This window comes from Pituophis catenifer, unplaced genomic scaffold (genome assembly GCF_029215685.1).
Source record: "Pituophis catenifer annectens isolate HBS135680 unplaced genomic scaffold, rPitCat1.0.hap2 SCAF_2, whole genome shotgun sequence".
In the NCBI taxonomy this organism is placed as follows: Eukaryota; Metazoa; Chordata; class Lepidosauria; order Squamata; family Colubridae; genus Pituophis; species Pituophis catenifer.
The window spans coordinates 79,055,347-79,177,242 of NW_027256882.1; the positions used below are offsets into that span (position 1 = coordinate 79,055,347).

At 39.5% G+C, this 121,896-nt stretch overlaps 1 protein-coding gene across 2 annotated transcripts; it reads left to right on the forward strand.

Annotated features, from left to right (window-relative positions):
- Nucleotides 1-45,532: 45,532 nt before the first annotated feature.
- VGLL4 (vestigial like family member 4) lies at nt 45,533-120,906 on the forward strand. Of its 2 annotated transcripts, XM_070937005.1 has the most exons (5): nt 45,533-45,729; nt 77,978-78,167; nt 114,828-115,050; nt 118,325-118,448; nt 120,278-120,906. In XM_070937005.1, exons 1-5 carry the CDS (start codon nt 45,645-45,647, stop codon nt 120,550-120,552), a joined length of 897 nt encoding a protein of 298 aa, XP_070793106.1. In that variant the 5' UTR covers nt 45,533-45,644; the 3' UTR covers nt 120,553-120,906. The 2 variants fall into 2 exon arrangements, with proteins under 2 accessions (XP_070793106.1, XP_070793107.1); XM_070937006.1 differs by lacking the exons at nt 45,533-45,729; nt 77,978-78,167 and adding an exon at nt 94,089-94,168.
- The last annotated feature ends 990 nt before the right edge of the window (nt 120,907-121,896 follow it).

Here is a 121,896-nt window from a genome sequence, read left to right on the forward strand (position 1 = left end):
TGCTGTTGTCAAGAAAAAATAAGCTTCCTGCCCTGTTCCTAACTTTGAATGGTTGACCAGTGGATACAAATGATACACAACAAATAAAAACCCATTCATATTTTTTCATTACTCATAGCATTCTTCACATAGCAAATGGGGTACACTGTAAGATAAATACCTATCTGTGGCCTCGTTATTTTTTTTGTCCAGAAAGAATGGAATCATTTTATAAAATCTGTGATCCTCATTACATGTGGATGAACTAAAAATCATCCCAATTTAGCATTAAAGGAACTGAGAAATTAAGAATTGTAAAGATTTCTTTGTGTCCCAGGTGACCAGTGCAATTTCAGTACCAAATGTAAGACAGAAATGACATTGGATAGCATGGTGGGTTCTGCAACAGATTAATACTGTAGTTATTCCAATGATATGAATTGAAGGACTGCATCATTAAGCTCTAGCATTATTTTATTGGGAAGATTGTAGGAAAGGGTTTTTTAAAAAGAACTTTAGAAGATGCAGAACTTCCCCTGTGAATGAAAGCTAGAGTCAGTTGATTATCAGTTACTTGCTTTTTTAAAAGACCTTTTGAATTCTTGTATATGTATTCATTGTAGATAGTTATTTCAATTTGAATATTTGTTCCAAAACTTTCAAGCCAACTTTTTATTAAAATGTGTGCTAATATGCAGATTCAGAGGCTAGCATCATTTCCTTCTCCCTGCTTTGACTAATTTGACCTAGTATACCTTGGCACTTGACTGCTTCTTGTCCTGGTAGTTGTCTTTCTCTCAGTAGTTGACATGCAAGGAAGAACTTGCTGATGTCAGCTGCCTTGTGACTATTTCTTCTGGCTGAAATAATGGGTCACATGAATAAGTCACATGGTTTTCTTGTGACTTACCCCATTTTTGAACCTTGAAATTAGCCTTATTTTTGGGGAGGTCTTATTATTTTGGGCTGCATGGAGCAAGATGGGGTTCCTCTTGCTGTCCTACCTGATTTCCAGCTCTGTCTCCCTAACCCTAACCAGAGGACATGGTGGGGACCAGCTTTGCATGTGTTTAAATATTTTCGGGGAGGGCTTATTTTAGCACATGTGCTCAAAAGCCTGATTGGGCTTATTATCAGGGGATGTCTTATTTTTGAGGAAACAGGGTATTTGTTTGAATGTTTAATGTTACAGGAATTGTGCACGAAATAAAAAATATTAATTTTATTTCAAACCTTGCACAAGCAATTGTATCTTCAATTGACTTCAATTTGATAAAAACAACAAATTGTGTTAGTTCTAGGATTCAGAGAAAGTCTAAAGGGCAAGGGATGGGAGGGGATATCAAAAATGTGTGTGAAACCCCACCTCCTTTTTAGATATAATGGTGCTGGGGAAATCGTGAAGTGTCTTTTACAGAATGAATAGATTCCAACACAACGTACTCTGTCTGTTTGCCCCCAAATATTGCCAGTTCTTTCCTCTCCCTGCCTCGTATCAGGAAGAGATGCCTTTACCCTCATGTAGAAGAAACAATCCTGGGAACACGCGGGCATGGACAACATGAAACCAGCTGTTCCATGTCCAGAGCAAATTTTGTATGGAATGGTTTGCACATTCCTACAGCTTACATATTCAATTGGAAATGCAAGGCAACCTAGTTGCTGTGCCAAAGGGAATTCGCAATCATTTATAAATAGATTTTTATTTTAGAAGTGTGAACAGATACATATATAAAATCGCATTTGTATATTTTTATATCCAAGCATACTTGGAGTTCACATACCTATTTTCACAAAGGCAGCCAATGCAGTCATAAAGACAGAAAGGTTTCCTTAAACTGCCACTTTGGAATAGATTATTGTCACGAAAAATATGGCTTAAAATGTTAAAAGTAACTTGATTAGATCTGTGAACCTGGAGACTGACTTCTACATCTTGTAAAGACTTAGTTATAAGCAGAGCAGAGGGAAATGTAATATTCAGAAGGGAGAGAAAGAGACAGAAGATAAGCACAGTGCAAGAGCTAATTAAGCATTTGATGTGCAACAGATGTTCTGTACAGAACTAATATCCTAAAAGCAATGGTATTACAGGTGTTTCATTATGTAGCTTGAATGCAGATTTAATTGCCTATGTAAAACAGGGGCTATATAACTTCCAAATTTATAATGTGGATAGTGTATTCTAATTTTTAATGCCTTTGAAATCCTGTAACCACTACACAATAAAAAATTTTAAGTGTCAGAGCTTAAGAAAGATTTTATTCTCTAACGAGGATGATTTTAAAAACCTTCCTGTTTTCCTACCTTCCTTCCTTCCTTCCGGGTGTTATAGCACTTCAATCTGTTCAGGTTTTGGTACAGTGCCAAGAAGTAATCATGAGCTAAAGTTGTCCATGTTTTGAGCTTCTCCTATTTTTCTTAATGGAAATCACTCTGTTTAATCACTCTGTTCGATTATCGCATAAAAAATTATTCAGAGAAAATGTATTTCTTTATAAAGAAATATACAAACACACAAGATTATTGAAATAAAGATATTTTTCAATGATGTATGTGATTGGTTGCATTGAATTTTTTCAAACTATGGAAATTAACAGTGTTTAATACTTTGTGCTTTTTTACAATACTTATTGCTAAATAAATTCTAATTCAATATCATGCACTTGTTAAAAATCTGTGTTGATCATGTTGGTGTATAGTAGTGCTTTTGTTTTATTGTTCTGTTAAATTTCCTCTCCTAAATTTAATATAGTACACAATATAGTACTGTGAATCTTCCACAGTAAATTTTGATGTATTATGCACTGTTTCACATCTGTTTGCATGGATACTAGATACATCAGTAGATAAACCAATTGATAGACTTATTTATTTTTGCATGATTCTTTATCCATATGAGTTATTTATAGCTACCCCTGTAGCACAGATCACATTTGGAATATAATAAACATACACAATACTTTGTACAGAATTGCTCAGCTGCTTTGGTGAGGAAAATGAAACAGCAAATTCAAGATTGATTTATTGTTGTCCACCTGTTCATTTCCCATCTATTTTTTCCTCTCTTGAAGCAATATGCAGAGCATCATTGCAGGGCTTGTTGCCTAAGGATGGTAGATATCTTTAAGTTCTCAAGTATCTCCAGCCTATATTTAGATCATTAGAATCTGAAAGTCAGCTGCTTTTCAAGGCCTGTTGCATATACCTATAAGAATCAATCAAACTTTCTGGCCAAGAATTCTAGGAGGGGTACACAATTAAAACAAGAAACTCAACTTTATGCAGCACATAACACACACTTCCCATAACTGCCTAAATTCCTGAACTTAGAGCAGAAAGCTCATTAAAATTTCAGTAGTGTACTGTGGCAATGGAGAAAAAAAAATCTCTTCTTCATTTTCCTTTAAATGTTGATCTACAGGTAGTTCTCAACTTACAACAGTTCATTTAGTTACCGTTCAAAGTTACAACGGCATTGGAAAAAGTGACTTATGACCATTTTTCACACGACCATTGTAGCATCTTCATAGTCACATAATTTGCATTTGCATGCTTGGCAACTGACTCATATTTATGACGGTTGCAGTGTTCCAGAATCATGTGATCCCCTTTTTCAAACTTCTGACAAGGAAAGTCAAAGGGGAAACCAGATTCACTTAACAACCGTTTTACTTATTTAACAACTGCAGTGATTCACTTAACAAATCTGGCAAAACAAGTCAAAATGGGGCAAAACTCACTTAACAAATTTCTCATTTAACAACATAAATTTTGGACTCAATTGGGGTCTTTAGCTTTAATTTTGTTTTGTTGTTTGTTACATAGGGCACCACTTTGAGAAAAGAAAAGCTGTGTTGTAAATAAATAGGATACTAGGAACTATATTTTAACATTAGAAAAAAGGTAAGAGCAAAATATAAATGTGATTTTATAAATCTCTGGTTTGGTCACATCACATTAAAATTGTTATTCCAAAAGTTAAGTAAAACCAGTCCTTTCTTTGATTGCCACCAAACAGTATTTCATATACTGTTGGACTGGCTAATCTCAAACTGTGTGTTAAAAGGAGAGGCCCAGAAAAAAAATGTAATCATAGGCTGTGAGTTTTTCTAACATGCTCAAGAAATACAAGTAGTCCTTGATTTGCAACCACAATTGAGCTCACAATTTCTGTTGCTAAGTGAAACATTTGTTAAGTGAATTTTGTCCCATTTTATGACTTTTCTTGCCACAATTGTTAAGTGAATCATTGCAGTTGTTTAGTAACATGGTTGTTAAGTGAATTCTTTTACCACAGATAAGAAACTTCTGGAGTATTCGAATTATACAGCTAAAAAGCTTGGCAAACTAAAAAAAAATCTTTGCAGGTTATCCTTTAAGAAGTGGTGACAGGTCTTTATTAAAAATGTCACTCATTTTAACTTGATTTAAGTAAAGATTTAGAATAGAGCCTTGGTCGGGCAGCAGACTAAAGTGCTGTTAAATAGCACCAGCTGCCTGCAATTACTGCAAGTTCGAATCTCACCAGGCTCAAGGTTGACTCAGCCTTCCATCCTTTCGAGGTAGATAAAATGAGGACCCGGATTGTGGGGGCAATAAACTGACTTTGTATAAAAAAGAACACCGCTTAGGGGGCCCGAAAGCCCTACTAAGCAGGTATATACAAAAGTAGGCTATTGCTTAATGCATTGTAAGTCGCCCTGAGTCTCCGGAGAAGGGCGGCATATAAATTGAACAAACAAACAAACAAACAAACAAACAAACAGCTAGCCTGCAGAATAGATTTCCCTTTAGATATCAAGTGAGACTGCTTATTCAGGTACATTGTACATCACATGGTAAGGATAATCAATTGAAGATTATTTCCACCAATATGCTAGAACTTCTTGGAGGCTTCTGCTGATCCAGATTGTTCTATGCTTATACCATTACTTCAGTGCATTTACTCACTTCTTAAATTCATTTCCCACAATACTTACTGTTTTACTTTAGCTATTCCTTAATGATTGCTAATACTTCTTTTCACAGACTTAGCATACTAGCATTAGTATTACTAGCATTGATAATCCGTTATTGCATAAAAGGTTATTAGTTTCAGTTTATTGAGTATTTCCATGTGTTCATCGTGTAGTTTTGCTTGAGTGCACAATAAAGAGGCATGAGCCATTATATGTGGCTTTTACAGTTTTGACTGTATTTTGAAATATCTTATATCTGGAATGGAGATGGTGGAAGATAAGCCACTTCTTAGACAGACCCTTATGTAAGTTTGCTTAGAGTCTAGACATTTGTTATATACTCATCATAATGTTCAGAGCAAAGTTCATGCTGGGACATAACAGACAAAAGCCATGTGTGTGTATGTGTGTGCGCTCACAAATGCCTTAAAGACAGTGCTGACTTCTGGTGACTGTTTGGACAAGTCCCTGCAGTCTTCTTGGCAAGATTTGTGAAGTAGTTTGAGACAGAGGCCAAGTTCACTAAGCTGGCATTGTGCCTAAGGCAGGACTAGAACTCACAGTCCCAGTTTCTAGCTTGATACCTTAACCACCACATCAAGCTGGCTCTCACAAAAGTAATCCTTAATAAATAAATATAAGAGTCAGTACTGTACTGTAAATAAAAACTACTTGCTTATGAAGCCCAGTAAGCAATTGGTTAATTTGACTTCCAGTTAATAACTGAAGTGATGTGGACAGATTACAATGTTAATTAAAAACTTTAAAAAATTTCTAAAAACAGAAGAGTTAATAAAATGTGATGAAAATAAAACATGGAAAATTTACTATTCCTGAATAGAAGTTACAAGAAATGCTGATATTTTAAGGGATTTATTTATTTATTTTTAATCAGCATGAAGGCCTTAAAGAAGGAATATTAACATCAGAAAGATGTTCCTGGTAGAATGCTAGATGCTAAGCTTTTTCTATTCCTATGAGGTACTTCCTATAAATATTTATTTTCTGTTATAAAGTCAGTTCAACTAATCACTGTTGAATTTCCACCTGCAACATTCTATACAGTACATAACACCTAGAGTGCTTCAACCTCTGGCATAATTATGGCCTCCCACAATAAAATGTAAAATAAAAAGAGGTTTCATAAATAAAAAAAGAAAGGGTGAGCTTCCTGAACAGTTAAAGGAAGTATGGTAGAAAAGAAAAATGTAGGAATGGAATCTGCAAAGTTTCAGCTAGTAGAGAAGTTGGAAGGTCTAGAATTCTCATTCTGGTAGTTCAAAATGAAAATATTCCTGAAATCTCAAGTAATTTTATTTGTGCTGCACAAGGAGAGATTCTTGGGACCATGGCAGGAACAAAGAGCTTGGAAAGAGCTGGAAACAACACTAATAATCATTGCTCCGGATAGAATTCTATATACATACACAAACACACATACACACATACTAAAAACTTCAACTCTCAAGAAGTATGTTATCTTCATTTTATTCCACATGTTTAAACTTATGAACCTTTAGGAATAAACAAAGGAACAAGATATGTAGATCACTTACTTTCAATGAATCTTTCGTTTGCTTCTTTTTGTTTACATTCCTTCCAACAGCTATCATTTACAGTACATGTGTTGTAATGTGCACTGTACATTGTATTAGATGTGCCTAATATGCAGCTAATCTCCATAATTTTAATAAAATACTTTCAACTGTTTATGATGTTTTAGTTTTTTTATCTAATCTAAAACATGTACATAGTTAATGTATTCAGATTTTTATATATGAACAAAAATGTACTTCAGGCTCTGCAAGAAAAAGGTTAATTAACCTTAAGATATTTCACTTTTCTCAGATGTATAACCTGCAATTTCAACTTGGCCATTAGATGTTTTTTCCCACATTTGTGAACGACTCATCTGTCTCTAAGAGGGTCACTGAGCAGTGATCAAAATACAGGTAGTCCCTGATTTACAACCATTTGTCAAATAATCAAAGTTACAACGGCACTGAAAAAAGTGACATGACCAATTCTCACATTATGACTGTTGAAGTATCGCCACAGTCACATGATCAAACTTCAGGTACAACAATCATGGCAGAAAGTTCTTAAAATGGGACATGACTCAATTAGCAATTGCCTTGCTTAACAGCAGAAAAATTGGGCTCAACTACAGTCATAAACCAAGGACTACCTGTAGACCTAAATTTAAAAACCTCTGAAGACATATTACCATGTAGGCCGCTTACTTTTTGATTAGTTCCATTCAAAGATTCCTTTTATATGTGCAGTCACATCTACAAATGATGCATCATTTTTGTATTAGCGAAATATTAGCTACATCAGTAAAATAAATTTGTTATATTGATCCTATGGAGAAACTGGGCCAGTCACTCTCTCTCAGCCCTAGGAAGGAGAAAAGGATAAACTGTTTCTGAAAAACCTTACCAAGAAAACTGCAGGGAGGCACTCTTCCCCTCCCAAAGCTGTGGATAGAGTTAACTTGCAACATGTACAGTATATCGTTATGATAAACATGCAACTATTTCTAATAAAATATATAGTATCTTCATTGATACCATCTTATTGAGATTTTATAATGAAAGTTATTTAATGAGGGGACAAGTAACTCCTTAATGCTTTGACCATTCTGAGGAAGATTTTTGGGTTTCTCTGTTCCGCAGATGGCTGACTTCACATATTGTTTCCACAGCAATGTTTTGTTGACAGTCTTCATCAGTAGTAAACAGGCAGACTGAAGCTTGGTAAAATTCGTATGTTTTGCCTGAGTCATTTCTCAAAGGCTTTGTTGCTAAACACCATCCCAGTTCCCAAATAAAGCACAACAAGCAATTTTACCTTAAAGAAAAAGATTGTTTTTCAAAAGTTTTAATAGAGAGGACGGGGATTATTGAAAAGCACGCACCCCCAATGGAAGTGAGTTTGCTGCAAGATTTTAGGAAGCCCTTGGTCGTCAGTTTTACTCCACAGATGAGCAATACAAGGCAGTCGGTTAAAGAGACTAAAGCTAATCGCCCAAGGAGGGGTGTGAAGATGATTTCAGGCGATTTGAGCATGACTGAAACTAATGACTCCTCGTATTTGGCCCTCATTGTGCAGGAATCGCTTGGGAAGGGCGCACAAAGGTTGCCGCTTGTGGCCGCCTCTCATGCCCTCCTTTAGGAGCCCGCCTGCCACTTCGGCGGGTTTCTTCCAGGGAAGCGGCTGCAATCTGGTCGCTTTAGTCCTAGTCAAGAGTACGTTGCATAGAAACCGCCGCTGCGACAGACTTAACCGCCAAGCTCCCGCTTTGTGTAGCCGAGAACAGCGAATAGGTGGAGGCGGGGGGGGGGGGAGAGGAGAGAATGCCAGGGCGCCGTGCAGCTCTCGGCCCTGAAGGAGGCGGCCGAGGGTAAACAACAAGGGACGCTTCCCGCTCCGCCTCTACATTCGGGCTCCCATTGAAACACATTTTATTCATTTTCTCTCTCAACCGCCCCTCCCTCCCTCTCTTTCCTAGCCCCCCTCCTCCCTTCCCTCCCCTCCCCACGGGTTCGATATTACCTGCTGAGGATGTGATGTCATGGCCTTATTATCCTAATGTAGGCTGATCTCACGAGCTCCTCAGCCAATGGGGCAGCCGGGCTCTCCCCACCTGCTAGGAAGAGAATTCCATCATTCTTGGAATTCTTCCCTCGGCTAAAGCGCACCGCAGCGCGCGCCGAGCGGTCCCCCGAAGGCGGCTGGCGAATCTGCAAGGCTTCGCATTGTTTTGGGGGAAACCAGCCGCGCAACCCTCTTGCCCAATCAGCGAGCAAGGCGCTTCCTTGGGCTGGAGGCCCCCCCCACCCCCACCCCGCGCGACGAGCTCGAGCGACCGGAGAAACGAGGAACGCTTGGAAGCGAGCGCGGCAGGGCGCGCGCCGACTTTCTTTCTCCCTCTCTCTTTCTCTCCCCTGCCCTTCTCCAACCCTCCCCCCCCCTCCTGGCCCGGCTCGGCCCGGCTTTGCAGGGGGGAGCGCGACTGAGGAGCGCGGAGTTCTTGCAAACTGGTGAGAGCGAGGAGACTACAACGGGGGAGCTAGAGTTTGCACGGCCCCTGGTCGTACCCGCGACGGCGGCGGAAGTGCGGTGCGGCAGCTTGGTTTATGGAGGGGTGTATGAATTAATAGTGCGGCACAGGGAAGATGCTCGTAGGCGCTTGGCGGACCCTGGTGGAAGCTTGGGGCGGGGGGGGGGCGGTCAGAGATCGCCCTTGTGTTCTGGAGGGAGGGGAGGGGGAATGGTTCCTCTCAGACCTGCCGTCTGTTCCAAGCCGTGCTTGGAGCGGTGTGTTGACTTCTCTAGTAGATAAAGCGTTCTAAACGAATCAAAAAGGATCATTCATTCCTGGCTGCAAGTGGAGAAAATTGCGGGTTAGACTTTACGCGTCTGTACTCTGGAAAAGTGAAATCCTAGAGAACACGGGGGGGGAGGGGGAGGGGGGGAAAGGGAGAAGACGTGCAATGAACATGCAGTTAGTTCTTCGCATTACCCCTCCCCCCCTTTTCCTTCTCTTGTTTGTTTTGCTGGTGCTAATTTATCTTGACTTTCGAATATGCTCATTTGGTAGATCGTCGTCGGGTTAATATTTATCCTGCACGAAAAGCGCTCCGCTCGAGTCTTAGCTTTGAAATGGATCGCTTTTAACCGGCCTTTGCGAGGGGACCCTCTTTGCGCTTATTTTTTCCTAAAAAGAGAGTTTTCTCGGGGCGCTGCCCATTCTTTATCTGGGCTTTCTCTTGCGAGATGCCTAACCGCCCACGATTGCATTCCCCCCACCCCCACCCCCCTTTAGCACCCTTTACGTGCTGAATGCACTCAGAATGTAAGCAAATGTTACATTACACTGGACGCGATCTGGAAAGAAACAAAGCGGCTTAAAGTTATGTGCGTGCATTCCTGTGCTGCTTTTGTCACGGATATCCACTTCTTGGATTTGAACTTGAGGCTGCCTAGCAAGAGCTAGCGAGGATGGCAGTTGATAACTGGTATGCAGACTTCTTTGATGGACAAGTTTGGTTAGATTTGCTTAAATTTTGTGGGAGGTGTTTGTTTTGTCCACCTTGACGCTAACAGTTGCAGGCTCTTGCTATTATCTCTGCCATGTCCTGCCAGTGCTTACAGAATGACACATCTCTTGTAGCCTTGTTCGGACTTGTCAGTGTCAGCGTGACTTCTGCTCTTTCTTGAGCCCTTTTGATTTTTTAGACAGCTGCCTTCTGCAGGGTGCTTTACACCAAAAGAGAGTCATTCAAGAGGCTTTGGGAATTTCCCATTTCCCAGGGTTTTGCTGCCTCCATGCAAAGTAGCATCTTCTAGCTTTGGAAATCTTCTTGTATTCATTGAGATTTCATATGATTTGATCTGTTTAGCCCAGTCTGGCTGCAGGTAGAGGATCCCCCTTTCTGCAACAGCTGGGATGTAATGATTTAAATTTTGCATGTGTTCAGCTTGAGAGGTGGCATCAGTGTTTGAAAAATAAGTTCAGAGGCAATGAGGGCTAGAATGAAGACACACTAGTGTTTTTATTGCACAGCCAAGAGGAAAAGATGTTTCTTTTGCTGCGTGTTTATTTCTATTTTCCTGTGCACAGTGATTTTGGTACAGTCTCCATGGGGTGATTGGATAAATAATGAAATACTATCCCTTAAGGAAAGAAAGTTGAATTAATCACTTTCTATTTATCCGTCTCCATATTTATTTTCTATCTAGAATCTTTTTTGTCTGAAATCATAATTTTGTAAACTTTTGGTCAGTTTGGGCTAAAACTGAAAAGTTGTATGGTCCATTTTGTTGATTTAAAGTAGAATTTTTCGCAACCTTCCTTTACTAATACTGTATGTTAGCCTATATCCAATTTATAATCTGGTATAATCAAAGTTCAGCGGTTTGAATCCCTAGTGCCGCGTAATGGGGTGAGCTCCCGTTACTTGTCCCAGCTTCTGACAACCTAGCAGTTCAAAAGCACGTAAAAAATGCAAGTAGAAAAATTAGGGACCACCTTTGGTTGGAAGGTAACAGCGTTCCGTGCGCCTTTGGCATTTAGTCATGCCGGCCACATGACCACGGAGATGTCTTTGGACAGCGCTGGCTCTTCAGCTTTGAAACGGAGATGAGCACTGCCCCTAGAGTCGGGAACGACTAGCACACATGTGCGAGGGGATCCTTTACCTATAATCAAAGTGTAGGTAAATTAATAAAGTGTAGGTAAATTTGGTTTCTGAACTCTCAGAGCAAACCCCTATCCTGGATAAAGACCCTGGTAGGGTTGGTGGTTTATGCCTTCTCTCCTAGATTCACATTTATAGTTGAAATTAACATATTTCTTGCCTATATAAATTCCATTTGTAGTTATTTTGTATGTATGGGGCAAACTGTATTTAGGACTGCAGTGGGACACACGACAGTAGTTCCTGCCTCCCATTCTAGAGTTCCATATCAGATTGCGTCCCATAAACTCATGGCAAACAAAATGTTTAATATTTGCATAGTTTATATGCAAATATTCTTTAAGGTATATAATGTAGTGATGCTTTCTGCACTTAGATTTATTGAACAACTTTAATTTTTTCTCCCCTTTGTTGAAACTATGGAAATGTTTGGGATGTGACATATAGGTGTAAATAATTTGTTTTAATGCCTTTTAGTAGTATTTATTCTTTTTGTTTATATTCTGGTTTTTCTCTAAAGGTCTCAAGGTGGCAGAATCAGAACCCCAGTTTCCAAATATCTCAAGATTTCAACACATCCTTGCCGTAGATCTGCTAGAGAATGAGAACGGGTTACTGGATAATGTTAGGATGAGAATTTGGATGTGGTCAGTTATAATAAGATCCTGCAGCCAATATACCTTACATCTGCAATAGGAAAAAAATTGATGCAGTGTAATTTACATAAAATTGAGTTTGAAAATTGAATGAGAGGTATTGGTGCATGCCTTTGAAAACCAAACATACTGTGACACTTTTTGTGTGAAATTTTTAAGCTGATGTGTCAAGAGGAAGCAGAAGGGCCTTTTTGAAGGCTGTCTTCCAGCCCTCCTTAGCTTAGTACTCGAAATTCCTAAACTGCATGGTTAAGGATGGCTGCTGGAGAAGACAGTATTAACTTGCAATATTCTCATTTTAAACTGCATATAATGAACATGTGGAACATGATCTCAGTTACATGAAAATTCTTGATTTCCACCTTGACCTGGATCAATACATCTGCAAGTCTAGGATAGAGATGTTATTTTTGAACCTAGGTTAATTGTATTTTTGGAGCCTGTCTTTAAAGTCCAAGTGATCATGATCCAAATTAAAGAAGTAACTTAAGTTATGAATAAATCAGTCAGTCCATCTTCTGTTGACCATATTGTAAGAATTGAGATGCAAAACAGTAGAACTAATAAAACTATTAATGTGAAGTAATATCTCATTACATTGTATATATAAATTGGCCTACGTAAAACATTGCTAGGTTATGTTAAATTTATTTAATCTTAGTTATAATTTTGACTTTTGTGAAAACATTTAGAGAAGAGTCCCAAAGGTTTTTTCAAGAGGCAACTGGACTTTCTGGTTTTTCTTTGAAAACATTTTGCTTCTTATCCAAGAAGCTTCTTCAGCTCTGATTTAGAGAGGAGGATTTTTGAAATTTGGGTAGTCCTGGGAAAATACTTAAAATTATTAGGAATCAGCATCAAATTTATAGGGATCTGAGTCTTTTTTGAGAACATTGTTGTAATGTTCTAATTAACTAATGGTTAAACTTGAATATTGTGTGTAATAATGAATATTTGATTTATAGGGCATCTAGTACCTCTAGAATTCAGTTGTAACCCAAGCAACAAATTAGTGATTGTTTTGGTTTGGTTGTTTAGTGTAATTAAATCATTTATTAAATAGGGGATGACAGTCTGAGCAGGACCTTCTTTCTAGCAATTTTAGGGAGGAAACAAAATTGTTGCAAATTAGATGCAATTACTGCTACAATTCAGTAATCAAAAATAGTTCTTCTGAGAACGAAACTAACATGATATAGCAAAACGATGTTTTAAATTGGATAACTGAAACCTGTGGGTTTATTTTACAAGCTTTACTGGGGAAGAGGGTCTTTACAAGCTTTATTCTTGGGATTATTATTATTTTTTCTTTTATTGTTTGGATTGATTTTATTCACAAAATGATACATAGGAGATTCTGATTGCTCCACTCCCACCTGTAGTTTTTCTCGAGAGAAAATATTTGTTTATTTATGTAAAAATCTCACATGATTGATTATGTGCCATGAAGTCATTTTTGACTCCTAGTGAACATGTAGATAAATGTGTCTTTGCCTTATGTAGCCATCTGGTACTTCATAACTCTGGGTGGCTTGCAGACAAGGCAATAAATATTGGATCTCAACATCTCTTGTATCTGGAGGCCTGTCTGAAAAAGCACCTGCTCCTATTGAATCACTAATGACTTAATGAAATAGAGATTTGTCTTCTTCTATTGTCTGGGAAAATAATACAATATTTATTTCTTATTCAGGATCCAGTCAGGAATGGAGACTCCATTGGATGTGTTGTCAAGAGCAGCATCACTTGTGCACGCGGATGATGAAAAACGTAAGTTAGGAGTTCTGAGCCGAGATACACTAAACCTTCTAGAAACTGTGTTGAGTTATATTATGAATGTATATAGATTTTTTTAAAATATGTATTTTTAAATGTTTGTACCTTGGAATGCATTGTTGATAGATTGTACCTAAATAAGTCAGTCAATCAATATGGTCTTAAAAGCTGAAGCAAAATTTCCGAGTGAAATGGAAATTAAAATCTTGGTTGGTGTTTGACTGTTTAGTTTGATATTTTTTTTTCCTAAGATAATGTAGGACATTTTCTCCATAGAGTGTAAGTGAATGTAGTTTCATATCATTTCTTTAAATTAATGGCAAGCTCCTAATCTGATAATTTGTATATTCAATATATACCCTGAAGCATGTTCTCTATACATAAAGATATTTGAGTTCTGGAAATAGGGAAGGGCTATATGACTCCTCATTTCAACCAGACCAGTTTACTAGCTATCATTTAATTCCTATCCTGAAGTCTTTGCTCTTTAGATTCCAACAATAGCCATTGCGTCTAGAATAAAAACCTAAAAGAGGAGTACAAGGTGTTTTTTTTTGCCTGTTTTAGTGAAAAACCATACTTAATTTTTTTATACATAAGAAAGTCATGCAGAACTATTGCAAAAAGGAATAGGAAAAGGATATTAATGTATAGGACAGTAACATCTGGCTAGTAGATTATGAATAATTGATTAGAGGCCTGCTGGGAAAGACAGCATATAAATTAGTCTACAGAGTAACTGCTTTGTTTTCTAAGAAGTCATACAGATGTAATAAAAAAAAGGGTAATAGTGAATTGGTATTGAGGATATATGGGGAGTATATATTTATTATTTTATTTAATATATGTATATATAATTTTTAATAATTTATTAAATATATTTTATATATATTAAATGTATATATTTTCATGTATTATATTTAATTATTTATTAAATATAATTTAAGGAAATATATGCGTATATATTATAAATAATATAGAATATACTGTACATCAGGGGTGTTTAAATAGAATATGCTGTACATCAAAGTTGATTTCATTGAGGGCCGCCTCAGGGTTGTGTTTGACCTCGGACGGCCAGTGTGGGCATAGCCAGTTCAACAACACTCGTGTTGGGGGCACCTAGTGCTAAGGCAGGACTTCCCTCAGACCCTCCCTAACTCTCATTATAATCTCCTTCTTTCTTTCCTTCCTTCCTTCCTTCCTTCCTTCCTTCCTTCCTTCCCTTTCCTTTCCTTTCCTTTCCTTTCCTTTCCTTTCCTTTCCTTTCCTTTCCTTTCCTTTCCTTTCCTTTTTTTTCGTTCCTGTTCTGACCTAAGCTTCTTTAGAAATTAAACAGCACAAACTTAGTCCCAGCAAACCTCTTTAATTCATATGGCTGTAAATTACTTTTATTTACAGTCCGCAAGGCTTGATAAACAGTCTTTCAGAGAAAGTTTATCAACGCCCACCTATCTCACGTGGAACACTGCCAAAGAGCTAATTTCCAGACACAAGGCAAGGTCAAACTTGGCACGGAGTCACAAACAGAATTTTCAAATCTTGAATCGGTCAGATGAACTAATTGCTTCCTGCAAAAGCTCACGTTCCATTCGCTTCTCTTTTATGTTTTATGGGAAGGGCCAATCATCACCAAGCCTTACTCCCAAATCGACCCTGTTTCCTTAATTGTTCCTGTCTCCTGGCAGCTCTGCGCATGCGCACACTGGGAACAGGCTCATGCTGTTTTTCTGCCTCGCTGATGTCAGACTCCGGAGATTCAGGAGGCAGCAAAGAACTACCAGATGGCCTTGGCCCCCTCTCTGCCTCTGACTCAGAGCCATCGTCCAAGCCTTCTCCAGACGCCAGGACTGGCCCACATTCCTCCCAAACCTCCTCATTGTCCAGATCTGTTGTCAGCTCTGCTGGCCACTGGTGGGCCACAACGCTTCCCTGCTCATTATCCTTGCTTCTGCCTTCCCCTCTTTCCTTATTTTTCCTTCCTTGCTCTCTTCCCATCTTCCCTTCTTTTTCTTCGTCTTTCGTCTTTCCCTTTCTCTTTTCCTATCCCTTCTTGTATGCTCAAGTGCAAAAGGGGAAATATTTTTCCTTTTGTTTTGTTTTTAGTTTGTTTTGCTAGCTCTCTGCCAGTGAAAATGGAGCTCGGGGGAGCCGCACATAGCCCTCCTAACCGTGGCTGATCCTTTGGTGTTTCCAGGGCGGCCCTGCGGGCCAGATCTAAGCACCCCGTGGGCCAGATTCGACCCACGTGCCTTGAATTTGACACCCTGCTGTACATAGTTGAAAATATATAGGGGCATAGCAGCCAAGCAGTTAAGATGCTGGGTTTGTTGACCGGAAGATTGGCAGTTCAAGATCTAAGTATCAAGTGACGTAGTGAGCTTCTGTTATTTGCCCAAGCTTCTGCAAACCTATCAATTCAAAAGCATGTAAATGCAAGTAAATAAATAGGTACCACTTTGGTGGGAAGTGTTCTGTGAGCCTTCAGTGTATAGTCATGTCGACCACATGACTATAGAAGTGGCTTCAGACAACACTGGCTCTTCGGCTATGAATTGGAGATGAGCACCGCCCCCCTAGCGTTGGAGCACTGGCATGAGAAACCTTTCCTTTTTTATTGTTGAGAAACAAAAGCAATAAAGGAGGAAAGATATATCTTAACAACAGTAGGGACATGAATAAGTAAAATTACATATTTACATCTGTGTTTACCCATTTTCAAAACACCAGTGTTTGAAAAACTAATTCATGTACGGTATTAATTGTGAATTCACTTCTTTGTGTTATATACAACACTATTAAACAGTTAAAAATTAATGTAAATCTGTACTGCACTAAAGCACATCAACTTCTAGGAACATTCTTCAAGTTTGAATTGCAAACATTATGACTGAAGTTATTTAGGCATAAAGGATAAAATTCTTTTTCTATTTCACATGGAGTAGCTGTAAAAAATTGCACTTACAGCATTTTACACCATGCCAGTAAATATATTTTATTGTCAACAGTTCCAGTAACATAATACAAAATTGTCTGAAAAGCAGGCATTCTTCTTTATAAAACATTGTGTGGAAATACTAGCTTATTAATTTAGTTGAACAGAACCCCCTTGGGCGTGGGGGGAAAACAGTATCTGTTGCAATATTTTCAGGATCAGACTCAATAAAGATAATAGAAGTTAAAGATTTAAATATATTTCTCTTTAATCATAATAGGCATTCTATATTCGCTGAATATTCAAGATAGAAGCAAGGAAAATGGGGAGGATGGCTCCTTTTATATACAAGGGGTGGAGCCAGGAATGGGAGTGGTAAATTATGAATACATTAAAGTCCAAAGAATAAGTTAACCCCTGATGTTCCATATATATATACATTATTTACACATTAGAGAATAAGGCATTTACATCTGACAAATCCCCCTCTAAATGCCGGTTCGTTATACAACACCAGTTACATTCAGATTCAGGACAATATAATACATATAATTTAGAAGTTAAATATTTGTGTTGTTTAGAAGGTAAGGGTTTTGTTAATATGTCAGCTAATTGTTCAGAAGTATCACAATGTATTGCTTTGATGAATCCGTCTTGAGATAGTTGTCTCACGTGCTTAAATTTTATATCAATATGCCTGGACCTTTGTCCAATTGCATCGGATCTAGATATTTCAATGGCCGCTTTATTGTCTTCATGCATAATAAATGGTAAAGTAGGTTTCTTCCAAACATCTGTGATCAAATCATTGAACCATACAAGGTTATTTGCAGCTTTAGACAAGCAAACATATTCCGCTTCTGTGGTAGAAGTGGCTACCAGTTCTTGTTTACCAGTATACCAGTAAACTGGACAATCGTTCAATAGAAAAATATAACCAGAGGTACTCTTTCTGCATGATGTATCACCAGCCCAATCTGCATCAGCATAACAAGTAATTTTTGGTTCTTTGTCATTATTGGGTTCCAATATTAAACAAAAATCTAATGTACTTTTCAGATATCTTAAAATTCTTTTGACAGCTTCCCAATGATACAAGGTTGGTTTGCTAACATATCTTGACAATAAATTGAGAGGTAATGCAATATCTGGCCTAGTCCAATTAGATATATAAAGGAGTGAACCTATAACTGATCTGTAAAATGTGTTGTCTTTAAACTCAGGGGAAGATTCATCATTGTTTCTAAGAAAATCAGTTTGCATAGGTGTGTCACATGTTTTGGCATTATTTAAGTTACATTTGTTTAGGAGTTCAATGATTTTATCTTTCTGAGTAAGTTTGAATCCCCTTTTAGTTTTGTTAATTTGTACACCAAGGTATTTATTCACTCTACCTAGTGATTTCAATGAGAAGTGTTCGTTTAACTTATTTACAAAGATTTCCCTGCTTTCTTTATGCTTTCCAATATATAAAATATCATCCACATAAATTAATACAAATTCAATATGATCATTACTCTTTTTTACAAAGAAACAGTTATCAGCAGTGGTGGCGTTGAAATCCATGGTCTTAAGTACTTTTACCAAACAATCGTACCATCTTTTGCCAGATTGCTTCAATCCGTACAGACTTTTATTTAATAACCAAATTTCGTTCTTATTAGTGTATTGACTGTGTGGTGCTCTTACATATATTTCCTTATCTAATTTTGCATGTAAGTATGCAGTCTGTATGTCATATTGAAACACGTCTAGATTGAGTGCAGATGCTACTACAAGAGCTGTTTTGACACTCTCTGTTCTCACTGTGGGTGAATATGTGTCAGTATAGTCTTCTGGATATTTTTGTGCATAACCTTGTGCAACTAGTCTGGCCTTGTATAAGGTATTACCTCCTTCTAAATTCTTAATTTTATAAATCCACCTGGTACCTATAATTGTTTTATCCTTAGGTGCGATCGCAGGTGTGAATACATTTAATCCTTGTAAACTTTCCATTTCTTTTTCCATAGCTAGTTCCCATTTTTCTCTTTCTTCACGGGGAAGTTTCAATACTTCCTCATATGTATTAGGTGTTATTTGTTCTCCATCCATATGCATAATATAATCTTTGTATTTATTTGGTATTTGGTTTCTATTATTTCTAATATTTCTTTCAGGTTTGCTATGGTTGTCATGCAAATATCTGGCTTCCTTTTTTGTTAATGTGTCTGTCTTTATTTTATGCTGACTATTTGTCCAAGTTTTGGTTTTGTTCTTACTTTTGTTAATATTTTGATTTTCTGTTGTTCCTTCCTCGCAAGATATATTATCTTTGCTTTTATTAGGAAAAATTTCATTAAGGTGCAACTTAGACCAATTGGCCTGCTCATGAAACACAGCTGTTCTGGATACTATAAATTTGTTATTATTATCAATAAATCTGTACCCTTTGGTTCCAGTTTCGTATCCCATGAATCTTAATCTCCTGGATACGTTTTCTCCCTTTCTCCTCAATTGTTTAGGTATGTGCACGTCTGCAGTAACTCCAAATATGTGCATGTGTGCTAATTTAGGTTTTCTATTGTACATCACCTCATATGGTGTCTTATTCACAATACTGGACCATGTTCTATTTTGAGTGTAATTTGAATAATGTAAGGCTTCTGACCAAAATTGTTTGCCTAAACCAGCATCCTCTAATGTGCATCTAATCATGGTTTGTAGTGTGGAGTTCTTTCTCTCTGCAATCCCATTTTGAAATGCAGAAAATGGATTGGACGTGAAATGTAGCATCCCTCTATCCTTTAACCATTGGGAGAATTCTTTAGACATGAATTCACATCCCCTATCTGTCATAATTTGTTTTATTCTGATATTATGTTGTGTTTCTATGCGTTTGTAGAATTCCTTAAATTTCTGAAAGGTTTCATCCTTGTGCTTTAATGTGTAAACAAAACCATAGCGACTGTAATCATCCACTATTGTTAGGAAGTAACGTTTTCTATAGGTAATTGATGGAGTTAATGGACCAACTAAGTCCATATGTACCAAATCAAAAATATTGTTAGTTGATCTGTTAGATTTTTTTGGTCTGGGACTGGTTTTTAGTTTGGTGGATTTACATACTGAGCATTCTAAATAATTTTCACAATTTTTTATTTTTACACCTTCTGCGTGTTCAGTCATTTTTTGCACTACAGGAAAGCTTGCATGTCCTAACTTCCTATGTAAGATGTGAGCACACTCATCATGAATTGGTTTACCTATTTTTGGTTTCTTCTCATTGTGTGTATTTTTGTTATCATGAGTTATTTTACATTCATCATTGTCACTGTTACTGACATTTTCATCATCTGCTTCAATACAATCTTCCATATTTGAATCAATGTTATGTAACCATCTTTCTTTGGTTATCAGATAGGGTAGACCCCCTTTTATCATCACAGTGCCTACATTTGTTTTGTTCTTTTCTATTGTTGCTTTCCCCTTTGAGAAAACTATATTGATGTCAGATTCTCTGCTTAGTTTTATAGCACTTAGTATGTTGTGAGGTATTTCTGGGATTAATAATACCCCCTCTATTTTCCCTAAACCAGGCAAGGTCACATTTCCTCTGCCTAATACTTGAACCTTTTCTTGATTAGCTACCTTTATCACAAACTTATCTTCTGTAAATGAAGATAATATACTTTTGTTGTTAGTGGTGTGATTTGTTGCACCAGAATCAATAAGCCAATTATTGTTCTCATCTTGTTGTGTTTTGGTGCTGTCTTGTTTATTTAGCCCATTTAGTGACCCAGATTTTCTCTCTTTTGAATTTTCTCTACCCCCTCTACTTTCTCTGTAATTTGGTGGACTTCTATATTTGTGTCTATCTGTGGAAGATTGTCTGTAATTGTATTTGCTCCTATATTCTGGCCTATGTCTCTCCCTTGGGACTTTGGGACAGTCTCTTCTACTGTGTTCCCTGGATCCACAATTGTGGCACCTAAAGGCCTCATTATATTTATCTTGAAAGACTACTTTCCTAAAAGATTTGTGTTCTGTTTGGTTACTGGAACGATTTTTCCTTGAATTGTCTTCTGCTATCAATTTGTTAGATAGACTTTCTATTGATAAATATCCCAAATTAATGGTATCTAAGTGTGACATAAAGCTATCCCATGATGGATCAAGTGAATTGATAATAACACTTTTCATAGTTTGATCTGAAATCACTTCCCCCCTCAATTGCAGCTCAGCTCTTATTTTGTTTAGATTTATCAAATGTTCACTTATAGAAACCCCTGGTTTCACTCTAGAAGAAAAGAAATCCTTAGACATTCTTGTGGTTGTGGCTACGCTATCGCTGTGAAATAGATTAAACATGCATTGAATTATTTCTGATACAGTTAGGTTTGGTTTGATGCTATGATACATTGCAGGAGACACGCTAGAAATTATTATGAAAAATGCTCTATGATGTAAACAATCTATTTTTAAAGTCCAAGGTCTTCTTGGAGGACTAGTTATAAAGAATAGTAAATTTTCTTTCATAAAAATAACCTGAAGCTGTTGGTACCACTCTTGTAAATTAATGCCATCAACTCTAAGTTTTGGGAAGTCACTGGGTAAGTTCCCCACATTATTTTGTCCATTACTTACAACCTGAGGCAGTCCGTGGTCTCTCAAGTGCAGGAAATTACAGAACGGCATTGGGATGCTTGTAACGAGTCTGCGCGGTTCTCTAGCCAGTTCAAGTCTTTCGGGGCCGTCTACGTAGTTTTGCACATGCGCGTTGCTCATTTCTTCTTTGGCGCCGTTGTGGAAGGTTCTCTCCATTTCAGCTCTCTCGATCCGCTCCTCTTCAGATGAGTCGGTCTCTGGCTCGGTTTTTGGGGCTTTGGTGATGGCGGCGGTTCTTCTCTTTCTCTTGTGTGCGCTGGCACTCGATTCTGTCTGCGGTGTAGGACGGAATCGGCATGGCTCTCTGGGCTCGGGTGTCGTCGTTTTCGAAGTCAGGATGGGAGCGTGCAGGTCTTGAGTTGTCGGTTTGATTTCTTGCTTCTTCGTTGATGTCTTGGAAATTTTCAATCTTGGCCCGAAAGCAGCAAAAAGTGTTTTCATTGCTGACTTTACTTGAGACTTTGTTAAATCGTCTTCGCTTTCTGATTTTGGTTCATCTGAAGAGTTTGAGACTTCTTTTTCACTTTCTTCGTCTGATAGCGTTTTTCGCGCCAGAAATTTTGAACTGAGCGTTTTGATTGGCTCTGCTTCACTCTCTTTTGAAGTTCGTTGAAACCAAGATGGCTGCCATTCAAAATTTCGCGCGGGGTCACATCTTTTCTTTTTTACAACTATTTTCTCAGTAGTCATTTCACTCACAGTTTTTTGATCTTTGGGTTTTTCTTTAATGATGTTTTTCTCTCTCGCTGCTCCGCTGTTCCTCAGCATCTCCTGGAGGTCCGCGATGAGGCTTTCATCATTCTTTTGGCTTTTTAGTATTTTTAATATCTCTGACCTGAGTTCGTTATTTTCTATCTCGATTTCTTCCTGGTCGTTATTTTCACTCATCAGTTCTTCTTCTTCAGTGGTGTATTCTTCGGATTCTCTCGAAATCGCATTAGTGGATTCGTTGATCATCTCTTGATCAGTTTCTATTTCTTTGCTGTAGGCCCTGGTGTTGGGCCTATCTTTCTTGGACATGTTTAATTACTTATTGAGTCAATTAACCATCCTCTGCTACCAGCTTGTTGCAATATTTTCAGGATCAGACTCAATAAAGATAATAGAAGTTAAAGATTTAAATATATTTCTCTTTAATCATAATAGGCATTCTATATTCGCTGAATATTCAAGATAGAAGCAAGGAAAATGGGGAGGATGGCTCCTTTTATATACAAGGGGTGGAGCCAGGAATGGGAGTGGTAAATTATGAATACATTAAAGTCCAAAGAATAAGTTAACCCCTGATGTTCCATATATATATACATTATTTACACATTAGAGAATAAGGCATTTACATCTGACAGTATCTTTATTGTCAGTTGAACCACTTGCCAAGTTCTTTCAAAACAGAATTGAAAATGGTAAGCCATGTTGATTCCTTTATGAGGAATCATACCCAGTGATTATGCTAATGAGCATCAAGTTTAAAAAGCAGCAACAATAAAAAAAAACAAGGCATTAAAATACACAGTTGGTCCATTTTCCAGTCTATTTAACCGCATGACAATGTGACTGTGTTTCTCACAGCCAAATAAAGCCATACTTTCAACATGCCAACTGCTTCTAGTTTGTGGAAAAAGACTTTAACAGTTGAGAAAGAATTCAGGTACGTCAAGTATTTTGGTGAAAATTTTAGGGAACATTTAATTTTCCAGATAAAAAGGTGAACTTCATGGTAGAGGAACTAACACTGCAATCTAATGAAATATTTTTATAATAAAACAAGTAACGGATAAAAAAAATTGGTCACAATAATATTACCAAACAGAAGAAAGGGCTCTAGCATTTCATTGACAGGCTCAGAGTTGCAGACCTCAGTTTATCACAGTGTCAACGTAAAGAATTTGCAAACTGGGTGTAGGGAAGCATTGTACTAATGGGGGAAGGGATGTGCCTTTTATATCAGTTTCTCATAAAACCTTTAATCAGAACTGGGGCCAACAAACTTTTTTTACTCCATGAAGCTAATTTGGGTTATTTCTTCAATACAGTCAGAATATTTGAATCTTAATGATTACCAAATTAGCCTGGGAGTAATATCTTAGAATTGAACTGCTTTACCAGGGATTAGATGCATTCTCCATCTGTACTATGCTTGCCCACTCCCAATCAGCAAATTCTTTACACTGACAGACTGAGATTGTCCCTAGATAGTGACTGTAGATCATTTTTATAAAATGATCTTGGGAAATAAGTCAAACCTCCTAAGATGTCACATGAGGTCTCATGACTTTGGGGCTTTGTATGTTGAAAATGTGTACAGATAGTCCTCGATTTACAACCACAATTGATGCCCAACATTTCATTACTAAGCAAGTGAGTTTTGTCCCACATTATGATCTTTCTTACCACTTGGTTAAGTAAATCACTGCAGTTGTTAAGTTAGTAACACAGTTGTTAAGCGAATCTGATCTCCTCATTGACTCTGTTTGCCAGAAGGTCTCAAAAGGGGATCACATGACCCTGGGACACTACAACCGTCATAAATTCATGCCAGTTGCCAAGCATGCAAATTTTGATCACAAGACCAGAGGGATGCTACAATGGTCATAAGTATGAAAATGTTCATAAATCAATTTTTCCAGAACTGTTGTAACTTCAAACAATCACTGAACAAATGGTTGTAAGTCAGGGACTACCTGACTTGTTTATATTTTTAGAGCCCACAATATACAAAACTATTTACCCATCAAAAAGTTACTAGTGCCTATTCTATTAATCCAGTAATACTTGAACAAAAACCCAGATACCTCTTTGAAATTGAAAACAGGGAGTTTAGAAGTAACAAAGTATATCAAAAAAGGATTTTGGAATAAAGAATATTATTTGGATTTTTTTATTTTGTATTTTTATGCTCTGCTCATTTGTAATTGTTGAGAATGATGTTGAGTCAACTTCATTAGAATAGCTTGTAATGGTAAGTTTTTTTATTGCACAATATGAAAGTTGTAAAACCAGTTATGGTGGAATTATGAATAAACTTTGTTGTGTTTGACATCTAGTAAAACTGCTGCTATATATACATCCACACATAGGATTTCTTGATTTAATATAAAGTAGTAACTCTACTGTAGCGTTCTCATTAGATTTTATGATTTCATAGTTTCATGATTCTTGAAAAAAACATGTCTATAAAAATAATTATGCCAGCTCACAGAGACCATGTGTCAATTTGATTGCTCTAGTTTATCATTGATTGACAAGTGAAAGAAAAAAAATATTGAACTTCAACAGATGTCTTCATATCTGTTGAAATAACTGCTGATGTGCATTCATTTAATTTAACCATCAGCATGTTATTTATATATCCCAAACAGCAAGTCACTATATTGACATTAACAAATATGGCTAGCCAATCCTTTTATTTGCTCTTTCCCCTCATTGTTATGATTTAATCATTAAGTAAATTTGGTTGGTAGGCATGGTTTGATAACAGGGAGTGTTTTCCTTATGATTTAAATTAGATTTGGTTAAGGCTGGGCCATCACATCTGATGTAATCATGAAAGGTTCATTCTTGTAACAGGAGAACAAAGAAAGAACAATATAAACTGTCATTATAAAGTTCAAGACTTAACCAAGACGTATCTTGGTTAACATTTCTTTAAAACATTGCAAAAACTGTTGGAATTCTTCTCTTTTCTTTAAAAATGGGCTAAACCAGGTTATCTTCCACTAATGGGTAAATACCTATAAATATGCTTTGGATTGTCACTTTCCAATTTCACTTTCCGTATTTTTCGGAGTATAAAATGCACCTATCCTTTTTGGTGAGGAAAAGAAGAAAAAGAAATCTCCCTCTGCCTCTGCCTCTGAGCAATTTTGCCTCCTTACAGCAAACAGCCTGCTTTACTTTCATTTTTATTTTCAGCATAGCTTGATTAGCATAAGGAAAAAAAAATCTGCTCCAGCTATTTACCTCTTTGCAGCAAGCAGCAGAGCCCTGCCGATCCAATCAACTTCTGCTAATTAGGCTGTGCTGAAGCTGAAAGGAGCTGTGTTTCCTTGCTGTTTGTTTGCAAGGAGGTAACTGCTGCGAGGCAAAGGCCAAAGGGTGGGGGGCAGTGGGTGGGCTGGGCTACATTCGGTATATAAGACGCACCTAAATTTTCACCCCCTTTTAGGGGGGGGAAAGGTGCACCTTATACTCCGAAAAATACGGTATTATGAACGGTACAGGTCATTTATTATAATTTATATAATAACAAGCTTCAGGACAGTGAGAAAAAATGACTATCAGATTCTTAAGTAAGTTAAGGGCAACTAATCACTTCATAATACTACTGAGATTTCAAGTTACTGGCTGCATTTGGTTATAACCTGTGTTCAGTCTTGTTTATTACAACAGCTTTGTAAGTTAGGTCCAAAGTTATCTTTTTGTTTCAGTTCTCTGTTGGGTTGAGAAGGAATCAATTGACCAAGGAAATTAACTTTCTGCATATTTGCCCTAGATTCAAAGCACGTTTCTTGAAAATCATCTTCCTTGCTACATTGTCAGAAAGTACAAATTAACAAATCAGAGCTTTGTTATCCAATGCATTGTGATAATTATCTTGGCTATTCACAGCCACAACGCAAAAAGAATTAGTGGGTGTGTATACTGCACATTTGGAATACTGCATCTAGACCTGGTCACCACATTAGAGCCTCCTCCCATTTTGTTCCCCCACAATAATAACACTATGAAGTGAGTTGGGCTGAGAGAATGTGATCAGCATGATGCGCTCTCTTAAAATGATGCTATCTGGTTTAATAGCCAGCAAGATGCTACAGGAACTCACTAGGAACACTTCAACTTGGTTAAACCTACATCAAATTTAGTAGTAATGACAACTCTTTAATTTGTGTATTTATTTATATTTCTTATTTCTAAACCACCCATATTCATCAGAGAGGGGCTCTGGGCAGTGCATAATGTAATCAATGTATAAACATATAAAATAAACATTAAAATAATAAAATCAATTTAAGATTTTTTTTAAAAAATGATAACCTTATAAAATTTCAAAAAAATTAAAAATCTCCAATTTAGCATTCGTTAATACAGGCAGCCTGTATTAACGGGGGGGGGGGAGGGGGGTTGTCCAGCAGGATTGAAATGGCAAGACCAATGTCAAGAGACGAGGCCCCGAAGGGCACCAAGCCTGACTGGCTCCATGTTTGTGTGGTCTTCTATCCCCCCCCCCCCCCCGCCCCCATGCACAGAAGCCACAGAGTGTATATCTGTTTCTGGCTTCATTTTTGAAGCTTTAACTCTAATAGCCTTGGTATTCTTTTCACTGAAGTGTTAATACTAATAGTCTTCAAAACTCTTTGATACAGAATTTCTTCTGGCATACCCTGCTGTCATACATTCAGCATTTTTCCAAGTCCTCCTTCAGGGTGGATCTTTCAAGCCATAAATCCCTCATCTTGACTGTGTGCCCTAAATTCCCCCCCCCCCCAAATAAATGTAATTCCTTAACCTATAAACTCTTTTATGGCTTGATGCCCCTTCGGGGCCTCATCTCTTGACATTGGTCTTGTGATTTCAATCCTGCTGGAAGAAGCATCTTGTTGTCCTATTTCCAAGAGCTGGTGGGTGTGGGTGTGTGGATGAAGCCTGGAAGTATTGGCCTTTGGTGAAGGGCCAGCCCTTCGAAACAGTCTCCTGCTTGAGATTTGCCACCAATATGATATTTTCTATTTGCTGCAAGAAGCTAAAGATAGAGCTATTCTGGAGGCTTGGGGGGCTTCCTGACATGCATTGTGTTTGGCTTTTATTTGTTTTATTTTTTTTTATTTCATTTCATTGCTACCAAGATTCCTCAGGGTTAAAATATATATTTGATTAATAAAATAAATAAACATCTACCTGTTGAAGGACCTTTTGTTCCAACCTCTTCAGATTGATTGCAGTGTCTGGGTGTTAAGTTAGTGCCACCAAATACCAATGAAAAGACATCAGAGATCTGTGTTTGTCTTATCAAAAGTTGCTTTTTTTTAAAATGGATAAAGAGGAATGGTAATAAGATTGATGATAATGTAAAAGATAGGCTCAGATAAATGATTTCAATGTCCGGATTCTCAGTAAATTTCCATCGTTGAGACTGGTTTGGTTATTTATTTATTTATTTATTTATTTATTTATTTATTTATTTATTAAATTTATTAAATTTTAATCGCCAGTGTCTTTTGCCAAATGAAATAATGTTGTAGGCCAGAACACCATGATGGAAGCAGCCACTTTGTTGCACGCTGACCCCGTGTATTTGAAGTAGAGTGGAATGAAGAGAAGTGTTCAAGATTAAGAGCAGATGTACCCATCATAAACTGACATAAGTCAGCAATAGAAAAAGGAGGAAGAATGATGTAGTTGAATGTTTATCTTTCATGCTGGTTTTTTTTTTTTTTAACCAGGGGATTAAGTTTAGCAATTATTCACAGTTGCTCATATAAATCAAAAGTTGAGGTTCACAGATTTCATCTTGATCCTAACCATATTTGTTACAGGGATCCGTTTTATGAAAAGCTAGCCTGAATGATGTAGACCCAAAACTGAACTGAAAACCCAAATAAAGCAACTTGACAGCAGACAAATTAAACCTTCCCTTTATGGGGTGTCACCACAAGATAATTAAAAACTTTCAGGTTGTCCAACAGCATATTTTAAAATGAATATCACTGAAATATATTCCAGATTCTGCTACAGAACAAACAAGCTTGTCAGTAACAAATTGCATGAGGAAGGAAGAAAAAAAAGGATTTAAAGTTCCCATAAAGGCTGGATCTTAAATAGTTTTGAATATATAAATAAATCTGGGCTTGTAGTCTATTATGCATAAGTTATAGTTGGCTTCTACTTTGAGAGTAACCTTTTCAGTTAAGATACGTAATATCAGTATGTGCCATTATAAAGCAAAGCATAGATTAACAAGATAGGAGAATTTTTAACAATGAGAATTCTCTATATAGAATTAGTTTGAATATAATGCATTTTCCTGCATGCAGGAAAAAATACTCCTGACCACCTATACATTCTTATTTAATTTGAGCATAAGTACAAATGTTGTGTTTAAAAAACAACAACAGTTTTATTGTTTTAATATATTTCAATTTCAACTTCACAGCTGTTTAAAAAGAGATTCTTTATCAAGTCCTTATCGGTCAGGAAGAAAGGTTCCTTCTAGCCCCATTAAAAAAACATAAATTGTGGCTTAGTGTACTTCACTGAATAGAAACCTTGGAACAAACACTATTGTATTGCCATCTCCTGTTATTATAATGTTGTATTAAAGTGCTTGTATTTTACAATCTCTCTTGATTGGTGAGCAGCTGCCTTCCTCTGAACAATGCTACTTTGAGCACATACCTTTTGTTTATATAATCAGTTTTCTGACAGCAGCAATAAAGCCAACGTTGGATGAGCCTTCATAAGTCTCTATTTGCTTTCAGATAAGCCTGCATCCTGCTCAGGTTGCAAGGACAATGGAATTTCCCTGTACTTTGCATGCCATGTTCCTTTAGTTTTGAATGAGTTCATAAAAGTCTGACCTAATGCTGTTGAGACTCAGAAAGGATAAGAAGAATGAGGGAAGAACTCCTTTACAAAACCTGTTTTGCTGTAATCTTGCAAACATGTTGTTACTTCAAAGCCAGACTAGCTATTTCACAGTAATGTGAAGTTTAGTAATCTGACAGGACAGGACTACAAATATTTATAGAGGGACAATGAATACATTTTCCTCATTCACACTTTTCGGGTTTTGACTGTAGCAGTTTATTTATTATTTATTTATTGGTTCGATTTATATGCCGCCCTTTTCCGGAGACTCAGGGCGGCTTACAATGCGTTAAGCAATAGCCTTCATACTTTTGTATATACCTGCTTAGTAGGGCTTTCGCCCCCCCCAAGCGGTGTTCTTTTTTATACAAAGTCAGCTTATTGCCCCCACAATCCGGGTCCTTATTTTACCTACCTCTAAAGGATGGAAGGCTGAGTCAACCTTGAGCCTGGTGAGATTTGAACTTGCAGTAATTGCAGGCAGCTGGTGTTACTTAACAGTGCTTTAGTCTGCTGCGCCACCAATTACTCCCAAAATTTTCTGTTAGCTATTCTTCTCTACATATAGAAAAAACAGAGTACCGGTAGTTGGTGTAAAAGGTTCTTAAGAGTGTGATGTTCTTCACATTTCCTCTAGATCTTAGATAGTTTTCATATTAGATGTTAGTGAAACAATCTTGTGAACTTAGAGCTTCCTCTAAGTTAATTCTGTCTAACATAGCTTCAGTTCATTATTAAAATGTAATGTGGAGAGTGTTTATGGTAATCTGTTTTGAAATGGAAAAAGCTGTATAAAATTTTGATGCTTCGTTATTCCCAGCAGGAACTAGGTAGTAAAACAATATTTTAAAATATATAATTCCTGCATATTAAATTCTTCTCACTACTGGGAATGAAAACCAAGTACAACTTTCTTCCAGTAGATTACTGCAGTTGCTTTGACTGGGTCTTTTGTCCATTTATTTTTGTCACCTGTTGCTGCTTGTCACATTCTAAGCTGTTAAGATCTTTAGCACAGGAATGGATTTTTTTTTTTATTTAATTGCACACACAATACCCAAGAAAGAAGGCACAGATCAGCAAATCCTATCTAGTGCGTGTGCTTTTGATAATACTGCCTATGCATACATATTTTGCTTGAATGTCTGGATATTAATGTCTATGTTATCTTTGATCCAGATTTTCAGATACAGTCAGTCTGGGTTTTCAATAGATACTCGGAATAATGATGTGCTCAAAAGAAGAAATCAAGCCTAATAAAAGTTGCATGCTTTTATTAAAGCTCCCCCCCCCCAACTAGTAGGTTTATGAAAAATTGAGACTAGTATCTTTTCAAGATGATTGTACTGCAAAGCTGACTACAGACAGAGAATGCTGAAGGGCCAATAATACCTGGAGGAAAACATATTGGCTTTCTGCATGAGTTTGCAATCCTATTGGTTTGGTGAGACTAGGAATGTTCTTAATATGTCTGCCACTGAGTGGAAATGTCATGAATAAAAAATAGTGTCTTATTTTTCATAACTGTTTTTAATCAGCTACACAGGTAGTGTTAACAACTGCCTGGTTTAGCAAATACGATGTTGATGGAAAAACAATTTTATGATCAGGCCTTGCATTCATGACCTTCCCAGGTCTGTAAAGCAAAGGAAACGAAGAAAGATTATGCGTACAAATGCAGTTTCACTTACCGACTGCTTCACGTAATGACTAAGTTGCCAATGTTAATTGTGGTCACTAGACAAGGCCTATTTGTAATTAGATCTTGACTATAGCAGAATGATGTGTAAATGATTTATAGATTTAATTCAGTCTGTAGCTGACTTGATGATTTGAGTTTGCCGAATGGCAACAAGCAAGATTGTGATTCCTCTAAGGCAGACATGGGGAACTATGCCTTCTTTATGATTTGTGGACTCCAAATTCCAGAATTCCTAAACCAGCATAGTTTTCATATTAGATGTTAGTGAAACTGTCTTGTGAACTTAGAGCTTCCTCTAAGAGCATGGCTGGCTCAGGAATTCTGGGAGTTGAAGTTCACAAGTCATAAAAGGGCCATAGTTCCTCACCCCTGCTCTAAGGCAAAAGTTCTTTCTTACTGAAGAAACCAAAATGGAAACATTTACTTCAATTTTATAAGTCAGAAATTGGTTTACATAACAGATGTATCATTAAAAGTATTACCAACGATATATTACAGGTATGCTACCAAATGTGTATTACATGAAGTATAAAGTTACTAACTTTAGTGTCACTGTGCTATTTCTCCCCTCTCCGGTTTCTCTAGAGCTTTATTCAATAGTTCTTGTTCAGTCTGTTCTGTTTTAGTTGTAGATTAGTAATTTATTTATTTATAACATCTACAAACTGCTTCTGTCTGGAAAGACTCTAAGCGTTATATAAAAGAGTAACAGTAACAAGATACCAATGTGGTAACAAATGCTAACTATATTTACATATTATAAACAATAAACATAGCCATCGGAGTTAGGGTGGACAACAGTTAATCTAGGCTTCTGGAATAGCCAGGTTTTTTACAGGGCTGTGGAAAGGACCCATTCATGCTTTTTTTTCAGCGTTCACTTTTTTGACCCAATTGACCCAGCTGGCTGATTCTCTGATCTCTCAGACTGGGAAGAGAAACATAATCTTTTAGGGAAAGATTTACCTCTTGTAAATACCTAGGTCCTGAACCCTGTAGTTCCTTGAATAACACTTGTAAACATCCTATTAGCCATGAAGCTTCCATAGCACTAAGGCAGTAGTGAAATCCATTTTTTTTTACTACCGTTTCTGTGGTCATTGCTTGGTGGATGTGGTGTGGCTTGGTGGGCGTGGCAGGGGAAGGATACTGCAAAATCTCCATTCCCACCCCACTCCTGGGGTCAGCCAGAGGTGGTATTTGCCTGTTCTCCGAACTACTTAAAATTTCCGCTACCAGTTCTCCGAACTGCTCAAAATTTCCGCTACCGGTTCTCTAGAACCTGTCAGAACCTGCTGGATTTCACCCCGGCACTTATATGGCAATAATGACACTTCCCATAAGCACAGGAGCTTCTGATTTTACACTAATTGAAATTTATAGACTGTCTTAAAGGACAACCCCATGTAAAGTAAATCACAATTATCTAGTAATATTGTCCCTCACCATAATAAATTAACTATTGTATGATTACACAGCAAACTTGGCTAATCCCAAAGCACTCTGTTTTGTGAACCTAAGCTATGTGTGGCTACTTATAACTGTTCTGCTCCCAATTGAAAAGCATACACAAAGGAGTTGCTGTTAGCAGGAGTGGAGAAGGAAAAGAGATTGAGTTAATAAAGCATGCAGAGTTTTGCTAAAGTATTTCTTATAGTCTCTGATGGCTGGTTAGATGGTAATTCTAATTTACTGATTTTTCTTTTGCCTGCTTTTGATGATCTGATCATTTGGTTTATATAGAGTTTGGTAACTTACGTACAAAAGTAGAATGCACATATTTATTCTGTCCCCTTTCCGTGCCAGGAAAATATGTAGTATATTTTTATAAATTTAGCTGAAGGATATAATAGTTTGGATTAAATAATTAGTCTGATTATGGCATGCATTTTTAAAAAATTGAACATGATTTGCTGAATAAAGTTTAACCAGTAAAACTAGAAATATTGTTGATTTGTATAACTGTTGTATTGGTCCTGACTATATAGTAAATCATCTAAATGAAAATAGATTCACACCTATATTTATTTAAGAATAAAAACCAAAACAAGGAATGGGGATTTGCTAATGACCTATTAATTGTCTTTATGTGTCATTCATGTTTGCTTAACAGTGGAGCAAAGTTCAGCAAATATATTCATCCATCAATATCCTCACACCATTGTGAAGACTGTTACAGTATCTCACAAAAATGTATGGATTTACCATTGTTGTAGTTTCCCCTGTAACCTCAACCTCTTCATGACTTGATTGGTGCGATTTTGCCATTTTGTTGGTAACTGATTCATTGAGTCCTTATAAATTTGTACTTGTATCATCTAGGAAAATATCTAAATACTTACAGTATTTTTCGGAGTATAAGACGCACCTTTTTCCCCCCAAAAGGAGGTGAAAATTTAGGTGCGTCTTATACACCGAATGTAGCCCTGCTCACCCACTGCCCCCCACCCTTTGGCCTTTGCCTCGCAGCAGTTACCTCCTTGCAAACAAACAGCAAGGAAACACAGCTCCTTTCAGCACAGCCTAATTACCACAAGTTGATTGGATTGGCCTCCCGACTCTCAGCTGATTTGCTCTCAGCTGTTTTGCACAGGGCTCTGCTGCTTGCTGCAAAGAGGTAAATTGCTGGAGCAGATTTTTTTTCCCCTTGTGCTAATCAAGCTATGCTGAAAACAAAAATGAAAGTAAAGCAGGCTGTTTGCTGTTTGCTGCAACGAGGCAAAATTGCTCAGAGGCAGATTTCTTTTTCTTCTTTTCCTCACCAAAAAAGGTAGGTGCGTCTTATACTCCAGTGCATCTTATATTCCAAAAAAATACGGTAGTTTTCTTCCACCTTCAATTTTTCCAGTCCTCAAGATCTTCTCCAGGATTTTTCCCTTTGTAATCCAGAATATTTTACCTTCACTATTGGTGCAGTCTGATTTTAATAGAAGAGAAGATTAAACAATTAAGAACATTGATTAATCAATTGCATGCCATCAAGTCATTGACTCTTAGTGATCACATAAATTTTCTCTATGATGATCTCTCTTTAACCTGGTCCTTCAGCTCTTCCAATGGTGCCCTGATTTGAGCCTGATTATTAATCTGTTTTGTTTTGTATAGAGGAAATAGACACACATACACCCCAGGTCTGGGACCAAAGCCAGGAGAGAGGGCACCATCTGTATCACTGGGGGGATGCGCTGAGAGAATGGAAGCAGTGACAGAGAAGACAAGATTCCTTGGTCTCACTAGATGGCAATATTTAGAGAAGGGAACTGGAACAGATAGCAGGTAGGCAGAAATAATGGGTTAAAGTGATGTTTTGAAACCCATATTCAATAAAGCCTATTTGCAGTTGTCAACCAGCATAAATGGCTTACAGGGCCAATTCCAGAAGAGCCAGATCTGTTCTTGTTGCCTGTGTGATCCTATATCTATACACTTCATCAATAGAGAGACCCTTTACAATACTGTCGCTCAGTGAAATTGAAACTGGTGAATGAAGGATCAGTGTCAAGTTCTGTTGCAGTGTCTAGCATGTTGCCAATTTTACCTGCCCATTTGTTTTTAGACAAGGCCTTTCCATCCGATTTTCTGATTAGTGTCATAGGGGTAGCTCATTCGTGTGGAGTGCAAACACCAATCAATTCCACTTCCGGTCAAGCTTGACCTCTCCAGTGCATGGCACCACCTTAGCAGCCAGTATTAACATTTGTAGAATCTCTTACAATTGCCTTCAAACTTTTGTCAATGCCTTTCTATTTGATTATCTGCAATCACTTGAGCAGGTTTTCCTGTTTTTGAGCCTTTCTCTGGAGTCAAATTATGAAGATACCTTCCACCCTGCTCACTGCACACAGAATAATGTTCTTCTTTAATGGTACTGGGGAATTGTTGGTTGGAATTGTTTGCTTTCAGCATAACTTTAGTTGCATCTATATGGATGCATTCTATTTCGCCCTTCTTACAGAGCTCATCAAATTCTTGATCTAGGAACTTCATACCCTGTTTTCCCGAAAATAAGATAGGGTCTTATTTTCTTTTGGACCCCGAAATAAGGGCTTGGCCTTATTATTGGGGGGTCCGGCAGAGAGAGGCTCCCTCCGTGTGCCATCAATCCCCGCCCCTCCTGCGAGGGGGACGTGAGTGGCTCGAAGGTGCCAAGCCGCGCAAGTGCCTGTTCCCTCTTCTGTTTGCACACCTCCCAGGCCTCACCACGTCGATGTGGGTGAAGCTGGTGAGCACCCGGCTGGAAGCCGCAGGAAATGGAGAAGATGCCAGTCGGGCCAGCCACCTGCTGCCAAGTCTTCCGGGAGCCGGGGCAGAGAGTCTTCTGGCAGCAGGGGCAGAGAGGCAGCAAAGGGTGAAGGGAGCTGCAGTCTTGCATGGGGAGACCATGCCGCCACCATCTGAGCACTGAGGATGGCTTCCTCTGTGGCTTCCAGAACCCAGCTGGAAGCCGAGAAGAAGCCGATCGGGCCGGCCACCTACTGTCGAGTCTTCCGGGAGCCAGGGCAGTCGCATAGAGTTGGAATGATAGAGCCGGAAGCACACTTCCAGAGCCAGGGTTTGGAAGCTGCAGGGGAAGCAGCTTATGTTGCCTCCTTTTCCACTAGTTGACAGCTAATGTGAAGACGTTGCTTGTTCATCTTTGGAATTCAACATTTAGTTGGACCAGGTGTTTATTTGCAGTCATTTTGTTTTCTGCTTATCATTTTGTCTTCTGTTCCTTTTTGCCCTTTGAAATATTTTTCTTCGTCTTTAATTATGGCACAAATTTCAGCTTAGCTATTCACATATCAAATCTAGTCCTTTAAAGGTAATATCACCCTAATCATATAGAACGTTGCTACAATATTTTTGGTTCAGTCATTGTATTTATTTTCTACAGTTTAAGTTGTAAATTTGATAGCTCTTGTGATCTGTTTGGGTGACTCAATAGAACTTCTGCATTTTGGCTTGTAGAGTTTATAGTTAAATCTATACTGGTATTGTCATCCAGTGATGACCCTCTTTAGAGCTCTCTTTTATCTTGTTGGAAGAAATGGTTTGCTTTTCTTGCAGAATTTTATTAGCCTGCTTCCTGTTTTATTTCATACTAACTGTACCCGGCCACGCGTTGCTGTGGCCCAGTCTGGTGCTTCCGCTGGGCTAAAAGAGCGAGGCTGAAGTTCCAAACTCTCCATGAACATTTGGTGGGCGTGGCCAACTCGACGTCAATCAGTCAATCAGTCATATGACAGCCCCTGAGCCACGCCTACGCAGCTGGTGATTAGGGCAGAGAACCGGTTGCTAAAAAACAATGGGAACCACAAAATCTTCCCTCTCTGTCTCCCCCTTTCTCTTTGTATCTCTCTATGTCTCTCTCTCCTCCCCTCTGTATCTCTCTATGTGCCTCTCTCTCTGTATCTCTGTCTTTCTCTCTTCTCCCCTCTCTCTGTATCTCTCTGTCTCTCTCTCTCTCCCCTGTATCTCTCTATGTCTCTCTCTCTCCCCCCTCTGTATCTCTCTGTCTCTCTCTCCCCCCTCTGTATCTCTCTATGTCTCTCTCTCCCCCTCTCTGTATTTCTCTATGTCTCTCTCTCCCCCTCTGTATTTCTCTGTGTGTCTCTCTCTCCCCCCTCTCTGTATCTCTCTATATCTCTCTCTCCCCCTCTGTATCTCTATGTCTCTCTCTCTCCCCCCTCTCTCTGTATCTCTCTGTCTCTCTCTCTCTCTCTCCCACCCTCTCTCTCTGTATCTCTGTATGTGTCTCTCCCCCCCCCCGTCTCTCTGTATTTCTCTATGTATCTCTCTCCCTCTCTCTCTGTTTATCTCTATCTCTGGCCCGGCCTCTTCTGCATCCCCCGCCATCGCCCTTACCTTTTCAGGCCAGGCCTTTGCAGCTCTCCGCACCACAGCATGTTATGTTAACAATATACTTGTTTCTACTCTCCTACCTATCTTAAGCTAGAGCCCATTACTTTAATTTACAACTATTTATATTTTATAGAATTATGAATTTCGATATCTAAGTTTCTATTGCTATGTTTGTAGCACTATATTTTTCTTATCTGGTTTTGAGCTATTTAAATCTATCCAATAGAATTCAATCAATCTTTAATACAGGTAGTCCTTAATTTACAACCACAACTGAAACCAAAATCTATGTTGCTAAGTGAGAAATTTCTTAAGTGAGTTTTGCCCCATTTACCACTTTTTTTTGTTGCCACATTTGTTAAGTGAATCACAGCAGTTGTTAAATTAGTAACCCTGTTGTTAAGTGAATCTGGTTTCTCCATTGACTTTGCTTGTCAGAAGGTTGCAAAAAGTGATCACATGACCCAGGAACAGTGCAACCGTCATAAATGTAAGTCAGTTGTCAAGCAGCTGAATGTAAATCACATAACCATGGGGATGCTGCAATGGTCATAAGCATGAAAAATGGTAATAAGTCACTTTTTTCAGTACTGTTGTAACTTCGAATGGTCAGTAAGTGAATTGTTGCAAGTCGAGGACTACCTGAGTCTTCTGTATCTGGACTGCTGATATTTTTTTGTTGATATATTTTGGAATTATATCTAGTGAAAAAATTGTGATTTGATTTTCAAAATTCATGTGGTAAAATATTCATTTTTTTTTCATGGCATTGCCAAGATTTGTTACTAAGTGATTTATCTATCCTGGAAATTATTGATGGAGTGACATTTCATAACCAGTCTGCTTTTTCCCAAAATTCCCTTCATCTGTGCTTCCTATAAGTATTCATGTATATATGTGCAAATTCCCATTTTTAGACATTTCATTCAGTAAAAACACAACTGCAGCTTGTTTCCTCAGAGTAAGTTTCCTCAGAGTAGCATGTAGTATGTTTCCTCGGAGAACAGAACAACAATTTTTATAGCATTTTTAAACATGTAAATGTATGTGCTGCCTAAGTCGTCTGTATCTGGACTGCTGATATTTTTTGTTGATATGTTTTGGAATTATACCTAGTGAAAAATTTGTGATTTAATTTTCAAAAGTCATGTGGTAAAATGTTGGTGTGTTGGTTTTACGTCCAGCAGGTGGCGCTGTTTTTCAATGTTTTTCAATGTCTTTCAATGTTTTCCAATGTTTTTCATGTTTTTACCTGTCACAGGTGTGACATGTATATAATATAGGTATATAAAAACACGCCCGTAGTCGAATGGAACGTTGTGTCAAAATTTGAAAGCAATCGGTGAAGGACTTTCGGAGATGTGCGGTTATGTACAAACGGACATTTACATTTTTATTTATATAGATATTAAAGACCATTTCCTATCATTCCAGATGCTATTTTAGTTCCAGCTTAAGCTCTTTAGCCTCCTATAATATAATCTCTTCTTTTTTTGGTGTTGTGTTAAAAGGTTGTTGCAAGTAAACAAAGAATTGTTCAATTTAGCTTCTTTTACATCTCTGGTCAAAGCTGAGACTTGGACTATTATAACATTGAGTTTGCCTTAGATTTGAATTGGGACTGTCAGTCAGTCAGTTGTATTATATATATGCAGTGTATAGTGCCAGTATTTATAGTGATTTTCACTAGAAACAGATCTAAATGTAAAAAAAATGGAGTATATTAGAACATGATTGCCTTTTGAAGGAGAATCAAGTAGTGTTCAAGCTTCTTTGACAGGCTATAAAATTGCAGCTATTTGTTCAGACTGTGTTGGCAGGGATTTGGACTTTTAAATAGGATAAGCAAAGGTATCTCAGTACTTCAGATCGCAGTCTCCCAAAACAACTGTTTTAAATAAAAATGTGTAGGGATATATCCTAGTAGATGTGTTTGCTGGAAACTCCCATTTGTAGGTTTCTGGGCTGCTTAGTACTGTGTCCCTCATAATCAGTGAATTCTTGGTTGAAACATGCTTTATGCTTCATGTTTGATCTTGTAAATACCTGTCTTCAAAATCTTATGTAGTAATAAAAAGGGAATTGCAACAAAAGAGAATTAGATGGCTTTTTTTCATTTTTCATGGGGATGAAGTTGTAAATTCCTACCAGAAGGTAGAAGTAGTTTTTCATATCAATATCTTTAATAAATATTTAATCCCATCTATCTCACAAAGCATAAACAGCAACACCCAACCGTTTTGAGACTCGAGATAAAATGCATTCTGGAATTCTGTAAGTACAAACATGAACATTTGAAAATTGTGTTTTTAATATGTAATTGATAGGGTTTTTTTAAGTTTTATAAATATGCAAAGATGTTTGTCTTTTGTTTTAAAAATATGCTTAATTTTAATAAACAGTGCCAAATGAAATGTGAAAAAGCAATCTCGCTAATCATGGAAGAGTCTATATTTTCTCTGCACTTTGTTATTATTTATTTATTTCCTCTTTTTATTATTTAAAAAAATAACTCAAGGTGCCAAACATACCATCTGTAATTTTTTATGATATTTACAAAAATATGTTTCTGGATTCTCATTTGTGTGTTTGCTTAATTAAGATTTCTACAGATAGTCCTCGACTTACAATCCTTATTGTGGGCTCAGTTATGGTTTTAAATCATGACAGTGGTTAAGCGGGCCACCCACATGACCGCATCTGATTTTGCGGCCTGTTTTGCGGTAGTCATAGAACAAGTACCATGGTTGTTAAGCAACCTATTTTTTGGTGGTGGTTTTGCTAGAAACTAGAAGTAAAAATCAGTCATGTAACTACAGGATATTGGAAATTGCCATAAATGTGGGCCAGATGCCGAGCATCCAAAATGCAGTCATGTGGCCCTGTGGGGGGCTGGCCATCAGAACTTTGGATTGTAAATAGCTTTTGGGGGGTCTTGTAACCCAGTTGAGGAATTCCTGTGTTACCAAATAAGTCTTCCTTTTACAGAAGAAAAAATGCTGACTTGCATGCAAGCTAGTGGCGGTTATATGAGGGGAAATGAATGTAACACAAAACATATTCTGCTTGATTTCTTAGGTTTGTGACTTATAGTCACATTCTGGAGGTATTTCTTATATATACTTTTTTCTGGTTCCCCTCTGGGATGGTTTTATATGCCTTCCTTTGGTCTATAATAACTGGACTGCCAAAATATAGAAAACAACTAGATGGCAACAAAGAAATGCTAAAAATGAAAACTAAAGCGTTGCTGGTGTTCAGAGGTTTGCAGCCCTGCTCTGATGGCTCTTAACTTTCTTTATGCCTCCCAGATTCTCTGTTCCACCAGCTGGATGCAGGGTCTAAATCTGATTTGCAGAAAGTCTTTACATGGAGAATGCTTCTCAACTCTGTGAGAGATGTAGTTTGTGTAGAATGGAGAGGATATTTTGTGTGTGTGTGGGGGGGGGGGGAAGCAATGCATTTGCTGACTTCTAAAGAAAATACTTTTATGTGATGTGTGTTTCAAACTTGTCAGAGCAGTTTTCTTTCTGGCTTTGCATTCTTGTTAGCCCCAGGAGGAATTCTGACTCAGCTTCCTTGTGGGTACCCTGTTGTTGCTACACTAAAGCCCCTCCCTGCCTTCCCTGAAGTGCTCTAGGCTTCAGAATCAAGAATTCAGGTTGAAGATTTCAGTAGTGTTATTTTTTCCTCTTGTCTTCCAAAAGCAACATTTTAAAAATGCTATCATAATTATTTCTGCTTTTTTAAAATTATAGATTAGATCCCACATGTTCTCCCATTTTTGAAAGAGCTTGTTTTGTTTTGTTTTGTTTTGTTTTGTTTTGTTTCTCAGCTGTTTATAGCCATACACTATAAATCATGGTGGTGAGAGGAGAATTAACATGAGAAGGACTAAAGAAGAGTAATATAATAAAAGTTCTAAGTAGGGGATGTGTTTTGAATGTCTTGAGTTATTAGCTAAATAATGTTTGCAGCAGCAGTGGAAGCAAAAGGATATTGTAGGAAAGGAGGATTTGTCTCTGAAGTACCATCTAGAATTGTTTAGACAGACATATATGAGCATCATTGTAAGCTGATTCACGGTTTGGTATCTTTTAGCTTTTCAGCACACTGTATCTTTACAGGTCAGACATGTTCTACTACATGAAAATACTCGTGGATTGCTAAAGTATTTTAAATGGAGAGCGAGGGTGTGGTATGAGCAGAAACTGGTGAGCAAGCAAATAACTTCCTAGGGCCATTCTCATTAGTATATATTTTCATAATGTTTCCTAGTTTTGCCTCTGCAGAAGAGGTGGTAGTGCAGATGGTATCAGCACGCTAGAGTAATTGTAACCTCTTCTCTCTGAATCAAATTTTGATCTTGTGTAATAGTGGTAATTCCTTAACAGAAGCCAATTGGCAGCAATTGGAGGGCCCACAGACTCAATATTATATGCTCCAAATGCTAAGAACCAGTACGTACATAGTTGGAGTGGACCCTTTGTATTTTTCAAATAGTTCCATGTAAAGCATATTGGTAATGAGATATGAGTTACTGTTGCTAGGTCCTCCTATGAAATGGAAGGTCAAAACTGGTGCAATTGCACAACAATTCTGCACAGACAATAACAACACACATACATAGGGCTCCATTATTGTCTTGCTATGCCTTGGGGAAGAGCAGTTGGTTCGCTGCCATCCACATCTCATGGAAGAGGCTGTTTCCTAGCCAGGGACATAAAGAATGCTCACTTTCTTGGTCTTGCCAAGTGACATTGCTTTATTGAAGGAACATTTGGTGGGACAGGCACTATTGCCCGATTTGGTAGGACTGTCAAAACCACTGGAAGCAGGGGCTCTGACACTATGCCATGTTGAACTTTAAAGATGATAACCAGGACATGAATTGCAACAAAAAACTTACTAGGAGCCAATGAGGCTCACATAGCATAGTGTTAACTTGGTGTACTGAGAACCATGGATGGTTCCATATACTGAAGCTTCCATATACTTTTTAAGAGCAACACCACGTGAAAAACATCGCAATGGGCCAACTTGGAAATGAGTAAGGCTGGACTTACTGAGTACAGCCTTTCAATCTAAGAATACTGTTGCATAAGATGACTTTGTGCAAAGTCTCTTAGGAGCCATGAGTCCAAGGGACTGCACTAATCGTAGTTCTTTTTAAGGTCCTTTTTGACAAGTGAATGTCATTGTTTAATTTTCATTCATGAGCAACCTCAAAAGGAGCCTTATTATAGCTGCCTTTAAAAAAAAAATCCTCATATTATCCAGAACTATCACTGGCCTTTTCTTTTTTCATATAACTGTATGAACTACGGTATATTAGTGGGGAAATGATTTGGCAAATATGGTTCTATTGTTCAGATTTCTGCCACGTTCATTATCTGAAAAAGAGAATTTATACTGTGACCAGTAATTCAAAGGCAAAAATAGGCACCTGGGTACATAGCTAACTTTTTCTAAATGAATGTAAAGCAAACAACTTTTAACAATATACATATTGTAAATAGCATGCACATGTCGCATTGCCTGTAGGGGACAGTATTGTACTAAAACATATTTGGAAAGATACAGTCTTTTAAAAAAACTGTAATAATTCCTGCGCTGCACCAAATTACATCTTTCACTTGAGCGGGAGTATATTTAATTATACAATGCAGTGTTACTCTGAGTTGGCACTCGAGCTTAGTCACATAGTTGCAGCCAAGAAAAATTCTAAAAACCTGGGAAATCTTAAGATCTACTCGGTAAAATTCATTATCAAGTCTAATGTAATAAGGAGAGACCGAACCTTGTGCAATTGCGGTTACTATTATTGTTTTGTCTTGTTTTGTCTTAAATACTGTTATACTGTGTTCTATATTGTTGGGTACAAAGCACACAACCAATACTACAAAATATTTAGGGGTCGATTCCTAAAATGAATGAAAATTATTACTAAATATAAATCATGAAACATGACCATGTAGTGAGCAAAGTTTGGAATGATACATGTTTAACATTGATTGCATTTCAAGCTGAGCTTTTTGTGCAATGGTTACAGTCTCATCAAATTCTTTTATGAGACTACAGGGAATTACTTCTTAGAAAAGAGATTTAATATGTTTTAGTACTGTAAAAGATACTTCTTGGAGGTGATTCACATTTTTTTTCATGAACATTTATTAATATATATGTATGAAATTTGGCAATTATAGCTGCCTTTAATTGATACATTTGTTCTACTATCTGAAATGCAATGTACTAATCGAAACCAGGTTCTTAAATATTTAATGCTGTGTAGTACTTCTCTATGGCAGTGAAAATAGACCCTTGAATAATAATAAATAAGAATAATAAATATTAATATTAAATTATTAACAAAATAAAATAAATATTAATAAAATAAATATTAAATAGAATAATATTAAAAACAACAAATGTAGAGACTTAGTCTACTAGACTATTTTCATCTGTTTTCTTTTTTAGACGAGTCTAGGTTAAGCAGATAATCAATATATCTAGAATCTCTCTCTCTCTCCCTCCCTCCCTCCCTCCCTCCCTCCCTCTTTCTTTCTTTCTTTCTTTCTTTCTTTCTTTCTTTCTTTCTTTCTTTCTTTCTTTCTTTCTCTTTCTTTCCTCCAATATACTAGACTATGTAGCAAATGGTTCACTATGACAATTACCAGTTTGTCATTTCTGGTTTCATCCAGATGGAATGACATATTTCTTAGTAATTTGTTCCTTAGTAAATTGTTTAGGTTATCAAAACAATTCAGTATTTAGCTGTAGGTGTCAGTTGGTGTCATCCAGTTCACTAGGAATGAAAAACGGATAAGGCCTGCCTGGCAATGGATCTGCCTTTTATATGTGAGAGAGTGCAGGATTAGTTCTACAGTATTATTACAATGTGTTTGTTGTTGCTGCACTTTGGTACGTACGTTTGTGGTTCCAAGCTGTGATTGATGGATCAGTTATAAAGTTGCAAGGCTGTTCATTTTAGGGTGCTGCTGTAGTGCAGAGAATTGAGGCAGGTAATACGTTGGTATAATTTTGGTATTGTAGCTGCCAGCATAATGGGAATATTGGACTGCCTTATATCACTAAATAATAAGTGAAACTAAGGGGAGTTAAAATATAGAAAGATAATAATGGGAAGAACTTTAGTGTGTTAAGATTAACATTTCAAAATGAAGGAAACATTAATTTGAACATGCAAATTTAATTCGTGAATTATATCTTATTTGTTGGAATACATAATAAGCAGAAAACAAGACAATTTAATTCTTCCTCAACATCATTACGTTCACTTAGTTTCAATCCATTTGTGGCCAAATTTTGTGTCACAGAAAAATCAAAATTTAGCTGATTAACGAAAGTGTGATTTGAGTCTAAGAAGAATTGGATGGAAAATGGATTTTAAAAGACTTTTAGATAGCATTCCATGTGACGTGATAAATAAAGTGATTATATAGTGAACAAATGTTGTTAATAAAGAATCATTATAACATTAGATAAAGGAAATTTCTCCTTCATATTGAATAACATGAATAATTTATTCATGTCCGTGAGATATGAGTAGCATGGAAGTGGCTTCCTTTCTTGTGAGATGCTTTTTGACTTCCCAGTCTTGCCTATACCTCTGAGAAATCCTGGTGGTCTCCCATCCAAATTCTAACCAGGCCCCACCTCCATTTGGCCTTAAGCTAATTTACTTGAGGAAACTATATTTGAAAGCAATTATTTTTTCATTGAGACGGATAATTTTAAACTGCTGTATATTGGTTGTTGTTTGATATCTTAAAATTCTATGCCTTCTTATAAGCAGTCATCCTAAGAAAATTTTTGGGGTAATGTCTGAGTCTAAGTGGTAAATGCAGGTATGATTAAACTCCCTAAATTATAAATCTGATAGAATCTGATCTAACACTTAAAAACAAAAATAAATTATAAATAATTACAAAGGAGTTTTGTTTCAATTCAACACAATATTGTCTCCAGCAGATTTATGTGTGATGTTCCTTTAAAAAAAACTGCAAGGGGAAAAAAATCCAGCAAACTAGAAACATTTACTGCAGGATTGTTTCTCAAAATGAAAACAAAACCCCAGCATTCTCTGATAATCCAAAATAAATTTACCTTTCTTCAACTTCAACATGACTTTTTGGTTTTTTTCCCCCTCTCAAGGGCCCCTTGTGATGAGCTGTTCTCCCTCTTCTATTTGGCACTTTTTAATCCTGCTGTCAGAGTCCAAACCTCCGGTTCTCCAAAAGTGCCATTGCTTATTCCAACTCATCCTAAGAAAACATTTGCTGTGTAGCAAACCAAGAATTAAACAATGCCTAAATGTATCTGATACAAGGATGCCAAGTTCCTGTGGCTCTAAAATACTCTTTTGGGAACTTACAACTTTTAACCAAATATTTAAATATTACAACAATTAATTAAAACATCACAGTCTTTTTCTATGTGCATTGTTAACTGTAGTGCAAATAGAATTAAATAATGGCAGTTGTACTACAGCCAACTAAGTTTTATTTGTAAGTAAAACTCCATCGTTTATGTTTAACAGTGTGTAGTGTTTTGGATTGAGATTAGTTTGGAATTAGAAATAGATTAGGACTGTGAAAATGGGGAGGAAAAAAAAGCAAATGTGTCAATTTCTATTTTCAGAAATGAATCCACATTGATTTAACTTTCCAGCTTAGACTCTGTCAAAAGCAGCTTGGTGTTTGCTTTTTCTTCTCTAGTTCTGTAGTGGCAGCTGTGCTTCCTGTAAGGGCAGAGGCTGACATGGCCCCTTCTGTGCCGTCTTCAACAGCTCCTCCTCCTTCTCCTCTGTCTTGCTTTCAAAACTCCCTGTGCATTTAGAGCCTGATCTTGTGCAGAAAATATCCCTGACATTTGAAGAGCTCCAGGGATTCAACGAGCATGCTCAGTCCTGGCCGACTGCTAGAAAGAGGAAGCTAGTTTACATAGGAGTCATACCAAGCATAGCCTGCATGTCAGCGCAGTTAACTTGCAGCGGGCTGTGAGGAGAATTAGCATGTCTTTGTCCTAGGAAGCCTGAGCTCTTCCAGGCCTTACCCTCCCCCAGCGCAATCTCAGTGGCGACGGTGGGTATAACCTACTCTCCACTTTCTGCTTCCGAAGGGGATCTTTTTTTTTTTTTTGCCTCCCGCCCGCCTTTTTTTTTTTTTTTTTTACAACCACTCCATTTTAATATACTTTTGTTTTGATTAGTCGGAGGCTGGGCCTTGAGGCTGGTGGAGCTTGGGAAGGAGCCTGGAGCATTTATTTGCCTGTGTTCTCGCTGCTGTTGCGGGGTGAAAGCAAGCAAGCTGGTCTTCTTTGCTAGCCCACTAAATGCTATTTATGAAGATGGACCTGTTGAATTACCAGTACTTGGACAAGATGAACAACAATATCGGCATTCTCCGCCAGTATGAAGGTAACTTACGATGCCTGTTGCCTGTAGCTTTCCCCCCCCACCCCCTTTCCTTTGTAAAACCTCTGTTAAGTTTCCTCTGGAACCTTTGCTGTGGAGTGATTCCTCTTCCACATCCCTACCATTGTGTCCAGAAAGAGAAAAAAATAATTTCAATTAGAAAGATAGGGGTCTTTTTTCTTTGCATTCTGTCTCAAAGTGGGCACAACTTGCATCTTGCAAAGGCAGCGAATATCATTATAGACGAGATGTTTATTTAGTTGTGTCAGAAGACTTTGATTTTCTGTTTCTGTAGCCTCTGAAAGCTTTCCTTTGCCTGGATGGTTTTTTCTTGACGATAGACATGACTTCTACATGCTTCCTTTCTACATTAAGTACAGATGAGCGGCAACAATGGCTGAATTCTAGGGTGGCAAGTTGTTTTTGTCTCATATCAGTTGCTGGTTTTAGGGCATAATAAAGTTTTTTTTTAATTACTCGGCTCCAGGGATTGAAGGGTGTCTGTATTACAGAATACAGAGTGGCCCTTTGTTTGACTTCTCATTTCCTGTACAGCTCTGAGAAAGCTCTGACATGGAGAACCGACTCTCCTCCCCTCCCCTGGTCCCACATCTCCTCCCTCCAGGTCTGCTCAGCAGTCTGCCCCTCACTGTTAAAGGCTACAGAGCTGCTGGAAACCAGGCACTCTGGCCATCTTCTAGCTGATTCTACCTCTCTCTCTTTTAATCCCCATATGTGTGCTTTGCTGATACTGATTTTTTTCCTCACTAATATACAACGCTACAGTAGCATTACCCAACCCTATCCCAGTTCTGGTTATAAGGGAGGCAGAACTGTACTGCTTTTTAACACATTCAGTTTTAATTTGAAAAGGCTGTAATGGGAAGGGAAGGGAAGGGAAGGGAAGGGAAGGGAAGGGAAGGGAAGGGAAGGGAAGGGAAGGGAAGGGAAGGGAAGGGAAGGGAAGGAAAGGAAAGAAGGAAAGGAAAGGAAGAAAGGAAAGGAAAGGAAAGGAAAGGAAAGGAAAGGAAAGGAAAGGAAGATAGACATCAGTAGGCAGCTGGCAGTAAGGCTGTTTTTCTGTTGGCGTATGTGCAAAGTACCAACAGACAGGCTGACACACAAACATTGCACATAATCTCTCTTTTCCGGTTTTTCAGTTTGAAAGTTTTCCATTATTGTTTGGAGAGTGCTTTGTTTAATAGAGATCTGTGAAGAATTTGTTGAGGATAGCAAAGTATAAATCTGCTAAGAATAGGAAAAGAAAAACAAATGAGAAAGCTGGCAGCGAAATGCTGGCGCTGGAAACATGTCAGCTGAAATAACAAGGCCTGTCTTTTCAATAAATTGGATACTCCTCAGAATGTATGTCTTCAATCTCCTGCTTTAAAATAGCAAATATTAGAGATGACTGTGGGAAAAGAGGTTATCTTACCCTAGGTGCTTTCAGAGAGTTCTTGTTAAAACCTTTCTCAGCCTGGTACCTTTCAGATGTCCTGGAAATTCTGAAAGAACATCAGTTGGGGTACCAGGTTGCAAAATGTTAGGCTGTCCTTTACAAGTTTGCCACTTCCTTTTTTATAAAACTTGATGCCATGGCAAGACTTGCTAATAATATTTCCCCTTTAAAGAGCCTATTGTTTGGGGGGAGTGTTACTGCTCTGTAATACTTTTCCTCTGGATTAAAATCAAGAAAAATACAACTATGCTTAAACGTTTAGAAAATGTAAATAAAAACAAACTAAGTTTATAAAGCATCTGTGGGTTTGTACATTTTCTTCTGCTTTAAAGATAATAGCAATAGCAATAGCACTTAGACTTATATACCGCTTCATAGTGCTTTTCAGCCCTCGCTAAGCAGTTTAAAGAGTTAGCATATTGCCTCCAACAATCTGGGTCCTCATTTTACCAACCTTGGAAGGATGGAAGCGGAGTCAACCTTGAGCCATTCAGAATCAAACTCCTGGAGTGAGCAATGAGTTAGCCTGCAGTACTACTTTCTTACCACTGCGCCATCACAGCTCTATTACGTGTTCTTAGAATAGGGAAGGATCTTCCATGCTACTGTCATGTATGGTAGAGCCTTACAACTCATCCCATTGCAGTTGGCAGTGTATACATGCACAGTCAAGATGAATAAGATTGTGAGAAAAATGTAATAATTTTTAAACATTTTAAATTTCACTGTCTTAGTAAGAGATAATTGACTCTGTTATTGGAGGAGAGAGAATAATATGCACCTTTTTTTCTTCCTTAGATGTTCTCCCAACATGTTGGGCTTTAGTTCCATTTGCCATGCCTAGGTACTGTTAGTTATGGGCCAGTGCATTTGGAGGTTATGAGCTGGGAAGTTCCCTCTTAAGCAATTAAAGAAATAAACACTGTCCTTGTTTGTTTATTTAAGAATTATTTTTGAATGTACACATTTATTACAAGAGAGGGTTATGATGAAAAATTAAAATTGCAAATTTTTTTGAAGGAAAACTATTTCCTAAAGCAAAACTAAACATATATTTGAATATAAGCCTTTGGGGCTATTTAATATCTATTCTGCTCAGTTTGAAAAAAAATGTCTTTGAAAAGGAACATAAGTCTATTAGATTATTATTAACACAAATGCTTCCTGGAACATTAATAGACTTTCCAGAAGAAAGAATCATCTTTCTACTAGAAGAAAATGTAGTAATAGAGTAACAGAGAATTCTGGAACTCTTCAGATAATTTGAGTGTGTGGGATTTTCCTTGTGGAAAATATACTAATATACATAGAAAACACATGAGGACCATAAAAGTGAAACACGCCCTTCTGGATAGTATTCCTTTATGAACCTAGATTTTAAAGTTGCCTCTAACTGGGAGATGAGCAGCATATAAATTAAATAAATAATAATAAATCGCAAGTAAACTCTTCAAAGACTTCCAAGCAACCCATCTTCTTTCTTCCCTGCTGTCTATGCATTTGTTTGCTTGAATTAGGGATCCAGATGTCTGAAAGAGCACTTTTATTGTAAGGATATTGCAGTACTCCCACAAGTAATAGATTGTTTCTTGCTGGGAAGTATTCTCATCCCTTATCCCCACCTCCACTTAAGTGAACTTTATAAATATCAGTGCCATAGGAGGGGAAAAATAGAACTGCAGTATAGAAAGTGAATGGGGACCAGTGCCCTATTTCTTACTACTACCTGTTACATTTTTTTAAATATTCACTTTTATACATATTAGTGGAGGGCTCATCTGTTTCCCACTTCGAGGGCAAGGTTGCTCAATAGGCTACATGACAGTTTTCTTCTTTCCTTTTTCCAGTATTGCAATGCAGGCCCAGTCCTTGGTATTCAGCCATATAAATAGCAGTGTTTCTTTAAAAAAAACAACAGCTCTGTCCCCATGTTGTTATTGCAGGACCTCATAGACAGCTTGGCTGTCTCAGGAATTCTGGGAGTTGAAGTCCACAGGTTGTAAAAGGGCCACATTTGCCCACCCCTCTCATAGACCCTTCACAGGATAAATAGATTGGCTATGATAATAGAGAGACAAGCATACTAAAATGTAGTGGGAGACACAGTGAACTTTTGAGCACTCAAGATCAGGTTAACTGTGTCTATAAATAGCACCAGATTTGAACTTTGTCAAGTCTTCTTTTATGACCTTCCTATGAACTTTGTCTGGCAGTTGGATAGGTAGTGGCATGTGTTAGTTAGAGGATGTAACTCCAAGAAAAAATGCTGGGTGAGGTTGTCGCCCCCTTCTTAATTTCCCCAGAATTTCTCAGGATCAGGAAGGTGTTTTTTTTTTTTTTTTTTTTGGGAAGTTAAAATGGCAGATGATGTTGCTGTTGCCATGTTCTTTGTTCTGGAATATAGGAGGTACTTTTTATTTTAAAATTTTAAAATTAGGCCAAGATAGGCAGTAATGCAGCTGATATTTGCACTTTCGTGCCAGCTGCTGAAGCTAGAACTGCATAGTTCCAGTTATTGTTTTGTTTAAGTTTATGAAGTTATGCCATGCTACTTTGTAATGACAGAAATGCATACTACTGGCTTCATCTCTTGAGATAGGAATTCAAGCCATAATCCAGTGAAAAACATGTTGTATAGCTGTGTAGGCAGAACTATTACATTTATTACACGTATCATCTTTAAAATGAGATTTGTATTCATGGACTTGGTTGTGAGAATACAGGTTTTTGGGAGAGATCTCTACATTTCAGTAGTATTTTTGATGAATTCATTCCTATTGATTTTTATCCAATTATATATAAAAACTGTAAAACATTGCAAATTTTGCTTGCAATCCAATAGAAAAAGATCCATGGAAAGAAGTGGGAACTGGGAAAGGCAATGTAGCATATATGCTAAATTAATGTTCATTCACCTTAAATGGCACTTAAGGTGGAAAATAATGTGCTGCATTTTGAGGTTTCAAGGGTCCATACTACAATACACTCATTAACTTTTATTTGATTTTTTTTTTTTTTTTTTTTTTTTTTGCAAATAGAGCAGAATTGGAGGGATGGTATTGCTTCTTCATCAACTAATGGCATTTTCTGCTGCTTCTATCAGTACTTGGGCTCTTCCACATGGGGCTTTGGCACTACTGCTAAGTTGCTGCCTTATACCAGAATTCATACCCTGTTATTCACTTTGGGAAACCATGTTCATTTTCTTCTGGTTTGGCTATGGCATATCTTAAATTGCAACATTTCTGTTTTGGACCATTGTTATTCATTAGCAAGAATTCCTGCCAATTGTGTGCCTTGTGGCTTGGTGGCCATTTTGCTCCAGAGCACCATGGAAACCTTATATCAGAGTTCCAGGCATTTTACAGGAAGTCAGACTTTATTTTTGTCTTGAAGATTCTTATTGGAACAATTTACATCACTTGTGTGATTGCAGTAACTTAAAATAAAACTTCACATCCATGAAATTTTAAAATACACCATAAAGCAGGATAGGTGAAAAATAAATGTTACAAGAGATCTTTTCTATCTGCAACCATATTCCTATAAGTGAACTTCTTCATAAGGGTGTGCCATTAGAATGAACTGTTCTTGTGTTTATGTGGACATGATGGAGTCTGTCCTTCTTTATTCCAGTTATTTTTTGTAGTACGATATTCTTGGAATATCACTTGAGCAAGAAATAAGAAATGGGATAAGTTGAGACAATTCCCTTTAGGTATGTTTTGAGGCCCCAAATAGTGTTATTCCTAGTACATTTTATATAGACAGACTAGAAAACTGAATTTTATAACAAAAGAAATTAGATCCATATGTGAAGTTCAGAACCACTACTTTTTCCCTCCATTTTTGCATGATAGCTCATATTACTTAGTTGCATATTACATAATTGCTTCGCTTACTTCCTGTAAGGATGAAGCATTAGTTGGCTGCAAACAAGATTTGGCAGAGCTATACAAATTAAACAGTTTTGTCTCTTTCTTCCAAGGCAGCCCAGCATACAGATATTTGTGGAGGAGGAGAAGCATGAGATCTAATGTGCACTGAGCAGTTTGTTTAAAAGCTTGTGAATTGCTATCTTGCAAGTCTAATTTGTTAATAGAGTTTAGCTTCTTTGTATATAAGTTGAATAATTTTAGGAGATGTTTGATGAACTTTACATTCAGGAATTGCCTTTGCAGGTTCAGATTTACACAGGAAAAATAATGCCTCTCTTTTCATTGCTTTAGTGACTTAAACAGTGCTGTTGTTTTTAATGCCTGAGGGGGAGGGAGAGAGGGGGTGAAGACACAGACAGACAGTCAGACAGACAGGATTCACTCACTCTCTGGTTGTTTTTCATATTTAAAATACGAAGTAATTTTGGACATTTAAAAACGTTGATTCATTATGAAATTTTATCTTGTGTGCCTTTTATAAAAAATAAACAGTTGTCATTGTTCTCTAGAATTGATTTTCAATTGATATATTTTATGTTACTATTCCAAGTATGCATTTACATAGAAACTAAAAGTTGCAGTTGAAATTTTTTGGGTTTGATTTTTTTTTTTTTTACGTTAGGTGTGTCACATACAGTGTACATATACTTTCAGTTGTGCATAAAAGTTGCCTGTTGAAACATTGGAATTCTTATTTAGCGCACCCACATTTGTTGGGATGAGAGATGTGTGGCTGCTTCTAAGTGAATGTAAGCATCCTGGCTTCTTGAATTAGATGCAAATAATTATAGCATGGAAGGAAATTCTTTCTTGGATGCTTAATCTGGCTAAATAATTTTAGATGTTCTATGCTAACATCTGGTGTGCATTGCTTCTGTTTAGTTCCCCCATCTTATCCCCAGCTTGCCTGCTGTGGCATCTTAGAAAGCTATCACAGTCATTCTGCGGTTGGCTTAAATTAAATCACATGGAGCCAGCTAAAAGAATGCTGACATATGCAATTTTTATACTGAACACAGTAAAACCACAGGTCAGAGTTAAAAAGAATTTCTAACTGTTTGTGTCTAGACTCCAGGCTACAAAATTAAGAAAAATGTCATATCATAAAATTGTACATGTTGCAAAAAGATAGATATCAAAATTTGAAAAATGTGAAATGTATTTAACAAAAATATAACATGCTAATGAAGGGAAATTATACATGTCCCAGGATAATGTTGAGGGATCCAATCTGAGTCAGTCACCAGGGCCAAAGGTTTATTCTTCCAAGCTTTCGGGCTTGTGCTGTAGCAGGGAACTTCTCTCTCCAGAATATTCCAAAAACGTGGAAGAATAAATGTTTGGCCGATTCAGATTGGATCCTGCAAAAAATATAACATTTATCAGATCCTTGAAAGTTGCAGAAATTTAGTGATTTTACCCCAAGCAGAATCATATTGTCACAGAACTGTAAGGGACCATAGAGATCAGTGTAACTAACCACCTTCTCAATGCAAGATCATCCATGTAGAATGCAGCTGCAGGATCCCTGGCAGATTATCCACTGTGTGCTTAAATATCTATATTCAACCAATGTTTTTGCTATTATAGCTGGTTGCACAATCAGCCAGGTGTTTAGATTGCATTTAACATTTTTGTTCTAGGGAAGTGGGGAAGACAGCGGTCAGGAAAGGGTTATCTGCTCCTAATCCAGCAAAGATCGGGTCAGGAAGTTGAAAGGCTCCTCCTCCTGTTGCTTCCCCAGCTTTCTGACTCGATCTGTGCTGGATCGGACGCATATAGCCTTTCTCCTGCCCTTGCAGTCTTACATTTGATTTTAATTTGATCTTTTGATTTCTAAATTCTCCTGAGTAATTGAGGTGCACAGCGAGAAGGGCTGCTCTGGTCCAACTCCGCTGTGACCGCTTGCGGTCTTTGGGGATTGAGACCCCCTGACTGGGTCTCTCCCAATTGGCGCGAACGGTTCACGCCCGATTCCGCCGCTGAGAGCCTCCTCGTGGAGTCGAGGCTCTCTGCCTCTTTCTAGCGGCTGCCTGCTTTAATTTCCGGCGAGGAGACTTCTTCCTCGCCGAAGGCACCTCTCGGCGGTTTAAATCGCCGCCGATTGCAGCCGCTTCGTGCCCGCTGCCGCCTTTGAGCCGCTCAGCCTCCGGCCGCCCGTTATCACCCGCGCTCGCCGCTGGAACCTTCCCGGCTCCAAATTGACGGAGCGAAGAAGCGGTATTGTAAAACAGGCATTTATTATTACTTGGGGCCTTATTCTCTTGATTTTGGACGGCAATTGGGGGCTATTCATAACGGCCGCCATTTTACCGCTCGGCCACCATTGTACCTTGCCTTAACGGCCGCCATTTTGGATTTACCTCGTGGCAGTAGAGGCCTACTCTTCTCAGCATGGCATCACGTACATCCAAGGCGAGTAAGCGCCAGGCCTCTGAGGACCCGGCTCCCGGCCCCTCATCAGCTGAGCCACCAAAAAAATCGAAGAAATCCCAGGCCTCTAGGGAGGAAAAGAAGGCGGCAGCCAGGGCCAAAGAGGAGCTTCGCCTGCACCAGGCGATTGAACGCTCCATACAGAAGGCCATCAAAGAGGCTTCTGTTAGAGAGGCCCCAATCCATCAAGGGGCAATGGCCAATCTGACCCCTCTGGCCCCCCAGGCCCCTGTGGCTTTTCCACCTGAGCCAACGGAGGCTCCGGCCCAGGATTCACGCCCTTTATCTCCGGATGGGGGTCAACCGCCGGCCCTTCCTCAAGGGCAGATTTGTGAAGCCCTCTTTGGAGCACAGCCAGATACTCCTCCCCAGGGCCAGGCCCCAGCCTCTTCTAACCCCGGGGGGGTTGCACCATCTAATTTGGGGAGCAATGTACCACCGGGACCCTCGATTACCCCTGAAACCCGGGCTTTCATTCAATCCGCTATCCAAAAGGGGGTTCAGGCTGAATTAATAAAGCTACGCAGAACATCCTCCTGGGTGGCCGACTCTGCTTGTTCGAATCTGGACATTGAGGGTTCCCTTTTGCAAGAGGGCCAGGATCCTCCTATAATTGATGCCACTTCAGGGGTGCCATCTGAGCATCCATCTTACCATGATGAGGATGCTAGGGAGAGGGAACTCTCTGATGATGAGGACCTCGCCCCTGATCAGCCATCCTTCATAGGCTTATTTAAGCCTCACCTTTTTAGGTCCCTCTTACATAAAGCCAAGTTGACTACCCGCCTGGGTACCCCTCAGGCCGTCCCTCCTGCTAGTGGGGACAATCAGGGCTCTGTTCCCCTATTTGAGGTTCCAGAGATTGAAACTGAGGAGATTCCGGGTCCCAAGCTTTTTAGAGACGTCCTTAAGAAACAATGGTCAGCGCCTGCTTCGGGACCTAATCCTAATCAGCTTGACAGGCGCTTCTATAACATGGCCCCAGAGTTGGCTTCCCTCCTCCAACTCCCGACTGTGGACCCTCCGGTAGCAGCCCTTCCGGCACCCTCTAATGCTACTGGCCCTCCTGAGGAAAACCTCCGGCCGGAGGACAAAAGGCTGGAACAGTCACTAGTTAAATCTCATTTGGCTTCGGCCTGGGCAGCTAAGTCTGCTATGGCCTCGTCGTTTTTTAATAGGGCGTCCATTTTATGGATTCGACAACTGCAGGATAGGCTTCCAGTGTCGGATTCCAGGACCCATCAAGACCTTAACAAAATCTTAGCGGCCCTGGAATTTTCCGCCGACGCGACGCTTAATGCGTCCCGTTTCTCAGCTAAGGCAATTGGATCAGCCATAACCTCCCGGCGGTTGCTCTGGCTGCGGAATTGGCAGGCAGATGCCAAATCAAAGTGGCGCCTTGCTTCTGCAGCTTTTGAGGGTCCCCTTCTATTTGGGGCACCATTAGAACCTCTTTTAATTGAAACGAAAGACAAGAAACGTATTCTTGCACCAGTCTCGAGGCGTTCTGAACATCGCCCTCCCCCGGCTAATTTTCGCTCCTTTCGGCAGCCTGAGTTTCCCTACTCGGGGGGTAGATTTCCCAGGTCCTCCTTTTCCCATCCCAGGATCCCAGATCACCAGGGATACCAAAATCAAAGGGGATTCTCCAGGCGTCCCCCCCGGGGTTCCCGGGGTCGTCCTTTCCGCAGGTCCAGATAATTCCCCTTCCCCTCCTCCCATTGGGGGCCGCCTGGCTCTCTTTGCCAGCCAGTGGGAGAGTTCTTCCTCTGATGCTTGGGTCCGGGAGACGGTTAGGTGGGGCCTCTCCCTCGAATTCCTCTCCACTCCTCCCGAAAGGTTTCTGCGATGTCCTATTTCTCGGGATCGCGAGAAACGGCTCCTTCTGGCCTCGGCTATCAAACATCTCCTTGACATTCGGGCAATCGAGCCGGTGCCGCAGGAGCAGCAGGGACAGGGCTTTTATTCCCGCCTGTTCCTCGTTCAGAAATCTTCGGGAGGTTGGAGGGCAATTCTGGATCTTAAGTCCTTGAACCGCTGGGTCCCCTACCGGCGGTTCAAAATGCAGTCCCTCTCCTCAATCCTAGACAACATTAGGGTCGGGGACTTCCTCACGTCAATTGACTTGACTGAGGCCTACCTGCATGTCCCTATTCATCCGGCATATGTCAAATTTCTTCGGTTTTGCCATGCGGGTCGTCATTACCAGTACCGCGCCCTTCCATTCGGCCTTTCCTCGGCTCCCCGAGTGTTCACTAAATTGATGGCCGCCGTTGCGGCACACCTTCGAGCTCTTCCGATTCGGATTCTCTGTTATCTAGACGACCTTCTCATCCTGTCGAGCTCGGAGGATAGGGCGCTTCAGGATCTGGACACCACCCTCCGGATCCTGACGGCTCACGGTTTCTCCATCAATAGGGCCAAGAGCCATCTGGTACCTACGACCCGGATTCAACACCTAGGGGCTATCATCGATACGGTTGAGAGCAGGGTCTTCCTTTCCGAGGAACGACTGTCCAGCTTGCGGTCTCTGGTCAGTTCGGTCTCTCAGGGAGCCCCCGTTCCCTTGGCGACCCTTTCCCAGCTCCTCGGAAAAATGGTCTCGTGCATCGGCATCGTGCCATGGGCCCGTCTCCACTGCAGGGCTCTGCAGTGGTTTCTTCTCCCGTATCAGAAGTCCCACCATTCGGCTTCTTCTCAACTTGTTCACCTTAACCCCTCCGTCCTTCAGTCCCTCCGTTGGTGGTCCTCCAGGTCCCTGTTCAAGGGGAGGGAGTTCAGGGAGCCCAATCCGGTCGTCCTGACAACGGACGCCAGTCTTCTGGGCTGGGGGGCCCACGTTCACTCACACATGGCCCAGGGCTCCTGGACTTCGGAGGACAGATCGCACAACATAAACTGGCTGGAGCTCCGGGCCATTTTTCTGGCACTCAGGGTTTTCAAGGACATCGTCAAGGACCGACACGTAATTGTCCGGACGGACAACGTGGCAGCCAAAGCCAATGTCAATCGTCTGGGGGGGACTCGGTCCCGGCCCCTCATGGACGAAGCGGAGCGCTTGGGGACCTGGGCGGAGACCAACTTGCGATCCCTGCGAGCGGTCCACATCTCCGGCCTAGTCAACACCCAGGCCGACTGGCTGAGCCGCTCCATGCTGGACCACGGCGAGTGGCGCCTCGACCCGAGCCTCTTCCAACGGATCACACGTCGCTTCGGGGAACCGGCTGTGGACTTGTTCGCGACAAGGGTCAATCGCCAGATACCTCGCTTCGTCTCCAGGTTTCCGGACCCGATGGCAGAGGCCACGGACGCGCTCCTGAGCAGGTGGCCCAAGGGCCTTCTCTATGCCTTTCCTCCCCTTCCCCTTCTATCCAGGGTCGTCCGGAAGCTTCTAGAGGAACAGGCAGAGCTGATTCTCATCGCTCCCTATTGGCCCCGTCGGCCCTGGTTTGCCGACCTTCAGGCTCTGTCGGTTCGCCCTCCATGGCGTCTTCCCTCCGCCGATGTCATCCTTCATCAGGGCTCGCTCCGCCATCCGGACGCCTCCTGGCTTCAACTGACCGCATGGCGGTTGAGCGCCAGCTCCTGATGGAGTCTCTCCTGCCCGATGACGTGATAGACACAATCTCGGCGGCACGTCGCCCGGCCACGGTACGCATCTATGCAGCTACATGGCGCTCCTTCGCGGAATGGTGTACGCCTCAAGGTATCGACCCGAAGCAGGCATCTACTAAACAGGTACTTATCTTCCTTCAGAAGGGGTTAACCGCCGGCCTCTCGCCTAACACATTACGCAGGCAAGTAGCCGCTTTGTCGTCCATTCTCTGTTTGGGATCCCGTAATTCTCTGGCTCAACGTCCTCTGATTCGCTTGTTCCTCAAAGGGGCCTCCAACCTTCGACCTCCCCCTATACACCGCTACCCTACCTGGGATCTTCCTAAGGTGTTAAACGCTCTCACGCGAGAGCCCTTTGAACCTATTCGTTCTGTTTCCTTACGGTTTCTCTCCTATAAGGTATCCTTTTTGGTTGCAATCACCTCCGCCAGGCGGATTTCGGAGTTGGCAGCCCTCTCCATGAGGGCTGATCTCTGCATTTTTCACCCGGACAGGGTGGTTCTTCGCCTGGACCCTACCTTTTTGCCAAAGGTTAACTCCCTATTTCATAGGTCCCAGGAATTAATTCTCCCAGATTTTTGCCCCCGCCCGTCCCACCCTAGGGAACGGGTTTGGCACTCCCTGGATGTTCGCCGTGCGCTCCGCATCTACCTTAGGCGGACTTCCTCTTTCCGTAGGTCGGAGGCGCTTTTCGTCTCTTTCCAACCGTCCACTCTGGGCCTTAAGGTCTCTTCCCACACTGTAGGTCGGTGGCTCCGTGCCACCATTGCTTCATGCTACGAGGCCTCTTCCACTCCGGCCCCTAGGCGCGTCACTGCCCATTCCACCCGCAGTGCCGCCACTTCGGCAGCTTGGGCTACTCAAGCTTCCCTGTTGGACATCTGCCGGGCCGCCACTTGGGCGTCCCCTACTCCCTTTATCCGACACTATAGGATCGATACCTTCGCTTCGGCGGAGGCGGCATTCGGCCGTCGAGTTCTTCAACAGGTGTGTGCGGACCAGGCCTCCACGTCCCGGGCGGGTCCCTCCCTGTAGTCCTTGGGCTTTGGCATGTCCCTTTCCTGACCGCTGTCTTCCCCACTTCCCTAGAATGGGCGTTGACTTACCTGAACGCCCCTTCTGGGGACTGGGAAGACAGCGGTCAGCCCCGCCCCTCTTCCCGCCGGTTCGTTTCGGCCCGGCCATCTTTTTCTCAATCTTCTCTAGGTGGGCTATTGCGTCGTCAGGAAGACATCACATCCTCGTCCGAAAGCTGGAGAAGCAACAGGAGGAGGAGCCTTTCAACTTCCTGACCCGATCTTTGCTGGATTAGGAGCAGATAACCCTTTCCTGACCGCTGTCTTCCCAGTCCCCAGAAGGGGCGTTCAGGTAAGTCAACGCCCATTTTACCCATATAATTTAATATAGGGATATATAGGGATAGTTTAATAATATTAAATATATTGTTGGAGGATGTATAAACTGTTCCAAGTAAGGCTGTCTTTTGCAACATGTTTTGTCAATGCGGATGATGTTCAAGTGGTGTTCCAGATATTTTGGAATTGCACCCAAGAAACACTATTTGTTTTCTTAAGCCATAGTTGTTCTATTATTGCTTTACAAGTCTTTATATTTTGTGACTTTCTCCGGTTTTCTCCCCCCCCCCCCCGCGCCCCATTCTGCTGTCTCTAGGTATCCATTATCCAGACTTTTTTTCTTTTGTTATTGACCATTGTTAAGACTGGGGAGTTGTGTGTTTGTCTGTTTGATTTCTAAAATCCCAGAGCATCTTAGTTTCTTACTTTTCTATTCCTTTGTCTGTTTTATGGTTGCTTGTAGGCAAAGAGTGTTTCTTGTTGTTATTATTATGGTTTGTTACAGAGTCAGCTAGATGTTCAGACTGGATTTGGAATTTTTGTCTATCTATCAAATCCTTTCCAAGGATCTGGGATAGGCAGATCTGGATGTTTGATGGTAGTTACAGATATTGCTTGCAGGATGGAAGCTGTTCTGAGTAAAGCTACCTTTGCAATTGACTGATGGTGAATTTGTCAATGCCAATAGTATTCAAGTGGCGCTCCCATTGTTTTGGATGATGATGGTGATAATTAGAAGCAGCAGCAGCATAACAATGTGAAAGCACAGCTGCCAGTTTTTAGTTGGTAGTGACCTAGGATGTCATTATGTATCAGCATAGTATATGTCAGTCCTGGAGACAATGGTGGGATTCAGCCAGTTCACACCACTTCGGGAGAACCGGTTGTTAACTTTCTGAGCAATTTGGCAAACTGGTTCTTGGAAGAAATCATTAGGGCAGAGAACCAGTTGTTAAATTACTTGAATCCCACCACTGCCTGGAGACCAGCTTTTTCTTCTAGCCTCAGAATCTTCTTTCGTTGGGGGTGTTACTTGGAACCCTAACATTATATGTGTGGATCCAAGCAGTGTAGCCTTTTATAATTAACAGATGGAAATTTTGTTAATGTGTAGGTTTTCTAAGTGCTGTTCAAATTCTTTTGATATGGCACCCAGTGTGCTGGTAATGGAAGTTCTCCATTGTAGTGGGAATAGCATCCAGGAATGGGATTATCCTTGTCTGTCAGCCAATTGGATTGAGTCTGTCAAAGCTACAAGGACACACCCTCTACTAATGGTTCCAGCTTTTGACTCAGTCTTAGTCAAGGACAGATGTGGTTCTTTTAGCTGACCTATTCTTGGATCACTTTCGTATTACAATTGAATTAACATCTTGAATCCACATCGGACTGTCAGCCGGCTCCCAGCCTTAGCTGGTGGAGCCATGCCTTTTCAGTGTGAAGGGCTTTAGCCCGACCCTGAAGGATGAAGGCTGTGTAGCGGCAAGCCAGATGAAAGAACATTCCTGGCTGGGCAGCGAGCAGCAGCATTGCTCAATGCTGCTGACCCTTGGGCTACGCTGGACATTGGTGATTGGCGCTCCTCTCTCTCCGGCTCACAGTGTATTATTCACAATTAGCCAAGAGAACGCCAGCTAGCTAGACCAGATTGTCAGAACATGAGTCCAGAGTCGGATGACTGTCTGATAGCCCTGCTCAGAAGGCACCTAAGTCCCTGCCCAGGTCCCGGACAAACTCCTGAGCAAGCGCCAGGCTTTAGCCATGCTCAATAGGAGCAGGGCCTGATTCGGGCGAGCTGCTTGGCCAGGAAATGGCCCAGGACATTGCGGCTGCCGCCATTAGCACAGAGACTGCTCTTAGCCCCAAGGATCTGGCTCTCTTGCCTCCTGACAGTGGTGAGGAAATTTGGCGGGACCCTCTGGACAGAGGCCCACAGGCAAGGGAGCTGTGGCTAAGCTATCCCGGCACCGCAAAGCCTCTAAAAAGGCCTCTAAGGCGTCAGAGATAGACGCGGCTTGGCAGCAGAAGGCTATCGATCAGGAGATCGAAAAAGCCTTAAAGAGAGAGAACCATCAGAGGGAGTCACCTCAGACGGTCCTGGATCAGGCAGCAAGTTCGCGCCTTTTCTGTTGGAGCTGCTGGAGGACTTTGACAGCCGCCCAGCCTTGCAATGGTCACCAGATGATGCTAGCAAGCAGCCCTTGACTAATCTGCCTGGCAACAGACAGCCTTTGCTGATCTTAGCTCCACAGGCTTCTCACATAAGTTCTGTCTGGCAACAGCCTATCAGGCAGAAGGCTACTGGCATAGAGGCCACTTTCACTCCAACGGCCGCAGGACTCCGTCCAGATCAAGTGCCTCCCAGCATGGGAGAGCTAATCTCTCAGGCTATCAAGCAGGGATAGCCTGCAGCTGGCTTACAGAGTCACAGAGCTGCTCGCCTTCACTCTGATTATCCCTTGTCTCATGCATTCCTTCCAGTGACTCATATCTCAGGGGAGTTTTGTGCATCACATGGGCCCTAATCCCCGAGCCCTTCACACCGTTCTTCGGTGTCTGAAAAGGAGACAGGAAGGGATCTGGACTTGTCAGAGGATGAGGGATTACAGCCCGATCAACCTGCATTTGCAGGACTGTTAGGCCAGGCTTGTTTAAATCTGCTTTTCAAAGCAAACAATTCCACCAACATGGCGTCCACTCCACCATCTTTGGCTCCTGTAGCAGCATCCTGTGATTCTGCAGGCTCCTTGCTTTCTGTGCTGACCAATGAGGCGGAAGTGATGCCATCTCCCCGCCTATTTTTGGACGCTGTACAACGACAGTGGATCGCGCCAGTGACAGGGCCTAACCCAGGTTCACTGGACAAAAGGTTCTATAGCATGGGGCCTGTGTTCTCAAAGGCGCTTATGGTGCCTACGGTGGACACCCTAGTGGCCACATTAACTGTGCAGGCTGTGATATTAGAGGCCCTGGAGGAAGCCCTCCAACCTGAGGACAGGAGGGCAGAGCAATCTTTGAGGAAGACACATCAGGCACCCGCCTGGCCATCAAGGCTTCCACGGCAGCCTCATTCTTTAATAGAGCCTATCTCCTCTGGCTAAAGCAGTTACAGGATCAGATCCCGATGGGAGATACCAGAGCCCATCAGGATTTGAACAAATTACAGGTGGCTCTGGATTTCTCCACAGATGCAACGCTAAATGCCGCGAGGTTTGTGTAAAAGGCCATTGCCTCAAATGTGACTTCCAGGTAACTCCTGTGGCTCCGCCAGTGCAGGCAGATGCCAAACACAAGTGGAGACTGGCCTCTGCCCCATTTTCAGGAGAGCGGCTCTTTGGCGATTCCCTTGATCCAATCCTGGTGGAGGGACAGAATAAATGTAAGATTCTTCCATCTCTCTCCCGGTGGGCGGAGTCCTGCCCCGCCCTTACTTCCGACGCCAAACAGTTAGAGGATCGGACACCGGGTTTGGCCTGCCGCACCCATTTTTTCAACAATAGGAACAACCCCAGGATAGGGCAGGGGGCTATAGGCAGTTTCCTCCCAAACAGCCCTTTCGAGGGGAGGAGGCCGTTCTTTCAAGCACCAGAAGTAGCTGCACCACCAAACCTCTCATTGGTGCACTTCCTGGCCTATTTTGCCAGGGTTTGGGAGGGTACCACCCATGGGTCTTGGGTCATGGGTCTTGGAGACGGTCCGGTTGGCCTCTCCTTAGAGTTCTTCTCCACAGCCCCGAGGTTTTTCATTCGCTGCCCTGTTTCAGGGCTCAAGGTGAAGCAGGACCTCATGCAAACTGCTATTCAGCATTTGCTGGATATCCAAGCGATTCAGCCGGTTCCTGAGGACCAGCAGGGGTTGGGATTTTATTCCATCCTCTGTAATTCCAAAGCCCTTGGGGGTGCAGAGCAAAACAATTGTGGGGGAGACTACAGACCTAAAACGATTGAACCGCCTTATCATCTACAAGAGGTTCAAAATGCAGTCTCTTCAGTCCATTTTGGACGGCGTTAGGGAGGGCGACTTTCTCACTTCTATTGATCTTACCAAAGCTTATCTTCATGTCCCCATTTTACCGGGACATAGGCAGTGCCTTAGGTTTTATTATGCAGGCCAGCATTATCAATATAAGGCATTGCCATTCAGCCTATCATCAGTGCCCAGGGCATTTATGAAAGTATTGGCAGCCTTAGCGGCACGCCTCTGGGCTCTTACTGTGCACATCCAGTGCTATCTGGACGATATCTTGATCCAGTCCACCTTTGTCCCCCAGGCATGTGAGGATCTCAAGACGTATCATACAGGTGCTTCAGGATCACGGGTTTCAATAAACTCCACCAAAAGCCATTTCACACCAACAGGTTGCTGCATTTAGGAGTGGAAATAGATACCTTGGCGTGCAACGTACACCTCTCCCAGGAGCGCCAGGCGAGTATTAATTGGCAGGTAGAGTCAGCAGGGACCATACGGTTCCCCTGGCCACCCTCTCGCAGCTCCTGGGCAAGATGATATCCTGCATTTCTATCGTGCCCTGGGCACGCCTTCACGCTAGATCACTCCAGTGAGTTTTCCAATTTAGGAAAACCAAAGAAAAGAGCCAGTACTATTTCCCATAATTCGAGATTTGAGCATGAGATTAAACCGGTTTCTATGCTATCAATTTCTTGCCATGTCAAAAATCAGGCTTGCCTTTTCTTATTCCAGCACCAGTGCCTTGACACTGTTCTAATGTAGGTACCGCAGCAAATTCCCCATAATCACTTGGCAGCCACAAATAAAAAGGCAAAAAATGGAACAGTCTCAGACACATTACTCTCTTCTTCTGCATGTATGACAAAATAAAATCATAATTATGGAAAAGGATATTGTAGTTCTTATGTCACACATGAGAGAATGAGGCAAATATTGTTGTTTTTATTTCAGGCAGCATGTTTTGTCTGACATAAATTAAATATGACTCATGTGCAGCTGACTCAGTGGCCAAAACTGGGGCATCTTCCATCACTTTGCATTGCTGTGGCCATTTTCCATGAAGTTGGATTATAAAATTGATAACCTAAGGCTGTAACAAACTTCCATTGTTCCCTTTCTGTTACCATCCATTAAATCAGCTTTCTCTGGCAGTATTTGGGACTGAACAAAAATCAGTCCAAGGAACACGAACTGCTATTCATAAGATCCATTAAGAAAAAGATTTAAAGTGACACTCTTGATTTCTGTTCTATATTATGTTTAGGAGCTGGGGCTATTTCAGAGAGTAAATTGGTACTTCTTAATCCCCCAAAAGGTGTTTACATGAAAGATTTTGTGGCTAGGTGTCAATATCTCAATTTTTCTTTAAGACCACACAGTGAGTCCACAAGTCCTATTTAATTTCACAGTTTGGGGATCTAATATTACTCATATATGAGCTGGTGAACTTGTAAGCTGAAATAAATATACGCTGCAATCTATGTTTAAATCAATTCTGTTCATGCGATTTCACTTTCTTCTTCTCTGCTCCTAATCGGCAGAAGTAGAACAAATGAATGTTCAATAACATATTTTGGTGACCCAGGCATTAAAATTAACACCTGAAAATAGAATATGCTTTAAGTAACTTTCCCAAGGTCCTGCTTATGTAGTTACCTCAAGAAAGCTTCAGAAATTGGCTATTTAGTATATCATCAGATGATATCCATGAAAAGCCGAGACTTAGTTTTATCTATCATAAAGTTTTGGTGAAAGCAATCCATGAAACGAATCCCAAGGAAATGGTCCCTAGTACAGGTAGTTGTCATGACCCCTTCGGAGTCTGAATCTGCAGTGGGAAGATGAGCTGGGACAAGAACTGACAGAGATGGAGAGGCTGGCTTTGTTGGCCTTGGAGGAAACTGGGGAAGGGCAGTCAGTCCAGGCAAGGCTTTTCTGAATTAGTAAGGCCTGCAGAGAGGGCGAGCTCAGGAGAAGAGCAAGTACCCTCCTGATCCGAAAGCAAGGAGGGAAGAGAGACGGCAAGATCAACACTGATTGAGCTGGCTACGAGGGAGGAGAGTGCCCCGCCTCCTTTTACAAGGCACACCTGGGGACTGAGATGTAAGGAGGTGCCGGTGGGAGGGGCATTTGTCGGGAACAAGCATTGAATCTATGGAGCCTTATGTGTACTTGCCAAAGCCTGGAGATTGCTGAACTCTGTCTTGTGGGGCTTGCCTGCTTCGCTGAACTTCTTGCTCTGGTTACTGTTTAGCTAACCTGACTTATTGGACTGCTGGCCCTGGTTGCTGCTTGGTTAACTTGGCTTACTGGACTACTTGCAGCCAGAGGCTTCTGAAAGTGCATGTGACAGCTTTGCTCCAGGACTTGTAGTGAATGTGGGAACGTTTGGGGGCACAGTTGGAGCAATAAAGGGGAGTTAGACCTGTTCTCTGGTTGCGTTGCTTTCATGCCAACAGTAGTGCTTGACTTATGACCACAATTGAGTCCAGAATTTATATTGCTAAGTGAGAAATTTGTTAAATGAGTTTTGCCCCATTTTACGACTTTTCTTGCTACATTTGTTAATGAATCACTGCAGTTGTTAAATTAGTAACCCGGTTGTTAAGTGAATCTGATTTCTCCATTGACTTTGCTTGTCAGAAGATTGCAGAAGTGGATTACATGACCCTAAGACACTGCAACAGTCATAAATGTGAGTCAGTTGTCAAGCATCCAAATGTAAATCACGTGACCATGGGGATGCTGCATCAGTCATAAGTGTAAAAAATAGTCATAAGTCGCTTTTTTCAGTGCCGTTGTAAGTTCAAACAGTCATTAAATGAACTGTTGTAAGTCGAGGACTACCTATAGTCTGCTTGTCTCATTGTGTAGTAGCACTTACTTTTTATTTCGATATTACTCACAGAATTTTACTTTTTGATACATGCTATATTATAGGTAGCTTGTGCTTTAGGAAAACAAATGGTAAATTCTTTTATATCCTTTTATATCCTGAACATTAACTTTTACATATTTTTTTACAATCTTTCTTATTTTTTTATGGTGTTTGTTTGGATTTGCTAGTGTAATAATTTCCAAATTGAGAACAAAGTGATTGGCTATAATTAATTTCCAGCTTTTCCTATCAAATTTAGAAACTGTAGAAAATGTAAATGCTCCACAAAACAGAACAAAACAAGATGACTTGATAAGTACTGAGTCTCAATATAGGAATTTTGGTTATTTGAGTAGCCACTAATAGCTTTCTCACTTTCAGAAAAAAATCTTTGTAGCTTTTGTAGATCCAAGTTAACTTTTATCCTTTAGATTTGCATGTGGCTGTAAACCAAACCTACTGGTTTAATGCATGTAAGATAGTATCCACCATATACTTTTTAAATAAAGAAATTATATCCGTTCATATATCAGTTTGCTTTTACAGAACAATTGAGAGAATTGCCTTTTATTCAGTAGAAAAGTGATAAATTCACCCTTCCTTTCAACAGGCCTATTTTTAAAAAGCCACTGCAAAGAAAAAGCCTGACATGGAAGTAATTGATGCTAGATCTAGATTTTAACATTTTTGTTTAATGTGAATTTCTTACAACTTTGTTATTGTTGGTTTCATGATTCCTTTCTTGTAGAAACATTATAATGGCATAGAAGAAATGTTCTTTTCAACATGCAAGAGTTTGTGGCTGGTTTTAACTTTTAGCTATTTTTTACTCTTACTTAATATTAGTTTGAATATTATTTTATTGACTTTTCATACATTAAACAGCATGCCAATCACATACCAGTAGAAGTTAACAATATATTAAAGCTGATCTGAGAGATACAAATCTGTATTTGTTCTTAATAGTTTGTAACTGAACTAATTCTAACATCTGCTGTCTTTCTTTTCTTCTGCTGCAGTAAAATAATGTAAAGTGCTTTGAAGTTGACCTTCAAAGAGATGTGTTTAAATGACTGTGATTTAGAAGAAATTGTCTAGAAAATGATGGATAGTCTTATTTTCTAGCGTTTGTTTTTTTAAATAAAATATTGATAAAAATGATGGTGATGGAAAAAAGTAATCTAATGCACAATATGTGTTTCCTTCAAAAACAGCAATTTGCATTGTTTATTATCTATAAAAAGAACACATTTAGTTTTCAAGGATACAAAGTGTTTAAATAAGTACTATGCTCGATGTGGCAGCTAGTGTGATTAAAATAACTTTTGAATTAATATATTTGAATTTGATTCCAAACTAAAAATGCTTACAGAATTTATTCTAGAACTGATTCCTAAGGCAATATAACATAAAAAGCAATTAAAATCTAATAATATTAACAAATAATGTTAACAATAAACAGGTAACTTAAAATATGTAACATTTAACATACTTTGGTTAAAAGAATGTTGTATGATAGATAATATAAAACGCTTTTGGAAATAAAAATTACTTAAATATAACAACACAAAATGAATATAAGATGGAGGGAGATTTAATGAGACAATGAAATGACATTTGCCTGGCAATAGAAAAATAACAAGATTTATTGTCAGGCCAGTCTTTGTAGGGCTTCCAAAACTGGACTGTGTGTTTATGTGCTTCTACTAAAAAGTATGCTACTCAAATAGCCATCTGCGATAAATCAGTATTCAAGGCCTTTGGTGACTATCTTGGGGCTTAAATTGGTTAGAATATTTAGGCCCAATTCTTGAAATGCTCCATAAGTTGTTACCTATTCTTTTTGTTAGGACTTGAAATATGTTGAGGCCTGAAAGTGATTTTTTTCACTGGCATTCTGACCTTATCTGCCATAATGTCTGTATTAACATGAACTTTATAAATTAACTTCAATAACAAGATAATAAGCACTAATATATATCATGCTATAGAAATCTAAGCAGGGGATCACTGGGGCATGGTTCACTGAATTTTAGCTCTTTTAGCCAAATAGAGTTTAAATGATACTTGTGTTCCCAGGTTATAAACATAATCCCTTAATAGAAGTAGAGTTTGTTCCAGAACAGGTTAAACTCCATGCACAAAGATTAATCAACTGTTCACTAAAGGTGCTTCCAACTGTTTTGCAATTGGCTTCACTTTATTCCGGAAGCCAATTTTATCCATTCCTATGGCCAGACTCTGATGAAGTACTTTTACTGCCTTTATTATTTTTATAAAAAACTCAAGATGACAAACATAACTAATAATCCTTCCTCCTCCTATTTTACCCACAACAGCAAACCTGGCTGGAGAGTAACTGTCCCAAAGTCACACAGCCAGCTTTCATGCCTAAAGCAGGACTAGAACTCACAGTCTCCCAATTTCTAGTCTGATGCCTTAGCCACTAGACTAGACCAAACAGGTTGTATTTCTGTTATTTTATGTGGATGCTAAATATGGGAGATAAAATGCAGACCGTGGGCCAGAAGCATACATCACATGGTATAATGCATAAAACTTCAGTTATACGCATTTACAGAACAACCAAATATGAATGGAATTCCCACAAAGCTTTAGTGCTCGTAGCCATCTCAGACAGCGTCTTAAGAAAAAAAATAATGTGGTTGATAATATCAAAAGGCACTGAGAGTTCAAGGAATAAAAACAAGATTTTATTCTTCCTGGCTTTTTCTCACTACAATAGCTATTTTAGTGTCAAAAAATAGGTCCTAAGTACCAGCTGAAGTAGATTTGAAAAGTTCACCCACAAAATTCATTCTTGTGGCCTTAGATTTTAAATCCACTTAAACAGCTAGTCCTGGAAGAGATATTTATTGAAACATTTGCTACTGGGCTAAAAAGAAAGAATATTGTAGCATATTTATCTGTGGTTATACAAGGGTAAAGCCAAAGTTAATTTCATCAATATTACATTTCTTTGTTAAAACTGGAATCCAAGGTGGCTGGATTTACAGAAATATACTAAGTCACCAAGCAGTGGCCTTGATGCTGCTAAAATACAGGTTCTAACTTGCTGTTAATTTTGCAATTCTACTCTTGCATAAATTTTCTTTGAAGTAGAAAAAGCAATTATTAAGCTTTGATTACTTTCACTTAATGACAGACAGATCTTTGATCAGTTTAGCTTTTCTGTGTCTTTTGTTCAAACACTTTCTTGGAACTACAGAGAAAACCCAAGGAGGATTCAGGGCTGCTTAAATTCTGGGAAAGCTAAGGTAGTTTGGATTCTATTGCTATATAATGCATACTTCAATGAATAAGCAGACTTGCTCGTCTGTGATACTTTACTTTCTAAAACTATAGGCTTAGAGTATTTATATTGAGATCAGAGTCAAAGACCAAACAGAGAAATCTCATAATCTGTATTTGTAACTGCACCAATCTAAGATGTGATCTAAAATAATTTACCGTAACTATACAAGCAAACCAGGTAAAATAAATTTCCATAGAATAGCCATCATTAGATTTTTAATAGTCTCTTTAATTTATCATGGACATCAAGTAAAATTGGAAGATACAGGCCTGCCTCATGGAACAGTTGAATAATGATTTTGATACGCATTTTCATTTAGGCCAGTAGATACATGTATTTTACTAGTTATTCACTGATGGAAATTTGTATTCATTGTCTGCCCCTTGTAAAAAAAAACAGACACTGTTTGTGTATAGAATCTAACATTTATAAGTGCATCAGGAATTTCCACTGAGTCACAGCATGTTGCAGTAAAATCAAAATATATTTTGAAATAAATTTACTATACAATTTTTTTTCAAAAATAACTATCTTAAAAAATTCTAGTCTAGTCGTTAAAGCTTCAGGCTAGAAAGCAAGTCCTGCCTTAGCCATGAAAGACAGCTGGGTGACTTTGGACCAGTCACTCACTCTCAGCCCAACCCATCTCATAAGGTTATCGTTGTAGAGAAAGTAGGAGGAGAAAGGAGTATTAGGTATGTTTATCACCTTAAGTTATATATGAAAAATAATAAAGGCAAAATATTAAATAAATAAGTAAATTTGCTTTGAAAACCATTTCAAAATCCAAATGCAATAGTTTTATTAGGACAATATAAGTTTTATATACCATGTTTCCCCGAAAATAAGACCCTGTCTTATATTTTTTGAACTCTGAAATAAGCGCTTCGCCTTATTGCCATGCGCTCAAAAGCCCGATTGGGCTTATTATCAGGGGATGTCTTATTTAGGGGGGAAACAGGGTAATAGTTGCAAGGTTCTAAGTTTTGGAGCACTATAAAGGATGTGGATTATTGTTTTATCTTTATAAACAAATAAGGATGAAGTACTTCCACTGTAATGAACACATTTCAAAATTGCTTTCATGGCTTAAAAGCCCTTACTTAGTTTCTAAGCATTGATAGATAACACAGTAATTGTTCTGAAATTTATGTAATTGTTGAAATTTCAACTAATTCTTATAGAAACTCATGACAAAGAAATATGTAAAACTGAATATTCTTTGAAACATAAACCTTAAAAAGGAAGGAGTAGCAAATATTTGGAAAACAATTTTATGTTTCTCAAATATAAACATTCACAATGTTAACTCCTTTCAAGTAAAGCAGTGTTATTCAAAGTGCAGAAAAGGAGTAAGAAATTACCAAAGAAATGCAAGGTATATGATAGGAAAAAGAAATATGGATAAATCTAGTTTAAATCGATACAGTTGACCCTACCATAGTATTCTATTGTTGCAAACTAGTTTTTGCTTTAGACATGTCCATACATATGGCAAAAGCAAGAATAGTTGGCAAAACATTGCCTTTTGTTCTTTAAATCTCTCTCCTCTTTTTAAGGATATCCCTAATTTCATTCAGTCGCAACTTTTGCAATCTTCTCTTTCCTCCAACCTATTTAAATTTTTGGTATCTAAAGACAATCATTTAAAGTAAATGAAAGACATTAGTTTTCCTGTGGTTTCAAATTGGATGCCATAAAGCAAAAGAAATGTAGTTTGTTGTATATTGATCTACAGTGCTATGTTTGCATCTGAAATTACTTGAAATTGGACATAGAAAGGGTTGCAGCTGAAGCAATTGGCTTTGTTTCTATTGCATGTGTCAAATAGAATGCCATGGCCATCTCAATGAACACTGAATTAAGTAAGAAAATAAAGTTCACTAACATTGTGCAAACACTTGGATTTAAATATTTATCTAGGGCTGTACATAGCGTTTGAAAGGCTATCTAAGCACTTGTTATGTATGCACAGACACTTTATTGGCTATCCCAGTGGAACAATTCTCTCTCTATACACAGACAGACAACTGGGATAGCCTTATAGACCCTACCAAAGACCATGCATGCTCTAATGAGTAAACACTTTCCAGTGCTTTGCTCAGTCCTAATATTTTATGTCGTGGCAAAAAATGGACGACTACAATAAATACTGAATTTCTATATTTTACACTACCAAGTTTTGAAGTTGGTAGCTAAGCTCTTCATAAACGTTTGAGCTGCATCCATCAGCAAGTGATAATGTTTAGCTTCAACTCCTGATTTTGTCATATTAAACTATCATTATTATTAAATTGTACTCATCTAAAACTAGCGTAGCCTGTTCCTAACACTTTAATAATTACCACTTCACTTAAACATGGGAGTATATTCCTGTAACAGTGTTGAGGGTAAAACTTCCCTCTGCATAATAGGCAACAGACCGGACAGCAAAGAGATACCTTGCTGGTTAAACACACAGATACTCACAGACTCTGAACGGTGAAAAAATAAACATTCTTTACTCTTAGTGAAAAAACAAACTTGGTTTTCTCAAAACAATGATAACACATCTTCGAATAATCACTCTCAACACAAAACATAGTTTGCTTACAGTTCTCTTCAGTCACACACAGTCCCTCTTCAGGAGATCAATCATCAAATAGCAGGAGCAGGAGCTCCCGGGCTTCCTGTCTACTTTTATGGCTGCCTGATAATAGCACAGCCAATCATTCTTCTTATATCATTTAAAGTCATAAACATAGTTTTTCTATATATTACCTACCCAACCGTAGGATAAATATCCAACAAACAGTAATTTTCAGATGGGGCTTGCAGCAAAATTTGGCAACATAATGTCTGTGTCTCCATTTTGAGTTTATTCTGCTCACACAGTAAGTAGCCAAGTGAGAAAAGTAGGATGGGCATATTGTTGGAATATTATGAACAGTTTTGCCCACTATAAATAGTATGATAATACTTCAGGATTCAGTTTCAGTAAATCTGAACAATTGAAAATTAAGGTGGATAAATACTAGTAGCACATTTCAAAGTAGATATTTAACAAATAGAATTTGTTAACACAAGATGTACTGTAATGTTAGTCTCAAAATGGAATGGCTTTATAGAAGTATAAGGTTATAAATTATTACTAACACATCAATTAGGATTTAGTTCTAATGTATACAGGTAATGTTTTAACAATCACAATTTGGGCCAACAACTTGGTGGCTACCAAGTGGAAAATCATGTGATTATGACTGTGCTTATGATTTAATTCAGCTTTCCTGTTTTCCCACTCCCGCGTCCTTCAGAATGCTTATCCCAGTGCTGGAATAATTAGCAAGAAGGAAATTAATGTTTCCATGTTTATTGGAGAGGAAGAGATTACAAGAGAGTAAGCATCAGGGTGGATTTGATTTAAATCACGTCGATTGAAATCATGATTTAAATCACTAGTAAAAAGGCTTGATTTAAATCAACTCGACCCGTTGTTGACTCACCGATAGTCCCATTCACTTTAATGGTATGGTGGCGGGCAGCAGGTGAGTGGATGCCCGCTAACAGGTGCTGTCACGATGGATTCGAAATGACAGGTGCTCTTTAATATTATATTTATAAACTGCTTAGAAGGTTTCACTTTCATTTTTACTGCTCGCCCTTCCTCCTCACACTTAGAGCCTGGTGGTACAGATGCATTTCTCTTCAAACGATCATATAGTTTGTAGTGTACATAGATCTGCAAAACAATGGGATAAAGGAATATTCCTGAACTTTGTTTTATGATTTATCCCATCGTTACTGTGAAATTTTGTGAATGCATAATGCACTGCATGTTATCTCAGCTTGCAGAGCTTGGATTCATTGAATTTACCAAAAATGTAAATATTTCAGAATATACAGCCTCATGCTACATAACTAAGTTTCATTTCATGCTGAATAAACTAAATGATTAATGTATCTTAAATAGAAAAGTATCTTTAGATTTTTATTTCAAAAGCATTTTATTAAAATAAATTTGATAAAAATCAAAAAAATCCAATTTAAATTTTAAAAATCTGATTTTTTTTTTAAAAAATAATCATCGATTTTTATCCACCTTGGTAAGCATTAGTACATGTGTAGATGGGCACAACTGCATGTACTGTACATTTGGTGGAAGGCCTTCCCATAGGCATTTGAAATAAAACAGAATCAGATATCTTATTGATTCACTAGTCTTAACCATTTAAATAAGGAGAATTAGTGTTGTGATGTTCTCACTATCACAAAACCTCATTATGTTATTTAAGCAGGGAATATTAGAGTTTTGGAGAGTATTTTTCTCTGATCTCCCAACAAACATTAAAATGTGGAATTGGAGAAATACAATATATATCTGTTAATGAAGATTCTCAATCATCCAGGTAGGATTGTCTGAAAGTTCAGCCATGGCAACTTGACTTATTTTCTTGGTTGCTTGAGATGTTTCACTGCTTAGGGGAATCTAAGTAGCAGAGAGTCATTGGAAAGTACAAACTCCTAAAATTCTTAGGGTTGTCCCCACACCAACCTCAGGGTTTATTCCCCAAAACGTGTGGCAATATGTCAGTGAAGATTCTCAGTCATCCAGGTAGAATTGTCTGAAAGTTTGAGTTGTTGCAACTCATAATAGATAACAATAGATGCACTATACATGTAGCAAATTGAGAAGCCCTTCCCTTATACTTTCAGATCTATCTCCTAAAGGATTTTTAAAACCTAACTATATAATTTCTGGTATGAGAGCTAATCAGGAAGCAGGAAAGTGCTTCAAATAAATGGAACTTATCTTTGAGGGTTCTCCTTGCCTGCCTGGGCATTTTCTTGTCTGAAGGATGAAAGGACAATATACAAATGAATAAATAACAATGCCCATAATACATTTAATTTTGTATTTTATCTGGGATAAGAGAGGGGATAATATGTGATAAACTTCCTTTCTTTGCTACACACAGAAATAAAAAGGAATGCTTTGTAAAATTCTTTGTTGTGAGTGAAAATGCATTCCTGGAAGAATTAAGCCAACTGCACCGGAAGACAATGGCCTCAGTAGTTCCTGGAAGTGTTCTGTACATGTGGATATACAATTGGACAATGTGGGAATGTCTTTGACATAGCCTGTAAAACCTCTGGAAAATGCAACTGGTTTAATGCTTCAAGGAGATACACTTCATTCCAGCCAACATGTTTTGTTGAAATAATTTTTATTTAGAATTTTTGTACAGAACAATGCAGTACTCTTGCTTCTGCATTGATAGCTGCTACATTATGTGAGTACACATATTTAACATTTTGTCCTTAATGAAGTTTGATTTTCTGGTAAGAACATAAAAAAATTGAGAGCATTATAAATGGAAGATAATAGCCTTCTACATCACTAGTAAAATTTCATGAGTTAGGCACAGTGGTTTTCAGAATAAAAACCTCATCTGAAAGCATTTTTTTAATTACATAAATCAATTACGACAACATTCAAAGGTTTTCCACCTGCCTTTTTAGAGTATGTTACTGTAAATTATGGCACAAGAAAGGAAAGTATTGATTGGGTTAAGGAAAAAAAATACAAATGTAGATGCACTTTCATGTGTGAAAGGGAAAAAGATCCCTCAAGCATTTACAGACCAGTAGTTACCGGTAAATATATTCATAGAATCCTGAGCAAAGAGAACTGTATTGTCAAATAGATGGAGAAATTTAACTCTGCTTCTTAGAAATGATTAAATCTAGACTGCAAAGCTTTGTGTTGTGTGCATTTGTAGCCATACGGTTGGAGTGATGTAATATTACAATAGACAAACAATATGTCACATTATCTCTTGTGTTTTGTTTGTATTTCATCATGTTGTCTAACATTCCAGATCTTTGTGAGGAAAGCTGATTAATAGGGTTATAAGCACAGGTATTTGAGAGATAGTCTGTGTCCCTGCCCAGTTGCTTGCTGAAACAAAGAGAAGTATTCTGAGGATAAATACTCTCTGTGCCATAAACCAGACAAGGTAAATTTGGAAACCTGGGGTATGGCTCTTTATTTTAAAGCATATATATCATCTAAGACTTTTTTTTTTGGCAACTTTAAGAGGTATGGATTGATTCCTAGAATTCCCTTAATTTTAAGATTCAGCTTCTTTATTGCCTCAGACAGTCTACTACAGATCATTTGGCTTCTTAGCCAATAACATGATGCAAAAATCTGTTTACAAAAGTGCACATATATTCATATCCCGAACTAATGTCACTTCAGGCCTCCAGTCACGCTCTCTCAGCCCAACCCACTTCATGGGTTTGTTGTTTGAGGAAAAGAGGAGGAGGAAGATGTGTTGGATAAGTTTGCCGCCTTGAGTTTGTAAAAATAATAAAGACAGGATACGAATAAATAAATAAATATCTTACATATTTATCTCTAACTATCCATCCATATCTTACTCTCTGGTCAGTGCCATCTAGTAAGCTTCCATTCATTGATATATATATATGCTATCATATATTTTTCTTATATCATTCAGCAGCAGGAGTACTGTTTTAAATATCTTAAGGATACTTTGTGAGATTTTGACAGTTTTTAAACTTTTTTTTTTAGGACTTGTAAATACCACTTGGCAGTGTTACAGACAACATCACATGTGTGAGTTGCAGCATAGTCAACTCTTAATATAAATGGTAGAATCTAAGAAAGCACATTACATTGTTTTCTAAATTATTTTGCCCTCTTTATAGTAACAGGTAGTTGCCTGCCAAGCATTTATTAACTTTTAGTGTTGGGATGGGATAAAACAGGAAAGTGGGAGAGAAATATCAAAGTTAATAATAACTTGTGTATGAACACGGCAGGATGTTCAGATGGGAAACTTGTTTGCCATGGAGTGCACCGTTTTTCTTTTAACATGTAGGTAGAAAGTGGAAAGTTACTGTTTAGTTTTGGTGCCAGAGTCTTGAATAGAAGCCATTACTTGTGGTATGTTTATAGGCCACAGTGTATTTGCTAGTTTATCTCTTGCTTGCTAAATTGGCAAATGTTTATTTTTACTGGTAAACATAGTGGAGATTAGTCCTGAGTGGTTTCTTTCACAACAAAATTGGGTTTGTTGAGCTTATTAAACAGGGCTCTTTTTATATGTGAGCTGTGCATTGAAATTGTGGAATTGCTTTTACTCGGGTGCGATGTGCTGTTGGTCCAGTTTGCTTCAATTATATTTGGGACATAATGAAAGAAGCAAAATGACACTATTTCATGTTTGAAATGAGGCTGCAGTATATGCAGGGGTGAAATGCTCCTGGTTTGGACCGGTAGCAAAAATCCCTGCACCCCCCCCCCACCACGCACAGCTGAGCCGCACGATCATCAGAGGCTTTTTTTTTTTTTTTTTACTTTTAAAAGCATTTTTTCTACAACCTCTTCCGACGAAAAAATGTTTTTAAATGTAAAAAAAAAAAGTTTCTGATGATCGCGCGGCTCAGCTGGGATCGTCAGAGGCTTTTCAAAGCATTTTTTTCTGCAACATCTTGGCCGAAGAGGTGGTAAAAAAAATGCTTTGAAAAATCTCTGACGATCCTAGCTGAGTTGCCTGATCGTCAGAGAGATATTTTTTAAAAAGCCTCTCTGAGGATCCCAGCTGAGTTGCCTGATCATCAGAGAGGCTTTTCAAAGCATTTTTCTCTGCAATCTCTTGGCTGAAGAGGTGGTAAAAAACATGCTTTGAAAAGTTTCTGATGATCCCAGCTGAGTTGCCTGATCGGCAGAGGCTTTTCAAAGCATTAGAAAAAATGTTTTGAAAAGTTAAAAAAAAAGTTGGCCATGCCCACCCAGTCACATTACCCCCCCCCACCAAGCCACGCCCACAGAACCGGTAGTAACAATTTTTACATTTCACCCCTGAGTATATAGACTGTCCTTTGCACCAGAATATGGTTTGTTTGGTTTTAGCTTATTAGGTTATATTAATTGAACTGGTTGTGATACTCATAAATGTTGTAAGCTTCCCAGAGTCACCTATGTGTGAATTGGGAAGGAAGGAACTAAGGAATGTAGGTTGAGAAAATCCGACCTACAGTTCAAAATCCCATTTGGTTAAGAATGTAAAAAATGTCCTTAAGCACGTCTATTACCTCTTGGCATAGCTTGCCAAGTGGGGATGTTATGATGCTGCTGTTTAGTCACTGAATCAGGGTGAGTAATCTAAAACTTGTGTCTCCCAAAGGCTTCTAGAACCTACCCTCTTAACACTTTGCCAAAATGTGCTGCTGAGAATCAGAAAACCGATTTTCTGCTATTTTAAACTAAAAATAGAATAAGGTAGTTACTACCATTCTAAGTTACAATGTGCTGAAGAAGTAACTGTATGACCAGTCCTTGCACTTACAACGGCTGCAGATTGACATTCAGGAGCTTTGCAAACAGTGGGCATTTATGATCAGTCAGTATCACACGGTTATGTTATTGTTTTCTGCACATTTCACAGCTGGCTTCTGACAAGAAAAGTCTAGGAAGAGCCAGTAGAGAAATTGTGTTCCTGTGATATCTCACTTAATGGCTGCAGTGGAAGTGAAGTTGTAAGTCCGTCATGGTCATGCTGTTAACGTTTTAGCGACAGTTGCAAGTACCAATTGTGGTCATTAAACAAGGACCATCTGTAATTGATTGTTTCTATTTTAAATGAATATAGTAATTGTAAAATGTATTTATAATTATAATCTCTGCTGCTTTTTCCACAATAGATGTATTTTAGAAACTGAATGTTAGCAAATTACAGATAGTCTTCAGCTTACAACCACAATTGAGCTCAAAATTTCTGTTGTTAAGCAAGACAGTTGTTAACTGAGTTTTGCCCCATTTTTATGAGCTTTCTTGCTATAGTTGTTAAGTAAATCACTGCAGTTAAGTTAGTAACATGGTTAAATGAATCTGGCTTCCCCAGGACTTTGCTTGTCAGAAGGTTGCAAAAGGTGATCATATGACCCTGGGACAGAGCAACCCTCTTAATTTTGCCAGTGGCCAAGCGTCCAAATTTTGATCACGTGATTATGTAAGTCATAAGTACAATAAATTGTCATAAGTCATTTTTTTCAGTGCTGTTGTAACTTTGAATGGTCACTAAATAACTGGTTGTAAGTCGAGAACTACCTGTATAGATTTGTAAAAAATGAATAATTAGCAAAAACTATTCTTTTTAAAGACTGACAAATATAAAACATTAAAAAAAAAACAAACCTTAAGGAAGGGGATGACTTTATAGGGTGCCCTTTTAATGTTCCTGTTTTTGTTCCATCCATTCATCTTTGCTTTTTCTCTAGGCGAAGCTGCACTACGAGGAGAGCCCAGGATGCAGTCTCTCCCCATATCTGCTGCTGCGACCAACCATAGGACTGGGCCGCCCCCAATCAGTCCTTGCAAAAGGAGGTTCAGCATGGAGCAAGGAGAGGATGATCTAGACTGTGAAAAGGAACACGTACCTAAAATGAGTCGATTATTCAGTCCTCATCTGTAAGTTTCTAGTTTATCTTTTTCATTTCTGCTGCTCTCATTAAATCCGTCAATGCTGTTATTATTTAGAAAGCAATATACTCAAGTTTGGTCAAATATTACCTTTTTTTTGTTGTTTGAAAAGTGACAATCCAGCAATGAATCACTTTGTTTAGTTGCACAGCCCCGAAATATAGTTGCCTTCCAAAATTGAGGTTGCACATTATGTTGTACTCAGATAAGTCGGAAACATTCAGTTTCATTATGTTGGATGATAATGAATGAGGACACAAAAATGTTGACATGAGAATTTAGTTAACTGTAGCAGTGCTCTAACATTATGGTTCTTTCATTGCATTTTACTTTAAGTGTTAGTCTGAAGAGTGGCTGTGTTTTTCTGATGCAGTCTTACAATTGCTTTTAGTTCTGGCTTACACGCTAGGTTGAAAACCAAAAACTTCAAAATACCTTGCAGGGGGCCTCCTAATTTCATCATTCAATAAAGCATAAATTCTATCCACCCTTTTCATCCACAGCATTAGTTCTACTTGTTCCTGCTGCTACAAAATGCTTAGCTGTGTTTTAAAATACTACTTCTATTTGCTCCCGTGATCCCGTATGTGTTAAGTCTTACCAGTCTGAGGGAAGAAAAATTGTGTGGGTGTTTGTGTGCACATGCTATACAGGCACAGGCCAGGAAACTTTAAGAACAGCTGCTGGGCAAGCTGTACACCAACAGCTGGTTTCATAAAGATAGTTTGCTGCATGCTTTCATTCTCCACATGCCAGCAGAATTTTGTACTGTTTTCTGGAAAAGAAAAAGATGATTTTCCTTCCTGGGCACAGAACTGCGATTGGCCTGAAGAAGAAGCTGAGAGGATTCCTTTCATTCCTTACTAGAGGAAGTGATTGGAGTACTTCAGCCAAGCCAGCTTGATAACTATGTGCTTTCCTGGCTGCCTCAGCCTGACAAGCACTCTGCATTCCTTACATTCCACTCAGCTTGGGGATTGTTGTGTTCAGTCATAAGATGTAGACCGAGTATTTCTCTTCAAATAAATGGCAGAAGCCTTAGTCAGAAGCCTGCAGAGTGCAGGCTTGGAATGCGTGACTAATAAAAGCTTCAGTATTTCAAAAAAGACAAACTCACAGACAGTGAAAAGTGCCCCCCTCCCTTTTCCTGTTTTATATACAATCAGTTAATTGCTTAAAATTGTTGCTTTCATTTCTTTAATGTTTCTTTCAACTGCCACCTCATTTTATATAGGAAAATTTACATATAGTTGCATTATTGTAGAATTTGATGAGTTTGAAATCAATAAAAGTATAAAAATAGCATTAAAAAGATATGCAGAATGTGTCACTTAATACACACACGTGGAATTTGATAAACTAAAATCACATGGCATTTTGAAGTTTATTTGTGTTTGAAGCCATGAAATTGAATTCCACATCTATCTCATTTTTTTCGGTCCTCTCACCCCTTCTGTTCAACATTTATGTGAAGCCACTGGGTGAGATCATCCGTGGTTTTGGGGTGAAGTACCATCAGTACGCTGATGATACTCAGCTGTACATCTCCACCACGGACCACCCCAATGATGCCCTTGAAGTGATGTCCCGATGCCTGGTGCCTGGATCTGGATGGAGAGAAACAGACTCAGGCTAAACCCATCCAAGACCGAGTGGCTGTGGTTTCCGACGTCCCGGTATAGTCAGTTGGTGCCATCACTGACTATTGGAGGCAAGTTGCTGGCCCCCATGGAGAGGGCTCGCAACTTGGGTGTCCTCCTGGACTCACGGCTGTCCTTAGAAGAGCATTTTGCGGCTGTGGCCGGGAGGACTTTCTATCAGGTTCGCCTGATCCACCAGTTGCGCCCCTTTCTGGATCGGGACTCCTTACGCACGGTCACTCATGCCCTCGTCACTTCCCGCCTGGACTACTGTAATGCTCTCTACATGGGGCTCCCCTTGAGGAGCACCCGGAGGCTCCAACTGGTCCAGAATGCGGCCACACGGGTGGTTATGGGAGCGACATGGCGTTCCCATGTAACACCTCTTCTGCGCGAGCTGCACTGGCACTGGTGGTCTTCCGGGTGCGCTTCAAAGTTTTGGTTACCACCTTTAGAGCGCTCCATGGCTTAGGACCGGGGTACTTACGAGACCGCCTTCTGCCACCAGTAGCCTGCGCACTTTCTGCCATGCCCTCAAGACCTTCTTATTTCAATAGGCTGGCCTGGCCTAACCTCCTTTTAACTGTTAATTTTAAATTTGTTTTAAAATAATAGGGGTGTTTTAATTTGTTTGGGCCAAATTATTTAATGTGTTTTTATATTGTTTTTAAAGTTTGTATTATGTGTATTTTATCTTTTGGTTGTTCACCGCCCTGAGTCCTTCGGGAGTAGGGCGGTATATAAATCCAAATTATAAAATAAATAAATAAATAAATAAAATACATTTTCATGAATATTTCATTAATATACATATTTACCAAAAAAAAAATCAAGTTTTCTAGCACTTGCAGAAGTGATTGTAGTGTTACTATTTGTATCTTTTTCTATGGCTTTTGGCAGAGTTGTTTTAAACATAGGAAGGGAGGTAAAAAAATTTAAGAGATCAGGTCAAACATACAAAAAATATGTAACAGTATTATGCTTGGCAACACCCAGATACACTTCGGCTATGATTAATATTTTTATGTTCATTGTGTTGCATTTGTAGGAAATGGAGAAAAGCTATGCTGGCATGATTTAAGAGCATTGCAAATTACAGATGAATTGGAGAGTATTATTTTTGTTTGGCCCTGTTATAAGAAATCTTACATAGGACGAGTTATTTATGTTATTTATGATGTTATCTTGTTTGGGCAATGAAACGTCTGCAAGAAAAGAAGCAAGCTCAGAGCGCACCAAGGACCCCACAAGTTATTTATTGTTTATTTTCTAATGAGCCGAGGTGGCGCAGTGGTTAGAGTGCAGTACTGCAGCTACTTCAGCTGACTGCTAGTTCAGCAGATCAGCGGATCAAATCTCACCGGCTCAAGGTTGACTCAGCCTTCCATTCTTCCGAGGTGGGTAAAATGAGGACCCAGATTGTTGGGGGCAATATGCTATTTAGTATACTGTCTTTGGTGTAAGCCGCCCAGAGTCCTCAGAGAGTGGGCGGCATAGAAATACGACAAATAAATAAATAAATAAATAAATAAATAAATAAATAAATAAATAAATAAATAAATAATCTCCTTAGCTGAATATTTCATATTGAATTTATAAAAAATGCTGCAGAATTCAATTTGTAAAAGTCATAGGAAGAGTAAGCTGTTTGCTTCTTTGCATGTATTACCTTATTTAATGCAGGAAGTGAGAATTCTCATTGTCTGTTTATTTTTTTTCTTGAAGGAGACAGAGTAAAAGTTAAGTTAGAAAATGTTCACTTAAACCCACAATTTAGTCATAAAGCAGTTGTTTTTTTGAAGACTCATTTTTATTGCTCCTGTATAACTTTTAACCTCTATCCTTGATTCAATCTGCAAACGTGAACTGCAGTACTTTGGTGTGCTGAATCATGCCTATAACTACAATGATACAACTTTATCTGAACTAAATTTCCTTCCCTTCTTAATAATACTAAAACCTGGGGGCAGCCAGTGAAGTAGAAAGGTGGAGAATCAAGGGTATACAAAATGATCCATGTCTTCATCCAATATTTCGGCTATTTTAAGATATATATTTGGCCATAAGATGCATGACTTTGAAAAGGAATGGAATATTTTTGCATAATCTAAAATTGGCAGTGACATTTGACTGTATTGGGCATATTTGGGATCAGGCTATCCTATGATATTCAGGCAACTCTCAAATATGTAGTTCAATATTTATCCTTTGATATTAGCTAAATTAATTTAGGATAATTGATTTATTAATTTATTAGCTGTTAATGCAAGTTTGTCACCTTAATGTGATAAGAGTAGCTGACAGTTTCGTTGTGACCACTGAAGGAAAACACAAATTATCTAAGATGCCAGCCTCATTTAGGTTCCATGTTTCATTTCTAATGGAAAGAGAATAATCAGGGATTTTCCAAATAGTGATCACACATACTTCTGGACTTTTAAGTCTTCCCTGATCTGATGCTCCACTGACATATTGGATGTCAGTGCCCCAAATCCTTAGCAACTATTGATATTTCTGAAGGGCACCAGATCAGGGAATATTACTGTAAACCTCAATTTATTTTCATTTGTTGCATAGTCTACGAACCACCCCTTCTCCTACAAAAAGGCAAGTTGGAAAATGTTAATGATCTTTCAAAAGTATCAGAGCTTTCAAGACTGAAGAGGAAATATTTATTATGCTAATGCATGTATTCCTTGAATTATGAAAATTCACTTAGCAACAGTTCAAAGTTATGATATCACACCCCCACAAAGCATTTACAACCTGGTCCCAAAGTTACATATGTTGCAGTACCATGGCCTTACAACTGACTGTAGAGATGCCCCCTGCCTATTTCCTCCCATCATGCCCCGCCGGATCCCCAAGGGCACTGGGCCTGCTTTGCTAGTCCACAAGTTTTCATGTGCTTCTCCCCACTCCGTTATTAATCGTTTACTTAACTTTCAAAGATTTCCAGAGCTAAAGATGTCAGGGTAGGAAAGAACAGGCTAGGCCACAATGGCAGAAAAATTGCCATCTTTTTTTCAGGTGCTGGTGAAGCTATTTCCTTTCATCGCTAAATGCTAGCCTTCCCTTCCCCTCCACCATTAGTTCCGTTAGTCTTACACTAGCAGTGCTAATGGTGGGGGAGGAAAGGCATGCAGCAATGGAAGACCTCCTCTTCCTACAGGCTTCTCTCCTTTTCACAAAAACACCTTTGCAAAGAGTGCACATCCTTATGCACGCTCCTTCTCTTCGCAAAGAGGGGAAACGTGTGTGTGTGTGCACACACATCCTTACACACACTTGTCTTTTCTGCCACATGGCCCATCCTGTTCTCCTTTCCTACCCTGACATCTTGAGCTCTGGAGGTCTTTAAAAGGTAAGTGAGCTATAGATTATAGTGGTTGGTGCGGAGAAGGCCCAAGAGCTGTGGGGACCCCAAGGGGTGGGAAGTGCAGCATGAGATATCTCAGTGACTGGAGTAAGGCCTTGGGTGGCCAGTGGCAGTCGGTCTTATTCTTGCACTAACACCCCCCCCCCATGGTCTTCACCATCCCTGAGGTACCTAATATGTACTTAACAACCTGTGTGTTCAATTAACAAATAGTCTTGGGGGGAGCAGGGATGGGGGCTTGTTCACTTAACGATACATCCTCCTGGGTTACAATCATAATGGACAGACTCCATTATGCTCGTAACATGAGGTCTACCTGAAAAACCTAATTTTATGGTTAATTTAACTTGCTCTCCAGTATCCATAATAAAACTTTGAGGTCCTTTTAAACTTTCCCAAGTTTTGATATATTCTTCCTTTTGGTTGGTAGTTATGCCCTGTGCAAATGTTTTATCAAGTGAAAAATTAAAAACCCATACCAACCCCCTCTTTAATTGTAGAATGTCTTTGCAGTTTTATACATCTGGTCCAGTTTATTTTAGGTTGAAAGTATCTGGATGTTGCTGTGCCAATGGAATGCCAATTATGTGTTGTCCCTTAAAGTTTAAACTGAGGTCTAGGGCCTGACTTATATTGTATGCATTTTTCATTTGTTAGATCAGAAGTATTTTCTCCTTTTCATAGTTTAGCTAAAAACAAGGCTCCCTTTATCCTTAGAGGGAGCTCTTAATAGCTGACCTCAGCCTTTTCACAGGAGGCATAATTTCTGCCTTAAAAGTCTTCTATGCTGAGCTTTATCATTCTTCCTCAGGTCATTTTTGGTTACGAAATAGACAAACAACAGCAGCAAATGTAATGGTAATAATATTACTTTTTTTTTTTGAACATTTAAATAGGACCTTTTTAGTTTAGTTTATTGGATTGTATTGTTTGTATATTTTTATGTATTCAGATGAATTTATTGGGTCTATGACAACTCACCACAGCCAGCTCGCTGCAGCCAACTCAACATGGCCAACTCACCACAGCCAACTTGCCATGACCAACTTGCTGCGGCCAGCTCTCCACAGGAGAACTTGCCATGGCCAACTCAACATGGGACACCTCGCTGTGGGACAAGAGTTATACTAATATCAAAGAAACGGTAGAATAGAATCATTAAAGGATCCAAAAGGAGGGACAGAACAAAATGTGAATAACAAAAATTAAAATATTTTTTATTTATTTTAAATAATTAAATTGAATTGTTAAATTGTCCTGTGGCAAATTATCCCGCGGGAGTTGGCCATGGTGAGTTGGCTGCAGCGAGTTGTCCCAGTTCGAATTTATCTACCTCCTGGCTTCTCTACTTGGTTTGCAGTAGAAAATTGTTAGCTACTAATTATCAATAATGAGATTTATTAATCATAATGATTGTGTCAAAGCAGAATTTAGATATCTGTGTAATTTTATCATAAAACACACTGAATCCTTTTTATTGGTACCAAGATTCTAATGTATATGAAACTTTTGTAGCAATTCTTTGGAGATTTTTTTTGTGGAGAAGATTTAGCAATGATCTGACTTATAACCCTGACATATTTTCAGACATAAATGGATCATGACATAGTTTCCCTAATGTTACACTGTATTACAAAGGATAGTTAGTTGGAAATTTGGAATGACTGTATTCTGAACAAGGCTCTTGGGATGCTGTTAAGGTAATGAACATAAAACAGTAGTTTAATAAAATGACAAAATCAAGTACTTTTTGTTGTTTTATGTGTTTAAATGTTTACTCCTGGTTACTCCAGTAGAACTGACTTAAAAGTCTACTGTTATGAACTTGTTTTTATTATTAGGGCTATAGGCTGCAAAATTCCAAATTCTACTAAGCAAAGAGGTACATACTTTTTCCAGCCAGACAACATCTCTTGATGTTTTTCATCAAGACTATTAAGAAAATGAAATATAAACCTCCAAAATTTGCATTTATGAAGACAAAAGAAGTCATAGGCTATATTTTTATGAGGCCTGGTTTCAATATGGTCCATTGGACACAATATAGAGGCTTACTCTAGACATTGCACTATTAAAAGAAATCTACCCTTGTCAGAAAATCATAATTTCCTTAATCGTGGAAATGGTAAGCGTATTTTTAAATATTTTCTTTATTTGAGAATAAAACGTTTAGCTTATGAGGCCCTTAACATGATCAATATGAGCACATGGCTTCACAAATATATTCCTTCTAGCCTCAGTTTGAAAGCTGGAGATTTGGCAAAATACATTTTCTTAATGAGAAAAACCTGAAAAGACCTGTCACTTAATTGATGGTGAATATATTTCAAAATTGCTGTTTTGTTAATTAAACTGTTCTTAACTAATGACTCAGTTAGGAATTTTATGTTTTATTCTGAATATGTGTCCATGAAATTTTTTTAAAAATCTTACAATCCTCTTGGCTTCAAAAATGTTGAAAAATTGGCACACACTCTCTTTTCCATTGTTCTTATAGAGATTATGTAGGGCAGGACTTTGTATCTCATGAATGATTTGTGTATACAGTTCCTTTGCTTGCCAGTTAAGTGGATTGAATAGCATATACTTTCTACCTTGTTTATCCCCCAGTCCTATTCATAGCTAACTGCAAGTGAAGTAACTTGATTCCTATACACATTTTGGACTACAGCTCCTTCAATCCCTTTCTTTTGCCAATCTGACTGGCATTCATGGGGGTCCAAGTCCAAAACATCTGGAAGGCATCAGGTTGCCAACCATGTCCTACAATGGTAAAATAAAGGGTCCTTGGGAAGATGGCACTGGAATTTGGTATATATATAATTTACTCTTTTCTCAGTATATATTGTGAATGTAATAGAACACATCTGCTGATTTGCTTTTTAATACAGCAGTGAAATTAAAAGCAAACTATTCAATTACAATATTTAATTTAACTGTCTAAGTCCTTATGTTTATACCATACATTTGTATATTATACAGTAGATACATGTATACAAGCAAAAAAAAAAGTACTATGCATACTATTTAAATCAGTAAATGCATAACTATGTTCTTCATGTTCTCTGTAATAATTCATAATAAGATTAGTAAGAATTTAGGGCATCACATATGTGTTCTTTATATTTTTATTTTATTAGAATTCTTAAACATAATAATATGTTAAATATAGCTAAACAGATAAAAGTGAATAAAAACTACAAAAATAAAAATATAGTGCATAAAATAGAAAAAGAGATAGATAGATAAATATAGCAGAAGAAAAATTTAAAGAAGACTCCTCGTTTGTCACAACAAATGTGAACAATTTTAACAACTAATCACCTGTTCTTAAAATACAACAAAAAAGCCCCTTCATCCCATATCTCATCTCCTATCTATATATAGATCCTTACAATCTTGACATTCAGTCCTGGTCAGCAAAAGTCCATTAAGGGTTGCCAGAAATAGCAACACATCTATTTTAATCTTGATCAAATTAACCCACTTTACATTCCTTTCTTTTATTTTTAACAATATTGATCTTTAATCTCTTCAAATAACATTCTAGAACTTGTTTTCCTTTCATTTTTTTGTCCCTTGTCACATATTAGAAATATTTTAGGGATATCATCATAAAAACATAGATGATTATTATGTTAATTTTTCTAGATGAAAATTTATAATTTACCACATTATTGTGGTAATTGATGTTTTGCCTGTTTTTTCTGAAAAGCATTTATTTTACCTGTTGCTATGATGGCGATTTTCTTTGAATCTGCTTTTATACATCTACAAATCAGTTTTTCATTTTTCTCCAAATATGGAAAAGTTGTGTTGTCTCCGCCATGACATATCCTTGTTTGCTGTATGATGGGTGACCGGAGAGTGAAAAGTTTCCTGTAACCCTGTAATTGAAAACTGTTTCTTTGAAGATAGGTCAGACCAGTTCCCACCCAAATCTCTGCTTTTTATCACCATTAATATAGCTGACTGTGTCTGAAAATGGCTTCCTTCATTTTATTTCTTTTCTTTTAACTTAAAACTACTGTGTCTAGTGTTGCTGCTACGCCTTTTACCCTACTTCAATCTTCTGTTTAATCAACAAAGGGACTACTAATTTCCTTGTAGGGACAGAGGGCCAAGAAGTCTCCTCAAATGGTTGACAGGCAGAAATTCAGTTGGTGCAACTTTACCTAGGGCTTCAGCATCTGTTTTGCATGACTTCATCTGCCTGACAGTCAGTACTTCAGCCAGTTTCAAAGGTCTAGGAAGTTTTTCATTTAGACATTATATACAAAATTCCTTCCTTGTGCAGTTTCACCTCCTGAAAAAGAATATGAAAAGGGGACTTTTTTTTCCAAGGGTGGAAAGATTAGACAATAGAGTTGCTTTAATATTAATTTTGTAGTCTTGACTTTCCTCATCATTTCTTCATACGCTTAATTGCTAATGAAAATATATATTGTTATGCAGGAAGGACAGATTTCCTGAATTTCCTTTCACATATATTTTTAATGAGTCAACGGAAATCAAGTCACAAATAACCCTCAAAGTCTGCTTAGGCAACAGAAGGGAAGTGGAACAGCATGGATGTCATAGCTGTCTCAACTAGGGATTGTATTCTGCCAGGGAAATCTGAAGAAAGGAAAAAAATCTCACAAATAGGGAGCTGCTCAGTGGAATAATAATATTTCACCAATTCCAGATTTCCTATTGGAACTGTGATATGAGAAGAACTTAATTTAAATGACAGTCAAACTTGTTGTTTAGTCATTGTGGGTCTTCTGTGAACCCCATATTGTTTAAAGAGAAGTCAGATGTTTTAAACAGATGGAGATAGATGCATACAACATTTTAAAAAATGTCTTCAACTAAGAGTAGAAGTGAAATGTTGGTGGATTTGGAAGAAAAATCTTGGCTTAGCCATAAACCTCAATTTAATATTCTTAGGCCAGTCACTCCTGGAATTGCAAAGTAGATGGAAAAGAAGAGGAAAGAGATTACATCTAGGTCAGGGGTGCCAAACTCATGTCGTCACGGCCATGTCATGTGACATATCGGGACTTTCCCCCCTTCTCTAAACCGGGTGTGAACGTGGCCAGCGCGTGACGCATCCATCCGGGAGCTTGACAGCCCTGATCTAGATGCTTCTGTCTAACTTTTCTTGCCACTGTCAGCTACTGACAGAAGTCATAGCAAAGAGCTTTCTGAACTTTTGAGTGTAGTTATAAAAGTATATGCAGGATTAGTAAGACCAATGCCATCAGCCTTGGGACTATTTTATTTTGTTTTATTTCATTTTATTCAATTTATTTGCCACCGATCTCACTGTAAAGTAACTCTGGGCAGCTTACAATATTAAAAGCAATAAAACTATGGATCACATCCAGGTTGTTCAGCAAGTCATTAAAAGGCACAAGAAGTATACCATGCCTGTATGCCTGGCTTTTATTGACTACAAAAAGGCATTTGACCAGTATTCCATCAAGCAATAATTAAAACATTGCTCAACGAAGGCATAGACACTGCTTACATAAACTTACTACAATCAATAGATGAAAAACAATGGCAACAATTTGCCTTAATTACCTTAAAGCGGAAATCAACATAAAGCCATGAAAATTGTGTGTGTGTGTGTGTGTGTGTTTGTGTGTGTGTATGTGTATGCATGTATAAACACACATACACATACACACAAATGTATATTCATTCATAATAAAAACACAGAACTAAATGATGGGAGAGGACAAGCAGAATGTACAGGGGGGAAGGCGGGATCTTCTATTGGTCCATTAATCACCTCCATCATGATACTTCCTCAATTAGGAGCCTCAAGCCAACTGTCACAACTGTTTGTGACATAAGTGAAAATATTTGTATTGCCTATTCTTTTGGCTTCTTGAACAGGGGTGTCAAACTCAATTTCATTGAGGGCTGTATCAGGGTTGTGTTTGACCTCCGGGGGGGTGGGTGGACTTGGCCAGCTCTGTGTCACTCATCAAGTCTCGATTTTTGGCCGCGACGGCCTCCTGCAGCCCTTTGCCAGCAAAAATAGAGCTCAGGGAGGCATCATGTGGCCCTCCCAAAAAAGGTGTCTCTCTTGACCAGTGGTGCAGCTCACTTGGACAGACTTCAAAGCTCTGGAGCCAGAGAAATCAGCTATGAAATCAGCAGAGAAAGACCCAGATGGGGCAGGGCCACAAATACCTAATTTTAAAACAATTTATGTTGAAGTGCAAGAAGCTGGACATAACATTTCAGACACTTTATTATTTTCTTAATGAAGTATCATTGTGTTAAATATCCAGTGCTTATGATCCTATGTGAGACCTGGGCATTTTACAGTCCTGGGGCCACATCTGGCCCTCTGGCTGTTCCTGTCTGGCCTGCATGAGGTTAATTGGAAATTAGAAATCAAATGTAAATGCATACAATACAACTGCATTGCTTTTATTTTGAAGTTGACTGCTGTTTTTTTTTTTTCAATTTACATATATTTGCGTGTACCTACGCACCTTCACAGTAATGTGTTGGTTCGGCCCTACACAACAGTCCCAGTTTTTCAAGTGACCCCTTGAGAAAATTAATTGCCCACCCCTGTCCTATAAGTACAGAGCCTTAGCTAAATAATTTCTTTTAAAATTATAGTTTAGATTTTGTGACTGTGGAGGAAAAGTTTTAAATTTGTTACTTTTGTTCAGCTATTTCCCAGATGTTTCCTGCAGTTTGACAGATGTACCATTTACCAGAGAGTTGTCCTCTTGAGAGTTAGAATGTTATGGACACGGTTGCTATAGACAATGGCTATAAAATCAGTATCTGGAATGAATTCGTACATTTGCTTTTAGTTGAGTACGGTTTCTTCCCAGACTACAAATGATTTGATTTTGTTTTATAATATTATAACCTACTACATGCTCCTTACACAAAAACGCTACCATTGATTCTTTTTAAAACTCCCAGTTATTGATATATTCAAGACGAGGGTGGTTTTCATAGTGCTATAAATTTCTCCAAGTACCGGTAGTTTTGATTCTTTATTACAATAGTTGGGTTCAGTACTGCTAATATTGATTTTTCTGATCAATATTAGCAGTTCTATCCTTTAATAAGTCCATTTGAAATTAAAATTCAGAGGCAATACATCTGTACCTTTGTTGTCTTTGAAAGCTAAGCAGGTTTGGATATGATTAATACTTGGATGAGAAGCCAGGAGGAAATCTCAGAGCTGTAAGATAGATTTGGAAGTTGAAAAAAGCCATCCTGGAAGAAAGCAAATCACTTCCATACTGTGGCCAAGCAAACTACATGGAACACATTTGTTAAGTGAATTTGGCTTCCCCATTGACTTTGCTTGTCAGAAATTTGCAAAAGGGTTCACATGACTCCTGGATAGTGCAATCATTCTAAATATGAGTCAATTTGCTAAGTGTCTGAGTTTTGATGATGGTCAATTTGACCATGAAGGTTAAGCAACAGTCATAAGTCTGAAAAACAGTTATAAATCACTTTTTTCAATGCCATTGTTAACTTTGAACAGTCACTAAATAAACTTGTTTATAAGTTGAGGACCACCTACAATTTAAATCTAAATGTTCAGTTTGATCTCACAGAAACGGTAGGTTTTGAAAGGGATTCATAGTACTTCATTTTTTTTAATTCATTTTATTTATTTATTTATTTATTGCAGATGAATTTATTTGCATATTTGCCTTTTATGAGCTGGTTACCTGTTTTATCTGTGATTTTGCTGTCGTGATACTTTCTTTTCTGCTACATTTAATCCTTTTTAAAATGAAAGATGATGTGCCCAAATAGTTCTTCATTGTATGATCTTGACATTTAATTTCTGCTTTTTTATCTAATGGCAGCAGAATTACTGGGAATCAGGCAACTTATAAAATTATTGCACAGTCAGCCACATGTTTTGACTGGATTTGGCATTTTATCCACCTATTGAGTCCTTCTCAAGGACCCTGGGTTAGGCAGATGTTGCTGGTTGCTGGTGTTAAAAATGTTACATCACAGGTTGTAAGCTGTTCCAATTAAAATTTTCTACGACTTTCTCTATATTTTATGGTCCCACCAGTTCTTCCTTACAGGCAAATTATATTTCTTGCAGATCTTCCAATGCACCATGATGGTTGCTACATTGCAGTGCCACTGTTTGAAGTCAGTCTGTGCCATCTTCTTGCTACAGCTAACTAGGTGTCCCGCTGTTTCTTCTGCCTCTTTGCAAAGGCAGCACTTGTTGCTGCCTTCTCATTTCTGGCTTTGTATGCATTTGTTCTTAAGGCTTGGTTTTGTGCAGCCAGAATTACCGGTAGCTCCTCTGTCATTTTCTTCAACTTTCCTGCACCCCTTACCAGATCTTCTTGTTATGTGCTTTGCCTGCTAATTTCTTTTTTTACGTACTCATGTAATGCTTTGCCTTGCCATTTTTCTTTTCTATTACTATTACTATTTCTACTCTGCTGGAGTCCCTATCTTTTCAGGGAAATGTATAAGGTGTGAAACATATTTACCTTCCTCTGTTGGTACAAATGACTGGACCTTTCAATCCTGTTGACATTATTTAGTTTATTAGATTTTTATTAGTTTTAGCCCACCTTATAAAGTGATAAAGTAACTCAAGGTGGCGAACATATAATACTCACTCCTCCTCCTGTTTTCCCATCAACAGCAAATCCTGTGAGGTGGGTTGTGCTGTGAGAGAATGATCAACCCCAAATCACCCAGCTTTCATGCCTAAGATGGAGTACTAGAACTCACAGCCTCCTGATTTCTAGCCTGTGCCTTAACCACTAGACCAGACTGGCTATTTCGCTGAGATTTTGCAAGATATATCGGATTTAATATAAAACAGATAAATGCATACTTTGAAAAATGGGCATTAGATGAGAACAGTTATTCTTCCAAATGCTATTCAGGCTGATTATTCTCTGAGGACACTGAAGACAAGGTTAAATATTCTTCTAGAAACAATTCAGGAGAATAGACATAATGCTGAATTAAGTGCTGCCTATACAGTGTTATTTATTAAGCTTACGGCTTCACAACGTCTTCCCTAGGTCACTTTGTATTGATTTACTACTGGTAATGCTAGGTTTATGCCATTTTCTTATTTTTACAGAAATTCCCACAACTATACAGGTAGTCCTCGACTTACAACCATTCATTTAGCAACTGTTCAAAGTTCAAACAGTACTGAAGAGTGATTTGTGGGTGGTCCTGACACTTGCCACCGTTGTAGCATCCCCAAGGTCATGGAATTGCAATTTAGATGCCTAGCAACGGACATGTGTTTGCAATGGTTGCAGCTTCCTAGAGTCACAGTATTGCCATTTGCAACCTTTCCAGCTGACAAGCAACGTCAATGGGGGAAACTCGATTCACTTAATGACCATGTTATTTGTTTAATGGCTGTAGCAGAAAAAGTCATAAAAAGGACATGGTCATGTGATGACTTACCTAGCTGTTGCTTAGTAATGGAAGTTCTGGTCCCAATCATGGCCATAAGATGAGGATTACAGTGCTGTTTTGGTTAAAAAAAGCAGTGTAAGTGATTGTTCCCATATGTACAATAAATTTATTTTGCAGTGAAGTCTGGGGGGGACCGTTTGGTAGCAACCATCTTGGTAACTTACGTGCAAATTGATCCTACTTAATATAGATTGCAACTGTGTACATTAGCTCTTCTTGGAGTTATAGCTGAGCGAGCAGTGTCTTTAACTTGTTCTTTTAATCAGTGCTGTATTACATTAATCCATGCTGGAAGACATATGTTCTCAGCAAGAACAGGGTTGCCATAGACTACAAAAGTCCACATTATGACTGGAGATTTCTGTACCTTTCCTGATATCTAAGGGTCATCCAATATATTTGCCTCCCAGTCAAGGGTTGTGTCTAGGGGTTGTAATGCCTAAGATGAATACTCATCCCAATTTTTTCAATTTACTTTAATAAGTAAACTTATCAAACTTTTGATAAGTTTGGTTATTTATATTAGCCTTTTCAAGAGGAAGAAATATTGCCTTGAATTTACAAGTATACTCTAACAATATATGGCATTGCTTCCTTTTCTTCCTTCCTCCCTCCCTCCCTAAAAAAAAAGATGCCACTGTAATTTTCAGTTGGAAAATGAATATGGTGTTTAAATTGGCATTTGAATTGAAATTATATATGAATTCGGAACATTTCCAGAACTGTGGCTCTGCTAGCTTTTTCTGTGAAAGGAATACAAAAGCTTTGTAAAGATGTCACAGGCCTTTTTTTGCTGAATATATGCTGACAATACAGTGCCAAGTTACTGTATTCACAAAGGATCAGACAGACCAGCTTATGTATGGTATGTTGTATTGTCCAAAGGTAGTCGTACATTTTGTTGCCTGTTAAAAAGTGCGCACTTGCAGTTAACGTGAGCTTTTAAAAAAACAGCAGGCAAACCTTGCAGGGCAATTGAAAAGATTGGGAAGAAAAAGTCACATGGCCACTCTAGGCAGAGGGCCAAATTGCCACATCTCTCTATTTCTCTCTCTCTCTCTCTCTCTATTTCTCTCCCTCCCTCCCTCCCTCCATTCTTCTCTCTCTCCTTCCCCTATTCATCATCTCTTAGCCACTAACTAATCGGTCTCCATGGCAAGAGGGGGTGCAGAGTTTTCTTTTTCCCTGAGAAAGAGAGAGCCTGCCTGCCTGCCTTCCTGCCTTGGAGGGAGACTCCCTTCAGCCTTCCTTGCTCCGGAAAAGAAAAGGAAGAGCAGCCACTACAAAAGGACGGTGCCCATCCTCCCTGGCTTTGCATGCCTGCTTATGTGCAGCTTTCCAGAGAGAGAGAGAGAAAAAAAAGGCAGGGGCTCTTATTCTGACAGGGCCTTCTGCCTGCTGAGCTGTTTGTGAGGGAGAGACCTTGCCAAGTTTGTGAGGCCCAAGGCTTTCTTGTGGGAGGACGCAGGGCTGTCTTCATGCTCTTTGGCAATGATTAAAGTGAGGTTAGTACAAAAAAGAAAGGGGGGGGGCTCCTTTTTCACCCCCGCTCTTTGTTTTTCAAACTGGATCTTGCTGTTTAAAACCAGATGGCAGTGCCATATTTTCAGCTGCAATTCATTTAAACTCTTAAGTGTTGTACAAAGAAGTGTAAGAGTGGATCAGTAGCTTACTAATATGGGGGAGGGGGGAGAGGGAGGAGCATAGAGGAGGCAGCCTTGCTTTTCTTTCCAAATATATACCAGCCTCATGTTTCCAGCACCTTTAGTTACCTTCTTCTGCCTCTGAAAGGAAAAACCAGGACACTGAGAGCAACTTTTGAACAGCAAAATCAAGCTTGCTCTCTCTCTCTCTCTTTTTTTTTTTTGGCCTGATTTAAAATACATAAATCGTGATCGTTGTTTTTTCTGATTGGCTCAGCAGGCAAGGCAGTGTTGTTATTGCCATGTGACCAGCTTGAGCATGTAATTCTGCATTTTTTAGGCTCGGGTGAGAAGCTGTGTGGTCTTTTGAACAGATTCACATACTACTTGTCCTGCCCAGAAGTTCATCCCTCTGATGGTTTCAGCATGGCTACAAATGTTTTCCCCGTTTGGAATACACGGCTTGGCCGTGCAATGCGTATTGCTCTCCTGGGCCGTCACACGCCTCCCCCAAACCACACTTCAAACATGACTGTACATCTGATGTTCCATGTGGGTGGGGATCTTTTCTGGGTGGAGGAAGTAGCTTGGATGGTGTGGATAGGCAGCTGTGGGCTTTATTAATTCTCCATAAAGCCCTGGATAAGGCCCCTTTGAATTGTTGAATGTAAAGAGAATAAGAAAATACAAGTCTCCAACATGAGATCTGTATTAGGAAAAGAAGTTTATTTTGACACTTTACTATATGGGTTAAATTGAGAATAATCAAAAGCAGACTTCGGAAGAACTTGTACAACCCATTTAAATAATTGAGAAGCAAATGCAGTGTCGTCAAGAGGTCGTATCAAATTTGAGATACAGAAAGTAGCCCTTTTTTTCTGCCACTGCACTGCTTCTCAGGCTTGGCAACTTTTAAGAAGTGTGGACTTCAACTCCCAGAATTCCCCAACCGAAAACATGGAACTAAGTGATTGTGTGAGAAATGTTTTTTGTTTTTTTTAATATTTCTTACGGGTGAAATTTATTATTTTCTGTATTTGACCACTTCCCTTTGTGGGATTTTGAATAACTTTTTTATTGATGCCTCAGGGTGGAATAAATTAGTAACACCATGTTAGAGAAAAGTAACTTTTTTTTTCTTCTCTTCAATATTTCTTTGTTGTTGGTCAACCTCAAATAAAACATGAATATACTAATTTGTTTAGGGAAAAATGTAATTATTTTATATTTGCAAAGATTACTATATAGCTGCTAATGCTATACAGAATCAAGTATTGCAGCTGTATAGTTCCATTGTTGTGTTCCAAATACAGAATTGAATTTCATTTAGCATTTTTATTAGTTCAGCAACAGCTGACTTTTCTTCTATAGACGGAGAGAGCTATATATGTATACGACCGATTACAGCCCGGGAAGAGGCAAATCTTAGAAGAGACATGCTATCACTTTTAAGGTTGTTATGGAACTTATGAATTCTTTCACAAATCCTTCAGAATTGCACATGTAAAAAAACAAAAGTGAGCATTCTCTGAGTCTCACCCATCAAACATTGTCATCAGATTCGACAGAAGCAAACCCTGTCACAGTGTTTGCCCTCAGAAATAGGATCCCCCCCCCCCGATGCATGGGACCCACCTTGATGCTCTTTAAAAAGCCTCTGAGAACCTGGGTTTTTCCTGGGCTTTTGGGTTAACATGGATGATGTGGCTCTTATAATCTTTTTGTTTGTTTATTTGTTTGAATATTTCTTATTCAGGATATTAATATTTTCATGGTTTCTTTCTGTTTTTAATGTTGTATGCCATCCAGAGCCTCTATGGAATTGTGTGGCCTTTTAAATTTAACAAGGTTAAATCCATGCAGATTTTCTAGAGGGGTCTTTGGTGCTCTCTGAGCTTGCTTGTTTCATTACCCTAACTAGGTAACATCATCAGTGCTGGTAAGGAATGCTGTTTGCTGTCAGTTTATATTCTGGTGTCTTGACTAGCACTGATGATGTTACCTAGTTAGGGTAATGAAACGTCTGCAAGAAAACAAGCAAGCTCAGAGAGCACCAAGGACCCCTCATTTCAACCCTGAACTACAAATATCCTCCAAGATTTTCTAGAGTTCCCTAACTGTTGCATAATGATAGAGGATAGCTTCTTTTCCCTTGCCCATTATCTCTTTCTATTTAGGTAGCTTCCTTCTACTTACATCCCTAGAACAATTTCTCAACCTCAGCAACTTTAGGATATGTGGACTACATCTTTGACTCTACCATGCTGGCTAGAGAATTCTGTGAGCTGAAGACCACACAACATAGAGTTGCTATGGTTGAGAAAAGCTGTCCTAGATGCTGGTTCATTCTCAGAGTTCTGTAACTACAAGATGCAATATAGGGCCCATAGTGCCTGCACTTTGATGGATATCCTTAAGGCCTATACTCTGCAAGTAGGCTCACAAACTAGCTATTTATTTTACGTTGAGATTCTTGTACCAAAATACAACACAGAAAGGAGAGTTAGAATTGACCTTAAAATAAATTATGGCTTTCCCTTTATGGCTTGTTCCATTTGGTAGAAACTATTGCTGTGTGTTCAGATGGCACAACAACATCAATTCAGATTCTGGGCTGCTGCTTACAGCTTGGAGGAAAAGGGCCTCAGTGGGTGTCTATATGGTTACTTGCAGTTGAATCCAGATCTTCCCCTCCCAAACACACATGATGTTTATTTTGTATGCCAGAGGCTGCCTTTTGTTCCCTCAAGACCCCTTTGGCTTACAATTAAAACCTTTCTTTTCACATCTGTGATCCTTGCCCTTCTATCCTTGTATATATCTTTCATAATATCACAGTATGCTCCTTTTTTGTTTATCTCACTTTGTCAGGACTTCTGTTTGTTATGTGATCAACACAGGTTCCAAAAATATCTTTTTTTAAAAAAAAATGTAGTAGAAAGGATGTGTCTTCTGTAGCAACTACAATCAGCAACTACATCCTGTTTTGTTACTCCCCTTGGATATGTTATATGCTATTGGTGGTGGTTGAATGGGCAAATTGATAAGGGAACAGATGCTTCTCCATTGAGAGTGGAGACAGCAGCCAGCGTGGGTAGTGCCCATCCAATCAGCTTGAAGGACTGAGCCTGCCAATTATTCTTAGTCCCGCCTCTGTTGCCGGGCAGCCCAGCTTTTGGCTCAGTCCTTCAGCGCTGGCTGGTGTGTGGGATATTCTCTCTGGCTAAAAGTCTCTTTTTTCTCTCTTTCGTGTTGGATTTTTTCGTGCTTTTTGACTTGGACTGTTTGACTGTGTTTTGGTAATTCGATTTGGACTTTGACTGCTTTTTTCTGGCTGACTTGGACCGTCCTGACATCGAGTTTAGGAGTTGTGAGTAAAGAAATAGACCTTCGTTTATTTCGATCTCCCCTGGCTCTGCCAGGGGCGTGGGGGGTTCCTTGCCCTTATTTTCTGCCAGGGAGGGCTTTTTGGACATTGATCTTCGAGGGACATTCCCCCGGTTGCGATTCTCACGCCCTTCAATCAACGGCAGTTTCGGCGGGCGTTCTAACAGCGGCGCCCGCCATTTTGAGCTAGAGGAATTTCCCGCCGTTGGGGGAGAGCGCTAATTAGCTGCCTGCGATCCTCCCTCTCTCTCAATCCCTGCCGGATCGCTACTTAACAGGCCGTTAAATTAAGTGCAAGTGTGGAGGGCTGCTGGATTCTTCTGTGGAGCCTCGCGCCCCCACTTCTGCCTCATTGAATGTATCTGCAGCCTTCACTAATTACCTCGTGGCCTCTTTAAACAGACCAAGCGGATTATTCGCTGCATCCTTGCAGCTGAGGAGCTTCGCGCCCCCTCTCCCCCTTCTGTGTTTCAGTGGCCCGAATCCGGAGGCTTTTCAAATTGCGCCTGGTGGAGCTTCACGCCCCCCCTCCCTCCCTGTAGCAGAGATTTCTTGTTTTAGGCGCTGGCCACCATTGAGAATAAGTGGAGCTTTACGCCCCCACCCGTGTTCTTAATTACAACGGTCACAGGACTGTGGCCTTAATTTGCCTGATTGCTTGTTTAACTATTGCCTCCCATTATTTAACTTTTTAAATGGCCTCCCTCCCCCCACCAACTCTCCAGTTCGTGGAGTTGTTACGCTCCCAATTTAATCTGTTGAGCCTTTGGTTTGTAATATTAAGAAACAGTTTACAAAAGGCCTTTTCTCCTGTGGAGTTCCTTTCGCTCCCTGCTATCTGTTCAGAATCGTATTGTTAATACACAGTCTGGTGCGTGGGGGAGGCGGTTCTTACAACCTTGTTGTGAGCTATGCCTAAGGCCCTTTCAAAGTCTAAGCACGGCCGGAAGGCCAGTGCAGGAATGGTTGGCCAATCAGACTCCACGTCTGTTACCCAGCAATCTACTATGGAAGATTCCAGGTCTCATTCCAGGACTTCTCAAGTATCACGTTCCCATCACAAGTCTTCCACTCGTGACTTGTCATCCTCTTCTTCCAAAGTAGAAAAACGTAGAGACAAAGTTTTGACCAGATTATGTGACAAGGCATGTGCCCAACTGCCTTCCTCCTCTCCTCAGCCTCCTGCTCCTTCTAGCCCTCCTCCAGTCACCGTACCCCATTCGCCTACTCCTGACCAGCTGTCTCTGCAAGACTGTCCAGTGACTATTTCTGAGGAAAATTTGTGGGGCCCTGGTTCAGTTCCTCAGCAACCGCCCCCTGGTCCAGCAACAGTACAGGTGGTTCATTCATCTGATTCTGTTCATGCCCGCTCTTTAGACCCATTAGTTCCTGCAGATCAGCTACAACAGATGATTGAGGCGGCGGTTCAAAAGTCCTTAGCCGCCCGTTCAGGCCTTTCCAGTCGACAGGGATCAGTAAGAGAGCCTTCTCCCTTTTCAGCGGGCCGTAGTGACGAAGGATGTTCACATTCAGTTCGCTCCGCTTCTCCTACTTCCTCCCATTACAGTCATCCTTCAGCCTTCATCGACGAAGGAGATCCTGATTCTGACCTGTCGGAGGATGAGAACCTTCCTCCGGATCAGCCTGCTTTCACGGGTCTCTTTCCTCAGACCTTGTTCAAATCATTGCTCTTCAAGGCTGTTAATACGGCCCGTTTGTCCTCTCCAAACGCTGATCCGGTACCTCCTCAGTCTTCCTCTGGAGCTTTGGACCCGATGTTCGCAGAACCAGCTAGGCCTATAACATCCGTTCCTACTCCTCCCCTCTTTCTGGACGTAGTGAAACGACAGTGGGAATCCCCGGCATCTGCTCCCCTACCTTCGTCTAATGACAAAAGAAACTTCCAAGTATCCTCGGATCTTGAGACTCTTCTTCAGATTCCTTCGGTGGATGCCCCAGTTGCAGCTCTTCTTCCTAACTCCAATGTTCCGGGCGAGCCGGACGAAGGTTTCTGCCCTGAGGAACGCAGATCTGATCAAGTTCTTCAAAAGGCCTTTCAAAGTTCCTCCTGGGCGATTAAAGCAACTACTACGGCATCCTTCTTCAATCGGACAACGTTGCTTTGGTTACGTCAGTTGCAAGAAAAGCTGGCCCCCGGAGATACTCGTATCAGACAAGACCTGAATAAAATTGTGGCTGCCGTTCAATTTTCAGCCGACTCTACTCTGAATGCTGCCAGGTTCTCCGCAAAATCGTTGGCTTCGGCTGTCACGGCTCGTCGTTTGTTGTATCTCCGTCACTGGCAGGCTGATGCCAGGCACAAGTGGCGATTGGCTTCGGTTCCCTTTAAGGGCACGAAGCTTTTCGGGGACGCTTTAGAACCCTTCCTCACAGAAACCAGGGACAAAAAGAAGGTGTTAGCAGCTGTTTTCCGGAGAGGAGCGCCCCGTTTCTCTCCTTACCCTTCTCGTTCTTACTCTAGAGGTGCGGATGGGGGGTCCTCCTCTTCTTCTCCCTTTCCCTCATTTAGGAGAGATGGGTCTTTCAGCAGGCAACGGGGGTCTTCCGATAGGTCTTTCAGAGGGCGTCCCTTTAACTTCAAGCGGCCCTTTCGAGGGGGAGGAGGTCGTTTCGCCCGTCGCCGTCGCTGATTGCCCTTTGGATCCTCCCATTGGCGGTAGATTGGGTCTTTTTGCCGCTGTCTGGGAAGAATTCACCTCGGATAAGTGGGTCCACGCCACCTTGAAATCTGGGTTGGCCATTGAATTTGTTGCCCCCCCTCCTCATTCCTTTGTTTGCTGTCCGATTTCTCGTAATCCCTCTAGGAGGTCCCTTATGGACTCATTGGTTCAGCATCTCCTGTCTATCAGGGCTATCCAACCTGTGCCTCCCGGTCAGGAGGGTTCGGGATTCTATTCAAGGGTGTTTCTGGTCCCTAAATCTTCGGGGGGGTGGCGTCCTATTCTGGACCTTAAACGTTTGAATAGATACGTTGTGTATCGAAAATTTAAAATGCAATCATTAAAGTCTATTCTGGACGGCGTTCGGAGGGGCGATCTCCTCTCTTCCATTGACCTAACTGAGGCCTACCTTCATATCCCTATCTTACCATCCCATAGACGTTTTTTGAGGTTTTGCTATAACGGAGCACACTACCAATATAGGGCTCTCCCATTTGGCCTTTCTTCTGCCCCCCGCACCTTTACAAAGGTGCTGGCTGCCTTGGCGGCTCAGCTCCGTCTCTGTTCAGTCCGCCTCCTGTGTTATTTAGATGATATTCTGCTGTTGTCTCCTTCTATGCAACAGGCTGCCTTAGATATTCGTCTGACGGTGGAGACGCTAGCGGCTCACGGCTTCTCTGTTAATTTGGAGAAGAGCCATCTCTTTCCCTCTACTAGGTTAGTGCACTTGGGTGCTCTGATTGACACTCATCAGGGCAAAGTTTTTCTTTCTCCCGATAGACAGGCTAGTCTGAGGCAGTTGGTTTCCCTAGTTGAGGGGAGTCGGGTGGTTTCCCCCTATGTCTTGTCTCAACTCTTAGGTAAGATGATATCCGCAATAGCTATTGTTCCCTGGGCTCAACTTCACGCCAGGGAACTCCAATGGTTTCTCTTGCCTTTGCAGAAGGCTGGCAGAGGCACTTCATCGAAGCCGATCCCTCTTCCTCCTGCGGTACGAAGATCCCTCCGGTGGTGGCGCTCCCCCGCTCTCTCGGCGGGTTGCTTCTTCCTCGAGCCCTTGAGGGTGGTGGTGACTTCAGATGCCAGTCTCCTGGGCTGGGGAGCCCATTGTCAAGGTCAACTGGCTCAAGGGACTTGGACACCCTCGGAAGCTCGACATCCCATCAATTGGCTGGAGCTGAAGGCCGTGTACCTAGCTCTAAAGTCCTTCCGCCATCTGGTCTCCGGGACCCACGTCCTCGTCCTCACGGACAACGTCGCCGCAAAGGCTCATTTGAACAAACTGGGGGGCACCAGGTCGAAGTCTCTTCTAACCCTGGCTGTCGCGTTGGGCGTCTGGTCAGAACGCCACCTGTGTTCCCTTCGGGCAGAACACATCTCCGGGGTACAGAATGTTCAAGCGGACTGGTTGAGTCGTCGGCGGATAGACAACGCGGAATGGCGTCTTCTCCCACTCCTTTTCCAGGAACTGTCTCTTCGCTTCGGCCGTCCAGTGATCGACCTGTTCGCGACGCACGAGAACTCTCAACTTCCACTGTTCTTCTCACGATACCCACATCCTCGAGCGGCAGGCATCGACGCTCTTCGAACCCCTTGGCCGTCGGGCCTTCTGTACGCATTTCCCCCGACGGCCCTCCTCCCCAGAGTCATCCGCAAGATTCTATCCGAGCGAGCGGAAGTGATCCTTGTGGCACCTCATTGGCCTCGGAGACCCTGGTTTGCGGACCTCGTGTCCCTATCGGTGACCCCATCGTGGCGCATTCCTCTCTTGGACAATATTCTCTCGCAGGGCGCCCTGAAGCACCCAGTTCCAGCCTGGCTCAATCTAACCGCTTGGAGGTTGAGCGGTGCACTTTGAGGGAGGTTCAAGTCCCGGCAGATGTTGTGCATACCTTGCTATCCTCCCGACGGCCTTCTACGGAACGCATTTACTCTGCCACCTGGCGGAGTTTCTGCAACTGGTGTACTCAGGCCGGTGTCTTGCCTCTACAACCGTCTATTATACATATTCTAATGTTTTTGCAGAAGGGTCTCTCCCAGGGTCTCTCTCCTAACACTCTCCGCCGACACATTGCAGCCTTATCTTCGGTACTTACCTGCGGTTCCTTGTCATCTCTGGCTCAACACCCTTTGATCCGTTGTTTTCTTCGGGGAGCAAAGAACTTGTGTCCTCCTGTTCTGCATCGCTACCCGACCTGGGATCTTCCTCTGGTCTTGCAGTCTCTTACGTCTTCCCCGTACGAACCACTTCGGACTACCAGCCTCAGACTTCTCACCTGCAAGGTTGCCTTCTTGGTGGCCATCACTTCGGCTCGCCGCATATCTGAGCTCGCCGCCTTGTCTACTCGTTCGGACCTTTGTGTTTTCCACGCAGACCGAGTGGTACTCCGTTTGGACCCGACATTCGTGCCGAAGGTCAACTCTGTTTTCCACCGAGCCCAGGAACTGGTCCTGCCAAATTTCTGCCCCCGGCCCTCTCATCCTCGGGAACGTCGTTGGCATTCCCTTGATGTCCGGCGGGCACTGCGAATCTACCTGAAGAGGACGGCTCCCTTCCGTTGTTCGGAATCTCTCTTTGTCTCCTTTTTACCTACCTCTCAAGGCAGTAAGGTCTCTTCTTCAACCATCAGTCGTTGGATTCGCCAGACGATTGCCACAGCCTATGATGTTAGATCCCTTCCGCGCCCTTCAGGCTTGACAGCTCACTCCACCCGCAGCGCGGCTACGACGGCGGCTTGGGCCACCCAGGCTTCCTTGCTGGAAATTTGTAGGGCGGCCACGTGGACTTCTCCCAGTCCTTTCATCCGACACTACAAACTCGACCAGTTTGCATCAGCTGAAGCCTCGTTTGGTCGTCGGGTCCTCCAAAGGGTTGTTGCCGGAGAGGACAATGCGGTCCAGCGTGACTCCCACCCGACATCGGGACAGTGAACTTGGGTATGTCCCACGCTGGCTGCTGTCTCCACTCTCAATGGAGAAGGATCGTTGGTCTTACCTGATACGTTCCTTCTCGTTGAGTGGAGACAGCAGCCAGACCCTCCCCTTTTTCTTCTTCAAGCTGGACTCGGCATTTTTCTATTTTTCTGTCTTTGGTTTCTTCCTTGTCCCACACACCGAGTCTGTCTTCCAGTCTTCGCCAAAGCTGGGCTGCCCGGCAACAGAGGCGGGACTAAGAATAATTGGCAGGCTCAGTCCTTCAAGCTGATTGGATGGGCACTACCCACGCTGGCTGCTGTCTCCACTCAACGAGAAGGAACGTATCAGGTAAGACCAACGATCCTTCTTAATACAGTGTTAAAAGTTTCATGATTCAAATATGTGGTTGACTGTCATTGCACATTTTTCTACTTTAGTATGGAAAAACTACACCAGTCTCACAAATAAGTGCTAGTAGCCCAATATATAAAAGGTGCTCTCCATCTTTTTTTCCCCCCCAAATTAGATTCCCTCAGAAAGTAGAAAATTGATGTGTTGGTACTCATGGCAGATCTCACATGAGAGTAGTGAAGGATCCTGGCCTCTAGGAGGTTATAAATTAATCATTTGTATCTTTGAGAATATTGCCTAAATACGTATCATCATTTGGATAAAGATGTAATTTCAATATGTATTTTGTTCTGAGTGAAGGAGGGCGGATTATTATTTGATTCAATGGGCAGTAATAGAGCACTGGTAAATTCTTAATACTTGATATGATACAATGAGCCTGCTTCGGTAAAAATGTCATCACAGTATGGCATGGAACAATTCTCAATTTGTACTTAAAATATCACGGGGGAAATGGAGGAAGGGATTTGGGAAGAATTTGTTAGCATTTCAGTGATGTTATGTGTTAAATGGCCTTAAGGTTTTTGAACAGTTTAAAACAATTTCTCAAGATAACTGAGCTGCAGGGAATGAATCTATTTAACTTATTGGAAAGATTTTTCAAATGTTATTTTCTAGATTTATTACTGAATAGTTATCCTACTGCCTTAATAAAAATGAATCATATGGTGCTTATAAGAATATCACCATCTTAAATCCTAAACTGATGTGTGGTTCAGATGTATGTGTGGTTCACTTTGTGGCGAAGGTTGTTGAGAGCGTGGTTGCGTGACAGCTCTCCCAGTACCTGGATGAAACAACATATCTAGATCCGTTCCAGTCGGGCTTCAGGCCTGGGTACAGCACAGAAACGGCATTGGTCGCGTTGGTGGATGATCTCTGGAGGGCTCGGGACAGGGGGTGCTCCTCTGTCCTGGTCCTGTTAGATCTCTCAGCGGCTTTTGATACCATCGACCATGGTATCATGCTGCACCGGTTGGAAGAGTTGGGGGTGGGAGGCACCGTACTACGGTGGTTCTCCTCCTTTCTCTCCGAACGGTCACAGTCTGTGTTGACAGGGGGGCAGAGGTCGACCCCGAGGCCCCTTATATGTGGGGTGCTACAAGGATCGGTCCTCTCACCCCTTTTGTTCAATATTTATGTAAAGCCGCTGGGCGAGATCATCCGTGGTTTCGGGGTGGAGTACCACCAGTATGCTGATGACACCCAGCTGTACATCTCCACCCCACTGATGCCCTTGAAATGATGTCCCAGTGCCTGGAGGCCGTACGGATCTGGATGGGGAGAAACAGGCTCAGGCTCAACCCATCCAAGACCGAGTGGCTGTGGTTTCCGATGTCCCGATATAGTCAGCTGGTGCCATCGCTGACTATTGGGGGCAAATCATTGGCCCCCACGGAAAGGGCTCGTAACTTGGGTGTCCTCCTGGATTCACAGCTGTCTTTAGAAGAACACTTGACGGCTGTGACCAGGAGGATTTTTCATCAGATTCACCTGATCCGCCAGTTGCGTCCCTTTCTAGATCGGGACTCCCTACGCACAGTCACTCATGCCCTCATCACCTCCCGTCTGGAGTATTGTAACGCTCTCTACATGGGGCTCCCCTTGAGGAGCACTCGGAGGCTCCAACTGGCGCAGAGTGTGGCCGTGCGGGTGGTAATGGGAGCGACGTGGCGCTCCTATGTAACACCTCTCCTGCGCGAGTTGCACTGGCTCTCTGAGTGCGCTTCAAGGTCTTGGTTATCACCTTTAGAGCACTCCATGACTTAGGACCTGGTTATTTACAGGAGCGACTGCTACCACCAATAGCCTCCCACCGACCAGTATGCTCCCATAGAGAGGGGCTCTTTGGCCGGGTGCCGTTGGCCAAACAATGTCGACTGGCGGCCCCCAGGGGGAGAGCCTTCTCTGTGGGGGCACCTACTATCTGGAACGAGCTACCCCCGGAGATACGGAGGATCCCGGATCTGTGTACCTTCCGTCGCGCACTCAAGACGTTCTTATTTCATCAAGCTGGCCTGACCTAAGTTTTTTTCCCCTTTTTAAATGGAAATTTTAAATTTGGTTTTAAATTATTGGGGTTTTAAATTTTCAGCCAAATTATTTAAATTCGTTTTACTTTATTTTAAATTTTGTATTTATATGTTTTATTCTATGGCTGTTCACCGCCCTGAGTCCTTCGGGAGTAGGGCAGTATACAAATTCAATAAATGAAAAATGAATGAATGAATGTATTCATTGCTGACAGAGAAACGTGTTGATAGCATCCCACATCTTGTAGGATGTTGACAGCCTTAGACCATAAAAGAACAGATACTGTTTATGAATGCCATGGAAAGTGCTTTTTCTTCAAACTGCTATTAAATTAGGCCTACCAAGTTAGAGCTTCAGATATATTACGTCTCTTTGTTACTGTGTAATATTGCCTGAAATTTGACGTTTAAGTCAGAGGTGGTATTCAGCCGATTCGTACCAGTTCAGGCGAACCGGTAGTGGAAATTGTGGGTAGGCGAACCGGTAGTGGAAATTGTGGGTGGGCCTAGGCCCACTCGCCCCGGCTCTATGATGCCCTATTTAGGCACATTTTCAAAGCCAAGCACCTGCGCAGAAAGCGTGTGTGCAAAACAAGTGAACGCTCACGGAGCAAACTGGTACTAAGAATATTGGAAACTTACCGCTGATTTAAGTATGGTATGATTTTTCTCCAAAACTAGACCAATATCTCTTTTTTACTTCATGGTTAATAAAGCTGACAAAAATATGTGTCACTTTATTCCAAACCATGGACAAGAATGAAATAATGATGATTATCCTTCAGTAGCCTTCTCTAGGCTATACTCCTTCTCTAGGAGTATTTTAAATGTGTCTGTATGCCTTTAAATATGTAGCTTGTAAAAACATTGAGTATATATAACACTACCCACTTTCAGCAGAAGCAGCTAGGCATAGTTTAATGATATCTTAGAAATAGAGAGCTTTCTATAGTTGCATGTTGTAATTTTTAACTCATTTAAACCTTGCTGATTGCTCTACAAAATAATTCACCTGCTGAACCATGCATATCTGCATTGGCTATTCATGGCACATTAATGAAAATTAAGGAGTGAGATAAGGAAAAGGTAATTTTTGTGCAGTACTGTAAAAACAGCTATTGACTTCCAGTAAGCCTTTCTAACTACATTGCATTTTTATCTCAAAGTGATAATGTCTGTAATTTGGCAGCACAACCGGTATCAGGATATAAAATCACACAAAATAAAAAGCAAATAAGCATTATCCACAGATTTTCATTTATTTTGTCAGGATGATGATGCGCTGTAGCATTGTGCTACAAACTGTACCCTTGTAAATGTGACAACAGCATTATTTGCACCACTCTGACCTCTGTAGTTTTGCAGACACTCCTGCAACTAGGTGTAACTTAAGCCATTCTTTACTCAGATGATGTATGGTGACTAAAATATTGAAGAATCAATCCCAGTTATTTGGAGCATTTTTCAATGCACCTGTGTTTGGTTCTTTTTCCACTATATGAAGAAAATACTGGTCTGTAAGTTGGGTATATTATATAAAATAACAACACTCTTCAAAGCTTTCCAGTTTCACCTTTGCTTTGATAGGGTGTTTTTTTGGGAATGGATTATTCACAGCTCAGCTGCTGGAGTTCTTTTAAATTACTGTTTCAGATGCTATTGGATTATTAAGTAGGTGGACTTTTCATAACAAGTATACATATAAACAAATCATATTATTATTCTTCAGCTATTTGTACTAATCACATTATTGAAAAAGATAATCTTAATTTAAACCAAAATCACAATTGCAGCTTTCTGCATGTAAAAAGTTTCTCCATCTATACAGAATTTTTTCTAGATACTGGGTTGGATATTGTTTATTTTTCACATTAAGAAATATGGGATGTTTTATCAAATGAAGTCAGTGAAATGACAGCTTTGTACCAATATTAATACAATATTAGCCTTGCTTACCTAAAGTATACTAGTGACAGTGACATAAATAACAAGTTAGTCTTTCTTAAAATTCCATTGATTTCAGTATGTTTCCTATAAGATCCAACCATATGTTTTTCCAGTTTTAGAAGAGGCATTTTACTTCCTTAGATTGGTTTGTAACATAATAGCTAATATTTAGTAAAGGTAAAATAGTTTTCTTTAGTGGTCTAAGAAAAAAAAAAAACCCTTTGGCTGCATTCAAATAATAATAACCTTTACAAACAAAAATAATACCATGGCTTTTTTTCTTATAATACCCATCACATGAAAATGTAATGTCTGTTCCTCATTTGGCAAATCAAGATTTTCTGTTTGATAGTGTCAAGATAATTTGCATCCACCACACTTTTATTTGAAAGCCAGAAATAGATTTTAAGTGAATTGCAACTGACCATTGAGAATGGAGATTGTATAATTGAACGTTCGATCTGTTCAGGCTTATATTAGACTGATCAGTTTGGGATAATACAAATTTGGATGGATACTAAATGATAACAGATACAGTTTTCTGTATCTCTGTGCTGCCATGTAGTGGTGATCTAGTTTTTTGGAGCCAGGTATGTTATTTATTTAATTATTTAATTACATTTTATTCAGAAAGTTGGAAACCTCAATACTTGACTTCTGGAAATACCATGTAATTGACCATTGTTTGAGCTTTGAACATGAAAAATTTTAGTGCTTATTAAAGAATAAACTCACCCATAGAGGAAATTGGTGAGCAGGGGAAAAAAAATCTGAATGAATTAGGTAATGGTGATGTAGGAACTGGAGGCTACGGAAATAAACTTCCATGCATCTGTGGTTTTTCCAAGTACACTTATTGCCATTGCCTCAGTTAACTTCTTATGAGATGTATATTTTAAAATCAGACCAACCTGAATATAAGTTCTATAAAAAGACATTGCAGGATGTTAGGTTTTTGTTTTTGTTTTGTGTTTTAGCGGCACCTTTTTGGCTGTTTCTAAAGGAGTTGTACACTAGAAAAGAGCATAAGGAAACTTTCCCCTTTGGGGGGCCCTCTTTCTCACTCTCTTTTTCCATTTTTCCTGGAACAGTTGGAACACTTAAGTTATTTCTCCAGAATGGGTGTGAATTACTATTGCTCTGTTCCAGTAAATAGAGGCACGACAATTAAGAGCTCTGTAAAACAAGAATTGTTTAAGGATACTATGTTATAACTACCGTTCAAACTGTTCAGTGCATGGGCTCAAAGTATTGCTTTCAATTAAAAAGAAGGCAATCTCCTGAAGTACAGATCTTACAGTCCAGATGAGTGTGGTTTTGGTATGTCCATTTCAACACATGATGCTTGGGAAAGATTTGGGGCCTGGATACGATTCACTGCGGAGAACAATGAAAAAATAATTCTCTGTCTTGAATATAGGAGAAATAAAATATTTAAGCTGTGTCAGAGTGAAGAGAAGCTGTGTTCATTTGTACACAAAGATTTGCTGTCCACTGCTTTATGATCTAATTCAAGGGATCAAGTTCATGATGTATAACTGGTATGGTGTTGATGATGTTCATTCAGTCAGTCATGTTACAACTCATAACTGGTTTAGACAGACTAAAATCAGGAAATGTATATTAAATTCACAGAGCAAGTAAAGTGATAAATTTTATTTTGAGCTGAGATAAAAAGGCAAACATGTGTATCTAAAAATAGACTCCTAGCTAGACATTATGTTGATACGCACATAAAACTTTTTATAGCTTTACTATTTTAAGATGATAAAAGAGGCAGTTTGTACCTTAATTCAATGATATATTGTGTTTATGTTGGCCCTTTCAGAAGCATGCAAAGAATAGAGGTAATGGATAAGACTCCTTTGGAACAATATACCAGTAACTCTTGTTAATTAAGAGTGTCTTAGTGAGAGTCAAGCTGTCAAGTCTCTTAAGGCAGAGATCAAAAGAAAGGAAAAGGATCTCTTAAAATTAAAGTAGTATCTGTTGGGTTAAAGGTATTTTTTTTTTTTTTTTTTTTATTTATATGCCGCCCTTCTCCGGAGACTCAGGGCGGCTTACAATGCGTTAAGCAATAGCCTTCATACTTTTGTATATTTATACAAAGTCAGCTTATTGCCCCCACAATCTAGTTTGCTACTCCAACATTCTGCTACTGCCTGCCAATTAGCAAAAAGTGGCAGTGAAATGTTTTTATGTAAGAAATAATACACATTGCACTCAGGGATGGGTTCTACTTACCTTTACTACCGGTTTGCAACGGGGCCGCACGCATGCGCAGAAGCATTTTGGTGACATCGGGGTCGGTCGGCAAGACCTCCCGCCAGTTTTACTACCGGTTCTATAGAACCGGTGTGAACCGGGGGCAATCCACCACTGATTGCACTTGTAAGTATACATGCTTAAATTTTCCAATGGGATATATTTAACTAAATATAACATTTTAATTAAAAGTTAGGACAGAGGATTTCCCTTCCGCCTCCCCAAATAATTCATTTCTAGTTGTCTCTGCTTTCAAAAAGTCTTCTTGATAGATCAATACTTATAGGCAGACTGTTCCTCCTACTTGTGTTCATCAGATTTGGAGACATGTCAGAATCAAAATATGGACTGGAGTTTACTTATCCTTAAGCTCTCCATATAGAGAAAAGATTTGTATGTGGGATATGGGGGGGAGGCTAGAGAGGAACAGACAAAGAGTAGGAAAGAGTTTAGTTTTGTGACTGACAGCAGTAGCTTCAGCCAGAGTAAGAGTTTTAGCAGGATTGTCAAATCCTAATGTTTGGGAAGAAGACTAATAATATGGCTGCATAGTTTCCATGCTCCCATTGTTACATTAGTTTTGTCCCAAGAGCAAAATTATTAAAATAGTTGGGTTGAATCTGAGAGGTTATGGCAATGGATGTTTGCTTCTGCCTCCTGCCACTCCTTTTTCTGGATGTGGGTGTATGCATGATAACAGAAGACTATTTTAAATTTGTGTTCATTCACCTAACTTTACAATATTCACTCTGATATTTTGCAGTGTTCTTGGGGTAGCCTTATGAGGTGTGTAACTTTCAAATAAAGTACCTCCTCTCCCCACATCTCACAAAAAGCTCACATAGGTGAGAAAAGGAAGCACATTCAGATTCAAAATCATTTTTATGATTCCATTTTCACAAATACTTAACTGTTTCTTCTGGATTATTTATTCTACATAAGGCTACTTCTGTGTTGTAAGTCTGCGTTTAGTTATGTCTGGCACAAAAGCCAATCAACTTTCATCTCTTTATGTTCCTAAAATGTCAAACAACCATGTTACTCTGAAAAAACCGTTACAGCCATTTTTGTTGGCTATCTGAAACTAAGATTTGGATTCATTGTCAGAATCAAATCAAATGGCCCTTGAATCTATCCAAATAAAATTGGGCTGTTTAATAAAATGGATCAAATCTTTTGGAACACACATCTGTAAATCTTAATTTCAGTTTGTTAAGCACTGTACGCCTGGAGAGACAGCAAATGTATAAACGTTGTAGACATAACTTCTTTAAGTACAGTGAAGTTCACTAGTTATCCCTTGTAACTCATCATAAATCCCTTAAATTTTTTTCTTGCATTTAGAAATCTCTAAAACTTCAATTTTGGAATAGGGAGAGAAGACTTTTCAGTATATGGAAGACCACAATTCATTTCACAAAGCAGAAGGCAGAATTATAATTGACGGTACCACAGACATACACACACAACACATTAAAACATTGTCTTCTATTAGCTTGTTGAAGCCAGCAAATTAGAAAGTTTGTTTTTACATGACTCATGTTTTTCTAAGGCATTGTCTGTATTTCCAAGATCATATGTTAAATGCATCAACAATTTGTAAACAAAGCTTTTATTTTTATTTCAATGCAATGTGTAATTAACGCCACTGTGAAAAAGTTATATTTCACTGAGGATAAGCAGAACTGCTAAATGAATATCTCTGAAGAAATAAGTACAGCAGCTCTCTTCATTGAAGTACTTGAATTTTATTCAGTTGGCAACATCCCTATTCCATTACTGCTTTAATATTGGCAACTAGATATGGTAGATCCTGTTGCAAGAATAATCTGAGCCTTTCCACATGTTCTAACAACAGCAGTTTGAAATTTGAATTTATTTGGTTTATATATCACCTTTCTTCTGGAGCTCATAATGACTTACACAAGGTTCTCCCTTCATTTTATCCTCATAACCCCCATTAGAAGCTAGTTGGGCTGAGAGAGAGCAAGTGGTCCAAGGTTTCAGTGAGTTTTAAGATTGAGGGTAGACTTCAGATGGATTTCCCCTACCCTTAATCTGCCACTTGGGATTTCTTAGATTCTTAGAGTTAAAAGGGACCTCAGGGATTGTCCGATATAGCCCTTCCTTAATGCAGGATATACTAGAGCCTTTGTCAACCCTGCAAAATAAACCAGGTTAGGAAATCAATGCCATGAACGGTTAGTACTACTTTTATTCTAAAACTTTAGTAACAGAATCTTTTAAATATGAAAGTGCTTTCCATTTATCTTTGTGTGGACTAAGGAGATGCTTGTCTGAGTTGTTTACTCACATTTCATTCTTGGCCCAGGCTCAGACCCCTTTTATCTGACCATTACCTTGGAAACAACTCTTCCTCCTATCTCTCAAGGCTATTCGCATTTATCTATTTGTCTGTCTGTTTAATTTATGTGCCATCCATCTTGCCCAGAGATGATTTATTGTTGTCAATAACTTCTCAAGCCTACTTAGATATCTTTTCTCATTTCCCAGTTTTGAATTATCTGCAAACCTGAAAAAATATCTCAATTTTTTCATTGCAGTTATTGATAAAATGTTGAAACAGCCCAGGCCCGAGCCCTGTGGCATGCCATTTGATGTTTTCTCCAAGCTGAAGTAGTACCATTAATGAGTACTTTTTGGATACAGTCATTCAGCCAACCATGAGTCCATTTTATAGTAGTATTATCTAACATATACAGTATTTATTGTACTGTATAGACAGAGAATATTATGAGGCACTCTTTCAAACACTTTGTTGTGGTCTGAATTTTTACAGTATCCTCCATAGTTTTTTCGTTTTAACCATTATGCCATACTCATTTTCACACTGATGTACATAATGGTAAGCTAGCATTTTCTGCATAAATATGGATTCATTGCTGTGTGAAGCTTTGCATTTTTTATGCATGCTACATTCCTTCATCCCGTGTGCTTACACTGAAATCTTTATGTGAATATGGAGAAGGTGACAAAAGAAACCCAAGAAGAGTGATGTCTTAAATTGTGATAAAGATTATAGTAGTTGAAGTTATATAAGCAGCTACCTGTCTTCATGTTTTTCCAGGCCATTATATTGCAGTAAAATAATTGTTCTTCCTCATATCACCACATACCTAATTAGATCAGGCTCCATCCTATCATCTGAAAAAGTGCCACAAGTTTGATAGGTGATTTAGCGTATACAGAATACAGACTAACAGACTTGGAAGGGACTTTGGAAGTCTTCTAGTCCAATCCCCTGCTCAAGCAGGAGACCCTATGCCAATCCAGACAAATGCTGTCCAGTCTCTTCTTAAAAACCTCAAATGATATGGCACCCACAACGTACTGGAGGGAAACCATTGTTCTCATTGTCAGGAAATTTCCCCTTACTTCTATAGGTTGGATCTTTGTTTGATAAGTTTCCATTGGTTACTTCTTGTCCTGCAGTCAGGTGCTTTGAAGAATAGGTTGACCCTCTCTTTTCTGTCACAGCCCCTTGAGTATTGGAGGACTGCTGTCATTGTCACCCTAGTCCTTCTCTTCATTAGACTAGACATACCCAATTCCTGCAACTGTTCTTTATACGTTTTAGCCTCCAGCCCCCTAATCATCTTTGTTGATGTTCTCTGCACTTTTTCGAGTCTCAACATCTTTTTTGTATCATGGTGACCAAACTTGGATGCAGTATTCCAAATATGGTCTTACCAAAGCAGTACTAACACTTCACATGACTGTGATGCTATCCCTCTGTTGATACAACTAGGACTGCATTGGCTTTTTTGGCAGCTGAAGCATACTGCTGACTTATATTTAATTGGCTGTCCTCTAAGATTCCTAGATCTCTCTCACAATTATTGCTGTTGAGCAACGTGCTGCCTATTCTATACCTGTGCATAGATTTTTGTTGAGCCATGTGCCGCCTATTTTATACCTGTGTTGATTTTTGATGCCTAAGTTTAAAACTTACTCCTGAATTGCATGTTCTTGGAAAGGGTCCAGTGCAGTGGTGGGTTGCCCCCGGTTTGGACCGGTTCGCAAGAACCGGTAGTAAAACTGGCCTGGATGTCAACATTGGTGATCTGTGCATGCGCAGAAGCTTCTGCACATGCGCAGAAGCAAGGCACACGCGCTTGCTTCGCTCACATGCGCGTACGATCCTGTTGCGAACCGGTAGTAAAGGTAAGTAGAACCCACCCCTGGTCCAATGTTCTAGTTTGTCAAAATCTTTCTGGATCTTGAACCTTTTTTCTAAAATGATGTCATCTGCAAATTTTATGAATGCCCATTCTGTCCCCTCATCTAAATCTTATCGAGAGAAAGAGTCTGTTCCTAAAGTTGTAACAAAATATAGCTTGGATCAAAGATGAAATTTAAAATTAATCCATGTTGATTATTATCAGTTAATGGTTATGATGTCTGTTCATAATAGGAAGGCATAAAATATGTGCTGTGATAAAATGTTGGATTAAGAAGATAGGAAAAATTGTTCTCTAAAAATGGTCCCAGGACATCTGAAACTAGTCATCTGTGTGCCATTTGCTACAGAGGCAGGACCGCAGGACCTGAGGGAAAGCAGGTCCCAAAGCTTGCCAGGACCCAGTGGGTGGGATGGTGGAGGGAAGATAGATTGGGAAGGGGGTGCTGCAGCATCCCTGAGGTGTAAGAGTGACTGATCATGGGAGCACCTCAGAGGCCATTATTTTGAAAACAGGTCATAAATATCTTTGGGTGGGGGGGGAAGTATTTTAATTCCAGATGGTCTCTAAGTCACTGGTGTTAAGTCGAACACTAGATATAAACTTGTCTTTGGAATGCATTCCTTGAATTAAATGCACAACACTAACATATTGGTTTGTTTGTTTGTTTTTCTCTTAGAATGAAGACTGCCAATGGGGATTACCGAAAAGAACATAGAGAAAGGAGTCGTAGTCCCATTGAACGGGCTGTTGCACCAACAATGGGCCTTCATGCTAATCATATATATGCCTCAATCCCAAGCTTAACTATGGAGCAACCTCTAGCACTGACCAAAAACAGCATGGATGTTATTCGGTCTGTAAGCATGACTCCTACAATGACATCAGTGGAACGGCAGCAGGTACTTGGCATTTTTGTTTGCTAAGATACATATTTCTAGGCAACTATTTTTCGTTTAGCTTTTGTACAGTTTTTGTATTTCTCTCTGTGTGTGTTTTTGTGTGTGGTTGTGTGTATAGTTGGTTGGTTGGTTTTTGCAGAGTTCTTGTCTATATAACTTTCCTAATTCCTCCCAGTTAATAATTTTGCAAACACTGGAGGCAGAATGGAATTTTGCAAATCTGGTTGCTTGAAACTTATATAAATAAATATTTATTTATTTGAGTGATCTATTAAAACAAGCACTACTGAGGAATACTAGGTATTTCTATACATTGGGAAAGGGCTTCTTCTCGTCTAAACTCAGAAGGAAGCAAAGAAGCTCTGGTCTACCAGTTTCAAAATAGCGTTCAAAAAAGCATTCTTCAAAAAAGAAATGGATGTTTAACGGTTGTTAAATATTGATCAATGTTGTTACTGTTAACTCACTATTCAAAAATTTGAAAATGATCGAAAATGTTCAAGACAAATTCTATATAAAATATTTGTAAAAGGTTTGAACCTGAGAAGGAAGGATTGTAGCCAAGTTGGGGGGTTTTTTTTGGACATTTTTAAGTAATTGAAGTGTTTCGCAGCAACCATATTTGATAAGGATTGAAGTGATAACAGTTCAGAAATAGGTTTCCTGGTCCATCAGTTGTTAGTGAAGAGAGGTCTGGAGATTCTCAGTCATCCAGGTCATAGTTGGATAGCGGGCCATTGGTTTGAAAGGAAGGTAAAAGAATCCATCTATGTTAGAATTGAACACCCTTTCCTCAACAGAAGGGGAGAAATAAGACAGCACCTGTCTCCAGTTTACAATGCAGTACTTGTAGCAGTTCCAAGAAGATTCCACAACCAATTGTACCCTCATTCAGGTGACCCTGAGGGCACAGATAAACCCCTAAAATATCCCCAACAGCTCTCAGAGGGCTAACAGCCAGATGATGGCAAAGAAATGCAATCCTTCCACCACCACCCATCCTATCAGAACCTATCCTTGCATCCCCCCACCATCCAGTCCCAACTGTCAGTACCTATCCTTCCATTCCCACCTCCCCCGCCATCAGAACTGATGAAGCTTCTTGGATGAGAAATGAAAAGTTTTCTTCTTCTTCCTCAAGGAAAAAAACAGTCCAGTTGCCTTTTGAAGAAAAAAGTACCTTTTGAGTGAAGAGCAATCCTTAATTAGAAATTCTGAAGCAGATAGATGGGGAAAGATGCTTTTTCTTTTTTTTCTTTTTTATATTACCTTGAGTTCATTACAAGATGATGGAAGACCATTGATTCATGGAAAAGGAGGAATGTCATCTAAGACCAAAGTCCCCCCTCTCTCTTCCTCAAATTGCAGTCAACTTCAGAACTTCTAAAACTTCATATTTGAATGAAAGTTTGAGCCGACCAGCAATTCCCCAAGTTCCTAGTAAGGCTACTAAACGTAACTTTGAAGGGTTTTCAAATGGACCCATAACACAAGCCTTAGAATCATCTCCCCTCCTTTTTTTTAAAGACAAAAGATGAGAGGAAAGGCACTCGTTTTAAAGGACAAAAAAGTTGGCACATGAAAAATATTTATCACAAATCATGGGTTTTTTTTAATATAGACTCATAAATTCTTAGCCAATGTTGTGTAAGCTATTGTGACTATTGTACTTTGTAATTGACTGATAAGCTCCCTTTTCTAGCTTATTTGGAAGATAGCATGAGTTCCTGTTCAGATACTTGCAGATTATGAAATAAATCAGCATATGTGTTTGTAAACTCTTATCCTGCATTACTGTCACTTTTGCTCCCTTTAAGAACATTTCTGTAGATTTATCTTATCGCCTAAACTAGCTCTGCCCTTTTATTTTTTTCACTGTTTTTCCAGGTGGATTTTTAAAAATACTGCTACTAAATTAGGAAGTTGTAACTGATGACCCCTAGTGCCGCTTAATGGGGTGACCTCCCGTTACTTGTCCCAGCTTCTGCCAACCTAGCAGTTCGAAAGCATGTAAAAAATGCAAGTAGATAAATAGGGGCCACCTTTGGTGGGAAGGTAACAGCATTCCATGCGCCTTTGGCGTTAAGTCATGCCGGCCACATGACCACAGAGACATCTTCGGATAGTGCTGGCTCTTCGGCTTTGAAACGGAGATGAGCACTGCCCCCTAGAGTCGGGAACGAGTAGCACATATGTGCAAGGGGAACCTTTACCTAACTGATGACAGTAGGGACTTTCTAATTCATGTCTCAACATTCTCTTTTGTGACTTAGAAAAAAAAATACCATACAGCTACCATTCCCCACTTAGAAACTAGCATTAAATTCAGAAATTATAATTCTTGAATTCAAGAAGCTTCTCACTCAGCTAAATCAGTGTTCCTACTTTCACAGTTCGTACTTTCTCTGTAACCTTTATTCACTGGGATATGACCTGAACACTTTTTTGTCTGTTATATTACCATTTGATGTGTTAAATAGTATAATCCAGTGTTTCAATCCATCCACTATTGTTCTGCATAGTGTATTTGCTCAGCATAGTTGGTTTATGGATGATAGGCAAGGAAGGGAGGAAGGGAGAGGCTTCCACTTATGACTTTGGGACTGCTTGATAATTCCTACTATTGTTTTTTGGAGTGGCAATGAGGTCTGTCATTGAGCAGTATCACAAGAACTGTTTTTACTGGACAATGATTATTGTACTTGTGGCCATATTTTAAAAATCATTTAGTAGTACTTAAATATAATTTCCTCCCTGGCTGTAATATTGGATATTACACTAAAGATCTTTTGGTTATTAACTATTTAAGTATTGACTGGTTTCTTATTTTGTGGTATGTAATTTGGTATATTACTCTGTTTTTCAACTTTTCATAATATATAATGGCTTACATGATGCCTGGAATGTATGTTAAGAAATCATTATCATTTTTAAAAAATAGTAATGCATAGCTAAAGTAAATGATATAATCCAATAGAGCAGTTATAGCTGAATATTTACCAAACAGATTGCTAGATTGATTCAAATACTTTTTCTGCTAGCATTTTAATGACTGAAAGAGCCAAGAGCTTCTTCCCGAACCACATAGTTTCCCTTAGTTCCTATACCTAGATTATTTGAAATGACTTCACTGTTCCCTATTAAAATGGGAATTGGTGCCTACATTTATTTCAGGCAGTCTTGTGAAAGAATATCTCAAGCAACAAATTGTAACCACCATGTTAAGCAACTCTTTGAGGAACTGCCTATGATTTCCATGTTCTTTTATCCTCAGAACCGTCCATCTGTAATCACATGTGCCTCTGCAAGCAATCGAAACTGTAATCTTTCTCATTGTCCAGTTGTGCACAGTGGATGTGGGGCTGCTATTCCAACCAGTTACCGAAGGCCGTCTAGCAGTAAGTAACACTCGTTTCCATGATTTTCCTTCCAAAGATCTATTATATGTGGTCATCAAATAACTATTAATATATGTAATGAATTACAGAAATAGAAACATTTTTAAGCAGGGTGAAAGTAGTACACTGCAGTCGAATTAACTATGTAATTACAGATAGTCCTCGACTTACGACCACACTAGAGCACAAAATTTCTGTTGCTAAGTGAGACAGTTATTAAGCAAGTTTTGCCCCCATTTTATGATCCTTCTTGCCGCAACGGTTAAGTGAATCACTGCAGTTTTTAGGTTACTAACATGGTTGTTAAGTGAATTTGGCTTCCCCATTGACTTTGCTTGCCAGGTGATCATGTGACCCTGGAACACTGCAACTGCTATAAATATGATCCGAATTTTGATCACGACCATGAGGCTACTGCCACTGTTGTTAAGTCACTTTTTTCGGTGTCCTTATAACTTTAAACAGTCGCTAAACTAATGGTTGTAACTCGAGGACTACCTGTATGTATTAAAGGAGAACTCCCGCTAAGATCTTCCTATTTTTATTAGGAGAAATGTTAAACTCTTCACAATTTTTAAGATTTATTGGTATACGAAAATCTAGATTGTCCAATGGAAGATTATTTATAATCTTCATTCATATTATAAAATTCAAAAACTATTAAATAAAATCAGTAAAGTATAAATCCATATAACTGGATTTTTATTGATTTGATATCGTGTGTTTTTAAAGACAGTTTATCTTTGTTAAATTCAAAAACAGTCAATATAAACAGTTAGGTAGGATAATAAAGAGATGAAAGGTTAATATAATGATGGATTTGTGGGAACTGAAATAAAGTTGGAAACTGAAATGCCACTCTGGGGTTATGCCAAGGGCCAATCTAGTCTAGCCTTGGGGCCAGCCAAATGCACATGAGGAGCTCAGCAGAATGGATAGTAGACTAATAGCCCTCCTTCATTGTTGTTTCCCAGCAGCTGCTTGTGATTCAGGAGGTGGAACAATTAGCCCTTTTATAGCAATGGTAAACTTAATTTTGTGACCAAATTTTCACACTGATTTTTAATAGGATCGAAATGCAGCTAATTTAGATTTGAATCAAACCCCGCCCTTGACTTTGTGTATATTTGACAACATAATACGGAATTGGCTACGGAAAAATTGAAGAGACAACATTTAAATGCCTTTTATTACTTTGGCTGGAATAAAATGAACAAGAAATACAAAGGAAAGAATTGTGCATTTTAAAAAACTTTTAAAAGTTTAAACATATCTTAGATCCTTTTTGGAACCTTCTTAAAACTTACCACATGATTTTCTGATTTTCAGTTTTCCTATTTTTTTATGGAACAATCTGCAGAAATGTGATTCACTTGCATGTTCTCACAGCCTTCTCCAATTTGCATGTCTCCAAGATTCTTAGCAATGGCCCTGCTGACCAGGGAATTGTGGGAGTTGAAGTCTATACAAGTGGAGGTTGTTGTGCAGGTTGGGGACAGCTGTTTTTGGCTTTTCAGATAGTAATCTAAAATGACAATTATATACATCCTTTTTCTTTTCTCTTGGCTAATTTACAAGGCCCACACAAATAATAGAAAAATAATATGTACAATGCATTCTAATAAAGCATTTATATTAAAACAGCAATTTATGGTATTATATAATGGTACATATTAATGCATATTGTACATACATTAAGTAAATAATATTTACTGCAGTTGTACTTAAAAAGCAGAACAGCTGCAAGGGGAGTTATAAGATTTTTTTTAGTCATACGGAAAAGCAATAGTTTGTCCGTTTCTTAGTAGTTTTCTGCATTTCCCCTATAGCTACTGCTGCCTGCGATCCAGTGGTAGAAGAACACTTCCGCAGAAGCCTTGGCAAGAATTACAAGGAGCCAGAGCCAGTGACAAACTCTGTATCCATCACAGGATCAGTCGATGACCACTTTGCCAAAGCTCTCGGAGATACCTGGCTTCAGATTAAAGCTGCCAAGGATGGTGTGTCCAATAGTCCAGAGTCTGCTTCCAGGAGGGGCCAGTCTTCTTCTCCTCCTTCCTCCCATCTGGTCAATCATAATCATTCACCTTCGGTTGTCTCATGAACACGGGACCACAATTTCTTCATCCAAACATGAGTCGGTATTGTTTTGGCTGAGCTTGAACAGTACGCGAAACGCAAAGTGTTTGGGAGGGATGATATAAAAGGAGATAACGATTCAATACATGTCTTGTGTGTGTTTGGGCCTTTTTTTTTTTTTTTTTTAATACACATGCCCTTAAAATTGATAGCAGGAACTATTTGATTTTTTTTTAAATTGTTTTTTTAAATAATGTAGCACACTTTTTTTTTCCTGCCTCAGTTACCAAAGAAACCTCTGATGCAATTCTGCTGCCCCCCACTTTCTGAAAACGAAATGTAGACGCAAGTAAATGGGGGGGAAAAAAAAAAGAAAAAAGCCATTTTGTACAGTGGATTGACCCAAATGCTTGTATGCTTTGATTAGCTTCTTGAGGGTAGAATTGTGTCGGATTTTGTCTCCATTACTTTCTTCTCCCTTTGTGAAGTAATTTTGTATGTATATACTTGAAAAGAACTGTTGTGTATGATTTGCACTATTGGAGGAGGTTAGGGTTGCATAGCAACTTTTAGGCAGGATGCTTCTATTCTGAGGGCAAACTGCTCGGCAAAAAGCGTCTGGTGTTCTCTGCCTCTTGAAAACAAGAAGCAGCCTTTGTTTAGGAAGGGGGAAGTCTCATACAGGTTATAGGTCTTCTCGGTGTAGATTTCAGGTGCTTCGTGCTTGCAACTGGACTGCATAATCAACAGATCATGGGCATTTTTCTTTTCACACTGCAGTTTGTTAGAATAGAGCTGAGGTAAGAGGGTTCAATAGTGCTTAAAAGATGCATGTTTTATGGAAAAATAGCTGGTATCTATTAATGTATAGACAGTAAGAAATATATTAGCTTTCGTTGAAAACTAGGTGGGTTTTTTTCTCCATTAACAGTCCTAGATAAACTTACTGCTGGTACAGTTGTACTCTGATACTTGTATTTGATATTCCTTTTCGTAGCAGCCAGCAACCTTGGACAGTCGCCTCTGGTCAGGCCTCAACTGAAGCAGTTTATATATCATTCAGTGCTATGAGATTCAGGATGCTACCTATAGCATTGGTGACAAAAGAAACAATATTCACGTGGAGAATCAACTGCTCAATGCAAATTTACTTAACTAAAATATATTTATCCATGTACACTCTAGTTGCAGAAATCTAATTTTTGAGGCTGCTTATAAACCTAGGCCAAGGCACCATACATTCCTTTTTTTTTTATAAAGGTGTTACTTGCATTTATTTCATTTGTTGTATTAATAGTCACTAACTAGGTAATAGAGGCAGGCATAAAGAACAGACTTCTTTTAGTAGTAATGGGCTCAGCTGTTGTTT

Bases quoted from the DNA above. Each gene is read 5' to 3' on its own strand.
- VGLL4 (XM_070937005.1), top strand. From the start codon at position 45,645: ATGCTATTTATGAAGATGGACCTGTTGAATTACCAGTACTTGGACAAG. The intron at 115,051-118,324 runs GTACTTGGCATT...TTTTATCCTCAG, and splicing joins CATCAGTGGAACGGCAGCAG to AACCGTCCATCTGTAATCAC. The intron at 118,449-120,277 runs GTAAGTAACACT...TTTCCCCTATAG, and splicing joins TTACCGAAGGCCGTCTAGCA to CTACTGCTGCCTGCGATCCA.